This window comes from Coregonus lavaretus, assembly GCF_964263955.1.
Source record: "Coregonus lavaretus genome assembly, chromosome: 14".
NCBI classification, from domain to species: domain Eukaryota; kingdom Metazoa; phylum Chordata; class Actinopteri; order Salmoniformes; family Salmonidae; genus Coregonus; species Coregonus lavaretus.
The window spans coordinates 27894515-28038693 of record NC_140001.1 but is presented as its reverse complement, the minus strand read 5'-3'; the positions used below and the strand labels follow the sequence as shown (position 1 = coordinate 28038693).

Below are 144179 nucleotides of genomic sequence, written 5' to 3'. Positions count from 1 at the left end.
CCTTCAATGCTGCAGACATGTTTAGGTACCCTTCCCTAGATCTGTGCCTCGACACAATCCTGTCTCGGCACTCTCCAGACAATTCCTTCGACCTCATTGCTTGATTTTTGCTCTGACCTGCACTGTCAACTGTGGGACCTTATATAGACAGGTTTGTGCCTTTCCAAATCATGTCCAATCAATTGAATTTACCACATGTGGACTCCAATCAAGTTGTAGAAACATCAAGGATGATCAATGGAAAAAGGATGCACCTGAGCTCAATTTTGAGTCTCATAGCAAAGGGTCTGAATACTTATGTAAATAAGTTATTTTTAATAAATTTGCAAACATTTCTAAAAACCTGTTTTCGCTTTGTCATTATGGGGTATTGTGTGTAGATTGATGAGGAAAAAATGTAATTTAATCCATTTTAGAATATGGCTGTATTGTAACAAAATGTTGAAAAAGTCAAGGGGTCTGAATACTTTCCGAATACACTGTAATAATAGCATATACATTAATACAAGTCTCATGATTTGCATGATCAGTCAATCTGGTAGAAATACAATATTGTGCAAGGCAAATACCTCTGCTGTGTATTGGCTGCTGCGGATGATTGCTTGAGAAAACAACCTAGAAAATGAAATACTATGTAGTTAACAGAACTAAAACACTTATGTTCACAAAAAATGTATATATACATTTATATCTAAAAAATAATTAAAAAGTGTATCCTGAATGTGATTGTGTATCTCCTCAGTGTGAAGAGGATACTAGATAATGGCCCCTTGGCAGACCTGACCCCAGCTCTAAATACAATATTATATACAAACCTTGATTATCTTCAACTATACAATTAATCATCCCAAATGAGGTCCACAGAGCAGTTTCAGCCTGTCTCAAAGGACATCTTGGATTCAGCTTATCCCTTCACATACAGTATACAATTTCATACTGCCTACATTGGCACATCACCTTACAGTAATACAAGTTTGCCCTGCAAGTGATATATATAAATATACTTGATGTATAGGCAATGATTGCAGTGGCCTATAGCTAATGTAACATGTTTGGTATGATAACACAGACAATAAATGGGGTCTCAACTGTAACCAAAGAGCAATTGGTACACAGACTTGGGAGTATTGCAGCTGCTGAAAATAATTCTATTTTGGCTGTATTTGTGTGGTTCTGGAGACTGTAGACTGCCATGGTGCAGGGGGGATACAACACACCTGCATAACCCAGGGTGGGAGATGGAGGACATGGATCTATCAGGACTTAACCCAAACCTGCAGCATGAATTACCACAGAATGGAACCAGCTCCAATCTGAAGCCCCAGTCCAGGACACACACTATGTATATTGATATGGTATTAAAGACATTGATAAATAAAAACTAAAACAAAATGCAACTCTTTCTTTAGGAGTCTCTTCCTATTGTTGGCCAGTGGTTTGTTTGTGTGTTGTGCCTGCATGTTCTTTGCTTAAATAAGATGCTTCTTAAAAGGCCTTTCTCCATTGTATCACTGTCTGAAGTAAAGAGAGCCTCTGACCGTTGATTTTTGTTGATTCAGTTATATTGATAGTGTTGCTTTACAAAGACTGGTTCGTAGCACTTAAGGTTTTCAATGCTGCATTCTTCTTCCTGTCTATATTTAGAGCCTTGAAAGCCTACGATCTGCATCTCACTCTCCCTCTGTCTTGAAATGACTCGTCATCTCAATCTTAATTTCTTTAATTATTTTGCAGTCTTTCCCTCCTTTCTCAATTTCATCCTCTTCTTCTCTCACTTTACACACTCTCCTTATCATCCCTCTCTTATCTACCTCTCTAACCCTAACCCTACTTTGGGTTGAAAATCCCAGGTTCCAGCTTGGTGCTGCCACTGCGGCCCCAGCAGCCTGCTGCCATGCTCATGCTGCGCTGGGCTGGTCCCGGGCCATGCTGGCTGTGGCTGTGGCTGTCTGACTGGCTCTGTGTACGCTCTGGTCTGCTGTGGCCGCTGCCGGTGGGCGAGCTGGGGGCCGGCTGGGCGGAGATGGTGCGCAGCAGGTGGTTCCGCTTCCGCAGGAAGTCGCTGTTTGCACCTAGACCAAAGCTGCCTTTCCGTAGGACCATGCGGGCACTGCTGGTCTTTGCTGGCCGGGAGCGCTGGTTGTACTCCAGCTGAGAGAGGTGGGTCGCATAGCCCTCAGTAATGAACTGTTGGGACAGGCAGGGGAAAGAGACAGTCATAAAATGTAATGGCGTGCTGCATATAGTATACAGGACCAGGACTAAACTAAAATGTCAGAAGTGCATGTGTATCGTACCTGGCACTGAGCTTGCATCTTCTTGGAGGGTCGGCCAATGATGTAGATCTGGGAGGGAGAGAGGCCGATGGAGGTGTAGACTGAAATGTCTTTGGTAGAACCGTAGCCAGCAAAGATCTTCATGTGAGCCTGTGGAACCAGCGAATTAAGTGTCATCTATAAATTCTGACCAAGACAACTTATTTTCTTGAAAATCTTTCTCTCATGATCTTTTTGTTTGCCCCATCTCCCCAATCATCTCTTCTCCCTTCATTGTCCCCCTATCATGCATTTTGCACCATTCCCCTTAGCCCTCACCTACTTTTGAACCTACCCCCAGCCTCTGTTACCCACCCCAGTCCCCTCCACAAACCCACCACCCAACAACCACTCCCACTCCCATCCTGACCTCCATGAGTGACTTGAGGAAGTTGGCTTTGTGTCTGAGTGGGTCGTGGACCAGGCCATCACAGAAGGAGACAATGCCATGGGGAAAGTTATGCTGTGACAGCCAGGCCACCACTCTCTGCTTCTGCATGTCTGGACGCCCCGTCACATAGACGATCAGATAGCCCAGGTCCTGCCAGTGCCTGGAAAGAAATCAAACAGTATAAGAAAGAGTGGAGAGAGTGCAATACAACCAGTTATAGAAACAAAAACAGAGATCAATCATTTGTGGTTATGACTATCCAATCCCAAGTGATGCCAGGTGCATATTACCTAACCACGTCGACTGCTCCGGCGCGCACTTTGGGGTCGCTCCCCATGATGGACACACTGGCAGCAAATGAGCCGTCTATACTGAACACCACAAACTCTGTCCCACGGGGAAGCACTGTCAGGTAGCTGTCTGCAAATGTGTGGTCCCCCCTGGTAGTGATAGGAGACAAAATAATGTAACGATGGAGGAGGAGAGAGACAGGGACAGGGACAGGGACAGAGACAGAGACAGAGACAGAGACAGAGACAGAGACAGAGAGAGGGACAGGGACAGAGACAGGGACAGGGACAGAGACAGAGACAGATAGAGAGGGACAGAGACAGAGAGAGGGACAGAGACAGGGACAGAGACAGGGACAGGGACAGGGACAGAGACAGAGACAGAGACAGAGACAGGTGGAAATGAATGAAGGAACAGAGTAAAAAAGACATCAGAGAAATCTAAAACACTCCAAAAACAGAGGTCACCTGGATTGGCTGAAAGAGGCCAGAGAAGAGCGTGCCATAGATACCAGTCTCACCTGACCACCAGTTTGACCGGATAGACACCAACCCCCAGCTGTTTGTTCTCTGGGATTATGAAGGACACGCGGCCGCTGCTGTTGGTCAGCTCCGTGTCAAAGTACACCCAGTCTCCAGATGGAGGCTGGGTCATGATGTGGATGTCCACCTGTAAACATAGAGATATACGACCACTATGAACACAAACATATAGGATTTGCACATACATGTGCTGTGTGTTGGATTTAAAACAAATACAGATATGACTCATGGATGGAGGGATAAGTACATATGGATAAGATGGATGGTACATATATTTGTATATAGGCCTTTATGTGTTACACACATACTGTTTTCATTGTTGTAATGATAAATAAAAAGAATGAGTGCTGAGAGAGCGAGAGAGAGAGAGCGAGGGCCCACCTTCTCCCCTGTCAATGTAACCATGTCCAGAGGTCCGTACATGAAGCGGCCAGTCACGATCTGCTGCCCATCTTCTGTGAACACTGCATCGTTGACACGATGATTGGCTGTCACATTCTGTCAAAGATACACACACATGAATAGATTGAGACACAATTACAATGTTAGCCTATAGAGTGGTTAACACTGTTCTAATTGCACCAGACCTTACCCTGATCTTGACGTGGGTTCTCTTCCTGAGCCACTTCTCCCGAGGTTTGGATGGAGTGAACTCTGACACCTCCTTACCATCCAGCTCCAGTATGCTGGAGTTGTCATGCCTCATCACCTAAAATAAACATATAGATGACACCATACATACTCACCATGCCTACACTAGTGTAAAGGGGGCGAGAAGCACAGGCCATGGATGTTTGGGGGGTGAGCTTACCTGTCGCAGCAGGAAGGACACTACATCAGTGGACTCCCAGTAGGATGCATGGAAGAGGTGCGGTAGTGCCACCGTGGGGAAGGCTGTCAGGGCATCAGGGCAGTACAAGGCAAAGTCCATACGCTTGGTGCCCCACCAACGGGCTGCGACTGCACGGTGAGAGGGGGTACATGGGTAAGGGTGGGGTGGCATGGGGGCAAAACATCCCAATACACACCCCTGGAAAGGTTAAAACATTAACCATTTGAAGGAAGACTGCATTAAATCATAAACTCCTATCAAAGCCCAGATAGTCCACAGCAGTTCCTCAGCTATAAGGGAAGTAAGACAGGAGTTGAAGAGTGTTACTCCCAGCTGACAAAGCTTTGAATTGTTATGCAATAATTATATTGTTAAAGTTAGTACAAGAAAAATGAGTAAATGTTAAACCAGCATAGTTATTTGTATTAGTATATGAAACACGAAGGGAAGATGGGATTTTAAAGACATCTGTTCAATGATTTTGCCAAATAAAACTTCACTAAGTGGATTCACACTAGGACTGTCACTGATGAATTAATGTTTGCCTCCAGAACAGGCTAGGACAAAAATATCTGAATAACATTTTGTTATTGTTTCACTCTATTGAACCTGATCTGTTACAGTGTCCATAGGGCTCCACCACATGGCAGTGGTACAATTGTGTGATGGTTTTGTAAAGATATCTTCAGTATTGATACATTTTGTTGGTGGTGGACTGCTCACAAACTTGCCATGTTCAATCGTGTCAACTGTGAGGCAGAGACTGGCAAATTTGGCCAGTAGCCTTCCCGCTATATCATTTGGATGATGGGTATGTTACACTTTTAAAGTCACAATATCATCTCAGTAGGCATAGAGGGTCTCTTACTGCAGGTTTGTTGGGAGTATGTTGTATACAATAAACATATTCCACCAGGGAACAGGGTTGTGGTCAGTCCTTTCAGAGCAGAGTTCATCATAGAAACAGAGGGAGAGACTGAGTCAAGCTGGGAGATGTCTATGGTAGACAAGAAGCATATTAAAAAGAGATTGATTGCACAATGAATTAGGATTTAAAGAAGAGGAGGATAGGAGTCAGTAGTAGCCTCAGCCTGGCTTTGGTACAGAGTTGATAGGGTCCAGTCTCTTAGAAGAATACCTTGATCCACCTCTGCCTGGGAGTCCAGGGAGACCAGGTCATATATGGTATAATCCAGGCCAGCTGACAGGTGTCTCTCTAACTGACCAGAGCCACAGGGGCTTACACATCTGTTAGCTTCTGGGTCTGCCTCTTGGTCTGGTTGTGGCCCATTTCCTGTGTCTGTGTCAGTAGATCCTTGGACTGGAGCAGTCCTTTCTTTTCTACAGGATTTATGGGGGCTTCTCAGGGAGAATTTGGTTTGTGATGTCAGGGCGATTTGGGACAAAAGGCTGAGTTTTTTGGTTTGGTTAATTTGGCATGGTTGTGCTATGGGAAACAAAACAAAAAGAAAGAAACCACGTGAAAATTATTGATGGATAATGACAAAGGAAATTGGTGTCATACAGTATAATGCAGTTAATTCCAGTTTACAAACAAATGTGAAGTACTTTTGCTACCAGCTGCATTCACAACCTGAAAATGGCTTCAAAACAAAGTATTCAATTGAGTGTCCAACTGGTCCTCAGATGAACTGAAAAAGAAGGTTAGAATGATCTTTGACAAAACCCATTTTCATACTTTTTTCACAACATATTGTGCACTCTCAGTTTTGTTGTATTCCTGAACAGTGAAAAAAGCATTCCATGGCATTTCTTCCAATAACCATGAACTGGAAATTATCTCATCAACGCACAACTTCCCAACTGAGTACATTGTTAGTAAATGTTTTGAAAGCCATGTGATACTTCTGTAGGTGTTATTAGGCCTTATATAGGACATATCCACTTCAGATAGAGAGTATAACACAACAGAAGCTTGGTCACCTGGGCAGACAGTGCGACAGGGAGCGAACAATGCAGGAATGATTCAGCTAAACGGGTCTCTTTACATGCATGGCAAACATTAAATAAATGCAGAACACAGCCTTTGCATTTATATTCAAACAATGGGTCAGAGTAAGACAGACACGCAGTGAAAGGAGGTGAGCTTTTGCTTCTCTAGTAGTAGAGTAATAATCTTCTGGCACATTGTATTTGAACAATGGATAACGTCCACTGTATGTCTGTGGTGATGTTACGCTCCCTCTATGATGAAGGGGCTTAGAGCAGTGCAATCCATCACAGGTGTCATAATGTGTTGGAGCTGAGCTAGCAGGTAACTATGTGGTTATTCTGTGAATGCAGGCACAACTGGGTCACTACAGAGCTGCTTGGGATCCGGCACAGTGAGTGATGTGTGCAGAGTCTGAGTAAGAACGGTCAGAATGAGAGAGAGAGAAGATTGAGAGAAAAGATTGCAGTGGAGTAGGACCAGGAAGATAGAGCAAGACAGAAAAGAAAAGAGGGGGTGGAAATAAGAAGAGAGAAAGACTAGAGAAGAGATTGACTGAAAGAGGAGTTGAGATGGAGCAGTGTGAGAGAGATACTTGTGGTAACGAGAACACTTACTGTTGGCTATGTTGGTGGCAGTGTAACTGTCTGCCATTCCTGAAACCTGGCTGGCAATGCTGACCTCACTGGCCCTGCGCAGGCCCCGGCAGTGGGGGCCCGTAACAGGGGAGGAGGGGTACGAACTGTCCATGAAGACACCACCATGAGACTGAACAACATCCGCTATTGAGTCGAAACAAGGAGATCCCATTAGACATAGACAAGAGGAGAGGTGGATGAACAGGAAGGCAACAGGATGAGAAGGAGGGGGTTGCAACCAAGAAATGTGATGGACCACACCATGGTTTCAGAAACCAGCAGGTGCCAACGTCAGATTTCTTGGACAATCAGTGAGTGATCAAATAGTGGCCTGATGAATACAACAGCATGTTAAAAGTGACATGTTACTCCATTGGTTGTCACAGTACTATGTCTCAAAGTTTTTAATATCTGTCAAATGATTAGCTGGATTATTATTGTATGTATTTTTAGTGGTAACAGTCCCATTTAGTATACGAAGCTAATCTACATGTTGTAACAAAAAGGTCAGGAGATACAATATTCACCACCATCACTAGCAGAAAAACACAAGGATACACAATTACAATGCAAGGGGCAGGGGCAGGGTTCAATGATTCAAGCAGACATCTGAGCAACACAGTCAGTATAGCTTCCAAGCCTCAGATTTGGCAAAATCACCCAGAAGATAGTTCTCTAGTCACAGTGTTATGGTTTATATGGGGACCATTGCCTACCACCTTAAACACACTCCCCAACTCTTGTATTTGACGTCGAGGAGATGCTGCAGCAGCAAAGAAACCACATAATAACAATGAGTGCAGGAAGAGGCACCATATTTTCATACCATTTCAAAGGACATCAATAATTTATGGCAACAGCGAAACACAGCAAAACAAGGACAGACTATTCCAGGTCAAGGTTTCATTCACTGTGTCAGCCATTGCTGTCTCTCTAAATCACTAAAATTCCAACAACTAATGTCTATTGCATTTTGATCACCTCATTGTTTAGAGATAGTTTAAACAGACAGGTTCTGAGGGCCATGCTAATGAGCTATAATAAAGGCAATGGACTGAATCCTGCAGAATGAGGGCTCATACATGACACGATTGACCTGGAACAGCCAGTAATGTGACCCCAACTCTTGACTGGGGTAACATTCCCAAAGCATTCTAATGCACCAGTATTGGTAAGGGTGTGAAAACATACATACACAGACAAAGTCAGTGTGGAAAGAGAGGGTGCAACTAACACAAAAAGACATGTACGACACAGAGTGAGAGACATCGGGGGGGATGCAGGTGAAGAGGAGAGGCTACACACACTCCAGAACAGCAGGTGTGGCCTTGAGGGAGCCCTCCTGCCAGTTTAGCACGGGCACAGGGATGCAGGTCTCGCTGATGGCCTCCTGACAGCGGAAAGAGAGGGGGGTCCCACTATCGAGCAGGAGCTGAGGGTTGCTCTGGACTGTCTCCACTAGAGGGGGAGGTGGGGGATCAGAGGGGAGGGGGCAGGGTTTTCAGGGGAAGGGGGTAGGTTTTTGCAGAGATGGGGGCAGGAGGCCGAGAGAGGGGAAAGGAAGACAATGAAGACACAGAAAACATGAAGCAATAACAAGAACAACAGAAATGTGAAACGAGTCAAGCCATTAGAGCTACAGGAAATACTGCAGTAGCAGTAACTAAGGCAACAACAGGTTGTAGTAGAGCTTAGGGGAGCAGGGTGATGCTGTTCTTGGATTGTAATTCAGGCCACCATGTTAGCACATTTATTCTAAAAATGTTAGTGATGTAACAACACGAGAATGCCTCCGACAGTTCCCTATGAATTGACCCGCTGTAAAAAAGCAAAACAGAGTAGCGAATTCAACTGACATTTTTATTGATTAGCATTTGGGATAATGTGTATCCAAGTCTGTACTGTGTTGTGGTGTCAACAAATTGCATATCCCCCCCCCCCTCTTTTTGCCTTTAGAACCGCCTCAATTAGTTGGGGCATGGACTCTACAAGGTGTCAAAAGCTTCCCACAGCTGTGTCAAGTTGGGTGGATGTCCTTTGGGTGGTGGAAAAACCCAGCAGTGTTGCAGTTCTTGACACAAACCAGTATGCCTGACACCTACTACCCTACCCTACTACCAAGGCACTTAAATATTTTGTCTTGCCCATTCACCCTCTAAATGGCACACTTACACAATCCATGTCTTAACTGTCTCAAGGTTTAAAAATCCTTCTTTAACCTGTCTCCTCCCCTTCATCTACACTGATTGAAGTGGATTTAACAAGTGACATCAATAAGGGCTCATTGCTTTCACCTGGATTCACCTGGTCAGTCTGTCATGCAAAGAGCAGGTGTTAATGTTTTGTACACTCAGTGTATATATGACTCTGGTTCTGACTCGCATTTAAATTAACCTCTGCACACACTGATTACGGAACCAAAATGAATCATTAAAACTTTCTCAATGATTAATGCTGCACAGTACACCTGAGAATATGGGCTGACAGCTCATTAGATAAAAACTATCAACATATTACTTAACAATCTATCATATCATTTCTAAGATAAAAATAATCAAAATTCAATATCCAGAATAATACTGTATCATTGGGAAGGGAAATACGATCCCTAGTCAGTTGCACAACTGAATGCATTCAACCGAAATGTGTCTTCCGCATTTAACCCAACCCCTCTGAATCAGAGAGGTGTGGGGGGCTGCCTTAATTGACGTCCACATCATCGGTGCCCAGGGAGCAGTAGTTGTTGGGGGTTAACTGCCTTGCTCAAGGGCAGAACAGCAGATTTTTCTACCTTGCCGGCTCGGGGATTCGAACCAGCAACCTTTTGGTTACTCGCCCAATGCTCTTAACCGCTAGGTTACCAGCCGCCCCCTACTTAAACAGAAAAGGTGCAGTGTAACCTTTAAGGTTAATCTACTGTAAGGGCTAACCAACCACAACAGAAACCAGCAGCACCATGACAATATATACATGAGAACATTGCTTCACAAAGACTTGAAGCACAAACAATATATATTTTTTCATTTTTCTCAACTTGAAGCTATTTTCGGTGTATCTCTCTATAGCAAACCACAGACCACTGGCAATAGGTCTCTGAGACATTCCCTGCACGTGTGGGAAAGAAGTCAGAAAACTAACAACATATTCCATCACATTGGTCAGTTTCTACACACTGTTACATCACACAGAGTCCCCAATGGCTAATCAAAACAAGGGCTATATAACCAATGAATGTAACAAATTAGTACATTTTTGTTTGCATATAAATCCACAACAGATATATGCTCATACAGGTACAGGACTGTGTGTGAGTCTGAGTGAACTCTTCCAGCTTTCATTCCAGTGTGCTCACCCAGTAGAGCAGAGTTGCCGTCCCCCAGGGGAAAGCGTGTGTAGCGGGGTACGTTGAAGGGGGGCAGGAGGTGGAACTTCTTCTCCAGGAGGGGCTCCAGGCGCGAGGCTGAGGGGTCGGCTGGATGGAACAGGTTGTAGACCTGCTGGCAAGCTGGGCGCAGCTGGGCCACTAAGGGGAGACAGAGTTAACAGGCGTAAAGAAGGAGAAGGGGATTTCAAGGAGTTAAGACCCCACAGTACCTACTAGGCTTTCACTACCCGATTCATAGCACAAAACTTTTCACATATTAAATATTACATTTTTAAAGCACTTTATTCATTTTCCCTCTGTTTAGGTGGGATTACCATCCAGCACAGGAATGACAGTCTTCCTCAGGGCAAGGACAAGGCCCAGAGGAGAGCCGAAGAGGAAGAAGTCTGCCACCTCAAAGTCAAACTTCCCCAGACAGCCTGCATCCTGGAAGGTGCTGCTGCTGGACCTGCGGGAGCACGGGTCGGTCCGCAGAACACTGGAGTGGAGGCTGAGGGGACAACAATAGACAAACAGCCAGAGTCAGAAGGGAAGCACATCCACAAGTATACACACAAACACAGCACACAGTAAGACAAACAGAGACCAATGTAGGTAAAAGATTATAGCAACCCATGACTCTACAATATCACATGCATAGCCATACCCTTCTCAGTACAGTGACAGTAACAAATTATCCATCAGCTACATCAATGATGGAATGTAACTGTAGTAATATAAACCACCGTCACACCTGGTCAGGAAGGCCTGGTGGTGTTTGATGGTGTCCAGCTCGTATGTGGAGGAGTCGCTCCTTTTGCGGGGCAGCTGTCTCTTGGGGTCGTCTGGTCCTCCTGAGCGGGGGATGTCGATGTTGCTGAGGCTCAGGTGGCGGCTGCCCTCCAGGGTGGGAGAGGCAGAGCCGTGCCCACTGTTGATGATGATGCCTGGGGAGAGGAGGTCCTGGTCCTGCAGGGAGGGATGAGGGGAGGACAGAGGTTGGGGAATGTATAGTGAACTTGACTGACATGCAAATGGCACCAGACCTAGGTTGGGCGCTGGATAAGTGTCCTTCCCAGAGGAGAAATGTGGTGGTGAAATACTAGAGCGTTGAAACTTGTATTTAGAGCTCCTGGGTGAGTGAGTGTCTGTGATTTGGGGTATGGGTAAAGATGCAAGCTTAGGAACAGGGAGAGTAACTAAGCTTCAAGGTTTAGGTCTTACCTGTACGCTGATTACACTACCCCTGCGGCTGCTGTTCTGGCTCTCACCAATAGTTTGGTTGCTGTTGCACAATGCGTCAAACCCCAGGATCCCTCCCACACAGTCCCCAATCAGGCACACCTACACAGAGGTCACAGGTCAATTTACTAAAACAGATCAGATCATTAGATATCAAACAGGATGCAGATAAGAGTGTCCAACCCCTTTAAAAAGAATCAGCCGTAATAACCACATCATCAAACACACCCACAAACATGTGGGCACACACACGTACAAATAATCTAATCAAATTATGTGAGCCTCTGACAATTTTTTATAAAAATGTATACTAAATTCAACTTGCGTCAAATATTGAATGCTAGCTTCATTTGTCTTACCTGCAGGAACAGAAAACACCCACATAATTTAGAAACAGAAAACACCCACATAATTAATTTGTTGCTAAAAGGATTCAAATCCAAATGATGTTCTTCATAAGAAATATCCTCCTTGACTTGGAAACATGCTCTTGCAATTTTAGACTCCAAATAAAGAGCAGCCGTTGTCCGTAACAATGGAGACGCTGACAGGCCAGTAGCAGCTCCTCACCTGGCCAGAGAAGGTTGCCCCGTTCAGGGACCTGATGAAGTCATTGTACACCTGGTTGGCTCTCATGATGACAGTGGCCACAGCCTCCTGGTACTGGGGGGCGGAGGTGGCCAGGAGAGGCAGGGCAGCCAGGGGGATGTGGTCCTGACTGCTAGACAGACAGCTCTCATCATAACTGTATGGGCTCAGACTGAAGCCAGGGACACACACACAGGGGATAGGTTAGTAATAGTAGTAGAAGTAGTGTGTGTACTGTAGTTGTGTACACAGTATCTACGGTTGTGTAGTGTGTGTGTCCCTCACTTGGACACCAGGGAGAAGGCCTCAGCGCAGATGGCGGGACATGGAACCAGGCGGATGGCGATGCGACCCAGCGCAGTGGGATAGTGCACGCGCATCACCGCGTCAAAGGCCGTGCTGATGGTGTTGACATCGCCTTGCTTACTGGTCTGGTCCCCTCCGCCCGTGTCCAGGATGTTGCCCCCATGTAGCACCAGGATTAGCACATGAATCTTAGAAGGCTGCAGACACTGCTGGGAGGAGAGGTCCTATTATGGGGGAGGAAAGGAGGGGGAATGGATGGAGTGAATGGGAGGTGAAGAGAAAAGGCAGGATGAGGGGCAGAGAGATCTGTTAAACTCAACGGAAATGAAGCCATTCACCCATAGAACCATGCTTCTGGCTTGGCTGCTAATGTATCATGACCACTGACAACATGCTTCTTGACTTACTCACAAAACCACACAGACAGTAACAGGGCTTTGTGTTTGCACACACCTCTTTAGTATATAGTGATACGTCTCATTGTGTGTTCAGTGTGCACTTCCACTTCCTTCAGATATGAAACACAGGAAGTGTATACAGTGTGTGATAACTACACCCTATCCAGCAACAGCATGCTTGTCCAGCTTTCCTCTTCACACTGAGAGCATCATTAAGAGACGCTGGACCAACCTACACCCCAGCTGGTCACATTGCAAACGATTCCAACTTTAGCCAACCACAACAACAAGCCAACAACAACAAAAACCAAGGGCAAAGACACATTTGTATAGAAATACAAAACCACACTGACATAAAAGGGGAAAATGTAAATGTTAAGTTTTTGTGTTTTCCAAAACTCACATTTTTTAGAGGCTGTACACTGTAAACGCCACGACTACAGTTCAGAGGATATTTCACAAGGGATAGGGGGTTTGAGGAGTAGAGAGGGGGTGGGCTGGGGCAAGGGCAGGAGCAGGGTGGTTAGTACTGGGTCTGTTAGGGTCTCTGTGGATCTACTCTGGCCCATAATGGAATGGGACAGGAAGTTTACTTACTGACTGGTGCTTGGTTACAGTGATGGTGGGAATGGTAGAGCTATAGGCTTGGCTGCTAACAGAGCCACCCATCTGAACACAAGACAGAGAGTCTAAAGGAGTGGACCACTAAAGCCCTACACAGAATATTCACTTCAACACCTACTGTTAGGCCTGAACGCTTTAGTGACTGGGATTTAAGTTTCCTTTTAGCTCATACCTCCTGCATGTTCAATGTTGATATTTTGTCTGAATATGAACTCGGCCAGACCGCATCTATGTGACATGCTACTGATATTGGGTCTGAATGTAATGGAGTTGTTGGTATATCAATGTTCAGTTGAAAAGCCATTCACCCTCCCAGGTACCTACCTCATCTAGTCTCTCCTCGCTGGCTGCCCTCTCATAGTCCCCTGCCATATCCTTGTACAGCTCTCCTGCAGAAACATCCACAGACACACTTTAACATTGAGAATCAGAGTAATATAATACTGTCAGTAAAAAAAAGACACTTTGACACAAACTCCATCTCCTCTGTCTTGCCTACATCTCCCATAATACAACACAGACAGCGTTTGTCTCCATACCAGGGGTGTCTTCTGCGTCAGCCGCCTCAATCTTGTCCATGAGGTCGTTGGAGTTCCACTTGGCGATCTCCTTGGGGAAAATGTCTTCATCACCTGACAAGTCCTCTGTGGGGAGAAGGGACAGGATTAGTTTTTACGAAGTGTCCATATTACCAAGTATTATACCTATTAAGTCAATGTGCCATTTTATCCCATCTGCAGTATATTCAGGGCCCAGTTTTTCAAAAGTTATCTATCCGGATTTAGAAAGGGAGTCCCCATTCAAGTCAATGATTTGTCCGTTCTATTCATTCTATTTCTATGCATTTAATCCTATAGGAGAAATCCAGATACTTTTTGAAAAACTGGGCCCAGATGACCAGTCACAGATCATTCTCAAACATTCTGTGACAAGGAACACTGAACTTTTTAGACATTTATATGTTCACAAATGTGAAAGAGGCTTCCGTGTACTGGCGGAGTACAGATAGAGACAAACATACAGTACACCCTGATCGCTACCATAGGACATTATGATTTGAGATAAATATTAATACTGATAAATAAAGTAATTGCTACCTTGCATTTTATGTGTTCCTTTAGAAACAATAGTGGTTTTGGAATAGCATAGCCTCCTCAATCAAATCACCAAGCCACTGGGATGTTTCAGTGAAATCACATTATAGAACCTGTATCCTATGCACACTTCTGCTTTATCAAAAGGTCACCACTCAAACCTCCAAAACAATGTTTTGCTGGTCCTCATTTGCACAGATCAGGGAGAAGCTCAGTTCAGTTAAAGAAGCTGAGCAGTATAAAAGCTTTTATATGAGCATGAGCATTTATCGGAGTATGCTCAAACACTTTTGCTACAGAGCAGCAGCATTCATGTGTCATATTGGTTTAATCATTCCATGATCTGACATAAAATGGTCATGAATGGATAGTGTAAGCAGTGTGGCACTATGATGACAGAATGTTATAGCTATATGCCTACTATCAGACTTGATTCTGTTAATTTAATTACAGACATATTTATACATATTACATATGCCTGTATGTATGCTATTGTCATCCTTGTAATCTCTACAATCGCATCACCATCTGATCATGGTAATCTTAATGAACGGCTCATCCAGAGACAGGCATGGGTGTTCTCAGCTCTTATGATATGCTACTGTGCTCACAAGGAAAATGTAATGAGGAAAATATTCTGTGGAGCCAATGTCAGTACTTACTGTCCTATTACATTACAACCCTCACCAAACTGCTGCTCTAGAAATCCTTGCTCATTATGGCAATGTTGTCTGAGTTCATTATCAAGGGATTAACTCATGAAGCGACTGAGTAGGGTTGCTTGTATAATAAAACAAGTTACAGTGAAGCATTATTTGATTATGTTTCAGCATTTAGTTTCCACATTTTAATTGATTTAAATTAACTAATCAGGTGTCCAATGAAAAGTTGAAGACTCCCGATAGCCACATACTGGGGTGTGTATAATGGTATAAACATACCACTGTATGATGGTTAGTGAAAAACAGATGAATCCAGGGATGAAACAACAATTTATATTCACCAGAAACAGCTACCATCTCATTGTGAACATAAATAACGGCACAAACACCAAAAGCATACAGCTATATATATTTGAACATGCAGCTAAATGCACATGCATTTACTTCATGACATCTCATGAACAGTTTCAACTGTTGATACAGATTTAATCCAAATAGCATCAGTATCATCTAAATAAATAGATACAAAGGAAACATGCATTGCTTTATTATTCTTATTTCATTACTTCTTACTTTATTATGTCATTAAAAAATCAAAGTTAATCATGCTTCCACACATACATCATTTTGTGGATTGACTTGATGGGATGATTGACTCTCTACAGGCAATGTGTGATGGATGTGGGGAGGTGATGAGCTTTATGAAGTACAGACTTAGTAATGTCTTCACGAACTGTCTGGTAAATGCAATAGGGATGGTGTAAAGGTGTGTGTTGTGTGTGTAGGAGGGCAGGGGGAGATAGTTTTGTCAATGGGGAACAGGTGAAGGTAGAGGGTGATGATTTCAGCACTTCTTCAGGACAAGCCAAAACCCGGGGTCAGTCCTCTCCTGGGCCAGCAGATGAACCGAAGTGTCGAGCTACACCCACCTATTTCAACCGCAAGCCAAAAGCATGCTGGGTATCTGGGTAGCTTAAGAACTGATCTGTGTTGAAGAGACGCATGCTGAGTCAAAGGAGGATGCAACAGGAGGGTTACGGGAAAGGAACACACTACTAGTGTTGTCTCCTGTAACCTACTCCAGGCCTCTAAGAGGACTTTATCAAAATGGTGGATTTACCGTGAGCATCAAAGAACTCCTCTTCTGAGCTGTCCTCGGAGTCTCGTGCTATGCTCTGCATCCTCCATTCAGAGAGGCTGTGGCGTGATGGGCTCGCTGAATCACACAGAGGGGAACAAACCGTACCACTGTTATTTTAAGACCCAACTGCATCATATTCCTACTAATACACACTCCTGCTGATACACACACAAACACTCAACAGTCTCTGTTACGCTTGACTTAATCACAGATCAATTGCTCAGTGGTCAGGAGGGGGTGTGAAGTGTGGAGTCCAACGTAACACAGACACACTAACAGTCAATTAGCGCACAGAAAAAAGACCCTGGACTAAAAGTAGGACTGTCTGTCCCTCATGTCTGTTGTTAGCTTCCTATATCATTACTGAGGAGGAGGGGGGGGGGGTCTCTTTGAAAGCCTGGCTGGCTGGATGCTCATGGGCTAGGGAGCGCAGCTGTGCCTGTCAGCCAAGAGAGAGGAGCAGCAGGGGTGGAGCGGAGGGTCAGTGTGAAGAGAGTCAGTCTCCACTAGCCTGTGATGTCAATACTGCTGCTATAAATAGCCCAGGAGAACGCTGTAGAGTGGGATAATAGTAGTTATTGGGGGAAAAAATTCTATACAGTTACATATCGGGATATTATATTTGACGATATATCGTAACGTATTGACAAAAACACAATATTATTTTTGCGCTAGTTGGCTGTACCTGCACCAAAACTCAGTATTTTTCCTTCATAGCTTGTTTTCTTTTTTCTTTTTAAATAGGGAGCCAATTTGTTTCAGCACTTTTATTTCCATGACTGATCAAAACTTGTTTTCTCATGGTTCTCCCTTGTCGTTCTGCAGCAGACATATGGTGAGCAATATGTTTGGAACATTGAATCGCAACAAAATCACAGTATCAAATAGCATTACATATAGAATTGTGAGAATCGTAATACATATCGTATCGGCACCTAAGTATCGTGATAATATCGTATCATGAGGTCCCTGGCAATTCCCGGTCTTAGGTAATAGGGGGTGAAATGAGGCTGACTGGCAGAGAGAGAGGGTCCAGGTGGCAGGCAGGATTCTGACTGCTGCTTAGAGGTGGGGATGGGGGTTGTACTGTCTGTAGGAGAGGGGTTTGTCCTTAGACTGTATATTGAACAAGCAGGTAAAACATATCTGGATAAAGCAGGGACAGTGGTAGTGTAGATACAGCACCTAGATACATACTCAATAACAAATGATGTCTGTACACCACCTGCTTGTTAAACAGTCCAACATCTCCACACAGATACAGACAATTGGGCTCAAACATCTCACCTCCTCTCTTGGATGAGCGGGAGGATCTGGAGGAGGTGGACCACTGCTTGGTGAGCCCTGCTCGTTTTGTTTGGAGAGAGTCTCCCCCACCCCCTGCACTGACCACCTCCTCAGTTTCTAAGGAGCTGATGGTATCTTTGGCCTCCTGGTTCTTGTCTGGGGATGAAGCAGCTCCATTGGCCTCAGTGGCCTCCTCTGCCTGGCTGAACTGGGCCATCTTCTGGGCCAGAGCAAGCTGGGTCTCCAGCTCCAGCTGTCTGATGTCCTCAATGGTCAGGCCGTACCACTCATCCTGCCAGCACCAGGCCTGCCGGTGGGCCCGCACCATCACCTTCCTCAGCCCTGAGGGACGGGAGGGGAGAATATTTAGACAGACAGCACTGGAAAAGATCAGTGCATCCCACCTGGCCACCACCTATAACATATTGACACGATGTCAGCTGAAGTTTGCTAGCTAAACTAGTCAGCAGCAGCATGCCTGTAGTATGGAAACACTACTGCTCTTGGACCAAGCACTCATATGCCAGCACCGGGGAAGGGATATATCAAGGTACTGTTAAAAGTACTCTTTCAACGACTAATCCCATCTAATACGCACCTACATCATGGATGAAGCGCTCGATCTTGGACTGCATGCCCCAGTAGCGGAACTCCACCTTGCACAGTTTGTAAGCACACATGATGGGCGTCTTCCCTGGGTTATTGTTGTACTCCTCGATCCAGTCCTCCTGCAGAGGGCCTCTCTTGGTCTTGTCTGACCTGTAGATCCGAGGGTCCTCCTCTTGCATGTACTCATGTGGGGGGATGGGATCTTTGACAATGTCGATGGGGTCTGCAAGAGAGTCTGATTTGAACACGTATGCCAGAAATAACATGTACATATGAGCAGGTGGTTTGTTGGGGTGTCCACATTTTCCTACATAACATAGCCAGTCGTTTTATGGCTGTTGGTCGAAACAAAATTGTTTAACAACCAAGTTATTTTGACACGTTAATTAAATCTAGGACACTTAATAGTACACACTGGATTTGGTATTTCTAAGACAAACATTTTCCCTTTTCAGTCAACAGCTGACGATGAACCAGGGTAGAAATGTCATTCATGACATCTCAGGAACACTGGCAATGAATTGTGTAAATTAGGTCACTGCATGCCCTCAAACCATGAGCATCTGAGCAGCATCACTTCTGACGAGACTCTATTGCCGCCAACAACAGGAAAACAGCTGCAGTGGTAGCAAACGGCCACCAGTGGGCCTCTACTCTACTGGCTGCTGTGTGAGACCAGGAGCTTCCCTCTAACCCTTGTGGAGGTCATGCGTCAGGAAGACCTCAATACTAATCATGACTATTCAAACAAGACCACTAACATAGGTCTGTCATTTTGTAAGTTGTCCATAGTGAGGAAAAATAATCACCATCTAACAGTGTTGTCAATTTGGACACTGTGGTCTGAAGCTATAGTGTCCTTCTAATCTCCCACTATTTGTCCCAGACTTGCACCACAGGTTCTTACCCAGAGTCCTTAGCCTTTTCTCGACTGGGGACATGTTGAAGACGTCTGGCTGGTTCCCTGTGTCTGGCTTGTAGTATGTCTCAATGTCAATGGAGAACTTCTCAACAAAGGGACAGGTGTACCTGGAGGAGAAAAGACAGCAAGCTTAGAGGTCACGGTAATAAATAACCACAATATGTTGACCTGGACACAGTATATACTCACAGGGAAATTACTGGTGGAAACATCTTGATGTCTCTGTTATTTAGTGGGTTCTTTGTTAAATGATGGGCAGGCCCAAAATATGCCTACATGGCAAGAGTTAGCTACTGCTTGTATTCGTCTCTGTCTGTCACTCTAGATCTTTCTCACCCCGAACTCTCGCTCTCTGTTTCTGGCTCCAGGCGAGGTGTAGAGGTGCTAGCTCTGCCCATCTCTCGAGTCAGTCTTCTGCAGCAGAGCTGTCACTGCTTTGATAAACGTGTCAGCAGACGGCTCCAGTCTATCAATACCTTGACAGTGTTTTCAAGGGGCACTTCTCATTTCAGCAGCCTCACGCCTGCGGCTCTGCCCAGGCCCCAGACAGACAGACAGACAGACCCTAAGACTTGGGGAGTCATCAACTCTTAACGACAGGCTGGCTAGCAGAGCTGCTGACTTGAAGACTGTCCATGTCTTGGTTGGCACGCTCAGCAGTGTTCTGACAACTGCTCTGGAAGCTTTGCTTGGCTCTTTACTTGGCTCTTAGTAACAGTATTTTCCTGAAGAGGCAGATTATATAAACAATCACTCCATTATGGATAAGGTTTGATGTTGAGATGGTCTGTTGAATACAACTGATCATACCCCTCAAAATCGACGCCCTCCCTATCAACTCCCTCACTATGAGCATGGGTATAAGCTTAGGGGAAACAGTCTCATCATACTGTACTGGCTCACATGTTGAGCTTTTCCTGTGGAAGTGGGGGAGGCTCCCTGACTGTATGGGGGTGTAAGGGTGGTACTGATCTGTGTGGGTAATTCTGTGTGTGGGGGGTAGTAAGGGTGGTACTCCTATGTGTGTGGGGGTGTTTCAGTTTCAATGTCACGTGCACAACTACAGTGAAATGCCTTTCTTGCAAGCTCTAAACCCAACAATGCAGTAATCAATATCAATATAGTACTAAAAATAACATAAAGTAGGGTGGTACTCCTGTGTGTGTGAGGGGTGTAAGGGTGGTACTCCTGTAGGGGGCAGTAGTCTCACACCTTGTGCGGGTGTAGGGGTAGGCGTTCCAGGACTCCTCCTCCACCCGGAGTGCTGCCTTGGGCAGGATGGAGCGGAACCAGCTGGGGATGTGCATGCCGATGTGGTAGACCTTGTGGGTGTACTGGCCGATTCCCCCTGGGCCGTCATCATAAGGCTTGTTCTCCAGGATCTCCACTCCGCTGCCTTCGCCACAGGTCTCATCCCGGCTCTTTTTCTGTTCAGATCAGAATACATTTTCAGTGACGGGTTAGGTGAGGAAGCATAGGTCAAAGGTCAACTGAGGACTGAAATGAGGTTAAACAAGGGAGGTCAGGAGAAGTACACTGCTGGAAAGACAACAAGTCAAGTGTGGCATCCCTCTAAATCCAAAACAATGAATCTGCTACAAATGTTGTTTTTATGAATCTAAACACAGAAGATGTTGTCATTTATCTTCAACAGAATCGGTGAATCACCAAGACATTATGTTGCTTGAGTAGCTGATTCCATTAGGCTCAAGGCTGTTCCTAGTAGGTCTAGAAAGCTCCAGGTCTGTTATTTCATCTGTTCCATAGGCGACACACAAAGGTTTTCTGCACTAAAACTGATGCTTTGACAAACTCTACCCTGCTGGTAAAGTTCCAGACAGCTGACAGTTGTAAACACACCATGTCATGACTCATGTGTGTGGACAATAACCATTGCCTCCAGGTATGACCTACACTGCTAAGTCAGGAGTGTTGCCCAGCCAGTTCAGTGAAACACACCTTTCCCATACTAACATTCCAGGTACACCACAGAAAGGGGGGAGGGTGGGTGGCTAGAAGGAGACGTCATAGGGGACTTAATGGTTGGATGACTTTACTTTTCAAACATAACGCAGTGAGATCCACCAGGGAGAGGCTTCATGATGTAAAAATTTGGGAAACAGGAGTGCTAAAGGTACATTAGGGAACAGAGTCCAAGTGCTGAGGACGCTGAAAACTTGAGGAGTAAAGGGCAAGGACTACAGTACAACATTTCCAGAGAGTCTGAGTAAATACTAGAGTCAATATTACATGTGCATGTAATACCCTAGCCACTACCTGCTTTTACATAATGTTCTATTCTTCACTTTGAAATTCTGATACATGTATTTGACTAATTACAGACAGCATTTACGGCATTGAGAGGGAGAACAGGATAGTGAAGGAGAACAGGATAGTGTAGGAGAATAGGATAGAGAAAGAGAACAGAATAGAGAGGGAGAACAGGATAGAGAAGGAGAACAGGATAGTGTAGGAGAACAGGATAGAGAAGGAGAACAGGATAGAGAAGGAGAACAGGATAGAGAGGGAGAACAGGATAGAGAGGGAGAACAGGATAGAGAAGGAGAACAGGATAGTGTAGGAGAACAGGATAGTGTAGGAGAACAGGATAGAGAAGGAGAACAGGATAGAGAGGGAGAACAGGATAGAGAGGGAGAACAGGATAGAGAAGGAGAACAGGATAGAGAGGGAGAACAGGATAGAGAAGGAGAACAGGATAGAGAGGGAGAACAGGATAGAGAAGGAGAGCAAGATGGAGTGTCAGAGCAGGCAGTGAATTTGTGGTGTGGTGGGGAGATGAGATGGTGCGTGAGGTGTCCACCCCTCCAGCCCTCATTACCTCTGACAGGTCGTTCATTAGCCACCCGCCCTGCTCTCAACAGCCAGACACAGCTCCACAGACACAGCACAGATACTGACTGAACACCTGCTCTTTCCATGACATAGCCTGACCAGGTGAATCCAGGTGAAAGCTATGATCCCTTATTGATGTCACTTGTTAAATCCACTTCAAATCAGTGTAGATGAAGGGGAGGAGACAGGTTAAAGAAGGATTTTAAGCGTTGACACAATTGAGACATGGATTGTTTGTGTGTGCCATTCAGAGGGTGAATGGGCAAGATAAAAGTGCCTTTGAACGGGGTATGGTAGTAGGTGCCAGTCACACCGGTTTGAGTGTATCAAGAACTGCAATGCTGCGTGGGTTTCCCATGCGTATCAAGACAGGCCCACCACCCAAAAGACATCCAGCCAACTGTGGGAAGCATTGGAGTCAACATGGGCCAGCATTCCTGTGGAACACTTTCGGTACCTTGTAGAGTCCATGCCCTGACGAATTGAGGCTGTTCTGAGGGCAAAACGGGGTGCAACTAAATTTTAGGAAGGTGTTCCTAATGTTTTGTACACTCAGTGTACACACACACACACACACACACACACACACACAAGCAGATGCTCAAAAACACTCCGCAAAGCATACAGTATAGGCCCATGTACGCACAGCTGCACAAACGCACGCCCACAGCCAGACACTTACACAGACATACTGTAGTGTGTATACACCCACACACATGCACACCCACACAAGGCACTTCATTAGCCTGCTGACAGGTGCCTGTGGCCTGCGAGCCTGTGTGCCACTGGCCAGTATCAATCCTGCCCTCCTGCCAGAGATTGGCTCTTGGTGCTCTGCAGCTCACAAGAAACCATCAGGAAGATAAAAAATCCCAGGCCACAGCTCAGCAGGTAGCCTAACGGTTAAGAGAATTGGGCCAGTAACCGAAAGGTCGCTGGTTCGAATCCCGAAGCCGAATAGGTGACACATCTGTCAATGTGCCCTTGAGCAATGCACTTAACCCTAATTTCTCCTGTAAGTCGCTCTGGATAAGAGCGTCTGCTAAATGACAAACATTTAAATGTAGAGCTGAAGGAACCCACAGGGCAAAAACAGGTTGAATCAACATTGGTTCTACATAATTTCAGCTAAAAACGTTCAATGTGATGATGTCGAATCAACATGGAAAACTGATTGGATTTGCAAAAAATCATCAACGTAAGGGGATAGTCTTTTTTTCACCTTTTACCTAAATCCAATGACATGGTGAATATTTTAGTTGATTTGACGTTGAATTCACATTAGTTGACAACTCAATCGATTAGTGCTTTTTGAGGTCAGTTCGGTTTCGATAATTTTTTTTAAACATTAAATGCACTATGCATGGGTTGAATGCTGTAGCAACACAGAATAAAACAAAAAAAAGTCCCTGATGGTAGTGACTGCCCATGACTGCTTATCACTTATTATTATCAGTTATTCATGTTACTTCAGGACTACCTTAAATCAAATATTTCAGTTGTTGTGTTTATTACATGTTGTATTTGATGACTTTATTATTTCATTCCATCATCTAATCTCTATAGAGCTGCTGCATATGCTGTCTGACAAAATCACTATTTTAGTAGTTCTTTGAAGTAAATATGGCATACTTTTATGACTGCTGAATACCAATACCTCGCAAAGCAACTGCTCTTTATGCATCCCCTCTTGATTGACGTAGCAGGCGTAAAAGAAACATAGACCGGACAAGTAGACGCGGATTATGGACATTGTAGTTAATGATCACGTTTTCTGTGCTAAACTATGTAGAACATTGGCCTGTTGGAAACTACAACTCCCTAATACATCGCACAGTTCGGGCATGATCTGATTTATCTCTAGAAAATCTGCAGCCCAATGTGCACATTGAGCTCACAGAAAAAAAATGAACAAAATGGAATTCAAATAATTGAACCGACATCGGTCAATTAGTTGTTTAAAAAATGAAAAATGACCTAAATGTTGGTTAATTGCTCAGCACTACTTTCTGTTCAGCTTCCTCAAAACTACCTGGCTGGCTGTATTGACTGGAGGATAGCGTCATATCCTGCTACATGCCATATGGTATCAGATCAGTGAAACATATTTCCTGTTGAGACGGTTCTCACTTTTCTGGAAGAGCAAAACGGTGGGTGGTGATTAGAGAGAAAAGTGCCGACTTCATTTCACTTACACCCTGCATTTGTGATATCTTTGCAAATTCCAGTCGTGATAATGAATTCACAATTAACTATCAATTAAGGAGGCAGCGTGATAAGGTATGAAGATAAACGAGAGACAGCAGTGTGGAACATGGAGTCAGGAGGAGTCTGGCCGGCTGGAGTGAAGATACTCATACAGTACAGAGAAGATTTTAATTGTACTGAGAGGCCAAGCCAGGCTTGAGGCACCATGCTTACACTGGGGATGGGTCAGGGGCCAGCATGCTGCCTGGTGTTTGCCCTAGCAACATACAGTAATGAAGACAGGGTATCCACACTCTGCCTTCTACTCTCCCCAAAATATTTTTCCCTCCTCTCTCCCCCTCTATATCTCTCTCCTACGCTTCCCCTGCCTTTCCCCACATTCTCCCCACGGTTTCTTCTCCTCTCTCACGCCACACTCCATCTCTCTCCAACAAAACCTGACTGCCGGCACGCTGCTGTCGTCATGGTTACCATGGTAATGGGAACTTCACACCAGCGAGAGAGAGAGGCTGCACAGAGAAGGCTGAGGTCAGGGGGAAACGTAACTATGGGTCACTGATCCAACAGGACAATTTAACCTCCATCCCTTTCCTGTCTGCCTCAGATTGTTAACAACCCATCCATGTGGATTATCTCTCTGTTCGCTTTGCTGAGGTTTACAATGTGCCTATGGCACTGGGCCAGAATCAATGGCTCTGGAGTTCAACCCCATTTGTTAGAAATTACTGATCAGCCTGACTTCCTGCTAGTGTCAAAACCCTTCCTCTGATAAAGTCCTATTAAAACAGGTCTAGTACAAGTCCACACACCTGGATCATGTAGAGCTGGGCGATGCGGTACTCGTCCACGCTCATTGGCATTGGGATCCGGTACTCCTTGATCAGCATGGTGAGTGGGGTGGGGGTAGAGGGGTCAGAAGGAGGGGAGAGGGACAGAGGGAGGGGAGGGGGGCTGGAGGTGGGAGGGACTGGGGGGCTTCTATGTGTGGCTCGTCAATTCACTGCTGGCGTCCTCATCGGTGAGGCCTGTGGACGAAAGGAGAGACATAATGGTAACATAGATGAACAGTTAACAGCAACTGATGATCTTGTCCCGTGTGGCTCAGTTGGTAGAGCATGGCGCTTGCAACGTCAGGGTTGTGGGTTCAATTCCCACAGGGGACAAGAGCGTCTGCTAAATGACTCAAATGTAAATCAACAGCTTCTTGGTAGAAGTTGGTCATAGAGTGGGGAAAGTTAGCCAGCCGTGGGTCTTGAAAAATCTGACCTCTTAAAACACTCAAAGAAAATAAAATCCAGGGCCTAGGAATTTTCTTAAAGCAGATTCCACAGAATTCATCCACAAATAACAAAACCATTCCGCATGCGTCAAGGCTACAACAGTATGGCTGCAAAAACCAAAAGAACCAAAGTTCAAAATCCTGACCAAAAATACCTGTATTCAAAAACAGTCCTTCGCCTTAGGCAGTAAAATCCCTCTATTTTCACAACCAAGGACATAAAATGTCATTCTCAACTGGCTCACACCCAGATAGACATGATGAAAGGAAAGACGACGTCTCCGGGGGTATTCGCTCAGTATGGAGTGGTGTCGTTCGCTCAGATCCACAGCTCGTTTCTGAGGGAGACTATCAGCTCCACTCCATCCAACAGTGGTCTTCCTCCACGTCTCAGATCCCAGGAAGGCCCCCACACCGCTGGGCTCAGCTCTTATATACCCCAGCCCAGAGCCAGAGTGCGGGGGCACGCACCTGACCGCCACACAGGACCAGAGTGTGGAGAACAGCCAAGCCTCTAAATGCCTCAACAACAGTCACCTCAGCACCACAGGCCATGAGCCAGCCTCTCTCCCAGACCTGTTGATCGATCACATGGGGGGCTCATTCAGCATAAGAGGGATTACACCCGCTGGAAGTGGGGGGCATTACATAACTTCCTCAGAGCCCCCTGTGCATGTATGCTGCTTAACAGTCATTACTATGTGGAATTATGCATATCATAATGTTCTTTTTTAACAATGTGGCCAGAGACTGAGACAAGGAGTGTTCTAAACAGGATCTGAGTGAGTGAGGCAGAACTGTATCTACCTGGACCCTTAGAGCAGAACAACACCTGATGACTACACAGAAACAGAACACGGAGCTCTGGTCAAAACACAGTTCCTCATTCCAGGTCCTCACTGGCAAGCATGTGTCAATAATCCAACTGAATTATAACTAAATTGTCTAAATAATGCAATCACTGGCTTGATTGATCTGTATTATCATACCCTCCAGTTAGTCTCCAGGATCTGTATTCACTGCCTTAGATTGTTTCCACTGATCCAATCCCTTTCCCCATTCTCCTGAAGCCTAACCTGGGGAGAGAGAGAGCACAGAGCAGAGTGCAAGCTTAACACTGGCAGCCCATGGTCATCCACTAGTGATTACCCCATCATTGCATAACCATAGCAATCCCCCCAATAGCAGCAACTGTGGTCCTCTCTGGCTCTCAGCCATTTCATCTAATCACTCTAATCACGCTAATATTCACACTGCGTCACTAATCCACTGAACAAAGGCTGGCTTTGAGAGAGCCTCCTAGTGACGCCGCCTCACACACTCAGGTCCTCGACCTGTCGAGAGCTCCCACCAACCTTCTCCCTCCTCCCCTCCACTTAGACATTTACTTAACCCATTAAAGGTGAGTGACGCACCACTAGAATACAGAGGACATGGAGGGGACCCATCCAGGATGACATAAACACTTAACAGTGACTGAGAGGCAGGCAACACTGGCTAACAGTGTGGGAGGGCGGTAGAGCAGTGGAGTTTTAAATCTCTTCCTCCTCGCTCCTCCTCCACTATTTCTTTATATTCTCCACACAATGTGCAGCAGCCTGCTCTAGATGGGACGACACATCTACAAAAGAAGAGCGGAACATCGTGCTCTGCTTAAAATAACCACGCTCCTGGGAAACAAAGAGATAAAAGTAGGCTAGAGAGGCCTACAGAGGAGGCAGGGGCACAGGAGGGAGCCCGGGGCTGCAGGACATGCCCATGTTTTGTGGAGAACAGATAACATTACTGTAGATAGAGAATAGAATACAGACCACCACTCATCATGCTGACACGCCTGTAGCTGAACAGGTCATTTCCATGTAAAAGGACCCATGAGCACAAACATGTTCATAGAAGCATGTCAAATCTGGTGTCAAATGAAAGCCAAGAGTCTATATATTTATGAAAATAACAGTTGAAGTCAGAAGTTTACATACACTTAGGTTGGAGTCATTAAAACTCGTTTTTCAACCACTCCACAAATTTCTTGTTAAACTATAGTTTTGGCAAATCGGTTAGGATATCTACTTTGCGCATGACACAAGTAATTTTTCCAACAATTGTTTACAGACAGATTATTTAACTTATAATTCACTGTATCACAATTCCAGTGGGTCAGAAGTTTACATACACTAAGTTGACTGTGCCTTTAAACAGCTTGGAAAATTCTAGAAAATGATGTCATGGCTTTAGAAGCTTCTGATAGGCTAACTGACATCATTTGAGTCAATTGGAGGTGTACCTGTGGATGCATTTCAAGACCTACCTTCAAACTCAGTGCCTCTTTGCTTGACATCATGGGAAAATCAAAATAAATCAGCCAAGACCTCAGGAAAAAAATTGCAGACCTCCACAAGTCTGGTTCATCCTTGGGAGCAAATTCCAAACGCCTGAAGGTACCACGTTCATCTGTACAAACAATAGTACGCAAGTATAAACACCATGGAACCACGCAGCCGTCATACCGCTCAGGAAGGAGACGCGTTCTGTCTCCTTGAGATGAACGTACTTTGGTGCGAAAAGTGCAAATCAATCCCAGAACAACAGCAAAGGAACTTGTGAAGATGCTTGAGGAAACAGGTACAAAAGTATCTATATCCACAGTAAAACGAGTCCTATATCGACATAACCTGATAGGCCGCTCAGCAAGGAAGAAGCCACTGCTCCAAAACTGCCATAGAAAATCCAGACTACGGTTTGCAACTGCACATGGGGACAAAGATCGTACTTTTTGGAGAAATGTCCTCTGGTCTGATGAAACAAAAATATAACTGTTTGGCCATAATGACCATCATTATGTTTGGAGGAAAAAGGGGGTCGCTTGCAAGCTGAAGAACACCATCCCAACCGTGAAGCACGGGGGTGGCAGCATCATGCTGTGAGGGTGCTTTGCTGCAGGAAGGACTGGTGCACTTCACAAAATAGATGGCATCATGAGGAAGGAAAATTATGTGGATATATTGAAGCAACATCTCAAGACATCAGTCAGGAAGTTAAAGCTTGGTCACAAATGGGTCTTCCAAATGGACAATGACCCCAAGCATACTTCCAAAGTTGTGGCAAAATGGCTTAAGGACAACAAAGTCAAGGTATTGGAGTGGCCATCACAAAGCCCTGACCTCAATCCTATAGAACATTTGTGGGCAGAACTGAAAAAGCGTGTGCGAGCAAGGAGGCCTACAAACCTGACTTTTGGAGGAATGGGCCAAAATTCGCCCAACGTATTGTGGGAAGCTTGTGGAAGGCTACCTGAAACGTTTGACCCAAGTTAAACAATTTAAAGGCAATGCTACCAAATACTAATTGAGTGTATGTAAACTTCTGACCCACTGGGAATGTGATGAAAGAAATAAAAGCTGAAATAAATCACTACTATTACTCTGACATTTCACATTCTTAAAATAAAGTGGTGATCCTTACTGACCTAAGACAGGGAATTCTTACTAGGATTAAATGTCAGGAATTGTGGAAAAACTGAGTTTAAATGTATTTGGCTAAGGTGTATGTAAACTTCTGACTTCAACTGTATATACACTACCAGTCAGAAGTTAGGACACACCTACTCATTCAAGGGTTTTTCTTTATTTCTACATTGTAGAATAATAGTGAAGACATCAAAACTATGAAATAACACATATGGAATCATGTAGTAACCAAAAAACTGTTAAACAAATCAAAATATATTTGAGATTTGAGATTCTTCAAATAGCCACCCTTTGCCTTGATGACAGCTTTGCACACTCTTGGCATTCTCTCAACCAGCTTCATGAGGTAGTCACCTGGAATGCATTTCAATTAACAGGTGTGCCTTCTTAAAAGTTAATTTGTGTAATTTCTTTCCTTCTTAATGCGTTTGAGCCAATCAGTTGTGTTGTGACAATGTAGGGGGTATACAGAAGATGGTATTTTACCAAATAGGGCTAAGTCCATATTATGGCACGAACAGCTCAAATCAGCAAAGAGAAATGACAGTCCATCATCACTTTAAGACGTGAAGGTCAGTCAATACGGAACATTTCAAGAACTTTTAACGTTTCTTCAAGTGCAGTCGCAAAAACCATCAAGCGCTATGATGAAACTGGCTCTCATGAGGACCGCCACAGGAAAGGAAGACCCAGAGTTACCTCTGCTGCAGAGGATAAGTTCATTAGAGTTACAAGCCTCAGAAATCGCAGCCCAAATAAATGCTTCACAGAGTTCAAGTAACAGACACATCTCAACATCAACTGTTCAGAGGAGACTGTGTGAATCAGGCCTTCATTGTCAAATTGCTGCAAAGAAACCACTACTAAAGGACACCAATAAGAAGAGACCTGCTTGGGCCAAGAAACACGAGCAATGGACATTAGACCGGTGGAGTCCAAATTGGAGATTTTTGGTTCAAACCACCGTGTCTTTGTGAGACGCGGTGTGGGTGAACGGATGATCTCTGCATGTGTAGTTCCCACCGTAAAGCATGGAGGAGGAGTTGTTATGGTGTGGGGGTATTTTGCTGGTGACACTGTCAGTGATTTATTTAGAATTCAAGGCACACTTAACCAGCATGGCTACCACAGCGATACGCCATCCCATCTGGTTTGGGCTTAGTGGGACTATCATTTGTTTTTCAACAGGACAATGACCCAACACACCTCCAGGCTGTGCAAGGGCTATTTTCCAAGAAGGAGAGTAATGGAGTACTGCATCAGATGACCTGGCCTCCAAAATCCCCCAACCTCAATCCAATTGAGATGGTTTGGGATGAGTCGGATGGCAGAGTGAAGGAAAAGCAGCCAACAAGTGCTCAGCATATGTGGGAACTCCTTCAAGACTGTTGGAAAAGCATTCCAGGTGAAGCTGGTTGAGAGAATGCCAAGAGTGTGCAAAGCTGTCATCAAGGCAAAGGGTGGCTATTTGAAGAATCTCAAATATAAAATATATCTAGATTTTTTTTAACACTTTTTTGGTTACTACATGATTCCATATGTATCATTTCATAGTTTTGATGTCTTCACTATTATTCTACAATGTAAAAAATAGTTAAAATAAAGAACAACCTTGAATGAGTAGGTGTGTCCAAACTTTTGACTGGTACTGTAAATTTTTTCAACCATTTTCTATCCTTAATGTTAAGGAATAAGCAAAGGCTTTGATTTCTGGTCAAACATATCAAAAAGGAATCTTAGAAAACATATGGCCTTGATTTTGACATCCACCGAAGTCGTTTTGTGGTACGTTCCACCCCGGCTTTAATTTCAAGGTCCACAGATGTAGACTTTTGGTCCAGCCCGGACCAGAGTTGGGCTCAATTCAGAATTGAGAATGCCTCAAATTCCAATTAAATTCTTGAATTTGAAATGAAGTATTTAATAGGATACAGAATTGGAATTCAAATTTGAATGAAATAAAATATAATTTGATTCAGTGAAATTAAATGAAATTCAAATGTCTCTTCTATTCTATATTACGTGTAGTCTATACAAATATACACAATGTACATAAAAAACATGTCGTTAAATACATACATAAAATATTGTTGAAACAATCAACTTAAACTGAATGATCATATATTTTAAGTTATTATATTTAATTAAAATTACTTACATTTTGTTCAAAATGGGGAAAATACTACATTTCCCAGAATGCATTAGTTTAACCCTCAAGTTGACCCTGTGGCCTTCAAAAAGAAGCCAAACAAACGAAATGGTTGGCGAAATTAAATATAATTGGCTATTCTAAGCACTAAGATTTAAGAATCTATGGTAGAGAAATTAACATTACATTCTCTGGCAACAGGTCTGGTTGGGGTCATTAAAACTGAAGGCGGATTTACCCAATGCAGTCAAGACCCGAGGAACCTCAAGAGTTGTGAACAGATTTGGTAACTCACATTTTTATACTTCAACAACAAAGTTAGGTAAGTCAGAAGCTTGTGTAGTAGAGCTTTGTAAACAAAAAGGGAATATTGAAGGGATCTAAGGGACTTTAATGAAGACCAGCCAACCTTTTGATACAGGATGCAGTGATGTTTATTAAAACTGTCCCCTGTGATAAAGCGAAGGGCGCTATGGTAGACGGCATCCAAAGGTTTAAGAGTAGTGGCTGCTGTATTCCGGTAAATGATGTCACCATAGTCAAGAACTGGCAGGAAAGTTGACTGTACAATCTGCTTCCTGCTGTTTAGGGGCAGAACAGGGACGCAAGGCAGACACTGTTTATATGTTATCTAGGGGAAGTGGAACAGGGATAAATCTACACAGAGGAGAGCGTGAGATTAAGTATTTGAGTCACCACCCAAATGGACAAATGTAGGCCTACTTCTCTAGTGCTATTTGATGAAACACACCCTCTCACACACACTGATGTGCTAACACACCCACAGATGCTAATGTAGTCTTGAATACTGTAACATGCACACTGACAGAAACATACAGTAGTCTGCCATGCTCAAAACACACTGCTGACTGTTCAGCAGTCAAGACAGAGGAGAGAAAGGCCCTTGTGTCCTTGTCCCTACAGACCTCTGCAGTCAGAAAGAGTGAGTGAGTGATAAGGTATGAGTGTATGAGAGAGAGAAAAAAAGAGAGATGGAGAGAGAGAGATTCCTACACACCGGTGCACTGTCACGGCATGGCTCTGTCCAGGGGGACCTGACGGGAGCCTGTGGGCAGCAATGATGACGCTGCAGAAAGGGATTGTGCTGACGCATACAAGATTCATGAGCCTCTCGCTTCACCGCTCAGAGATGGAGGAGAGCGAAGGCTCTCCTCTATCACAGTTACTCTTCTCCTCCCTTCCCATTTTCTCCATCTGTCAATGTCTCTTTCACGCTCTCTCTCAGTCTCTACCCAACTTTCAGAGACTCCTGAAAGAGACACTCACGAACTGACACACCAGTATTGTTAAACTCCTCTAAAACCTTTCTGTGCATTAAACAGGCAGGCTGGGGAGAGAGATTGTCTGGTCTGGTGCACTGATGGTTGACACAGGTCCTGAAGGGGAACAGAGAGCAGCATCCTAGCAAACCTCCCCATCAAACAGGGAATAACTTTAGTTACTCTGCTTAGTCTTTTCTCCTCCATCTTTTCTACTGATCAGTGTAAAATCAGCACTGTTCCTCAACCGAACACCATAATCTTTCTAATAATGGCTTAGTAGTTTTCCCAGAAGCAAGTTTCCTGTGAGATGCTACCCAGAAAATGCCATAACAGAAAACACCCGGTAATCTTTCCACAACTAGAATCAATTGGCAATTATACAGATGCCTCTCACTCATGTACCACCAGCAACCTTCACATAGACCACTTGCACCATGCTTTACCTAGAAAACACACACACACACACACACACACACCCCCTCTCATACATGCACACTAAGTCTAAACATAGAATGGACACAATAATCCTAGCATACGCAAGCAAGCAGAGCGCTTGACGCTGTACGTTCGTAGAATATGCCCATTCCCTTCTAAAAATACAGTCTCTGCTACCCCCTTGGTAGTGACGCAATAGCTGCACTCATCCGGTGGGCTGAGGATTCGCTACTAAAACTAGTCTAACTGAACCACTGTGGATGGGTGTCATCTGAAGGGTTTCTCAGGGGTTTATAAATAAAGTTATTTTAATTGAATTGAATTGAATTGAATAGTGGTGGCCAGCAGCAAGTGAGTAAAATCTGGTGTAACATCTTGACTTGTACTGCGCCCAGATCTCTCCCTGTAACCTCTCTGTACTGCTAACTTGAAAACCCTCCATATGATTGCTTGAGCACAAGGTTGTGCCCTCACTTACTCCCCTCTGAGGTGGAAACTGACCTCTGCCCTTGTGGATGGTGTTGCTGTAACCTTGCTAACCAAGACAGAGTATGAGCAGGACATCAAATAACCCTCCTCAAAACTCCTGACACTGTACTGACACAGCATCTCTTTTACCCCTGACATGACTGTGAAGATCGTGGACGGCACTGCTATAATTGTGAACACACCTTTTATAAATGTTAGACATGGAAGAGCACAGGCTGCGTTTGCAATGAGACTGATACCTCCATGTCCGCTACTAGCCTGAGGCCCCAGGTACCGAGTGGCGCAGTGGTCTAAGGCACTGCATCGCAGTGCTAGCTGTGCCACTAGAGATCCTGGTTCGTATCCAGGCTCTGTCGTAGCCGGCCGCGACCGGGAGACCCATGGGGCGGCGCACAATTGGCCCAGCGTCGTCCAGGGTAGGGGAGGGAATGGCCGGCAGGGATGTAGCTCAGTTGGTAGAGCATGGCGTTTGCAACGACAGGGTTGTGGGTTCGATTCCCACGGGGGGCCAGTATGAAAAATAAAAATAATGTATGCACTCACTAACTGTAAGTCGCTCTGGATAAGAGCGTCTGCTAAATGACTCAAATGTAATGTAAAATGTACCTAGGGAGGTCATTCAGAACTAGGGCTGTTACGGTGACCTTATTACCGCCACACAGGAGTTATAACCATAGTCAAATTCCACGTGACCGTTGAGTCACAGTAACTACACTTTTTCAAACCTGCGCTCGGATGCCGCTGATGGTCATTAGTAGCCTACCAAACTTGATAAGTACTCAGCGCACTATTGTCCCTCTAATCACTCTGACATCAATGCAAATGCAATCGAAAATCAAATCAAATACTGAATGAGTTTGAGCGGAATAGGATCACCTGTTGCGCAGTGAGAGCCAGCTCCTCATAGCTGGTTGATGCATGGAATTAAATAAGTGTTCCTAGAAGCTCATGTTCCGCAAGATTTCTACAGGCTATGCAATTGCGTGAGAAAACAAGAGTTTTGATGGCCTCTATTAAAAAGAGGAGAATCCCATCAGCTATCTACAGTGGGGAAAAAAAGTATTTAGTCAGCCACCAATTGTGCAAGTTCTCCCACTTAAAAAGATGAGAGAGGCCTGTAATTTTCATCATAGGTACACGTCAACTATGCCAGACAAATTGAGAAAAAAATTCCAGAAAATCACATTGTAGGATTTTTAATGAATTTATTTGCAAATTATGGTGGAAAATAAGTATTTGGTCAATAACAAAAGTTTCTCAATACTTTGTTATATAACCTTTGTTGGCAATGACACAGGTCAAACTTTTTCTGTATGTCTTCACAAGGTTTTCACACACTGTTGCTGGTATTTTGGCCCATTCCTCCATGCAGATCTCCTCTAGAGCAGTGATGTTTTGGGGCTGTCGCTGGGCAACACAGACTTTCAACTCCCTCCAAAGATTTTCTATGGGGTTGAGATCTGGAGACTGGCTAGGCCACTCCAGGACCTTGAAATGCTTCTTACGAAGCCACTCCTTCGTTGCCCGGGCAGTGTGTTTGGGATCATTGTCATGCTGAAAGACCCAGCCACGTTTCATCTTCAATGCCCTTGCTGATGGAAGGAGGTTTTCACTCAAAATCTCACGATACATGGCCCCATTCATTCTTTCCTTTACACGGATCAGTCGTCCTGGTCCCTTTGCAGAAAAACGATGATTCCACCCCCATGCTTCACAGTAGGTATGGTGTTCTTTGGATGCAACTCAGCATTCTTTGTCCTCCAAACACGACGAGTTGAGTTTTTACCAAAAAGTTCTATTTTGGTTTCATCTGACCATATGACATTCTCCCAATCCTCTTCTGGATCATCCAAATGCACTCTAGCAAACTTCAGACGGGCCTGGACATGTACTGGCTTAAGCAGGGGGACATGTCTGGCACTGCAGGATTTGAGTCCCTGCCGGCGTAGTGTGCTACTGATGGTAGGCTTTGTTAGTTACTTTGGTCCCAGCTCTCTGCAGGTCATTCACTAGGTCCCACCGTGTGGTTCTGGGATTTTTGCTCACCGTTCTTGTGATCATTTTGACCCCACGGGGTGAGATCTTGCGTGGAGCCCCAGATCGAGGGAGATTATCAGTGGTCTTGTATGTCTTCCATTTCCTAATAATTGCTCCCACAGTTGATTTCTCAAACCAAGCTGCTTACCTATTGCAGATTCAGTCTTCCCAGCCTGGTGCAGGTCTACAATTTTGTTTCTGGTGTCCTTTGACAGCTCTTTGGTCTTGGCCATAGTGGAGTTTGGAGTGTGACTGTTTGAAGTTGTGGACAGGTGTCTTTTATACTGATAACAAGTTCAAAACAGGTGCCATTAATACAGGTAACGAGTGGAGGACAGAGGAGCCTCTTAAAGAAGAAGTTACAGGTCTGTGAGAGCCAGAAATCTTGCTTGTTTGTAGGTGACCAAATACTTATTTTCCACCATAATTTGCAAATAAATTCATTAAAAATCCTACAATGTGATTTTCGGGATTTTCTTTCCTCAATTTGTCTGTCATAGTTGACGTGTACCTATGATGAAAATTACAGGCCTCTCTCATCTTTTTAAGTGGGAGAACTTGCACAATTGGTGGCTGACTAAATACTTTTTTCCCCACTGTATAGGCTAGGCCTACTATATTTATTTCTCAACTTTCCCAATATTAAGCACATTGCTTCGCTTTACAACCGGAGTAGCCTACCTGGCTGGCATGAAAATAAACCGTCGGAAAAGCGTCCTCCATTCGCTATTCAAGTGCATACGGATGACATGTCATGTTTTACCCTGCCCCTGTTCCGACAAGTGCATGAAAATGGCCCATTATAAATCAAAACTAATTTCACACATATATTATTTAGTATATGTAATGACATGATTAAATTGAGAATAGTCTGATGGGTGAGAATATTACCACTTGTGAATGATGCCCAGCATGTGCAAGAAACTGTGCATGCATTTTAAAATCACAGTCGCTTTCATCATGGAGCCTAACCAATAGGCCTACAGTATATGTTTTGATAAGGTTTGTGTAGAAACGGCTAGCTGGAGCCATCTGAGCAGTTGGCTTCTGAGCCCTCATCCGCTAGTGACTTAAGCAGACTCTACTTTGGTATGACCCCACTGGACATGGTCTGGTAAGAACCAGGCAGATGTGTCCATATCCAAGCAGAGCATGAGACCGCAGACCTGCAAATGGGGCAGCTAACTTAGGGCCTAGCATGGCAGAGGGCTCTAAGCCTGGTGGGATAGTGAGCTGCATGCCCGATAAGCCAGGGGGCCGCGATCCGAGCAGGGCAGGAGACTGCAGACCTGCTGGCAAAGCAAAGCGGACTCTACTTTGGTCTGACCCCACTAGAGGCGGTCCGGTAAGAACCAGGCAGATGTGTCCATATCCAGAGTTTTATTGTCTTAGTCACCACCACACAGTTGCACACACACACTTACATCAGAAGTGATCATGTGGTTATTGTGAATGCGCGCACAAACATTTCTAGAAAACACACAGAAAACTTGGTCCCCAGCCAAACTTTGCGTCCTCATCGGCTGAAGACAATAACTACTCTGAGCTAGGGCTGAGTGGGAGAGTCCAAATGTCCATCCGGCCACACAGATTGGCTGAAACCAGGAGGCTGTGATAGACACCTGAGAAAGGGAGAAAACAGGACTGTGGGGAAAGTCACATGCACAGGCATGGCCTTTTTTACAGTTTGTATCACAACTAAAGTGGCCAAATAACTCCAAAATGTAGCCTATAGGCCAAAGACCCCTGGAACACGGTTGAAGAGATCATAGCACACTGGACAGTAAAAAATTATACCACACATACAGTGAGCACCATAATTCATTGTACAGTGACCATTTATTTGTTATTTTGGTTCTGTACTCTAGCACTTTGAGTTTGAAAGGATACAATGACAATGAGGGTGCAGACTGTCAGCTTTAATTTGAGGTTATTTACATACATATCGGATGAACCGTTTAGAAATTATAGAAGCTTTTGTCCATGGTCCCCCCCATTTTCGGGCATCAAAAAACATTGGACAGTTTAACATAATGTAGAATAAAGTAATTATTGTTAATATTTGGTCGCATATCCTTTGCAATGACTGCTTGAAGTCTGCGATGCATCGATATCACCAGACGTTGGGTATCTTCCCTGGTGATGCTCTGCCAGGCCTGTACTGCAGCCATCTTCAGTTCCTGCTTGTTTAAGGGACTTATTGCCTTCAGTCTCCTCTTCAGCATGTAAAATGCATGTTCAATTGGATTCAGATCCGGTGATTGACTCGGCCAGTCAAGGATCTTCCACTTTTTGGCCATCAAAAACCCCTTTGTTGCTCTAGCACAGGGGTGTCAAACTCATTTTAGCTCAGGGGCCACATGGAGGAAAATCTATTCCCAAGTGGGCCGGACCGGAAAAATCATGGTATATATAACTTAAAAACAACAACTTCAGATTGTTTTCTTTGTTTTAATACGATCAACATACAACATAAAGCTGGAGCCTGAGGACAGTGTGTCCAAAATAGTACAAGCACAACATCACTATTAATCATAAAACACGTCAAGTTTATTTGAAAATTCTAAAGAAAAAGAACACACAAACACACAATGCCTCAGTGATTAACAGAACTGTTTCACAGATCACAGAACTATATCAGGGTGTCATTTCTCAGGCAGAAATGTAGATAAAAATAATGAAATCCTGTTCCCCAAACAAGTGCAAGAACCACAGAGTCAAGAATAGGTTAAATATACAAATAAAATAAAATCAATTAAAAACAATAGCACATCAACATAAAAACATATAAACATAAATCTGAAAGCGTTGCTCAAACTCCCGTAACAGTCCAGTTATTTTATATTTGAACCGCTTCATGTCTGCCACATGTTGGGTCGCGCACACATTTTTCAGACAGGGGAAGTGAGCTGCATCACCACCGGCAAGTTGCGTCTCCCACAATGACAGCTTCAACTTGAAAGAACGTATGCTGTCATAATACTGCGTGACAACTTTGTTGTGCCCTTGCAGCTGTTTGTTCAAGTTATTCAGGTGCTCTGTAACATCCACCATAAATGCAAGGTCCGGCATCCATTCTGCGGAATGAAATTCTAACACTGGTTTGCCCTTTTCTTCCATGAACTGTTCAATTTCTTCTCGTAAATCAACGGCTTAACCATCTTACCTCAGTGTGGTATGGCAGGCCATAGATGTGGTCTTTCTCTCTGAGAAGGCTGTCAAACTGACGGTGATTCAGGCTTCTGGATCGGATGAAATTAACAGTTTGGATGACCACCTTCATGACGTTATCCATCTTTAATGACTTGCAACACAAAGCCTCCTGGTGCAAAATACAGTGAAAAGTCAAAAAATCACGTCCTCCATTTGCAGATTGCACTTTCTCTCTGAACTTTGTCACAACGCCTGCTTTTTTCCCGATCATTGAGGGCGCACCATCTGTAGCCAGGCTGACAGCGCGGGACCAGTCCACTCCGACCCTGTCCAGCGCGCCGACGAGTGCGGTAAAAATATCAGCTGCTGTCGTTGCATCTGTCATCGGCACCAACTCCACGAACTCCTCGGTGACGGTCAATGTGTCATCAACTCCGCGGATGAAAAAATGGCCAGTTGTGCAACATCTGTAATGTCCGTGCTTTCATCAATTGCAACCGAAAACGCAATAAATGACTTTACTTTTTGCTTCAACTGGCTGTCCAAATCCACTGAAAGACCGGAAATCCTGTCTGCAACTGTGTTTCTTGTCAGGCTGATATTTGCAAAAGCCTGCCGCTTTTCAGGGCACACAATCTCCGCTGCCTTCATCATGCATGTTTTTACAAATTCACCCTCACTAAATGGTTTTGAAGCCACTGCGATTTCATTAGCAATGAGGTAGCTAGCTTTCACTGCAGCGTCACTGATGTCTCGGCTGTGAGTAAACACAGACTGCTGTTTCTTCAGACCCGCCAACAGTTCATTCACCTTCTCTCATCTCCGCTGTCCTTGAAAGTTGTCATATTTGTCGGCATGAAGACTCACATAGTGGCGACGAAGGTTATATTCTTTCAGCACTGCAACATGCTCTGAACACACCAAACATACAGCTTTCCCATTCAATTCCGTGATTAAATAGGATGACCATTTTTCTTGGAACACTCTGCACTCTGCATCCACTTTTCTCTTTTTTGACAGAGACATATTGGGGCAATGAGGGTGCCAAAGCACATAATGTTAAAAGTAGAAGCCGTAATAAATATCGCGGGCAAAACAAAGTAGCTCATTGGCTGCACGTGCTTGACCTACTTGCTCTGCCCCGGTATAAACAGTTTGCTTGCTTAATACAATTGCTATTGCGCCATCCAGTGGACGCAATTGGAACAGCAGTTTATTTTATAGAAAAATTGCAGCGCATTTTTATACAAAAAAAAAAATAATAATAAAATGTTTTACTTTTTTATTTAATTTAATTTTTTTTAAATCATCTCGCGGGCCGGATTAAACCCGTTTGCGGGCCTAATCCGGGCCGCGGGCCGTACGTTTGACACCCCTGCTCTAGCAGTATGTTTAGGGTCATTGTCTTGTTGCATGATGAAGTGCCGGCCAATGAGTTTGGAGGCGTTTGGTTTTATCTGAGCAGATAAAATATTTCTGTAGACTTCAGAATTCATTGTTCCACTTCTGTCTGCAGTCACATCGATGAAGACAAGTGAGCCTGTTCCACTGGCAGCCATACAGGCCCAAGCCATAACACCCCCTCCACCATGTTTCACGAATGAGGTGGTATGCTTTGGATCATGGGCATTTCATTTTTTTCTCCACACTTTCCTCTTTCCATCACTCTGGTACATGTTAATCCTTCTCTCATCTGTCCACAATACTTTTTTCCAGAACTCTTGGGGCTTTTTTAGGTGATTTTTAGCAAACTGTACCTTTCTGTTCTTCAGGCTTATCAGTGGTTTGCATCTTGTAGTGTACCCTCTGTAGTCCTGCTGGTGTAGTCTTCTACGTATGGTAGACTTTGACACATCCATCCAGGAGAGTGTTTTTGATCTGTTGGGCTGTTGTCAGGTTTTTTTTCTTCATCATAGAGAATATTCTCTGGTCATCCACTACAGTGGTCTTCCTCGGTCTACCGGGTCTTTTGACATAATTGAGTTCACCGGTTGTTTTTTTCTTGTTAATGATGAACCAAACTGTTGACTTGGGCATGGCCAGGGTTTTTGCAATGTTCCTGATTAATTGATTTTAATTTCTGAGCCTTATGACGGCCAGCTTCATTTGCATCGACACTGCTGTCTTCCTATAATAATAATAATATAATATGCCATTTAGCAGACGCTTTTATCCAAAGCGACTTACAGTCATGCGTGCATAACATTTTTTTGTGTATGGGTGGTCCCGGGGATCGAACCCACTACCTTGGCGTTACAAGCGCCGTGCTCTACCAGCTGAGCTACAGAGAACCTCATGTTGTCACACCCCAACAACAAACTCCAAAGGCAATAGCAAAGTCTAGAATCAATACAATTCATCAACAGCTCTCCTGCATTCACTAACGACACAAATTAATACACCTGCCTAACGACACACATCTGTGAAGCCAATTTAACAAATACTTGTAGTACCTTAAAATGGGGGGACCATGTACAAAAGGTGCTATCATTTCTAAACGGTTCATCCAATATGTATGAAAATACCCTCAAATTAAAGCTGACAGTCTGCACTTCACCCTCATTGTCATTGTATCCTTCAAAACTCAAAGTGCTGGAGTACAAAAAAATGTGTCACTGTCCAATGAATTATGGTGCTCACTGTACATTAGTAGGCTACAGTGCATTCGGAAAGTATTCAGAACCCTTGACTTTTTCCGCATTTTGTTAAGTTACAGACGTATTCTTATTTAATTTTTTATCCTTATCAATCTACACACAATACCCCATAATGACAAAGTAAAAACAGGTTTTTAGACGTAAATATCACATTTACAAGTATTCAGACCCTTTACTCAGTACTTTGTTGAAGCACCTTTGGCAGCGATTACAGCCTCGAGTCTTCTTGGGTATGACGCTACAAGCTTGGCACACCTGTATTTGGGGAGTTTCTCCCATTCTTCTCTGCAGATCCTCACAAGCTCTGTCGGGTTGGATGGGGAGAGTCGCTGCACAGCTATTTTCAGGTCTCTCCAGAGATGTTCGATCGGGTTGAAGTCCGGGCTCTGGCTGGGCCACTCAAGGACATTGAGAGACTTGTCCCGAAGCCACTCCTGCGTTGTCTTGGCTGTGTGCTTAGGGTCCTTGTCCTGTTGGAAGGTTAACCATCGCCCCAGTCTGAGGTCCTGAGCGCTCTGGAGCAGGTTTTCATCAAGGATCTCTCTGTACATTGTTACGTTCATCTTTCCCTCGATCCTGACTAGTCTCCCAGTCCCTGCCGCTGAAAAACACCCCCACAGCATGATGCTACCACCATCATGCTTCACCGTAGGGATAGTGCCAGGTTTCCTCCAGACGTGATGCTTGGCATTCAGGCCAAAGAGTTCAATCTTGGTTTCATCAGACCAGAGAAGCTTGTTTCTCATGGTCTGAGAGACCTTTAGGTGCCTTTTGGCAAACTCCAAGTGGGCCTGATTGGTGGTGCTGCAGAGATGATTGTCCTTCTGGAAGGTTTTCCCATCTCCACAGAGGAACTCTGGAGCTCAGTCAGAGTGACCATCGGGTTCTTGGTCACCTCCCTGACCAAGGCCCTTTTCCCCCCGATTGCTCAGTTTGGCTGGGCGGCCAGCTCTATGAAGACTCTTGGTGGTTCCAAACTTCTTCCATTTAAGAATGATGGAGGCCACTGTGTTCTTGGGGACCGTCAATGCTGCAGACATTTTTGGGTACCCTTCCCCAGGTCTGTGCCTCGACACAATCCTGTTTCTGAGCTCTACGGACAATTCCTTCGACCTCATGGCTTGGTTTTTGCTCTGACATGCACTGTCAACTGTGGGACCTTATATAGAAAGTGTGTGCCTTTCCAAATCATGTCCAATCAATTGAATTTACCACAGGTGGACTCCAATCAAGTTGTGGAAACATCAAGGATAATCAATGGAAACAGGATGCACCGGAGCTCAAATTCAAGTCTCATAGCAAAGGGTCTGAATACTTATGTAAATAAGGTATTTTATTTTTATTTTTTTATATATAATTTCTAAAAACCTGTTTTCACTTTGTTATTATGGGGTATTGTGTGTAGATTGATGAGGGGGAAAAAACGATTCAATCCATTTTAGAATAAGGCTGTAACGTAACAAAATGTGGAAAAAGGGAAGGGGTCTGAATACTTTCCGAATGCACTGTATATGTAAAGACCAGATTAAATTGAGAATAGTCTGATGGGTGAGAATATTTTCAAGTGCTTGTCAAATTGTGAATGAGAGACTGATGAAGTGTGTGCAGCCTGTGCAAGAAACAGAGCACTTGCCTTTCACGCAACTTTCCCAAATCAGAGTCGCATCATGCAGCCTTAGGCTATAATGTTTTTATTTATTTCTAATACATTCTGACGTTTGTATCACAACTAAAGTTGCATAAATAAGTCTAAATTAAGCATATAGGAGGACTTGTTTCTTTGTTAACCGCTCAGAATAGCCGCATGTTCGCACTCCCTCGAAAATCGTTTGGGGAAAATATCCATTCTATTTTATTCAGCTATGTTCAATTGTATTGAAAATAAAATAAAATAAAATAATGCCATGGGAATTATAAGCAAATCTTACCTGCTAAATGAACTAATGTAGCCCACAGCCATAGCCAGATCAGGGCCTAACATAAGAACGACTCAGAATATGCTATTCTCTTCTTCTGAAATAGGCTACATTTGCTTCATATCATGTTTCTTTAGACCTGCCTAAAAAAAATGTGTGGATTTATTGTGAAGGTGTAAGCTGTATTAAATGGATTTAGACTTTTTTTAAATGTAGTTCCAAAGGTCTGCATCAGTGCCTTGTAGGCTACGCGTAGCCGGAGATGCTAAACTTGTTTATGTTAATTAACAGATTGCGTTCTTCATTTCACCAGTCACATTATTCTACATTATGAAGCTTACCGTAGTTCCCCAGAACAGTTGAACCAGTCACGTGTTTCTTTGTAAATAGCACAACGGGAGAAAGCAGGAGTAGATTAGTCCAGCTGTGTATTGACAGGGGTCGTGTTTTATATTGAAAGTCAACACTGTTTTTTTGCTTCAATAGAGTGACCAGGGGCGTGCAACTTTAGTTTTCCTTCACAGAAAATACATTGGTTTAACACATTCGGCAGAAAATAGCATCATTTTCATCAGATAACAACAGAAGTGCAACTCTATTTGGCTGGCAGCCACATAAGTAAATTAGCTTATTATGAAAAAGCAAGGTATTTTTTGCAAAAACAATGCATGGCCATCATATTTCTAATGTTTATCATAGAAAGAATGTAGCCAGCTACATTTCCTAATGTTTTGCTTAAAGTTACTCTTGCATTTTACCAGTGAAAAGTAGGCTACACCAAATTTTGCGTTAACGCGACCCATACATTTAACTTGCTAGTTATCTAAGTAAGGGGCTGAATGAATAAGAGCTCAATGATTTTCCACGTGGCACCGTCATAGGTTGCCACCTTTCCAACAAGTCAGTTCGTCAAATTTCTGCCCTGCTAGTGCTGCCCCGGTCAACTGTAAGTGCTGTTATTGTGAAGTGGAAACGTCTAGGAGCAACAACGGATCAGCCGTGACGTGGTAGGCCACACAAGCTCACAGAACGGGACCGCCGAGTGCTGAAGCACGTAAAAATCATATGTCCTCAGTTGCAACACTCACTACCGAGTTCCAAACTGCCTCTGGAAGCAACGTCAGCACAATAACTGTTCGTCTGGAGCTTCATGAAATGGGTTTCCATGGCCGAGCAGCGGCATACAAGCCTAAGATCACCATGTGCAATGCCAAGCAGCGGCTGGAGTGGTGTAAAGCTCGCCACCATTGGACTCTGGAACAGTGGAAATGCGTTCTCTGGAGTGATGAATCACACTTCACCATCTGGCAGTCCGACAGACTGTAAAGTTTGGTGAGGAGGAATAATGGTCTGGGGCCGTTTTTCATGGTTCGGACTGGGCCCCTTAGTTCCAGTGAAGAGAAATCTTAACGCTACAGCATACAACGACATTCTAGACAATTCTGTGCTTCCAACTTTGTGACAACAGTTTGGTCCCTTTCCTGTTTCAGCATGACAATGCCCCCGTGCACAAAGCGAGGTCCATATAGACATGGTTTGTCAAGATCGGTGTGGAAGAACTTGACTGGCCTGCACAGAGCCCTGACCTCGAACACCTTTGGGATGAATTCGAACGCTGACTGTGAGCCAGGCCTAATTGCCCAACATCAGTGCCCGACCTCGCTAATGCTTGTGGCTGAATAGAAGCAAGTCCCCGCAGCAATGTTCCAACATCTAGTGGAAAGCCTTGCCAGAAGAGTGGAGGCTGTTATAGCAGAAAAGGGGAGACCAACTCCATATTAATGGCCATGATTTTTGAATGAGATGTTCGACGAGCAGGTGTCCACATACTTTTGGTCATGTAGTGTATCTATATATAACTTTATGAGCTGGATTGCCGGTCTTTGTAATTCATTTATTTTCCTTTACGCTCGTTAGCATATTTAGCTAGCAGCCTCCATGGAAATTCACTATTACTTGTGCTAAATTTGTTAGCATTCTGGTAATAGACGTCCAGTGGGCTTTGAGTTTTTTGTATATTAAACCGGTAATACCCTAAATCCCGGGATGAGAGAAGGACGGTATGACGATATGATACCGCCCAACCCTAAATTGAACTTTCCATGGTTCCAGAGTGGTTCTTATGAGTTCTAACCTAATTTTGCTATATCGTGACTTTTATTTATTTACTTTTGTTTTTTACAGAATGTTCATACTATTATCACATATGACCGCCAAGCACTTCTGGACATCAGATCAACAGTTACTAACCTTGATTTCAACTTCAAATACAACTTCAACTCCGACGCAGCTATTCCACTGTTCATTCCGGATCCTATTCCTTTGATCCATGGGCTACCAAAACGCCTCAGGCGTAAACGTGGGAGATGAGGTGGAGTCGTAGTGAAATTGAGGCGAAGTGATAACCGAATGGCGCTCCCCTCGTTCTATTAGCAAATGTCCAGTCACTCGAAAATAACACGAATGAGCTTCGTTTGAGAGTCAACTAACAGAGACTTGAAAAGCTGCAATATAATATGTCTTACTGAAATGTGGCTGGATGATGATGCTATGCACGTAGTACTCGGTGGATCCTCCATGCAGTGGCAGGATCAGACGGCGGCTTTGGGGAAAACGAAAGGAGGCAGTGTGTGTTTTTCATAAATAACAACTGGTGTGCTGCTTCAAGTGTGAAGGAAATCTCAAGCTTTTGCTCACCTGATATAGAATACCTCATGGTAAACTGCAGATCCTTTAATCTACTAACAGAGTTCTAATCCGTAATTATCACGGCTGTCTACATTCCTCCACAGGCCAACACCACTCTGGCACTCAACGAACTGTATGGGGCCATAAACAAACAAGAAACCGCTCACCTAGAGGCAGCATTTCTGGTGGGTGGAGACATTAATGCGGGAAGACTTAAAAACGTCCTACTGCACTTCTACCAGCACGTCTCCTGCGCCACTAAACCTCTAGACCACTTTTATTCTATCCACAGAAACGCCCTCCCTCATCCTCCCTTTGGCAAATCTGACCATGACGCCATTCTCCTGCTTCCTGTTTACAAACAAAAGCTCATCAATAAGTGCATAGACTATGTCGTCCCCACAGTGACTAGAAGAAGGTATCCCAACCAAAGACCATGGATTACAGGCAACATGCGCGGTGGGCTAAAAGGCTAAAGTTAATGCTTACAATGAACGGGACACGGACATGGACGCATACAAGAAATCCTGCTACGACCTCAGACGAAACATCCAACATGCAAAAGGACAATTTAGGAGTAAGGTGGACTCCTATTACACCGGCCAAGACACTAGTCGTATGCGGCAGGGCTTGAAGACGATAACAAATTACAAAGGGAAACCCAGCCATGAGCTGCCCAGCGACACACTACTCCCAAACGAGCTAAATGCCTTTTATGCTCTCGTCGAGGAATATAACACTGTGCCTTGCGTGAAAGCCCCTGCTTTTCCGGATGACTGCGTGATCTCGCTCTACATGGCCGATGTGAGCAAAACGTTTAAAAACAGGTTAAGAATCACAAGGCTGCCGGGCGTGTTCTCAAAGCATGCGCAGACCAGCTGGCATGTGACTTCAGACATTTTCAAGCTCTCCTTGTCCCAGTCTGTAATCCCAAAATGTTTCAAACTGACCACCATTGTCCCTGTTCCCAAGAGCTCCAAGGTAACCTGCCTCAATTACTATCGCCCTGTAGCACTCACATCTGTAATTATGAAGTGCTTTGAAAGGCTGGTCATGACACACATCAACACCATCATCCCAGACACCCTAGACCCACTCAAATTCGCATACTGCCCCAACAGATCCACAGATGACACAATCTCAATTGCACTTCACACTGCCCTCTCCCACCTGGACAAGAGGTGAAATAACTATGAGAATGCTGTTCATAGCCTACAGCTCAGCGTTCAATACCATAGTCCCTTCCAAGCTCATCACCAAGCTAGGGACCCTGGGACTCAACCCCTCCCTCTGCAACTTGATCCTGGACTTCCTGACGGGTCAGCCCCAGGTGGTGAGGGTAGGCAACAACACCTTCCCCACGCTGACCCTCAACACGGGGGCCCCCTCAGGGGTGTGTGTTTAGTCCCCTCCTGTACTACCTGTTCACCCACAACTGCGTGGCCGCGCACGACTCCAACACCATTACAACGGTGATAGGCCTGATCACCGACAGCGATGAGTCAGCCTACAGGGAGGTCAGAGACTTAGCAGTGTGGTGCCAGGACAACAACCTCTCCCTAAATGTCAGTAAGACCAAGGAGCTGATCGTGGACTATAGGAGAAAGAAGGGAGAGCACGCCCCCATCCACATCGACAGGGCTGTTGTGGAACAGGTTGAGAGCTTTAAGTTCCTTAGCGTCCACATCACTAAGGACTTAACATGGTCCACACACACACACACCCGCACAGTCGTGAAGGCTGAAAAGTCACGAGGCTGAAAAGATTTGGCATGGGCCCTCAGATCCTCAAAAAGTTATACAGCTGCACCATCGATAGCATCTTGACTGGCTACATCACTGCTTGGTATGGCAATTGCATCGCCCTTGACCGCAAAGCGCTACAAAGGGTGGTGCGGACAACCCAGTACATCACTGGGGCCGAGCTCCCTGCCATCCAGGACCTCTATCTCAGGCGGTGTCAGAGGAAGTCCTGAAAAATTGCCAAAGACGGCAGTCACCCAAGCCATAGACTGTTCACTCTGCTAACGTCCGGCAAACGGTACCGGAGCATCGGCTCTCGGACCAACAGGCTGTGAGACAGCTTCTACCCCAAAGCCATAAGACTGCTAATTAGCCAGACTGCTAAATAGTCAATTAATGGTACCCGAACTACCTGCACTGACTATCTTGCACTGACCCTACGCAGACTTTAGAATACACACACACACACACAAATCCCTCACACATTCAAACACTACATACGCACACACACCACAAACAAAACATACATACATACATACATACATACATAGTGAGGGAAAAAAGTATTTAATCCCCTGCTGATTTTGTACGTTTGCCCACTGACAAATAAATGATCAGTCTATAATTTTAATGGTAGGTTTATTTGAACAGTGAGAGAGAATAACAACAACAAAATCCAGAAAGACGCATGTCAAAAATGTTATAAATTGATTTGCATTTTAATGAGGGAAATAAGTATTTGACCCCCTCTCAATCAGAAAGATTTCTGGCTCCCAGGTGTCTTTTATACAGGTAACGAGCTGAGATTAGGAGCACACTCTTAAAGGGAGTGCTCCTAATCTCAGCTTGTTACCTGTATAAAAGGCACCTGTCCACAGAAGCAATCAATCAATCAGATTCCAAACTCTCCACCATGGCCAAGACCAAAGAGCTCTCCAAGGATGTCAGGGACAAGATTGTAGACCTACACAAGGCTGGAATGGGCTACAAGACCATCGCCAAGCAGCTTTGTGAGAAGGTGACAACAGTTGGTGCGATTATTCACAAATGGAAGAAACACAACATTTCAATCTCCCTCGGCCTGGGGCTCCATGCAAGATCTCACCTCGTGGAGTTGCAATGATCATGAGAACGGTGAGGAATCAGCCGAGAACTACACAGGAGGATCTTGTCAATGATCTCAAGGCAGCTGGGACCATAGTCACCAAGAAAACAATTGGTAACACACTACGCCGTGAAGGACTGAAATCCTGTAGCGCCCGCAAGGTCCCCCTGCTCAAGAAAGCACATATACATGCCTGTCTGAAGTTTGCCAATGAACATCTGAATGATTCAGAGGAGAACTGGGTGAAAGTGTTGTGGTCAGATGAGACCAAAATGGAGCTCTTTGGCATCAACTCAACGTGTTTGGAGGAGGAGGAATGCTGCCTATGACCCCAAGAACACCATCGCCACCGTCAAACAAGGAGGTGGAAACATTATGCTTTGGGGGTGTTTTTCTGCTAAGGGGACACCAAGTACTAAGTCATGTTTTGCAGAGGAGTCAAATACTTATTTCCCTCATTAAAATGCAAATCAATTTATAAAATTTTTGACACGCGTTTTTCAGGATTTTGTTGTTGTTATTCTGTCTCTCACTGTTCAAATAAATCTACCATTAAAATTATAGACTGATCATTTATTTGTCAGTGGGCAAACGTACAAAATCAGCAGGGGATCAAATACTTTTTTTCCCCATCACTGTACATACATACATACACACACACTTTTACACTCATCATTTGCTGCTGCTACTCTGTTCTTTAAATGTACTATTAATAATAATAATAATAATAATAATAATAATAATGTCTAGCCGGATGCCTAGTCACTTTACCCTGTATCATGTACATATCTACCTCAAGTACCTTGTTCCTCTGCACATTGATCTGCTACTGGTAGTCCCTGTACATAGCTCCATTCTTGTGTATTTTATTTCTTGCGTTAGTTATTTTATTTTTTAAACTCTGAATTGTTGGGAAAGGTTTGTGAGCAAGCGTTTCACTGTAAAGTCAACACCAGTTGTATTCGGCGCATGTGATAAATACAATTTGAGATCCTGGCCTTAAACCTCAAATAACATGATGTTTAGCACTTCTGGAACCAGCAGGACAAGATCAGTAAACACAAACATCTGTGCATCCTGACAGATGGGTAACAGCACACACAATCTTACATACAATCTTCCCCTTTAACACCATCTACTACCCCCCACTTATTTTTTCCAGGTAGTGCTCTGTGGCTATTCCGTGGTATTCAACTCCCACAGAGGAATAGGCCTACTAGGGAAGGGCTATTCACGCAATAGCAGGAAAAGCTATGAGTAAAACAATCTAAACAATAACATTGACCTCTCTCTTCACATAATTTGTATCATAGTGAACACAACATTTACTGTACATGTAAACACATCTAACAAACAGGCAGTAGAAGGAGCAGTGCGGAACAGCTGGTGCTGGCTGTCGTCACGGCGACATAAGGCGTCAAAGTGAAATCCTGGGAGGGAGGTGCTGAGTCACAGGAGGCATTTTACCGGTCTCTGTTAATTAAATATAACCCAGTTTCTGAGAGGACAGCTACGAGGGGGAGCGGCTGGGGAGGTGTGTAATGGAAAAGTTATTTTTTTTTGGGGGGGGGGGGGGTTCCCTCATGACGCACCAATAATAAGACCCCTTTATATACAAGTGAAAAGAAAATGTTGGGCCCTGGTCAGCCTAAAATACCACATATCACTTTCACAGTCACCTTGACATTGCAGGAACAACGTTAGCCATGACAACCACTCCAAACACAGCTCAGTGCATAGTAAGAACCCCATGAGTGGCTCTACGGGCTTATCTCAGAATCCTGTTAAAATGTCAAAGGGCTTAGGACAATACAGTCTCGTCTGTGTGACTCGTGGTAAGAATTGCCAGCATTGCCACCGGCCTCCCATGACCAGATAGGACGAAAACAGACGTGGACATACCATGACTAGAAGAAAAAAAAGTAGGAAAATTACAGAATATTGTTTAACAACCATGGAAGCCCAGGGGCCGGCCTCTTGTCTTCCCCACAGGGCAGCCTCCCATGGTCCAGACAGTGTGCCATGGAGCAATCAGTCATCGCCTCCCCCTGACCCGTGCCCCTCCACAGGCTGAGCAGGAGGGATGCACAGCACAACCTGCCCTGGCCCCGTCCTCTACTCATCATTCCGCTACGAGGAGAGAGTTAAAAATACTCTACACCCACCGAGCATCTCTTCCATCATGTACCTTCTCCTCCTACACCTCCTCCTCCCCAGCAATTCAGGCCTGCTTCCAAAAATGACCCTGGTTTAAGCAGAGAAAAAGAAAGAAACAGAGCTGGATATTGATACTGCTATAACTTTGGTGTACGTGTTAAGCTTCTGAAAGCTTCCTTGATACGCAGCTCAAGTTGAGCAACAAGCAGGTTGTTAATTATCCACCTACCGTGAGCTCTCACTGCACATCAAATCCTGTTGCTAAACCAGCTATCCACTGTAGTACCCCAATGTAAAACACACCTTATTCTGTTTAGTTAGATGAAGTAGAGGGGTGCAGGACTAAATTGTTTTACAATGGAGGAAGGGGATAACCACTGTGATGATTAGACCACTGTGATTAGTTATTGTGACCACAGTTCCCAGCATCCAGGCTGCCAGGTTGTCATTGGTGTAGTATAAACAGATGTTAGAGTGCATGCATTGATTACAGTGAGCTCCTGCACTCCAATACTGTACTACTAGTAGCCTACAGTACGAGGGCATCATTTGGTTTAGGCTATGTTCTACCGGCCATTGTCCTGCCTCGTTAAGGCCAGAAACCACAGGGTCTCCTTTTAAACTCGGCCCGTCACTCAAATCAACACCATACCTCCACCTGAAACACTGGATGAGGTGAGGTGACCTTGTATGCAAATCACACTTGAATTAATCAGTTAAGTGCCGAGGTAGAATGAAAACTCCCATCAGTGACATTCTGTCCGGGTAGCTTGCTCGAAGAGCTGGAATGAACTGCGTAACAGAGAACGGCCTTATGTAACACAAAGACGGAAGGGAAAAACATCCCTGCTGCATACCATTTTTGTCACGCAGTACATTCATGCAAGTTCAATCAGACCAGGTCTCGTCCTGCTAATGGTTTCCCTGTACCGATGCCAAAGTTGTATTTTAAGCCTGTAATTGAAACACCCCTACTCTTTCTCATTCCTCTCTACGGGTAAAAGTTCCAAAACACATCTTCAAGTCATTTAGCAGTACATCATAGCAAAACTGAACCGGCTAAGCAGGTCAGACTAATGGTGTTAGACGCTGCATAATGTGCTTTACAATGCAGTCAAGCAAAACCCTTCAGGTTTGGAAGAGACCATTTCCACAGAATTACATTAATGTCTCTTACTCCATAATTTAGACCAAAAAAACTTACCACCAAAAGGTGTGTGAATTACCACAGTTCTCATGTATTCATCATTGCCTTGAGTTGAGGTCCTCTGCCACCTATAGCCTAATTAATGTTGTGAATGATATTGCTGCTGTGGCCTGGCAATCAAATCTAATAATATACAGACAATGTAGGAGGAGAGAGACAACACTGTGCATATACTGTGTGATTTTTTGGCCAATGGTTTTTGAAGAGGCAGGAAGTATTGCTCTTCTCCTCTACATTGAGCCCCTAAACCCAGTCTATCCTCTCAGTCACTGCTTCAACAGGAGGTTACCATGGAGACATAGAAGGCTCTGTCATGATTGGCTGCTGGGATGCAGTCAGAGTGAGAGAGGAGACCAGATCCTGCCAGAGCTTCTTCCCCTCTTTCCTCCCTCTCTACAAAGCATGTGACAAATAAATGTTTTATTTGATTTACCCCTCACATGTTTCCCCATTCATCAGTTCCATTTCATTTCCATGTTCTCCCTCGTTTCCTTCCCCTCCCTCTTGTTACTATGTTGTGTGACTATATACAGTATGATTCTCACATTCCTCTATGCTATGATGCCAGTGTCTTGGTCTCACAGTGCAGTCCACATCGTGTAAATCCACACAATGCAATTTCCCTCTGACTGTGTGTTATAACATGGCAATAACTTCACAAATAGAACCATATGTGTAGAACTCCTTATATGCTATTTTTATCTCACTGTTTTCTGATTATGAGGGGATTTGAGAACCCCTCCACGGAGTCTCTCTCGTGGTGAAAATCCAATGGAAGACAGGCACTGAATGTGGCACAGTATGAGTCAGACCATTATGATGATCTCGATAACGTGATTGATTTTATGGTGATTATCTAACTTGTTGGGAAGCATGTCCTGCCATCTCTGTCTGAAAATAGAAGTTATAATTGAATGTAGGCAAGTACAATTCATTCACTACTTACTTCAAGCAAGATTTCAAGCAAATGGATCTCATCCACTGGTACACGTAGTAAGCACATAAACCAGATAAGTTATCCTTGACCACTTCACATTTGAGTCATTTAGAAGATGCTCTTATCCAGAGCGACTTACAGCAGCAATTAGGGTTTTTCAACTAGTCGGCTCGGGGATTCGAACCAGCGACCTTTTGATTTCTGACCCAACACTCTTAACCGCTAGGCTACCTGCCACCCCACATGCTAAGCATACAAACAAAAAGAGAGACCGAGAGAAATAAAAGCCTGTGTTGGTGATGTAGACTCAAGAGGTAAAGTGAAGCGTTAGTTAGTTTGGCTGTCCTCCTGCAATGGGGACAGAGGGAAAGAACAAGCTCATTTTTTAAATAATAAATCAAAGTGCAACAGGAGAGGGCAATTCATTTGTCTTAGATTATTCACTATAAAATGTATGCCAAACAAAAACCATTGACTTCAAAGTTCAACAAACCATAAAACTGTATGCGCAATAACTACTTAGAAAAATTTACACAGAAAATGTTTACAAAATGTAGTGGAAGAACTGTGCAGATGCAAAGTTTGGTAACAGAATTACAGTAAAATCTCCCTCAGTTGAGTGAGTGGCATTCTGGGAGGGAGGGGTGGACAGGAGGCTAATAGTGTGTGCGTGTGTGTGTGTGTGTGTGTGTGTGTGTGTGTTAATCCGTTCTTACAGGTGCTCATCAGACATTTCTCTTTTCTTGTTTTGGTTCCGCCGGCAAAGGTGCGCTCATGCTTTCTTAATTTCCTTTCTGGGAGCAATAAACGGAAAGAGCAGAAGCATCATTGACCAGATTAGTTTACACTTCATATTACAGTTACTGTGTGTAATGAGTTTAAGTTAATCATTAATTATATTATTATTAGCCATTCATTCATCATTACACTTGATGATGTTGATACTTGCCATCAGCAATTCAAATCAAATGTTATTTGTCACATGCTCCGAATACAATAGATGTAGACCTTACAGTGAAATGCTTACTTACAAGCCCTTAACCAGCAATGCAGTTCAAGAAATAGAGTTAAGAAAATATTTACTAAATAAACTAAAGTAAAAAATAAAATAAAACGTAACACAATAAAATAACAACGAAGCTATATACATGGGGTACCGGTACCGAGTCAATGTGCGGGGGTACAGGTTAGTCGAGGTAATTTGTACATGTAGGTAGGGGTAAAGTGGGGTTTTAGCAATGGAATTACGAGGCAATGTTTCTTACATTTACAGAAGGCAAATCATTTATCCAAAACTAAATATAAAAGTGTTGATATTAGTTGGCAGGGGTCTTCAACATTATTTGTATTGACCCCCTTTTTTATGCTGCTGCTACTCTCTGTTTATTATCTATGCATAGTCACTTTACTCCTACCTACATGTACATATGACCTCAATTACCTCGACTAACCCACACATTCACTCGGTACCAGTACCCCCTGTATATAGCCTCGTTATTGTTATTGTGTTACTTTTTTTACTTTAGTTTATTTAGCAAATATTTTCTTACTCTGCATTGTTGGTTAAGGGCTTGTAGACCCGTTGTACTCAGTGCAGGTGACTAATAAAATAGTATTTTATTATTGTGTGTTGATGTATTTCTAATGTTGTATTGTCTAAGACCCCTTTTCCATCTGTTTGACCAGAAATCAAAGCCTTTGCTTATTCCTAATTGTTGGGATGGAAAATGGTTGAAAAATGTATATGCCTTAATTTCTAAAAAATAGACTCTTAGCTTTCATTTGACATGCTCCGAAGAACTTCTCGTTGGTGCTCTTGGGTCTTTTTAGATGGAAATGCCAGAGAGCGAGAGAGAGCGAGAGAGAAGACAAAATAAAGTAATGAGACATAAGAGGGGGAGAAAGAGGAGAGAGGAAGGAAGGAAGAGAAGGAGAAAGAGGAGAGGAAGGAAGGAAGAGAAGGAGAAAGAGGAGAGGAAGGAAGGAAGAGAAGGAGAAAGAGGAGAGGAAGGAAGGAAGAGAAGGAGAAAGAGGAGAGGAAGGAAGGAAGAGAAGGAGAAAGAGGAGAGGAAGGAAGAGAAGGAGAAAGAGGAGAGGAGGGAAGGAAGAGAAGGAGAAAGAGGAGAGGAAGGAAGGAAGAGAAGGAGAAAGAGGAGAGGAAGGAAGGAAGAGAAGGAGGAGAAGGAGAAAGAGGAAGGAAGAGAAGGAGAAAGAGGAGAGGAAGGAAGGAAGAGAAGGAGAAAGAGGAGAGGAAGGAAGGAAGAGAAGGAGAAAGAGGAGAGAGAGGAAGGAAGAGAAGGAAAGAGGAGAGAGAGGAAGGAAGAGAAGGAAAGAGGAGAGAGAGGAAGGAAGAGAAGGAAAGAGGAGAGAGAGGAAGGAAGAGAAGGAAAGAGGAGAGAGAGGAAGGAAGAGAAGGAAAGAGGAGAGAGAGGAAGGAAGAGAAGGAGAAAGAGAAGGAGAAAGGAGAAGAAGAAAGGAGAGAGAGGAAGGAAGAGAAGGAGAAAGGAGAGGAAGGAAGGAAGGAAGAGAAGGAGAAAGAGGAGAGGGAGGAAGGAAGAGAAGGAGAAAGGAGAGGAAGGAAGGAAGAGAAGGAAAGAGGAGAGAGAGGAAGGAAGAGAAGGAGAAAGAGGAGAAAAAGAAAGAGGAGAGAGAGGAAGGAAGAGAAGGAGAAAGGAGAGGAAGGAAGGAAGAGAAGAAGAAAGAGGAGAGAGAGGAAGGAAGAGAAGGAGAAAGGAGAGGAAGGAAGGAAGAGAAGGAGAAAGAGGAGAGAGAGGAAGGAAGAGAAGGAGAAAGAGAGGAGAGCCCATAAGGCCGTGACGCCAAGACCTCCGTCACAGAAAAAGAGAGGGCAAGGGATGGGTGAGGAGGGTGGATGCTGGTTTATTTATAGAGATGAGAGATGCCTATTTTACTTCTTCATTTATAAAATTACAGCGGTAAATCAGCCCTCATCCTGAGAGATTTGAGCTCAGAGCTCCCCACAGTGTGCCACTATTCAGGGCTATTAAAAAAACGCTGTTCCCCTCACTGGGCTCCCAGGCTTTGGAGCGGCATAGCTGCACCAAACACAGCAGCAGCACCACAACAACCCACAGGCCACTTACGCAACAGGCTAGCACACTCCTCCACCCGCTTAAAACTCAACCAAGGAACAACACACAGAACAGAGTGCTTATCTCTACCTGGGTATTTTTGGTCTTCTCAGGAGATGAGCAAAGGAATTTCTTGACACAGAAACCTCTTACTTTCAGGACTATACATAATCACAGTCTTCCTCTGCATAGAAACCACGGTTGACTGAGTGTACGCTATAAGACACACCGCTCCATACATCTATAAATGACATTGTAGTCATGCCTGAACAATCTCAAATCAAAAATGTATGTAACAATGAAACAGGTATCCACAGGTCTATGATATAGAGAGATACACAGAGAGGTCCACAGACAGTGAGTAATGGCAGAAATATGGATTGGTTTTGGTAAGCATGTAGAATATAAAAAATGGAGAACCATGTTCTTCAATCATCTTAACATCTGGGCAACCATAACTCATTTCAGACAAGAAAACTGTTCACCTGCACAAGGAGTAGGCCTAAACGACCCTAATGGCTTATTTTCCAGGCAGAATCCACCAAATAACTAAAAGAGAAACACATGGGACATTGTTGTGATGTCTCATTCACTTCTTTGTGTCAGTATGCACTACTGATGTGGTCACAGTCTTCCCAGAAGGGTACTACTCGGTGTAGTGCGGAATTTCTTTCACTCCAGTATCTCCAGTTCATCGGGCCTCTGTGCTGTGGTCAACATTTTTACTCTAGAGAGGGCCCTGCTTTAGTCACTTGAGCCTCTTCAAATCATACAAGTTTCTCAGCATACAGAGCCTTAAAAATCCAACAGCCCTGTCTGTGTGACGACACATCCCAGAGGGGCCCCGATGGTTCTGACGAGGGCCACACTCTTTATTCACAACTGTGAATAGAAGGAGAGGCCAGAGGAGTAGCCACCTTGGAGTGACACGGAACCCGGTGGCACAGGGAGCGAGAGGATAATGTGGATACTTCCGACAGCAGCGTACGCTCAGGGAAAATAGTGGAGGACGAGGTGAGGGTGGAGGAGATGCTGGGGGTGGGTTGTGTCTATTTTTAGCTACATAGAAGTCAGGTGTCTGCGGCCAGTGGAAAAGAACGAGGAGCGCGGATAAAGTGACAAGAAGCAGCGCTGCCGCTTTTATTTTCCATGATCCCTGTGAGTCAGAGCGCCGACAGACACACTGCACAGGGAGAGGGAAAACGCAGACAAACTGACAGACATCCACACAGTCAGGCATATACAGTAAAGGAGAGAGGGGGACAAAGAAAATCCAATATACAAATATGAAAAAAAGTGTTTTGTTTGTGAGGCTGTGAGTTAGTGTGAAGGCCTACCTCACAGTCCGGTAACAGATAGGCCTAGGCACAGGAGGACCACAGAACGGTGTGATGAGTGGGGGGCGGCAACATCACTCATTTTAAGCAGAGCATGGAACTAGCTGATTAGATTTGTCAATCCAGCATCTACCAGGGGATTGAGGTCCTTGCTTCGTTTGAGGGGGCCTAATTGCATTTTCTGCTTTAATAGCTGTGCACTTCCCTGATGGAGATGGTGGGTCCCAGAGTACCTGGGCTCGTCACCTCTCTCCAACCAGCCCTTTAGAATGACACCACATAACACAGCTTCATTGGACAAGACATGTCACTCCCACAAAGGATTTGGCTGCAAATTTGACAAGAACCTACCCCACAAAACATGATGTACAGATGCCTCTACAAGCCGGACAAGGCAACACACACCCCCACCTCCCAAACTTAAAACTCAATACCATTTAGGGCAAAACAACACTACAGAGGCAAACTTCAGGCTTCACAGAACACAGTACATTCTCACCAGATACCTCTGCAACCTTTTTTAGCTGGGATAGCTACAGGTTCCATAAAACATCATGACACACGTGATTCAATACAGGTCTAAGATTGAATCGTACTACACTGGCTCTGACGCTCATCGGATGTGGCAGGGCTTGAAAACTATTACAGACTACAAAGGGAAGCACAGCCGCGAGCTGCCCAGTGACACAAGCCTACCAGACGAGCTAAACCACTTCTATGCTCGCTTCGAGGCAAGCAACACTGAAGCATGCATGAGAGCACCAGCTGTTCCGGATGACTATGTGATCACGCTCTCCGTAGCCGATGTGAGTAAGACTTTTAAGCAGGTCAACATTCACAAGGCCGCAGGGCCAGACGGATTACCAGGACGTGTACTCCGAGCATGTGCTGACCAACTGGCAAGTGTCTTCACTGACATTTTCAACATGTCCCTGACTGAGTCTGTAATACCAACATGTTTCAAGCAGACCACCATAGTCCCCGTGCCCAAGGACTCTAAGATAACCTGCCTAAATGACTACCGACCCGTAGCACTGACGTCTGTAGCCATGAAGTGCTTTGAAAGGCTGGTCATGGCTCACATCAACAGCATTACCCCAGAAACCCTAGACCCACTCCAATTTGCATACCGCCCCAACAGATCCACAGATGATGCAATCTATATTGCACTCCACACTGCCCTTTCCCACCTGGACAAGAGGAACACCTACGTGAGAATGCTATTCATTGACTACAGCTCAGCATTCAACACCATAGTGCCCTCTAAGCTCATCACTAAGCTAAGGATCCTGGGACTAAACACCTCCCTCTGCAACTGGATCCTGGACTTCCTGACGGGCCGCCCCCAGGTGGTAAGGGTAGGTAACAACACATCTGCCACACTGATCCTCAACACGGGGGCCCCTCAGGGGTGCGTGCTCAGTCCCCTCCTGTACTCTCTGTTCACCCATGACTGCATGGCCAGGCACGACTCCAACACCATCATTAAGTTTGCCGACGACACAACAGTGGTAGGCCTGATCACCGACAACGATGAGACAGCCTATAGGGAGGAGGTCAGAGATCTGGCCGTGTGGTGCCAGGACAACAACCTCTCCCTCAACGTGACCAAGACAAAGGAGATGATTGTGGACTACAGGAAAAAAAAAGAGGACTGAGCACGCCCCCATTCTCATCGACGGGGCTGTAGTGGAACAGGTTGAGAGCTTCAAGTTCCTTGGTGTCCACATCACCAACGAACTATCATGGTCAAACACACCAAGACAGTCGTGAAGAGGGCACGACAAAGCCTATTCCCCCTCAGGAAACTAAAAAGATTTGGCATGGGTCCTCAGATCCTCAAAAATTTCTACAGCTGCACCATCGAGAGCATCCTGACTGGTTGCATCACCGCCTGGTATGGCAACTGCTTGGCCTCCGACTGCAAGGCACTACAGAGGGTAGTGCGTACGGCCCAGTACATCACTGGGGCAAAGCTTCCTGCCATCCAGGACCTCTATACCAGGCGGTGTCAGAGGAAGGCCCTCAAAATTGTCAAAGACTCCAGCCACCCTAGTCATAGACTGTTCTCTCTGCTACCGCACGGCAAGCGGTACCGGAGTGCCAAGTCTAGGTCCAAAAGACTTCTCAACAGCTTCTACCCCCAAGCCATAAGACTCCTGAACAGCTAATCATGGCTACCCGGACTATTTGCACTGCCCCCCCACCCCATCCTTTTTACGCTGCTGCTACTCTGTTAAGTATTTATGCATAGTCACTTTAACTCTACCCACATGTACATATTACCTCAACTACCTCAACTAGCCGGTGCCCCCGCACATTGACTCTGCAACGGTACCCCCCTGTATATATAGCCTCCCTACTGTCACTTTATTTTACTTCTGCTCTTTTTTTTCTCAACACTTTTTTTTGTTGTTGTTTTATTTTTACTTTTTTTGTTTAAAATAAATGCACTGTTGGTTAAGGGCTGTAAGTAAGCATTTCACTGTAATGTCTGCACCTGTTGTATTCGGCGCATGTGACCAATAAAATTTGATTTGATTTGATTAGAGAACTAACATTAAAAAGGTTAAAGAAAATTACAATTTGGATTAAAAAAACATTTTTTTCAAGAAATTATCAAATAGTTTGACAACCCTGTTTGTAAGCTTTTAAATGATATCAAACTCAACAGTTCATATTTTCCAGTGATAAAGACATGGATGTCTCATGGTAGGGTGATGTATGCAAAATGGGTGAATTTATGCACTTCCATCTCCTAAATGTTTCGGCATTCAGGTCAAAAATATTACTTTCTGACCACTTCTACCATGGACAAATATATATAAAAAAAGTTGTTCAACTCAGGTGTGCAGTCAAAAAGGGATTGAAATTAAATGAAACTACCCAGGAGAGAGGATGTGGATTACACAGGTGAGGGATAAAAACGTAATAATAATCCACCCTGCACCATAGACTTAGGCTAAAACTTCAGTGGGGAAGGAGACAGTACTTGGCACCCAAGTAAATGATGATGGCGCATTTAAAATATTGTCACGACAACCACCTCAAGGACCAACCGTGGTAAAAATGTTACATTAAAACAAGGAGGCTTGTTGTAATAAACTCTGGTACTCAGAGGCACAAATGCAAATGTCACTTACAACAGCACATATATAGAAACACAGGAAGAAACTTTACGTAAATCTGTGGTCTATCTTCATAGTCACATTATGAAGCAGCCCATCTCTGAAGTCATGAAGAACATGCAGATATTCATTCAACTCATGACAAATTTTTTTAACCAGTAGAACAATGCACTTTTTACATTTCTTACACAGCAGCCAATGAACTGTGGTAAGAGAAGAACCATGTGCCAATGACATCAACGCCTGTAGCTAACATATTTTGCTGACTAGTACCATACAAAATTGATAGAGCCACAGTCTTTGGTCAATAAGGTTGACGAGGAACGCATGGAATGTGGACACATCAGAGGTCATAAAAGTGAGATTGTGGTCCTTTCAGTTCAACTAGCTACATAAACGCCTGTATATCTCAGACACTATGCACTGCATCTTATCTGGCCCATAGAGATAATGCATCCTCCAGGGGGAGTGGCGGTGCATGGGAGGGAGTGTGAGAGTAGCGGAAGGGTGGGGCTCAGGAAAGGGAAAGAGGATACCTAGTCAGTCAGTTGTACAACTGAATGCATTCAACCCAAATGTGTCTTCCGCATTTAACCTAACCCCTCTGAATCAGAGTGGTGCGGGGGGCTGCCTTAAAATCGACGTTCACGTCATCTGAGGCTGATATAGTCAGGCCAAGACGCTCTCCTGCCCCTCTCACCTTTATTTTGCTCCGGTACAAAATAGAACTTGCATGAGTGCCAGTGGGAAATTACACATGTCAAAGCCAGAAATACACTCAAGGAATTAAGAGGCGCTCCAGGTTACCCTGTATCTTGCTGGCCACACAGAAACACCCAACACACACACAAATCAACAAGCAAATGAAGACACATAGACCTACACACACACAAACATAAACACACAGGAACACAGCCTAGTTAGTTATTGATGTGGACTTGGTGACTGAGAAGAGGTTGTTACTTGAGAATGATTCAGTTACAGTGATAGCCTCTGACAAGCCAAAGCAGAATAAAAAAATGAACATAGTCCAGTAAATGGTCGCTGAGTAAACACATATAGAAATATTTTACTTCAGTACAATTAGGACATATATTGAAACCAGTTGTGCACATAGAGTACATAACATGAAAGTTGCGCTTAACATGAAGCACCTCTTACAAACCATCTAAGGAGTTTCCCCAAGAAGGAACATTTAGGCTGTAAGCTCGTTTGTGTTGAGTCTGTGCACTCTGCGATCTACGCTCATCATGCTCTCTACTCAGAGATCTCATGGTATCTTGTATCTAATCAGCTCAAATTATACAGAGGTTCAAAAGGAACAAAAACATGCACCGCACAGCTCTGAAAGTCTAGAAAATCTAAACTGACAGGAAGTGTGTCTTGTTTTGTTTCCTGAATGCAAATCTGATTATGCCAGTAACGCAGAAAACACTGGTGTTCTAGATAGGCTGAGTGGGGGAGTGATATTTAACGCATTTTATTACAATGTAGGCCTATGTTACAGCTCCAAAAGTAGCATGAATTAAGCAGAGGCTTAATTCAAACATTAGCATGGCAACAATTCAAGTTGATGCCTTTTGACAAGGACATCAACAGATAATTGTATTTGAAGGTCTTCTTATAAACTGCTTATGAACATACTTTTTATTAGGCTAAATGGAGTCAATAAAATATACAATGCTGTTTGGCCATGACTTATTACAGGTCCTACTAATGAATTGCTTTAAGTAAACATGCATTTACCATGTTGATATATACAGTACCAGTCAAAAGTTTGGACACACCTACTCATTCAAGGGTTTTTCTTTATTTTGACTATTTCCTACATTGTAGAATAATAGTGAAGACATCACAACTATGAAATAACACATATGGAACCATGTAGTAACCAAAAAAGGTGTTAAACAAATCAAAATATATTTTATTTGACATTCTTCAAATTAGCCACACTTTGCCTTGTTGACAGCTTTGCACACTCTTGGCATTCTCTCAACCAGCTTCACCTGGAATGCTTTTCCAACAGTCTTGAAGGAGTTCCGACATATGCTGACCACTTGTTGGCTGCTTTTCCTTCACTCTGCGGTCCAACTCATCCCAAACCATCTCAATTGGGTTGAGGTTGGGTGATTGTGGAGGCCAGGTCATCTGATGCAGTACTCCATTACTCTCCTTCTTGGTAAAATAGCCCTTACACAGCCTGGGAGGTGTGTTGGGTCATTGTCCTGTTGAAAAACAAATGATAGTCCCACTAAGCCCAAACCAGATGGGATGGCAAATCGCTGCAGAAAGCTGTGGTAGCCATGCTGGTTAAGTGTGCCTTGAATTCTAAGTAAATCACAAAGTGTCACTAGCAAAGCACCCCCACACCATAACACATCCTCCTCCATGCTTTACGGTGTGAAATACACATGCGGAGATCATCCGTTCACCCACACCGCGTCTCACAAAGACACGGCGGTTGGAACCAAAATTCTGAAATTTGAACTCCAGACCAAAGGACACATTTCCACCGGTCTAATGTCTATTGCTCGTGTTTCTTGGCCCAAGCAAGTCTCTTCTTCTTATTGGTGTCCTTTAGTAGTGGTTTCTTTGCAGCAATTCCACCATGAAGGCCTGATTCACAGTCTCCTCTGAACGGTTGACGTTGAGATGTGTCTGTTACTTGACCTCTGAAGCATTTATTTGGGCTGCAATTTCTGAGGCTTGTAACTCTAATGAACTTATCCTCTGCATCAGAGGTGTCTCTGGGTCTTTCTTTCCTGTGGCGGTCCTCATGAGAGGCAGTTTCATCGTAGCGCTTGATGGTTTTTCTTTCAAAGTTCTTGAAATTTTCCGAATTGACTGACCTTCATTTCTTAAAGTAACGATGGACTGTCATTTCTCTTCGCTTATTTGAGCTTTTCTTGCCATAATATGGACTTGGTCTTTTACAAAATAGGGCTATCTTCTGTATACCCCCCCTACATTGTCACAACACCACTGATTGGCTCAAACACATTAAGAAGGAAAGAAATTCCACAAATTAACTTTTAAGAAGGCACACCTGTTCATTGAAATTCATTCCAGGTGACAACCTCATGAAGCTGGTTGAGAGAATGCCAAGAGCGTGCAAAGCTGGTTCGAATCCAGGCTCTGTCGTAGCCGGCCGTGACCGGGAGACCCATGGGGCGGCGCACAATTGGCCCAGCGTCGTCCAGGGTAGGGGAGGGAATGGCCGGCAGGGATGTAGCTCAGTTGGTAGAGCATGGCGTTTGCAACGCCAGGGTTGTGGGTTCGATTCCCACGGGGGGCCAGTATGAAAATGTATGCACTCACTAACTGTAAGTCGCTCTGGATAAGAGCGTCTGCTAAATTATGTAAATGTAATGTAATGTAAATATTTGAAGAATCTGAAATACAAAATATATTTTGATTTGTTTAACACTTTTTTGGTTACTACATGATTCCATATGTGTTATTTCATAGTTTTGATGTCTTCACTATTATTCTACAATGTAGAAAATAGTAAAAATAAAGAAAAACCCTTGAATGAATAGGTGTTCTAAAACTTTTGACCAGTAGTGTGTGTGAAATTTGTTTTGATTTAGAATGCACCATTATCATGCACCTGTCTCGAAACAGGTCATCTATGCACTTAAATAGCGAATGGAGGACGCTTTTCCCGTGGTTCATTTTCATGCCAGCCAGGTAGGCTATACTGCTTATCTTTACAACAGAAATGTGCTTAATATTAGGAAAGTTGAGAAATAAATAAAGTAGGCCTAGCCAATAGAAAGCTGATCCTCCTCTTTTTAATATAGAGGCCATCACTGTTTTCTCGCGCAATTTCTTAGCCTATAGAAATGTTGCGCAACATGAGCTCATGGGCTCTCATTAAGTGTTTGATTAGATTTTCGATTACATTTGCATTGATGTCAGAGTGTTTAGAGGGACAATAGAGTGCTGAGTACCAGGCAGTTAACAAGTTTGGTAGGCTACTGATGACCAGCAGAAACATCAAAGCTTGGAGAAGCCTAATTACCGTCACTAAATGGAATTGTGATACAGTGATTTATAAATTAAATAATCTGTCTGTAAACAATTGTTGGAAAAATTACTTGTGTCATGCACAAAGTAAATGTCCTAACAGACTTGCCAAAACTATAGTTTGTTAACAAGAAATTTGTGGAGTGGTTGAAAAACGAGTTTTAATGACTCCAACCTAAGTGTATGTAAACTTCAACTGTATAAATAAATCAATGACCTTACGACTTTAAATCACGATACAAAACTAGTTCCCACAAGCCCAGCATGGATAACTGATCTGTGCAAAATTGCAGTATGAATTATATTTCTCTGCTTGAAATGACACCCACCCTGTATTCTATAGCATGCTGTGTCTCAACCTATGGCAGGCACAACAAACACCTCAGATTATGGAAATTAGGGTCTAAACTACAACATATGCAAAAAATAAAAAATAGGTGTTTAAGCGTTAAGATAATTGATGTTAAAGGTTAAAAAAACGACAATTCTTGTCAAAAAAAAGAAGCTTTTAAATGATATCAAAACTCAACTGTCAATATTTTCCAGTGATAATGATGTGATGTTGTCATTTGCATGTTTTGTATTGTTTATAAAATAAAATAGTATTTTAAAAAATAAAGAAAAATATATATATAGTAGAATACACCAGGTGCAATTTCAAAATGTGGTTGTGCATCAGCAGTTTCTCTCGTTATGTCAGTCACTGACAGTCACTCAATTTGCCCATGTCAACTAAAACATTTTAGATTGGTAATTTTGCTGGATTGACTAATCTAAACATGTAGTCACTCTCACTCAGATATCATATTAAAAAATGTATTTACGCCCCATGGCAAAATGGGTAGAATTGCAGCAAATTCACTTAGGGCCCCCAAAAAGGCTAGGGCCGGCTCTGACTGCATGTGTGGGTATACAGACCCACAGCGGCCCCTCAGGATGAGTTCAATTATTTTGTGGCCCACAGTTGCCCATCCCTGTTCTAGAGATAAGCATGGGTTGGGCTAAGGTATGCATGATGAATTAGTACTGAATCCAAGCTGCAGATTCTCAAGACATTAAAGGTAGTGTTCCAATTTTATTAACAACTCGCATGTGCAACATGTTACACAATCTTCAGATGATAACAAGCACCACTACAAGTGACAGGCTGAGGCAACAATGATACTGTTCCCCAAACCAATTACCAGACAGAGGGAATACATTTACATTTACATTTTCAGGAATAGTTTGAAGTGTTATAATGCGTCTCTTTTCAACAGCATTCAACAAATCCAGAGTTGTTAATTAGTTCTCTCCTGCATTAATTGATCTATTTAGTGTGCTGATGAAGAGATTGTTGATGGTGACTTGTTGACTGCCTTTCTTGGATGTGGTAGCCGTTTCTCAGGCTCCTCTCCGGAATCGAACCCTCATTCCCCCGTTATGGCATCGCATCATTCACCTACTACTACTAGACATACACTTACATCTGAGCGTGAGTTATGATGAAAACATGGTGAACATTTCATATGCAATTGGATATTGAATTGCTGTTCTCTGTGGGGGGAAAGGACTGAAATTGTTCCGAGATTTTCACTGTGATCCAAAGTAAACCCACCTTCTTTACACCAAGGCAGTTACCTAGCAACATCGCGGCATGGTATTCACAAATTAATGGCTTCCCATGCTCGTCACATACCCTGCATAAAAATGATAAACACCAGTACGCTGAAATAGAATACTATATCACTCACCCAAAATCAAAGTTCATTGGCCCGTTCCCTCGGTTTTTTTTCAAGAGCGCGTGCTGATTCCTATACTCAGCAGACATAGAAGTAGAATACAAGGTGGCATTTAATACCAGCTTGAAATGTTACAATGTAGCCCACAATTAATTGAGACAGTTTCCTTTCCTTCGTCTTGAGGCCGTTTGATAGTTTAACGACTTCATGTACAACAGGAATTAGGGACAGCTCATCATCTGTCTCGAGCTGCATCCGAGTCCTCAAATTTCCTTGCCCAAATAACTACGGTGGCCCTAAGCTTTATGGTAGTTAACCGACGGAAAAGCCATGTACTGAACGTCCTTGACTTCCCTGTATCCAGTAGTAATTCACACACGAGTTGCCTTCTGCCTTCACTTCAGTTCCCCCTCAAGCGAAAGAGACGCTCAGAAAGTGCAGCGGATTCAAACACTGGTAAAAGCGAAGTCCGTATATCCTCCTGAATCAAGAGTATAGCGAAAATATGGTGATTACACTCGCCATCCTGAGCTTCGGAGAGCGGTCAAGTCTTGTTCGCTATTAGTGAACCACAGCTATGAACTTGGTTCCCTCTCGCACTCAGGTCAAATGGAATGCGCCTCCTGTTGGCCAAATGATCGTGCAGAACCCATTTCCGCAAACAGAGCAATATGATGCATTCTTATGAAAGGATAAAGTGACGTCAAGGAAAAATTCAGCTTGTGCATATGACAGTGGTAATGTTATAGCTATACAATGAACATGGACTCATAACATAGTAAATGTAAATCTGTCTCCCCCATTTGCATGATATCTTACGTTTTATATGGTATGTATTAATTTGTGGATGTCCATCATATATTTCAAATTATATGTTACGAATTTGCAATACAAATTATATGTTACGAATTTAAATTTCTTGTTTCTAGGTGGCTAACGTTAACATTAGCTAGGCTATTATAATGGAAAGGGTTAGGGGTTAAGGTTAGGGTTAGGCAACCTGGTCTCAGAGCATTTCGTATTATTCCGCACGTAAATCTGAGAGAAACCATTTCGTATGAGATGTTAAATTTCGTATGGTATTTATTAATTTGTGGATGTCCATCACCCATTTCGTATGATATGTTACAAATTACAATTCGTATTATATGTTTTGAATTTGCAAAACGTACAATATGTTACGAATTTGCTAAATATACTACATGTTAAGAATTCTAGCTAGGCGGCTAAGTGGCTAACGTTAGCTAGCTGGCTAACGTTAGCTAGGCTAGGGGTTAGGGTTAAGGTTAGGGTTAAGTTCAGGAGTTAGGTTAAAGGGTTAGGGGACGGGTTAGCTAAAATGGTTAAGGTTAGGGTTAGGGGAAGGGTTAGCTAACATACTAAGTAGTTGCAAAGTAGCTAATTAGCTACAATTCTAAAGTTGCCCATGATGAGATTCGAACACGCAACCTTTGGGTTGCTAGAAGTTAGCTAAAATGGTTGCTAGAAGTTCACATTATATGCACATAACCATACCAAACGTAACATAGCAGATTAATTAGGTTCTCGGATTTACGTGTACTATGTTACGTCTAGTCTATGAGATCAGGCTGGGTTAGGAGTTAGGTTAAAGGGTGAGGGGAAGGGGAAGGGTTAGCTAACATGCTAAGTAAATTAGTTGCAAAATTGCTAAAATGCTAAAGTTGTCCATGATGAGATTAGACCACGGAACCTTTGGCGCGTTCGCTTTATATGCTAATAATAACAAAGCAAGTTTATCGAAACACTTTGCTATACTCATTCACTGGCGCTGCAGTGCTGGTTGTAGCGTGTGGAGGTAGGGCGAACGTGCATTTTGTGGCTTATACAAGGTGTTGAACAAAGTGTTGACAGTGCTGCTGACTAACAATTTAAACATGAATTTACACATAAAAACAGCAGCTCTTTGCTGTATTCATTGAGTCGCTCTCTAGTCAGAGTTTTGAAATCTCACAGTATCAGCTTCGCTGTGCAATCGAGGCTTTTTACAGTCTATGGCTCAAGGAAACTGCAGTCACGGCGATCTGAGCTATCTGATTGGCCATCGGTAAACTATAAGTGCACTTGATTTGCTTTCTGGGCCTGCCGGGTAGGCTGAGATCTAGCTTCAGACACATGAAATGGTTCAAAATGGGAACACTTTGCCTTCCCGGCGCTAGGGCTGCTGAATCTACCGACAAAGCGCGAAACGAATAAAAAAAATAGGAACGCAAGGCTTTATCATTGGCTTTTTTACAGAAATGTTCGGTGACTGGAACGCCTTGGAGATCGACCGGTTGGTGATCACTGCTTTAAGGCAACATGGGGCCTTGCAGACAGATGTTGTTGCATTGTTTATAGCCAGACCTTTATATATATGGTCTATGAGCCAAACCCACAGAAACCTTCTCACTTGTGTGACATAATATGGATGCAACAGATAGGAGAATCAAGCTCCTCCTAAACAAAACTGAGAGTCACCTGATCCAATCTGTTTGTGGTGTCTAAGGGAATAGTACTCCATTATCAACCAAATTGCATTGGTTTTAAAAATGTGAAATATCACACATAATCCCACACTGTCATCCCAGATCCTACCACTAATGGATCAACAGAAGATTGTTGGGCTGGGAGCAAGGGAGGGTGAAGGGTGCTTGGTCAACATCTGGAATGTGCATGGTAGTCTTCATCAGGCCCAGGCTGCTCTGCTGTCCATTATGTGAGAGATAATGCCTATTACTATTATCTATACTTTCGTCACACATTCACAAAAACACTAGATAAATCTACTTCCCTCACAGACCAAAGTTTGATTGTGAATAGGTCAACAAATTCTAGCATATGGAGGGTGATGTCTTACTGTTTCCCCAAACAGATGTAGACTTTACCCTTTGCCAAAGTTTCACAATTGTTTAGAAGGAGTGCAAGGGCGAATTAAGTTATTGCACACGTGCACTTCACAGAGTAGCTGTTCCATAACGGAAATATGCAAATAAATGCTAGCACGCGCCAATAGGATCCCACTAGCTCGTGATTGGTTCTGCCAACCTCCTTGCTTGTTTCGGCCCATTATGATTAATTTGCTCCCATTGGAAACGACAGGCTCTGGTCTATCTTGGGTTAGTTATACAAATCTTTGACTGAGGTGTTGGTCCGTCTTATACTCCACTCCAGGTGGTGGCGATAGTGCGCAACTGTTGGTTCATAGCCACCAATCCAAGAGGAAGAAAAAGTAGACGGTAAACTTGATTGATTTAGGCTGTATAGTAATCAGAAACGTATTACAAATAATCTGGCTGTATATACGGCAGAGCTGATGGCCATACTGTTGGCCTTGCAGTGGGTGGAGGAAGTCAAGCCAGACAGAGTAGTTATTTGCAATGATTCATGTGCAGTGTTAATGAGTCTCCAGTCCTTTAGCTCACGTAGCAGACAAGACCTGCTTTATGAGGTGCTACAAACCCATGGCAAGATTAGACAGATGGGTATACAGATAAGATTTACTTGTGTCCCAGCCCATGTGGGGGTGGAGGGGAACGAGGCAGTTGATGTACTGGCTAAACAAGCCCTTAGTAGTGGGGATGTTGATGTTGTATGTTTCAATGAGCAAGGCAGAGGGGAAAGCCTGATATGGACAGTGGTGATGCAGAGATGGCAGGAGCAGTGGAATAGAGATACTAAGGCCAGGCAATTATTTCTACTACAGAGGAAAGTCGGGGAGGGGATGACGGCAGGAAGGGACAGAACAGAGGAGGATATTTTTTACAAGATTAAGGGTGGGACACAGCCAGTTGAATAAGACTTTAAACGTGATAGGAAAGCATCCAACAGGAAAGTGTGATTATTGCCAGGAAACAGAGACAGTGGAGCATGTAGTGATTATTGCCAGGAAACAGAGACGGTGGAGCATGTATTGCTACAGTGTGGGCAGTATCAGAGAGAAAGAGAGAGGATGAGATCTAGTATGAGGGAGAAGGGGATACAGGAAATTAGTTTAAAGAGTATATTGAGTAGAACGTCATTAGATATAGTGTCAAATATGTTATCTTTTTTAAGAGCAACGGGCTGGCAGGTAGGATTTAGTTTCTCCCTGTCTCTGGCCCACACTCCAGTACAGTAGGTGGCGGTAATGCACCATAACGTTGGATGCCAACCGCCGATAAACCCCACCGAAGATGAAGTATCGTGATCAGGAAATGATTTTTGCAAGCATAAATACAAATGTATACTTTTTATTTTCACCTACATGTGTCCGCTGCGTTATTGAAACACTGTAAACTGAGTGTAAATACAAACCGAGCGCTGTCACGTAATTTGGGTGGGAAATGCCCATTAAATGTCCTCAAGAGTGACAGGGAGGATAACATGGCGACCACCTTTCACTGTGCCACCCGTTGGCTTGGCACACGTTCAGTCCACCGGTAAGATATATTACATTGACCTCCCTGTCCTCAATAAAGACGAGCAGTTTGTGAGAGGGTCTGGACCTGGTGGTCAGGCGACCAACAAAACCAGCAACTGTGTGGTGCTCAGGCACATCCCAAGTGGCATTGTCTAACACAGGGATTGGCAATCCAGTCCTCGGGGGCCTGATTGGTGTCACACTTTTACCCCAGCCCCAGCTAACACACCTGCCTCTAATAATCAACTAATCATGATCTTCAGTTTAGAACGCAACGAGTTTAATCAGCTTTATACAACAACGGGTGGGTCTAATCCTGAATGATGATTGGTTAAAACCGCATTCCAGACAGTGTCTATTCCACAAATTACCACCGGCTAAATCTATGAAGGTAAAATGCCTATTTACTCTGTTCCATCTGACTGCGCAATCAACTGTCTCATCAACCCAGCCAGGCAATTGATAAACTTGATCTCCGCTATAAAAAGCATCTAGACATTATCTGACATTTCTTTTAGACTAACATTTAGTTTTCAACAGCTGAGATTTGTATAAACTTTGCTGTCTGTCTCTCTGACATTTGCAACATTGTTTCAATATTCAAATTCGATCTCCAGCTGTCACATAGTAATGAATGTGTCGGGAAGAGACAGACAGGCAGCGTTTCTCAGCCAGCCGAGATGTCTAGATGCTTTTTATAGTGGAGATCAAGTTTATAAATTGCCTGGCTGGACTGATGAGACAGTTGATTGCCCAGTCAGATGGAACAGAGTAAATAGGCATTTTAATGTCATAGATTTAGCCAGTGATCATTTGTGGAATAGACACTTGCTAAAATGCGGTTTTAACCAATCAGCATTCAGAATTAGACCCACCCGTTGTATAATTAAATGATAATGGCCGAGAAGCCGATGTTTGGAGGATATATTGGCCAAACCGTTCCTCCAAACACCAGCTTTGAGGGCATTATAACTTTTATACAAAGGGTTACCAACATATTCAAATAATGACTGACATATATTCATTAAAAACGTTATTTTGATGAATTTATTCATACTATTTCATCCTTCCACAAGATATAGTCCAGACCCACCCATTGTATAATAGTAAATAGATACGGGTATTTTGCTCTATGCGATCCGATCTGAAGCGCAGTTTAACGGTAGAACACTCACTTTTTCCATTGACGTTTGTAGGCTACGAATACTGTAATGTCAAATCTCGAGTAGCCTAGACAATATTTCATTTGTAAACATAATACATATAATCATTGCACCTTTTCTGGCCATGATGAGTTCATATTCCCGAAGTAGCCATACAACCAACAAATTACCAGCTGGTTGAGAGAATGCCAAGAGTGTGCAAAGCCGTCATCAAGGCAAAGGGTGGTTATTTGAAGAATCTCAAATATAAAACATATTTTGATTTGTTTAACACCTTTTTGGTTACTACATGATTCCATATGTGTTATTTCATAGTTTTGATGTCTTGACTATTATTCTACAATGTAGAAAATAGTAAAAATAAAGAAAAACCCTTGAATGAGTAGGTGTGTCCAAACTTTTGACTGGTAGTGTAGGTAGAGGTAAAGTGACTATGCATAGATAATAAACAGAGAGTAGCAGCAGCATAAAAAGAGGGGGTGGGGGGGACAATGCAAATAGTTCGGGTAGCCACTTGATTAGCTGTTCAGGAGTCTTATCACTTGGGGGTAGAAGCTGTTAAGAAGCCTTTTGGACCTAGACTTGGCGCTCCGGTACCACTTGCCTTGCGGTAGCAGAGAGAACAGTCTATGACTAGGGTGGCTAGAGTCTTTGGCAATTTCTAGGGCCTTCCTCTGAGACCGCCTGGTATAGAGGTCCTGACGGCAGGAAGCTTGGCCACAGTTATGTACTGGGCCGTACGTACTACCCTCTGTAGTGCCTTGCGGTCGGAGACCGAGCAGTTGCCATACCAGACGGTGATGCAACCAGTCAGGATGCTCTCAATGGTGCAGCTGTATACATTTTTGAGGATCTGAGGACCCATGCCAAATCTTTTCAGTCTCCTGAGGGGGAATAGGCTTTGTCGTGCCGTCTTCAAGACTGTCTTGGTGTGTTTGGACCATGATAGTTTGTTGGTGATGTGGACACCAAGGAACTTGAAGCTCTCAACCTGCTCCACTACAGCCCCGTCGATGAGAATGGGGGCGTGCTCGGTCCTCCTTTTCCTGTAGTCCACAATCATCTCCTTTGTCTTGATCACGTTGAGGGAGAGGTTGTTTTCCTGGCACCACACAGCCAGGTCTCTGACCTCCTCCCTATAGGCTGTCTCATCGTTGTCGGTGATCAGGCCTACCACTGTTGTGTCGTCAGCAAACTTAATGATGGTGTTGGAGTTGTGCTTGGCCATGCAGTCATGGGTGAACAGGGAGCACAGGAGGGGACTGAGCACGCACCCCTGAGGGGCCCCTGTGTTGAGGATCAGCGTGGCAGATGTGTTGTCACCTACCCTTACCACGGTGTTGAACGCTGAGCTATAGTCAATGAATAGCATTCTCATGTAGGTGTTCCTTTTGTCCAGGTGGGAAAGGGCAGTGTGGAGTGCAAAAGAGATGGCATCATCTGTGGATCTGTTGGGGTGGTATGCACATTGGAGTGGGTCTAGGGTTTCTGGGATAATGGTGTTGATGTGAGCCATGACCAGCCTTTCAAAGCCCTTCGTGGCTACAGACGTGAGTGCTACGGGTCGGTAGTCATTTAGGCAGGTTACCTTAGTGTTCTTGGGCAAAGGGACTATGGTGGTCTGCTTAGATATAGGCCTACTGTTTTGGCCTAATTCCAATACTTCCAAAGTTTACCGCAAATACAGTATTAGTTCATGATGACTATAACACAACCAATCTTACAATATTACACATGGAAAACAAGGAGAAACTTAGCAGTATCCTTCCTGAGCCATGGGCATCTGATGTATGGGGTTATTTTATGTCCCCCATAAGGGTTAAGTTTCCCATTTAGGAGGTACTATAATCTGTCAATTTTCTATTTCTCATACCTCTCTCCTATTTTAGTGCCATCAAACCAGATCTGTGGACACAAACCTGAAAAGAGCTCGGGAGACAATGAGGGAGAATCGTGAGGTCACCTACAAGGGAGAAGAGCGCGACATTATGAAGAATAAGAAGGAGTCAATACAAAGGAAACAAGACAAGAGGAAAAGGGCAAAAGAGAATTTGGAGAAGAAACTGTTCAAAGAGGCACTGTTGGCAGATTCCAAACCAAGGGATGAAAAGGATGCATGAACATACAATTCAGACTGATCCAACAAATGTGTCCTACCTCATCGTGATCTGTATTGTAAATAAAGAGCACCTATTGAAATCAATTATATTCTTATCAATCTGTCTAAGAGAGGAATGATGTCAGTATTTTCAATCATTTTAATGGAAATAAGTTGTATTACACTGGCCAATAAATACAAAGATGCAAACAATGACTTTAGTAGAATAGTTCATCCATAATGTGGTGTGTTTAACAGTGTGTTTGGCACTATCCCTTTTGTACATACACTAGTGTTGCTTTCAATTGTATTGGGTTGCACAAAAACAGTCCGTGGGAAGCCAGACTTACTGTGCCGGTGGGCAGGACTATTGGTCATTATGGCGAGGGGAATTTTAAACAAAATATCTAAAGAATCGTATTATTAAACAGACTTTCCAAACGTGGGTCTGTTGTAGACCCACTTCCTCTCTGCTTACCTCATGTTAAAAAAAAGTCCCCCACAAGTTATTCATTTTTTGTCCACATATGGCGCACGTGCAGGACTTTTATTTTGAAATGAGGTAAGCAGAGAAGAAGTGGGTCTACAACAGACCCACGTTTGGAAAGTCTATTTAATAATAAGATCCATTACATATTTTGTCTCAAAATACCCCTGCCATAATTACCAACAGTCCTGCCCACCGGCACAGTAAGTTGAAATGGATAACTTCTGGCTTCCCACGGACTGTTTTTGTGCAACCCAATACAATTGAAAGCAACGCTAGTGTATGTAAATACACCCTCGTTGCTAAAAGCACCTATCCCTTTTGCTGTCACTCATGCTTAAATATGTTTAAAATATGCTATAGTTAATATAGCAAAAAGATACTGTAACTATTATAGTATATTTAATATTTACTATAGTAATATTGTTAGTAGCTATAGTAGCTACTAAGTATATTATAATATATAATAATAATAATATGCCATTTAGCAGACGCTTTTATCCAAAGCGACTTACAGTCATGCGTGCATACATTTTTTTGTGTATGGGTGGTCCCGGGGATCGAACCCACTACCTTGGCGTTACAAGCGCCGTGCTCTGAGCTGGTAGAGCTGGTAGAACTCATCCATTGTCAAAATGCCCTTTATACACTCTTACACTATAAAAGCCATGCAAGTTTCATTAAATGATAGGGGCATTGCTACATAACATGCATTTTTGTTTGTTTTCATTATTTTTTATTCATTCAAGTAATATTGAAATTAGGCATTTCCAAAGGGAACACAAATAAAACCAGGAAATTCCTGTCAAGTACAGCTCATAGGGCACTTTTTTTGTCAAAGCCGAACGTGCCATCGCAGTTTTAAAAAACAATGAACTTTTAGTTTTTATTGGTCCAATAAAAGTATTGACTAAAAGCTTCGTCTTTTGAGTCTTGTAGATCTTCAGTCTGGAGAGTTGGTCCAATTCAATCCAATAACTTTGCCTGTACTTTGCCTGTTAGGACCTTGCATTTCTCTCTGTTTCTGCCAAGCATTCACGTACAAGCCCCCTGGCATGAATGATACCTTCAAATGAAAAACAATAGAAAAGGTAAAAACACACAATTAACTGCTTGAGTCCATGAAATGTCAAATTATAACTTTACTGAACCCAACGGTGCATAGTAAGGTTCCACAAGGTAAGCGTTAGCTCTCGAGAACCCAAGGGGGCATACAGCTCTCCCTAGGGTTCTCAGTCGAACATATGGACCACAGCTGGGCCAATATGTATTACATTCCTGACACTCTGTTTTAACGTTTAGAAATGTTAATAATCCCTGCTTGCGATATGGTTATGGAAACCTTTGGAACTTTCACAGAGAGAAAAAAAAAAAACACTTATTGTGCTCCTTTTAAAACATATTCCCACAGGTGTTTTGTGTTGCATTTTTATGTTGCACATTTTGTGCGACACTTCATAAGCTAATGAAAACTCAGGAGGGACCAAAAAAAGTATTGAAGTTGTGTTACACCAAAAAACTCAGTGGGAATCTGTGGTAAAAGAGCTAACACTAAGTGTACCTTTACCGGTTACCTTTAAGGAGCTGGATTTGTCATTAGCATTGATTTGGGCAAAACTTCTCCACAGATGGAAACCACTGGCCTATCTTTGACTTCACCATCTATTGTTATCTCCAAAGTTTTGGCATCTTCCATAAATTGCGGCTGCGAATCCGCCATATAAATAGTTAGAAGATGAAGCTCCGGTAATTTGGATAACAATTGAAAGATAGCTGATATGCATTTTTCTACATTGTAATGGTGCAAACTTTGGTAGGTAGGCTGCTGGCAGGCTTCAGCTGAGGTACAGCAAAGCCAAGAGAGCCCGTGCTCATGGTTCTCAAAGGGGAAGTGAAATGATAGGCCTCAATGACTTTGCTCATGATCATGCATGGAGCCCCAGGCCGAGGGAGATTGACAGTTCTTTTGTGTTTCTTCCATTTGCGAATAATCGCACCAACTGTTGTCACCTTCTCACCAAGCTCCTTGGCGATGGTCTTGTAGCCCATTCCAGCCTTGTGTAGGTCTACAATCTTGTCCCTGACATCCTTGGAGAGCTCTTTGGTCTTGGCCATGGTGGAGAGTTTGGAATCTGATTGATTGATTGCTTCTGTGGACAGGTGTCTTTTATACAGGTAACACGCTGAGATTAGGAGCACTCCCTTTAAGAGTGTGCTCCTAATCTCAGCTCGTTACCTGTATAAAAGACACCTGGGAGCCAGAAATCTTTCTGATTGAAAGGGGGTCAAATACTTATATTAAAATGCAAATCAATTTATAACATTTTTGACATGCGTTTTTCTGGATTTTGTTGTTTTTATTCTGTCTCTCACTGTTCAAATAAACCTACCATTAAAATAATAGACTGATCATTTCTTTGTCAGTGGGCAAACGTACAAAATCAGCAGGGGATCAAATACTTTTTTCCCTCACTGCATATATACACACAGTGCCTTCGGAAAGTATTCAGACCCCTTGACCTTTTCCACTTTTGTTACGTTACAGCCTTATACTAAAATGTATTAAATAAAACATTTTCCTCAGCAATCTACACACAATACCCCATAATGACAAAGCGAAAACAGGTTTAGAAATTAAAAAACAGAAATGTACATAAGTATTCAGACCCTTTGCTATGAGACTCGAAATTGAGCTCAGGTGCATCCTGTCTATATAAGGTCCCACAGTTGACAGTGCATGTCAGAGCAAAAACCAAGCCATGAGGTCGAAGGAATTGTCCGTAGAGCTCAGAGTCAGGATTGTGTCAAGGCACAGATCTAGGGAAGGGTACCAAAAAATTGATGCTGCATTGAAGGTCCACAAGAACACAGTGGCCATCATTCTTAAATCGAAGAAGTTTGGAACCACCAAGACTCTTCCTAGAGCTGGCCGCCCGGCCAAACTGAGCAATCGGTGGAGAAGGGCCTTGGCCAGGGAGGTGACCAAGAACCCGATGGTCACTCTGACAGAGTTCCTCTGTGGAGATGGGAAAACCTTCTAGAAGGACAACCTTTACATTTTAGTCATTTAGCAGACGCTCTTATCCAGAGCGACTTACAGTTAGTGAGTGCATACATTAATTTATTTTATTTTATTTATTTTTTCATACTGGCACTCCACCAATCAAGCTTTATGGTAGAGTGGCCAGACGGAAGCCACTCCTCAGTAAAAGGCACATGACAGCCTGCTTAGAGTTTGCCAAAAAGGCACCTAAAGACTCTCAGACCATGAGAAACAAGATTCTCTGGTCTGATGAAACCCAGATTGAACTCTTTGTCCTGAATGCCAAGCGTCACATATGGAGGAAACCTGGCACCATCCCTACGGTGAAGCATGGTGGTGGCAGCATCATGATGTGGGGATGTTTTTCAGCGGCAGGGACTGTGAGACTAGTCAGGATCGAGGCTAAGATGAACGCAGCAAAGTACAGAGAGATCCTTGATGAAAACCTGCACCAGAGCGCACATGACCTCAGACTGTGGCGAAGGTTCACCTTCCAACAGGACAACGACCCTAAGCACACAGCCAAGACAACGCAGTAGTGACTTCGGGACAAGTCTCTGAATGTCCTTGAAAGCCCAGCCAGAGCCCAGACTTGAACCGGATTGAACATTTCTGGAGAGACCTGAAAATAGCTGTGCAGCAACGCTCCCCCTCCAACCTGACAGAGCTTGAGAGGATCTGCAGAGAAGAATGGGAGAAACTCCCCAAATACAGGTGTGCCAAGCTTGTAGAGTCATACCCAAGAAGTATTGATGCTGTAATCGCTGCCAACGGTGATTCAACAAAGTACTGAGTAAAGGGTCTGAATACTTATGTAAATGTATAATTTTCAGTTTTTTATTTTTAATAAATTAGGAAGAATTTCTAAAAACCTGCTTTTGCTTTGACATTATGAGGTATTGTGTGTAGATTGATGAGGGGAAAAAACAATGTAATACATTTTTGAATAAGGCTGTAACGTAACAAAATGTGGGAAAAGTCAAGGGGATTGAATACTTTTTATTTTTTCTATACAGACTAGCTAAAAATTGAGTGAAAATTGACAAATTATCCAATGCATTTTTATAATTCTTCCCTATTTTAATTTGCTCGATGGCTCAGGCGGCCAAGTGGACACTGTTTGGCTCATCTCAGTCTAAATAATTTGTATGTCATATCATAGGAAAAGACACCGCAGTCACACAGATTTGCACAAAGTGGGCAGTTCGGATTTGTCACTTCAAACTAGGGCTGTGATGATACCAGTATTGCAATATTTTTTCTATGGCAAAAATTAAAACATGAAGCAGACCAAACTATTTGATCTTTTAAAAACCTGCTGTATGTAATATATTGTGTGCTATATCTTGGAAAATAAATAAATGTGACTCTGGATGACAACATAATGATGTTTGTTTCCAACATTTTTCCTAAAGAAGTTTAATCCGCTTCGTGTTTTGTTTCCTTGCCACGACACTAAAGAGTATTGCAATACTGATACCGTCCCGGTCCTACTTCAAGACAAAATATATCATACTTTGACTAAAACAATGACTTATTGACTTAAATAGTTGTGCAAATCATAAGCTCTGGCCATCGTCTTTCAGCTAAAAAAAGTTGATTTCTACTGGTGTGGCGTTTAAAGCTGAGATCTGCATTTGTTGAAACAGCGCCACTGGTCGCCCCCAGGCGCATTTGTTTTGTTTTTTAAACGGGGCAGAGGAGCATTCTGCATTGTGAAACAAATATATATCATAGTACATACTCTACTGTTCTACCATGCGTGCAATGATGTGCAATGATGTCAGAGGGAATAAAACAATGTTTGTTGTTTGAAGTAACGTCTTTGTTGTTGTAATATTGCAAACGGACATTGCAGTTTCACCGCTACGGATTCCAACTTTAAGTTATTTTTGGATGATAATTAAGTTGAGTTTTCAAATGTCAAAAAACTTATTGCAAGCAAAGATTGAACCATATTGCAAGCGAAGATTAACGTTTTGACAGAGCGTCGGGGCATTTCCACCGCACGGCAGATAGGTTTGTGAATGGACTGTAAGGTGCTAGCATTACAGTGCATGAATAAGCAAGGCAAGCACATACCTCGCTTTAGTCTCTCCATGGCACTTTTGCTCCCAGCATAAGTTGGTCTAATCTCCTTCCCAAGCTCTTCAATAATGGCTAGCAGTTCTGCATATTTACTCTGAGGCACTTGACTTCCACTTGAACTCTGTGATACAATGAAATAAAGAATGGTTTGCAAATGAAACAGTGTGACTTATGTCAGTTACGATAGTCACTAACATACACTAAGTGGCCAGTTTATTAGGTACACCCCGTTCACAAAAATGGTTCGCTCCTACAGACAGTGAGTCACGTGTTCATGGCTTGCTATATAAAGCAGGCAGACAGGCATCCAGTTACTGTTCGATTGAACGTTCGAATGGGCAAAACGAGTGACCTAAGAGACTTTGAGTGTAGTTTGATCGTCGGTGCCAGGTACACCGGTTCCAGTATCTCAGAAACGGCCGGCCTCCTGGGATTTTCACACACGACAATGGCAACATTTAAAATGTGTGGTATAATCTAGCTATCACATTAGATAATGCATTGTCATCATCCAAAACATGTTTTACAATTTCAGTCTATACCTGTGAAAAGCCGAAAGATGGTGGTCCATAGTCATTCACTAATGGCCTGTAAGATTGCAGTGTTGATATGCTTGTTGATGTAGAGTGAACAACAGCAACTGTTGAAGGAGTGAAAAAAGAAAAAGATATACAGTTTACTATATGCCACATGCAATGCATGCATGCATTATGAAATTGATTTGGAATTAATCATTTGAAATTGACCAGGTATAAGTGGCTGAAACGTTAGCCTAGTTTTATGAAATATGTATTTAAGGTGTTGTTTCAATGAGTATGTTGCATTACTTTTGTCCATTTTATCTTGACATTCAAGGAGACTAATGCAGCCTATAGTATGCTGTATAGGGGGGGGGGGGGTGCAATGAGGCTCAGCGAACACTGGGTGTCATCAAAGGGTCAAAGAACTGTCCACATCCAGATCAATCATTAGCCTTGGGGAAACAATCATGGAGGAAGCCGTACGCGTAGAATTAAGAAGCCAACGTGAAAATCCGACAATAGAGTACGCGTGTTCTGTTTAGGTAGACGAGTGAACAACCGAATTATAAACTTTACGGATGCACGAGAGGGAAACGGTTTTATGATTAGTAATAATGGCGGATATGAATCAGCTCTCAGGATCTGACCCTATACATATAACTGGACAAAAACTACAGTCACGGGCTTCCCCCAGGTATTCATTACAACATCGAATTTTACACCCGATAAAACAGAGTCTAGACTAAATATTAACAGAAATGTCCTCCTCACCTTGGTTCACGGAAGTTCCGAGAACATGCTGATGGAGGTTGGGCTTGTAAGACATTCCTAGAGACATTATAACTGAAAGAAATAAAAATCGTCCTAAAATCCAATGAAGCGCCTCTGTCTCCCTCAGACACTTTTTGTTTACAGCAGAGCAGCACCGGCAAATATGGCCGTCACTTTATATTGACACCCACAATGCAATATATCCTCACAATAGCAAATAATTGCTTTTTTGACCCCAAAAAACACTTTCTTACGATAACTTTTACAAAATTATTTGGAAAAATACACGTTTTCTTAAATTATTTTTCTTTAAGCCTATTGTTATAGTGTATTAGTTTATAGTTTTAAGACAAAATATTTAAGAAGTTAATGTCAAACTCGGATGACTGAATTAAAAATAGAATGCTTTAGATGACTGACCAAACAGCTACTGTAGTCTGTGCTAGTAATAAGGATAACGTAACTCAAAAAATATTGCTATGCAATGTAATAAGGACATTACTACAATTAAATAATTATCATCCTACACATATTGTTGCTACAGTATAATGTTTAATAATGAAAAATATAGCCTAGGCGTAGTCCTACTCTTACGTTATTTACGCTACATAATCATGACATACTTAAGCAATAAGGCACGAGGGATTGGCCATATACCCCAAACCCCCAAGGTGCCTTATTGCTATTATAAACTGGTTATAAACGTATTTAGAACAGTAAAAATGAATGTTTTGTCATATCCCTGGTATATGGTGTTAATTCAGGGCTCGAACCACCCAGTTTATAAAATGTGATTAATAACAAGCATTGAACTACTTTGCTTGAGGCTGTGTAGTGGTGGGGAGATCTGTAACTGGGAAAGCAAGAGTCCTAAAATAGAAACAGAAACAGAAGGTGAGAACAAATCATATTTGAAGGTAACATTCATCATTATCAGATGAAAATATATGTCAATTGACCCATATTGGGAAAACCGAATGTAAACATGATGTAGCCTACTCGCTTACTGATATTTTGAATAGATTTACAATGCACGAATTCGTTTTTTAAAAATGTATCAAGTCAAGGGCAGACAACTCAAAGAAACTAGACACGTTCCATCCTCCGCATACATTTTGGCTTCTAAAGTGTGTTTCGCGCCCTGCCAATCACATGCTACTAGAGTAGTGTTTAACCAATCAGGGACGAAGTAGCTAGCTTTCTAAATAACAGGAAGTCCCTGTTTGTTGTTATTTTGTGCACACAGTGTGTGTGGTTGTGGTGGTGGTGGTGGTGGTGGTGGTGGTGGTGGTGGTGGTGGTGGCGGCGGCGGCGGCGGCGGCTTGGTTAGTCGGCGTCTAGCTATGCGTTTGTTCGCTAGCTAGCAAAATGTAACGTAACGTAACGTAACGTAACGAAGCACACGCGAACATTGCGAAACTTATAACGCAAACTTTTGCACATTCTGTCTAGTTGTGGGAGAGTTGAAATGGCAAAAGGTAAGTAGCGAAACATGTGAAGTCGAAACAAGGATGTTTTGAGGTAGTTAACTTTAGCTAGCTAGCTATCTAACGTTACTGTAGCTAGTTAACAACGACGTTAACTTTACTCGGTACAGTAGCTGCGTCCCTAATTTGACTAAAGTTAGCTGGAGAGAGAGACGTTCAATTCGTTTTTATTTTGATAAAATTGATAAGCTACTTTTCATTGTAAATGTCATAATACTATTGAGTAAATTCTATATTCATAAATGTAAATTTTCAATGACGCCCAGATTAAGCCTTCAATCATGTAGGTATGCATTTGTAGTTTTACAAAATTCCCTCAAATTACATAGCTAGTAACAAAGTATTTGTACTGTAGTACTGTACAATGCAATCTTTGATGGATGATGAAATGCGATCTGTCCTCATTTTATTAATATTTTTCTGTACGGGTGGTTTTTGTAATTATGTGCTCTGCTCTTGCCTGACTTGTATATTGTATTGTTTATTTTTGTCCCAATTTTTTGGGACTAGCTATCAACTAGCTAGCAATAATAAACGTTGGATATGCTATGGATATGGTAGGCTATATCAAGGTCAACCTAGCTAATGACCTGACATGTTTGCCTTCAAAGGGAAGAAACAAGTGCTGACCACCTACAACGGACCCGAGGGAACCCTTAAGCCCAAACAATTCGAAAAGGAGACAAAGGAAAATAAACCAGAAATGAATGGGGTAACTTATTATTTTGTTTTCGAAATATAGCACTAATACAGGCTAGTATTGGTCATCAATACTTCTCAGGTGTTAACTAGCTAAATTACACCAGTGCATGTTGCATCCATTCACCATTATCAAAACATTCATGTGTTGCAGGATGCAGGTAATGGTCAGGCCACTTTACAACGTTTTTGGAATCCCAGCAAACCCAGATCTCCTCTGTGCAACAACTCAAGTTCTCTCAGCCAGGAGGAAAATGTGCCTGAGAAATTGACTCAACAAACAGAGAAATCAAAGCAAGGGAAAGGTAACCCACCATTTATTTTCCCCAACCACCACCAATAATGACAATGTTAAATGAACTGCTCAAATCTATTACTTGGACTTCTCTACCTTCTCATTTTCGAAACCATATAATATTGGTTGTCGTCTGAGTAAGACCTTAAAAACCCACCAGATGTCAAATAAAATTGTATTGGTCGCATACACATATTTAGCAGATGTTATTGCGGGTGTAGCGAAATGCTTGTTTTGTGTTCCTAGCTCCAACAGTGCAGTAATATCTAACAAAACACACATCTAAAAAGTAAAAGCATGAAATGAAAATACAGAAATATTAGAAAGAGCAATGTCGGAGTCCGGAGTATAAATGTATACAGTGAGGGGAAAAAAGTATTTGATCCCCTGTTGATTTTGTACGTTTGCCCACTGACAAAGAAATGATCAGTCTATAATTTTAATGGTAGGTTTATTTGAACAGTGACAGACAGAATTACAACAAAAAAATCCAGAAAAATGCATGTCAAATATGTTATAAATTGATTTGCATTTTAATGAGGGAAATAAGTATTTGACCCCCTCTCAATCAGAAAGATTTCTGGCTCCCAGGTGTCTTTTATACAGGTAACGAGCTGAGATTAGGAGCACACTCTTAAAGGGAGTACTCCTAATCTCAGCTTGTTACCTGTATAAAAGGCACCTGTCCACAGAAGCAATCAATCAATCAGATTCCAAACTCTCCACCATGGCCAAGACCAAAGAGCTCTCCATGGATGTCAGGGACAAGATTGTAGACCTACACAAGGTTGGAATGGGCTACAAGACCATCGCCAAGCAGCTTGGTGAGAAGGTGACAACAGTTGGTACCTCGGCCTGGGGCTCCATGTAAGATCTCACCTCGTGGAGTTGCAATGATCATGAGAACGGTGAGGAATCAGCCCAGAACTACACGGGAAGATCTTGTCAATGATTTCAAGGCAGCTGGGACCATAGTCACCAAGAAAACAATTGGTAACACACTACGCCGTGAAGGACTGAAATCCTGCAGCGCCCGCAAGGTCCCCCTGCTCAAGAAAGCACATATACAGGCCCGTCTGAAGTTTGCCAATGAACATCTGAATGATTCAGAGGAGAACTGGGTGAAAGTGTTGTGGTCAGATGAGACCAAAATTGAGCTCTTTGGCATCAACTCAACTTGCCGTGTTTGGAGGAGGAGGAATGCTGCCTATGACCCCAAGAACACCATCCCCACCGTCAAACATGGAGGTGGAAACATTATGCTTTGGGGGTGTTTTTCTGCTAAGGGGACAGGACAACTTCACCGCATCAAAGGGACGATGGACGAGGGCCATGTACCGTCAAATCTTGGGTGAGAACCTCCTTCCCTAAGCCAGGACATTGAAAATGGGTCGTAGATGGGTATTCCAGCATGACAATGACCCAAAACACACGGCCAAGGCAACAAAGGAGTGGCTCAAGAAAAATCACATTAAGGTCCTGGAGTGGCCTAGCCAGTCTCCAGACCTTAATCCCATAGGAAATCTGTGGAGGGAGCTGAAGGTTCGAGTTGCCAAACGTCAGCCTCGAAACCTTAATGACTTGGAGAAGATCTGAAAAGAGTGGAACAAAATCCCTCCTGAGATGTGTGCAAACCTGGTGGCCAACTACAATAAACGTCTGACCTCTGTAATTGCCAACAAGGGTTTTGCCACCAAGTACTAAGTCATGTTTTGCAGAGGGGTCAAATACTTATTTCCCTCATTTAAATTTAAATCAATTTATAACATTTTTGACATGCGTTTTTCTGGATTTTGTTGTTATTCTGTCTCTCACTGTTCAAATAAACCTACCATTAAAATTATAGACTGATCATGTCTTTGTCAGTGGGCAAACGTACAAAATCAGCAGGGGATCAAATACTTTTTCCCCTCACTGTATGTATGTATATACATTACATGACCAAAAGTATGTGGACACCTGCTCATCGAATCTCATTCCAAAATTATGGGCATTAAATATGGAATTTCGAAAATGATGATCCTGGCGCCGACGAAGATCGCGGCCTCGCGACTAGCTCTTAGGAAACGGTATTTTTGTTTTTTAATGTTATTTTTTACATTATCACAAGCATTTCGCTACACCCGCAATAACATCTGCTAAACACGTGTATGTGACAAATACTATTTGATTTGATTTGAATTGGTCCCCCCCTTTGATGCTACACTATATACAAAAGTATGTGGACACCCCTTCAAATTAGTGGATTTGGCTATTTCAGCCACACCCTTTGCTGACAGGTGTATAAAATTGAGCCATGCAATCTCCATAGACAAACATTGGCAGTAGAATGTCCTTACTGAAGAGCTCAGTGACTTTCAACGTGGCACCGTCATAGGATGCCGCCTTTCCAACAAGTCAGTTCGTCAAATTTCTGCCCTGCTAGTGCTGCCCCGGTCAATTGTAAGTGCTGTTATTGTGAAGTGGAAACGTCTAGGAGCAACAACGGCTCAGCCGCATAGTGATAGGCCACACAAGCTCACAGAGCAGGACCGCCGAGTGCTGAAGCGCGTAAAAATCGTCTGTCCTCGGTTGCAGCACTCACTACTGGTTTCCAAACTGCCTCTGGAAGCAACATCCGCACAAGAACTGCTCGTCTGGAGCTTCATGAAGTGGGTTTCCATGGCCGAGCAACCACACACAACCCTAAGATCACCATGCGCAATGTTAAGTGTCGGCTGGAGTGGTGTAAAGCTCGCCGCCATTGAACTCTGGAGCAGTGGAAACACATTCTCTGGAGTGATGAATCGCGCTTCACCATCTGGCAGTCCAACGGACAAATCTGGGTTTGGCGGATGCCAGGAGAACGCTACCTGCCCCAATGCATAGTGCCAGCTGTAAAGTTTGGTGGAGGAGGAATAATGGTCTGGGGCTGTTTTTCATGGTTTGGGCTAGGCCCCTTAGTTGCAGTGAAGGGGAAATCTTAACGCTACAGCATACAATGACATTCTAGAAGATTCTGTGCTTCCAACTTTGTGGCAACAGTTTGGGGAAGGCCCTTTCCTATTTCAGCATGACAATGCCCCCGTGCACAAAGCGAGGTCCATACAGAAATGTTTTGTCGATCTGTGTGGAAGAACTTGACTGGCGTGCACAGAGCCCTGACCTCAACCCCATCGAACACCTTTGGGATGAATTGGAACGCCGACTGCGAGCCAGGCCTAATCGCCCAACATCAGTGCCCGACCTTACTAATGCTCGTGGCTGAATGGAATCAAGTCCCCGCAGTAATGTTCCAACATCTAGTTGAAACCTTCCCAGAAGAGTGGAGGCTGTTATAGCAGCGAAGGGGGGATTAACTCCATATTAATGCCCATGATTTTGGAATGAGATGTTCGACGAGCAGGTGTCCACACACTTTTGGTCGTGTGTGTGATGCAATGAATAGACAATATATGGATAGAATATGTAGTATATCTGAAGAATAGTATATGTACAGCAATAGTTATAGGATAGGCCTTGACTAGAATACAGTATATACAGTTGAAGTTGGAAGTTTACATACACCTTGGCCAAATACATTTAAACTCAGTTTCACAATTCCTGACATTTAATCCTAGTAAAAATTCCCTGTCTTAGGTCAGTTAGGATCACCACTTTATTTTAAGAATGTGAAATGTCAGAATAATAGTAGGGTGATTTATTTAAGCTTTTATTTATTTCATCACATTCCCAGTGGGTCAGAAGTTTACATACACTCAATTAGTATTTGGTAGCATTGCCTTTAAATTGTTTAAATTTGGGTCAAACGTTTCGGGTAGCCTTCCACAAGCTTCCCACAATAAGTTGGGTGAATTTTGGCCCATTCCTCCTGACAGAGCTGGTGTAACTGAGTCAGGTTTGTAGGCCTCCTTGCTCGCACACGCTTTTTCAGTTCTGCCCACGAATGTTCTATAGGATTGAGGTCAGGGCTTTGTGATGGCCACTCCAATACCTTGACTTAGTTGTCCTTAAGCCATTTTGCCACAATTTTGGAAGTATGCTTGGGGTCATTGTCCATTTGGAAGACCCATTTGCAACCAAGCTTGAACTTCCTGACTGATGTCTTGAGATGTTGCTTCAATATATCCACATAATTTTCCTTCCTCATGATGCCATCTATTTTGTGAAGTGCACCAGTCCCTCCTGCAGCAATGCACCCCCACAGCATGATGCTGCCACACCCGTGCTTCACGGTTGGGATGGTGTTCTTCAGCTTGCAAGCGACCCCCTTTTTCCTCCAAACATAACGATGGTCATTATGGCCAAACAGTTCTATTTTTGTTTCATCCGACCAGAGGACATTTCTCCAAAAAGTACGATCTTTGTCCCCATGTGCAGTTGCAAACCGTAGTCTGGCTTTTTTATGGCGGTTTTGGAGCAGTGGCTTCTTCCTTGCTGAGCGGCCTTTCAGGTTATGTCGATATAGGACTCGTTTTACTGTGGATATAAATACTTTTGTACCTGTTTCCTCCAGCATCTTTACAAGGTCCTTTGCTGTTGTTCTGGGATTGATTTGCACTTTTCGCACCAAAGTACATTCATCTCTAGGATACAGAACGCGTCTCCTTCCTGAGCGGTATGACGGCTGCGTGGTCCCATGGTGTTTGTACAGATGAACGTGGTACCTTCAGGCGTTTGGAAATTGCTCCCAAGGATGAACCAGACTTGTGGAGGTCTACAATTTATTTTCTGAGGTCTTGGCTGATTTCTTTTGATTTTCCCATGATGTCAAGCAAAGAGGCACTGAGTTTGAAGGTAGGCCTTGAAATACATCCACAGGTACACCTCCAATTGACTCAAATGATGTCAATTAGCCTATCAGATGCTTCTAAAGCCATGACATCATTTTCTGGCATTTTCCAAGCTGTTTGAAGTCACAGTCAACTTAGTGTATGTAAACTTCTGACCCACTGGAATGTGATACAGTGAATTATAAGTGAAATAATCTGTCTGTAAACAATTGTTGGAAAAATTACTTGTGTCATGCACAAAGTAAATGTCGCCAAAACTATAGTTTAACAAGAAATTGGTGGAGTGGTTGAAAAACAAGTTTTAAATGACTCCAACCTAAGTGTATGTAAACATCCGACTTCAACTCTACATATGAAGTGGGTTAAACAATATGTAAACATTATTTAACGTGACCAGTGTTCCATGACTATGTACATAGGGCAGCAGCCTCTACGGTGCATGGTAGAGTAACCGGGTGGTAGCCGTCTAGTGACCAGTTCAGGGCGGGGGCCGGCTAGTGGTGATTATTTGAGTCTGATGGCCTTGAGATAGAAGCTGTTTTTCAGTCTCCCGGTCCCAGGTTTGATGCACGTGTACGGACCTCGCCTTCTGGATGGTAGCGTGGTGAACAGGCTGTGGCTCGAGTGGCTGAGGTCCTTGATCTTCTTGGCCTTCCTGTGACACCGGGTGCTGTAGGTGACCTGGAGGGCAGGCAGTGTGCCCCTGGTGATGCGTTGGGCAGACCGCACCACCCTGCGGTTGCAGACGGTGTAGCTGCCGTACCAGGCGGTGATACAGCCCGACAGGATGCTCTCAATTATGCATCTGTAAAAGTTTGTGGGTCTTATGGGCCAAGCTGAATTTCTTCAGCCTCCTGAGGTTGAAGAGGCACTGTTGCACCTTCTTCACCACCCTGTCTGTGTGGGTGGACCATTTCAGATTGTCAGTGATGTTTGCAGAGGAACTTGAAGCTTTTTACAATTCTAGAAGTAGCAGCTTGTGATTAGTTCATGTTGAAAAACATGGTCATGAATAAGTAGGCTACATCTAATAGCTGTATTACATAAACTCAGACCTGCCTGATCAGTTATTGTCTTCTGTGGAATTCATAATTGTTGGACAGGTTTAAAGGTTATTTTTTCCTATAGTAAACCCTCCGAAATTGGGAGAACATCATTTAGAATGCCTGAAGCTTGGAGTACTTGTGTGTTTGCTTGCACGCAAATGTTAAACTTCAAGAACATTGATCCTTCCCTTACAATCAAAGCATAGTATGCCTGCAACAATGCACTGCTTTTTAAATGGACAAAACTTTTAGGGTCTAATTTGAGAAAATTCTAAAATGGCCTTTTAACTACAGAATCATGTATTTAATTATCTGAATTGTTTGACAGCCTTAATATTTACTTGAGTCACTATATTTACTCATTAAACACAACACTCTGCCAACAGAACGAATAACACAGACACCTTGATGACCTGATAAAACATGGAGTTGAAGAAGGACTGCAGGTTAGTTTTGAAACTAAATAAAGTCACATTTTACTGACCCTGATCATCTGAACCTGGAATTTGATTTTACCTACTTAAACCCCAATAGGTAAAAAATATAGAGGGGAAGGGAAGAGGAGTGTTTGCCGTCAGATGTTTCAAGAAGGGTCCGTTTGTAATTGAGTATCATGGAGACTTGTTGCATCTGGCTGATGCCAAGAAGAGAGAGGCTCTGTATGCCCAAGACCCCGGGACCGGCTGCTACATGTACTATTTTCACTATCTCAGCAAAACCTACTGGTAAGTCATCTACACAAACTTAATTTTCAGTTGTATTAAGTAACCCAGACATACACGGAGTATACCAAACATTAGAAACACCTTCCTAATATTGAGTTGCACTCCCACACACACAAAACCGGTGTGCCTACCATACCCCGTTCAAAGGTACTTACATCTTTGGTCTTGCCCATTCACCCTCCGAATGGCACTCGTACACAATCCATGTCTCAAGGCTTAAAAATCCTTCTTCAACCTGTCTCCTCCCCTTCATCTACACTGATTTGAAGTGGATTTAACAAGTGACATCAAGGGGTCGGATAGGATAAATAAGGGATAGGATAAAGTATTCCTTCTAACCCCCCCCCCCCCCCCCCCCCCCCCCCCCCCAAATTGTAAAGTGGTTATCCCACTGGCTATAGGGTGAACGCACCAATTTGTGAGTCGCTCTGGCTAAGAGCGTCTGCTAAATGACGTTAATGTGCCCTTGAGCAAGGCACTTAACCCTAATTGCTCCTGTAAGTCGCTCTGGTTAAGAGCGTCTGCTAAATGACTAAAATGTAAATGTAAATGTAATGGGTCATGGCTTTCACCTGGTCTTTTTGTCATGGAAAGAACAGGTGTTCATGTTTTGTATACTCAGTGTATGTATTGCCACAATGTTGTCAGCTAGCTCATGGACGTTTTCAAATCTTTCATGTCCTCTACAGTGTGGATGCTACAAAAGAATCAACTCACCTGGGAAGGCTGATAAACCACAGTAAAAACGGCAACTGCCAGACCAAGCTCCATGACATGGATGGAATACCTCATCTCATACTGGTGGCTTCCAGGGACATTGAGGCAGAGGAAGAGCTGCTTTATGACTATGGTGACCGCAGCAAGGAATCAATCTCTGCTCACCCTTGGCTCAAATACTGATGTGCCACCAGAGTATTTTCTCAAGAGAATGACTAGGTGCATTTGATTTCTTCAAAAAGAGATTCAGATCTTTTTTTTTTTTTTTTTTATCCATTCCATTGGCCCTAAGGTGCAACTGCTTTCCGATGAGACAAATTAAGTGTGCCTGATGGTTTTTTATCTGTCTTGTGCTTTTTCAAGCAATGCATTTGGGCAAAACGGTGGCTGTATGAATAAGGTGGAGGACAACCTTCAAGATGGCAAATGGGTTAATTTGTTTTTAAAACTATCAATTTATTGCTGGATTTGGAGGTCGTTTTTATACATATTTAGGCCAGTGTGTCCATGAAAATGTGTGAAATATTTTGTGACATACTAGCGATTGTTTTTAGGTTGCTTTTATATAAGTGATTAATTTATAATGCTAGTTATGGTTCTAGTTGACGCAACAATTTTCATATGAGCGTCAATGCTCTCCTGGCTTCAGGGAGAACAGCTTATATTTGATTTTTAAATGTAGCTTTTTTTGTTGCAATGGGTGAAATATCCTAATGAATTTTGAACACAATTTACAATGCAAGTTGCTCTTTTTGAGAGTAAATGAAATGTGTACATAGACAAATCTGTTCAGAAATCTGGCTAGCATGGAAGCTCATTTTGCAAAGCATAGAAAGGCAAGCTTGGTCTTTGACAAATGTACCAATTATTAATATTCACAAAGACAATGAACAGTCCAGCCTCCTTGTATGAGTATTTCACAACGTGAAACATATTAAATATAGTTTGAGTGATTGTATAACAGTAATATTTTTAAATGGCTTTCTTTACAGCTGCTCTATTATTTGAGAGGTCAAATAGTACAGTTCAAAAGCCATTTGAAGAAAATGTCATGAACTTGCATAAAAATGTACAGGATAGACCATTTTGGTAACACTTTATATAGGCTCTTATACCTGTGTAGAGAAACGACAGTCCATCATTACTTTAAGACATGAAGGTCAGTCAATACGGAAAATTAAGAACTTTGAACGTTTCTTCAAGTGCAGTCGCAAAAACCATGAAGCGCTATGATGATACTGGCTCTCATGAGGACCGCCACAGGAATGGAAGACCCAGAGTTACCTCTGCTGCAGAGGATAAGTTCATTAGAGTTACAAGCCTCAGAAATTGCAGCCCAAATAAATGCTTCAGAGTTCAAGTACCAGACACATCTCAACATCAACTGTTCAGAGGAGACTGCGTGAATCAGGCCTTTGTGGTCGAATTGCTGCAAAGAAACCACTACTAAAAGACACCAATAAGAAGAGACTTGCTTGGGCCAAGAAACACGAGCAATGGACATTAGACTGGTGGAAATCTGTCCTTTGGTCTGATGAGTCCAAATATGAGATTTTTGGTTCCAACTGCCGTGTCTTTGTGAGACGCGTGTATGTGAACGGATTATCTCTGCATGTGTGGTTCCCACCGTGAAGCATGGAGGAGGAGGTGTGATGGTGCTTTGCTGGTGACACTGTCTGTGATTTATTTAGAATTCAAGGCACACTTAACCAGCATGGCTACCACAGCATTCTGCAGCGATACGCCATCCCATCTGGTTTGCGCTTGGTGGGACTATAATTTGTTTTTCAACAGGACGATGACCCAAAAAACACCTCCAGGCTGTGTAATGGCTATTTGACCAAGAGTGATAGACTGCTGCATCAGATGACCTGGCCTCCACAATCACCCGAACTCAACCCAATTGAGATGGTTTGGGATGAGTTGGACCGCAGAGTGAAGGAAACGCAGGCAACAAGTGCTCAGCATATGTTGGACCTCCTTCAAGACTGTTGGAAAAGCATTACTCATAAAGCTGGTTGAGAGAATGCCAAGAGTGTGCAAAGCTGTCATCAAGGCAAAGGGTGGCTACATTGAAGAATAACATATTTCAATTAGTTTAACACTTTTTTTGGTTACTACATGATGCCATGTGTTATTTCCTCGTTTTGATTTCTTCACTATTATTCTACAATGTAGAAAATAGTAAAAATAAAGACACCCTTGAATGAGCAGGTGTGTCCAAACCTTTGACTGGTACTGTACACAGGAAACTGTTGAGCGTGAAAAACCCAGCAGCGTTGCAGTTCTTTGACACAAACCGGTGAGTTTGGCACCTAATACCATACCCCGTTCACCGGCACTTAAATCTTGTCTTGCCCATTCACTCTCTGAATGGCACACATACACAATCCATGTCTCAATTGTCTCAAGGCTTTAAATTCCTTTAACCTGTCTCCTCCCCTTCAGCTACACTGATTTTAAGTGGATTTAACAAGTGACATCTATAAAGGATCATAGCTTTCACTTAGTCAGTCTCATAGTAAGAGCAGGTGTTAATGTGTTGTGTACAGTTGAAGTCGGAAGTTTACATACACTTAGGTTGGAGTCATTAAAACTCGTTTTTCAACCACTCCACACATTTCTTGTTAACAAACTATAGTTTTGGCAAGTCGGTTAGGACATCTACTTTGTGCATGACAAGTAATTTTTCCAACAATTGTTTACAGACAGATTATTTCACTTATAATTCACTGTATCACAATTCCAGTGGGTCAGAAGTTTACATACACTAAGTTGACTGTGCCTTTAAAAAGCTTGGAAAATTCCAGAAAATGATGTCATGGCTTTAGAAGCTTCTGATATGCTAATTGACATCATTTGAGTCAATTGGAGGTGTACCTGTGGATGTGTTTCAAGGCCTGCCTTCAAACTCAGTGCCTCTTTGCTTGACATCATGGGAAAATCAAAAGAAATCAGCTAAGACCTCAGAAAAAGAATTGTAGACCTCCACAAGTCTGGTGCATCATTGGGAGCAATTTCCAAACGCCTGAAGGTACCACGTTCATCTGTACAAACAATAGTACGCAAGTATAAACACCATGGGACCAAGCATCTGTCATACCGTTCAGGAAGGAGACGCGTTCTGTCTCCTAGTGATGAACGTACTTTGGTGCGAAAAGTGCAAATCAATCCCAGAACAACAGCAAAGGACCTTGTGAAAACAGGAACAAAAGTATCTATATCCACAGTAAAACGAGTCCTATATCGACATAACCTGAAAGGCCGCTCAGCAAGGAAGAAGCCACTGCTCCAAAACCACCATAAAAAAGCCAGACTACGGTTTGCAACTGCACATGGGGACAAAGATCGTACTTTTTGGAGAAATGTCCTCTGGTCGGATGAAACAAAAATAGAACTGTTTGGCCATAATGACCATCTATTTTTTGAAGTGCAACAGTCCCTCCTGCAGCAAAGCACCCCCATCGCAAGCTGAAGAACACCATCCCAACCGTGAAGCACGGGTGTGGTAGCATCATGCTGTGGGGGTGCTTTGCTGCAGGAGGGACTGTTGCACTTCAAAAAATAGATGGCATCATGAGGAAGGAAAATGATGTGGATATATTGAAGCAACATCTCAAGACATCAGTCAGGAAGTTAAAGCTTGGTCGCAAATGGGTCTTCCAAATGGACAATGACCCCAAGCATACTTCCAGAGTTGTGGCAAAATGGCTTAAGGACAACAAAGTCAAGGTATTGGAGTGACCATCACAAAGCCCTGACCTCAATCCTATAGAAAATGTGTGGGCAGAACTGAAAAAGCATGTGCGAGCAAGGAGGCCTACAAACCTGACTCAGTTACACCAGCTCTGTCAGAAGGAATGGGCCAAAATTCACCCAACTTATTGTGGGAAGCTTGTGGAAGGCTACCCGAAACGTTTGACCCAAATTAAACAATTTAAAGGCAATGCTACCAAATACTAATTGAGTGTATGTAAACTTCTGACCCACTGGGAATGTGATGAAAGAAATAAAAGCTGAAATAAATCATTTTCTTTACTATTATTCTGACATTTCACATTCTTAAAATAAAGTGGTGATCCTAACTGACCTAAGACAGGGAATTTTTACTAGGATTAAATGTCAGGAATTGTGAAAAACTGAGTTTAAATGTATTTGGCTAAGGTGTATGTAAACTTCTGACTTCAACTGTACATCCTAATGGCTATAACATTCCAATGGCAGTAGGGTGCTCATGTAGTCTTGGAGGTCCTGTCTCTACTGGGGCTACTGTTGTAACCCCTGTCTTGAACGTTGGTCTTTGCAAGGTTCAATCTGTTCATCCAGAGTTTCATCACAATTTGGCACAATGTTCAACCAAAAAGGAATCCTCTGTTACAGCTCATTTTTGTACAAAGTTCAAGGAAACATTAGTTCGGTGTGCATCTACCATGTTATTCTACCTAAAAAGTGCAGAAATAGGAATTTTCCTGTAACTATGAATGACATTTGAGACAAATCTATAAAAAGACAATGCCGAGATACTTTTAAAAGGCTTAATTATTCCAGAGTTTAAAAATGCCATTCATTACCAAAAAAAAAATATCCTAATACAAAGAAAGCATAGAAAAAAGTATGTGCATAAAAATGTTTGGTTTGTCGTTATTATTAATGCTTTAGGTCCTCACACAGGTTGTCCTTATTTCCGCCTGAATGAAAACCTACAAATAAAGAAATAATAATTAGTTCAGAATGCATTTGAGAAAGCTTGCTCTGCAATTTGTTTTTCCCAACACAATTTAGGTCCCTAGAAGTTACTGGTCTTTACAAAGGAGGTGAAGGGGGAGGAGTGCGTGAATTTGCAGTGTCTGCTGAGGCTTGACTGTGTCACATCAGGCAGACCATAACAATACTGACCACAGCAGCAAAGCTGGCCTCGTGGAGTGGCCAGCAACAGTTACATCTGCTTTCTCTCTTCATTCACATTCTCCCAATCACACAGCATCAGCGCAAACAGCCAGCCAGTCACAAGCCGGTCATTATAAGGCAGAGACGGACTGTGAGAACAAACTACCCCTGGTTGTCCACCCTGTGATACCATGATGAATGTCTCTGAAATACTTCAATGTGTTTTCAGAGTGTAAATCAACCTCTTCAAACTGCATGCTTTTCACACAGTTTACTATGGATGTTAAATGGTTATGCAAAGTTGATTTGTGAAAAAAGCTCATTGCTTACAGCTTTCTGATGGTGGTCTTTTCCTCTCTTGGTTCCTCTTCTTTAGTCTCATCTGTTGTGTCAGGAACAGGTTCCGAAGAGGATGGTGATTCCAGGTCAACCTCTACCATGGCTTGCTTGCCCTGTGGCAGCATCCCACTGCAAGTACAGAGCACTACATTAAAGGGGAACAACGGCAAATTTTGGCATATGTCTAACTGCCTAAACTTCTCTGAATTAGTGTTGGACTTTCTCAAAGTGCCCCTCCCCCTCGCTGCAGCGCAAAATATAACTGAGGAATACAGCAAATCTACTGACAGAAATCACATTCCGTCAGCAAACATACACTGAACAAAAATATAAATGCAACTTGTAAAGTGTTGGTTCCATGTTTGAGCTGAAATAAAAGGTCCCAGAAATGTTCCATACGCACAAAAAGCTTATTTTTATATCCCTGTTAGTGAGCATTTCTCCTTTGCCAATATAAACTGTCAAACCATCTCAGGGATGCTCATCTGCGTGCTCGTCGTCCTCACCAGGGTCTTAACCTGACTGCAGTTCACCGTCCTCACCAGGGTCTTAACCTGACTGCAGTTCACCGTCGTAACCCACTTCAGTGGGCAAATGCTCACCTTCGATGCCACTGGCATGCTTGAGAAGTGTGCTCTTCACGAATGAATCCCGGTTTCAACTGTATCGGGCAGATGGCAGACAGCGTGTATGGCGTTGTGTGGGCGAGTGGTTTGCTGATGTCTACGTTGTGAACAGAGTGCCCCATGATGGCGGTGGGGTTATGTATTGGCAGGCATAAGCTACGGACAACAAACACAATTGCATTTTATCGATGGCAATTTGAATGCACAGAGATACCGTGACGAGATCCTGAGGCCCATTGGTTATGCCATTCATCCGCCGCCTCATGTTTCAGCATGATGATGCATGGCCCCATGTCCACGCCCCTCTTTTTTTTTTTTTTAAGGTATCTACCAACAGATGCATATCTGTATTCCCAGTCATGTGAAATCCATAGATTAGGGCCTAATTTATTTATTTCAATTGACTGATTTCCTTATATGAACTGTAACTAAGTAAAATCTTTGAAATTGTTGCGTTTATATTTTTGTTCAGTGTAAATTCGGGAAGCCTAATCAATTAAGATACCACAAACATTCACGGGTTCACAATTGTACCTTTTCTGAGATCTCTGCCAAGCAAGAGGGAACAGCAGCCCGTGGGTTTATTGCGCATGCAACAACACACGAACGAGGGAACTCGTAAAACAACATTGTCACCGGCAGTTTTCAAAATACATCAGACTTTACCACATCACCCAACAAGCCTTTTAATGTTGACCTATTGTCAGAAGCCATTTCTTTCTTTAATGCCTTTCTCTGTAGCCTAAACCAAGCAGAAAATGCGCAAGTCCTGTGCGACACAACACAACTTTATCACTCGAGAAATGTATACTGAAGCAAACATTTCACCCACCTTTTTAGATAAGAATATATCTGCATACCTTTGTCATGTCAACCATCCATCCGAATCCATCCATCCGCTTGTCTTCATAAACGTTCACTCACATAGCCTATTATGGGGTAGCTAATCTAGCCCAGTTTCTAGACCAGGGATGGGCAACTTTGACGGTGGTGGGGGCCACAAAAAATCTGAACTCATCATGGGGGGCCGCAGTGGCTCACAGGTCTGAGTACCCACATCCATACCCACACATGCAGTCAGAACCGGCCCTAGCCTTTTAGGGGCCTTAAGTGAAATTTTGTTTGGTGGCCTCCCCTCCACCTTGCCAGCAAAACGTAACTTTGAAAGTTGACCTTTGGAGAAATGGAACGATACAGAGCAGCAGCTTCGAAATTTGATGTTTGGAGAAGTGGAACGATGCAAAGCAGCAGCAGCAACCATGGGTGTCAAAAACACTTCAAAATGTGACATTTAGAGAAACGTGGATAAAAGTCTATGTCTGCAGTGAGACTGTGAGAGCTTGTTGATTTTGCCATAGGGTGGAGAAAAAGGTTTGCAGTTTTTAATATGATCTGAGTGAGAGTGACTAACAAAATCAATGGGGGCCCCCCGGTCGGTAATTCGACCATTATTTAACAAGTTTAGATAGCTGGCCGCCAGACTAATTTATCAATCTAAAAAATGTTCGCTGACATGGCCTAATTGAGTGATGGTCAGTGATTGACATAACAGGAAAACTGCTGATGCACAACCAAATTTCGAAATTGCAACTTGTGTATTCTACTATTCTAACTCTCAACAGTAAGTTGAGACCCTGACTGAGTAAAAAATGTTGTCTTGTTAAATTGATCCGCGGGCCTACAAAAGCCGCTAGTTGCCCATCCCTGTTCTAGACAGACATACAAAGTAAATTGAAAGCAGGTGAAGGGTTCTGGCGGTTCTGTTATGGCTGGTGGGTGAAATGTTTGCTTCAGTATACATTTCTTGAGCACTAAAGTTGTGTGTTGTCACGCACGGGACTCCGGCATTTTCTGCTTGGTTTAGGCTGCAGAGAAAGGCATTGAATTAAAGAAATGGCTTCTGACAATTATGCCTATAGTAAAAGGCTTGTTTTGTTGGGTGATATTTTGAAAACGGTCAGTGACAGTGTTGTTTATGAGGAGTTCCCTCGTGTGTGTGTTGCACACGCAGCAAGCCCACAGGCTGCTGTTTCCTGCTTGCTTAGCAGAAATCTCAGAAAATGTAACATTCTGAACCTATGACCCAAATCTATCACACAAAATGTATATGTCCTATCTCACAATTGATTGGGCTTTAGTATGTTCGCTGTAACATAACGTTAATTTTTTTCCCGTAGATTTGCTGTACTCCACAAAGTTATATCTAGCGCTGCAATGAGGGGCGCGTACCTTTGTGACGTAGCTCTACCTCACTCTCCCTGAGTGAGGTGCACACTTTGACAGACTGTCCAACACTAAGTCAGAGGTTCAGGCACTTCTTAAGACACATTTTCCCTTTAAATATGTGTACATGTTGGTTGGGGGACTGGTCAGGTCTGGCTCTGTATTCTACCTATTGAAGAGCTGCAACTCTTCTTGGGCCACCAGTAGCTGGGCTTTGAGCTGGTTCCTCTCCTGAAGCACCTCCTTCAACTCCTGCATTGTGAAGCGTGGTCTGTTGGGATCTTTCATGTCTACCACCAGTTTGTTTGGTCCTAGTGTTTGCTGAGAGAAGATATTGATTAAAGGCATAAACTCATTAAAAAAAGGAGTCCACACAACTGTATGTTGCAAAGTAGAGTGTATAGCAACCCAGTGAAACATAAAACAACCTTTACATACCCTGACAGAACCTAGTCCAGTTAGAGATGACCACATAATGGAAAACTAAATGTATCGATTCTGTCCACAACTGTTAAAGATTCCTGGTCTAAAAAAAATCTAACTCACCTTTTCCTGCCCCGCAGAACTTTCTCTCACGATTCTATCCAGTTCACTTTTCAAGTTGTCTCGTTCCATTTTCAACTCCTCCAGCGATAGGTTGTACTTATTCACTAACGTTTCAAACATCTCCAAAACACGCACAATTTTGAATTGCAAATCTGAGACTTCCTCACCTGTATTACTTATTTTCAGCAAATCTCTGCCAATGACGTATGAAATGTCATAAACATCTTCCACTGTCAGCTCAAATGCGTCCTTCTCGAACGCAGAAGCGGGTGAGGACTGGGACTCGTTCAACTCTTCCATTTCTCGTGTTCCAAAAACACACCGAATTGAGTTGAAAGAAACACGAGTTTGTTTTCTCAACCGTTGGGACCGATTTCTCAAATCAACCGTTATGACATTTAACATAGAAGAAACGTATGAACAGTAATAAATGTAGTTCCATGCGAGCTACAGTAGCCACTTCAAGTTATTAACTGAATGGACCCTCCTCTTTCAAAATGTTCAATGTTCCGCCGCTTGTAACAAGAGAGCAACGTTTCCCTGGTGACCGTGAAGCCATGCGCATAATCGGTTAAACAGCACGTGATGTTTCCCCGGTATTTTCTACTTTCTACTTTGAACTTCAATGTTTGAAGTTAGATTGACATTCCGTCAACCAGGGGGCCTTGTGGGCATCAGAAAGCTTGCAGGGGTCCCTGAAAATGCAGCGATAAAACCATCAGAAATAACAAAGCAAACAAATATGCTAGAACTGAAGGGCATTAAAACTGTGCAATTTTATATGTTTAAGTGTCGACAATTGAGCAAACACTGAGAACGGGTTGAAAACCATATCTATTGGAAAAAATAGCTTCATATCATAGTCACTTTAGCAGACGCTCTTATCCAGAGCGACTTACAGTTAGTGAGTGCATTCATTGGGAATCGAACCCACAACCCTGGCGTTGCAAACGCCATGCTCTACCAACTGAGCTACATCCCTGCCGGACATTCCCTCCCCTACCCTGGACGACGCTGGGCCAATTGTGCGCCGCCCCATGGGTCTCCCAGTCGCGGCCGGCTACGACAGAGCCTGGATTCGAACCAGGATCTCTAGTGACACTGCGATGCTGTGCCTTAGACCACTGCGCCACTCGGGAGTCACAAGATACCAGCTTTTAATACAGTCTACTTACTGCTAGTATAAAGCACCATATCTGTACAACAAAACATTTATTGAAAAGGCACAGGATATCTCTCAGATAGCACATTATTCTCTCCCAGATAGCACGTTCTTCTCTCCAGAATTAATCTCTCATTGTCCCCTCAGGACAACTTTGTCCTGACAATCCCACTTGGCATGATGCTCTTCATGACATTCTTCATAGGTTCATCTTACCCACTTTAGGCCTCAAAACACCAAGCTCTCCTGGCAAACTATGCCCTGAATATGAGTCATCTGACAGCCTGAGCACATATTTTTGGTACTGTATTCAACCAGTACTCCAATAATTCACCCTCTGGCGCTCCCCTGCACCCTCTGGTGGTAACTGGCTGTTGGACATTCCCATGACAATTGTTGGTGCACGGACTCCCATGACAATTGTTGGTGCACGGACCCATTCCTTTATTTGGAGACCACCAGCATGGGACATTATAGGTCCCAGCTAATGGATGCTTCAGTGCCTCCTGAGCCTGCTTCGTGTGTAAATAATTGCCTCTCTTCCACATATCTGGCACCTCCTCTGGTCGCCTCATGTCTCCGGAGAAGATGCTAATCCTGGAGAGGTGCAATGAGAGAAATTAAGAACTCAGGTTACACCCTGCCAACAAATGTCCTAGCCATGCCAATACTACTACTGAGATCAATAGCAATACTTTGGTTACACTTAAGATTGTTCATGAAGTGAGAACAGTGAGTTCACCGGGGAGGACAACATGCATGTGGATTTGTGGCTTGTGGCATATTTGGCCTTCTAAAATTAATGGAAGATGGAGGTAGTAATAGTGAGTTTCTGGATTAGTATATTGGCAAAGGAGTTGAAAGTATTAATGATCATGGCATTTATTATGATGAGCTGATTAAAGATCTGATTCAAGATCTACACATTATCAGCCAATAAGAATACTCCCACCACACATCATGCAAGGAAGTATTGCATTTGAGATTACATGAGGTACTGTGCTTTTGCACAGTGGAGGTGCTTGGCTCAAGAACAATGGCATCAAAAAATTAGAGAAAATACATGTTAAAGTTCATACAAAGGACATAAGTCTTCTGATTGGCTGTAACGTTGGATCGTCTGCAATCAACCCTGCTGCTATCATCCGCATTACCACAGTGAATATCCTGTCCAAAGAAGCACAGACGGAGACATAGGTGAAATTACTATTGAGAGTTGTGGTGCAATGTGACTTCTTTACAGCACTCAGGTTGGCGAGCGAGGCGAGCCACACCAAGACGAAGTAAGCTACTCAAATAACCATTATCATCCGTCACCATTTCAAATCAAATCAAATTTTATTTGTCACATACAGTGGGGAGAACAAGTATTTGATACACTGCCGATTTTGCAGGTTTTCCTACTTACAAAGCATGTAGAGGTCTGTAATTTTTATCATAGGTACACTTCAACTGTGAGAGACGGAATCTAAAACAAAAATCCAGAAAATCACATTGTATGATTTTTAAGTAATTAATTTGCATTTTATTGCATGACATAAGTATTTGATACATCAGAAAAGCAGAACTTAATATTTGGTACAGAAACCTTTGTTTGCAATTACAGAGATCATATGTTTCCTGTAGGTCTTGACCAGGTTTGCACACACTGCAGCAGGGATTTTGGCCCACTCCTCCATACAGACCTTCTCCAGATCCTTCAGGTTTCGGGGCTGTCGCTGGGCAATACGGACTTTCAGCTCCCTCCAAAGTTTTTCTATTGGGTTCAGGTCTGGAGACTGGCTAGGCCACTCCAGGACCTTGAGATGCTTCTTACGGAGCCACTCCTTAGTTGCCCTGGCTGTGTGTTTCGGGTCGTTGTCATGCTGGAAAGCCCAGCCACGACCCATCTTCAATGCTCTTCCTGAGGGAAGGAGGTTGTTGGCCAAGATCTCGCGATACATGGCCCCATCCATCCTCCCCTCAATACGGTGCAGTCGTCCTGTCCCCTTTGCAGAAAAGCATCCCCAAAGAATGATGTTCCCACCTCCATGCTTCACGGTTGGGATGGTGTTCTTGGGGTTGTACTCATCCTTCTTCTTCCTCCAAACACGGCGAGTGGAGTTTAGACCAAAAAGCTATATTTTTGTCTCATCAGACCACATGACCTTCTCCCATTCCTCCTCTGGATCATCCAGATGGTCATTGGCAAACTTCAGACGGGCCTGGACATGCACTGGCTTGAGCAGGGGGACCTTGCGTGCGCTGCAGGATTTTAATCCATGACGGCGTAGTGCAGGGTTCTTCAATTCTGGTCCTGGAGGGCCGAAACACTTCTGTTTTTTATTTCTACCTGGTAGTTAATTGCACTCACCTGGTGTCCCCGGTCTGAATTAGCCCCTGATTAGAAGGAGAGGATGAAAAACAGAGGTGTTTCGGCCCTCCAGGACCGGAATTGAAGAACCCTGGCGTAGTGTGTTACTAATGGTTTTCTTTGAGACTGTGGTCCCAGCTCTCTTCAGGTCATTGACCAGGTCCTGCCGTGTAGTTCTGGGCTGATCCCTCAGCTTCCTCATGATCATTGATGCCCCACGAGGTGAGATCTTGCATGGCGCCCCAGACCGAGGGTGATTGACCGTCATCTTGAACTTCTTCCATTTTCTAATAATTGCGCCAACAGTTGTTGCCTTCTCACCAAGCTACTTGCCTATTGTCCTGTAGCCCATCCCAGCCTTGTGCAGGTCTACAATTGTATCCCTGATGTCCTTACACAGCTCTCTGGTCTTGGCCATTGTGGAGAGGTTGGAGTCTGTTTGATTGAGTGTGTGGACAGGTGTCTTATATACAGGTAACAAGTTCAAACAGGTGCAGTTAATACAGGTAATGAGTGGAGAACAGGAGGGCTTCTTAAAGAAAAACTAACAGGTCTGTGAGAGCCAGAATTCTTACTGGTTGGTAGGTGATCAAATACTTATGTCATGCAATAAAATGCAAATTAATTACTTAAAAATCATACAATGTGATTTTCTGGATTTTTGTTTTAGATTCCGTCTCTCACATTTGAAGTGTACCTATGATACAAATTACAGACCTCTACATGCTTTGTAAGTAGGAAACCTGCAAAATCGGCAGTGTATCAAATACTTGTTCTCCCCACTGTACACGTGTTTAGCAGATGTTATTTCGGGTGTAGCGAAATGCTTGTGCTTCTAGCTCCGACAGTGCAGTAATATTTAAGAAGTAATATCTAACAATTTCACAACATATACCCAATGCACACAAATCTAAGTAAGGAATGGAATTTAAGAATATATACATATATGGACAAGCAATGACAGAGCGGCTGTCACGCTCGTCAAACACAGTGGACCAAGGCGCAGCGTGATATGCGAACATACTTTTATTTATATTCACCCACACGAAAAAAACAACAAAACGATACGTGACGTCCTTGGTTTACAACACAAAACCAACACGGAACAAGATACCACAAAACACTGTGGAAAACAGGCTGCCTAAGTATGGTTCCCAATCAGAGACAACAAGCAACAGCTGACACTCGTTGCCTCTGATTGAGAACCACCCCGGCCAACACAGAAACACATGAGCTAGATAAAGAACCTAGAACACAAACACATAGAAACTACACACCCTGGCTCAACATAACAGAGTCCCAGAGCCAGGGCGTGACAGCGGCATGGACTAAGATACAGTAGAATATTATAGAATGCAGTATATACATATGAGATGAGTAATGCAAGATATGTAAACATTATCAAAGTGATTAGTGTTAATTTCTTAAAGTGGCCAGTGATTTCAATAGGCAGCAGCAGCCTCTAATGTGCTAGTGATGGCTATTTAACAGTCTGATGGCCTTGAGATAGAATATGTTTTTCATTCTCTCGGTCCCAGCTTTGATGCACCTGTACTGACCTCGCCTTCTGGATGATAGCGGGGTGAACAGGCAGTGGCTCGGGTGGTTGATGTCCTTGATGATCTTTTTGGCCTTCCTGTGACATTGGGTGCTGTAGGTGTCCTGGAGGGCGGTTAGTTTGCCCCCGGTAATGCGTTCGGCAGACCGCACCACCCTCTGGAGAGCCCTGCGGTTGCGGGCGGTGCAGTTGCCGTACCAGGCGATGATACAGCCCGACAGGATGCTCTCAATTGTGCATCTGTAAAGGTTTGTGAGGATTTTAGGTGCCAAGACAAATTTCTTCAGCCTTCTGAGGTTGAAGAGGCTCTGTTGCGCCTTCTTCACCACACTGTCTGCGTGGGTGGACCATTTAAGTTTGTCAGTGATGTGTAAGCCAAGGAACTTGAAGCTTTCCACCTTCTCCACTGCGGTCCCGTCGACGTGGATAGGGGGGTGCACCCTCTGCTGTTTCCTGAAGTCTATGATCATCTCCTTTGTTTTGTTGACGTTGAGTAAGAGGTTATTTTCCTGGCACCACACTCCCAGAGCCCTCACCTCCTCGCTGTAGGCTGTCTCGTCATTGTTGGTAATCAAGCCTACTACTGTTGTGTTGTCTGCAAACTTTATGATTGAGTTGGAGGCGTGCTTGGCCATTCAGTCATGGGTGAACAGGGAGTACAGGCGGGGGCTGAGCACGCACCCTTGTGGGGCCCCAGTGTTGAGGATCAGCGAAGTGGAGATGTTGTTTCCTACCTTCACCACCTGGGGGCGGCCCGTCAGGAAGTCCAGGACCCAGTTGCACAGGGCGGGGTTCAGACCCAGGGCCTCAAGCTTAATGATGAACTTGGAGGGTACTATGGTGTTGAATGCTGAGCTATAGTCAATGAACAGAATTCTTACATAGGTATTCCTCTTGTCCAGATGGGATAGGGCAGTGTGTAGTGTAATGGCGATTGCATCGTCTGTGGATCTATTGGGGTGGTAAGCAAATTGAAGTGGGTCTAGGGTGACAGGTAAGGTAGAGGTGATATGATTCTTGACTAGTCTCTCAAAGCACTTCATGATGACAGAGGTGAGTGCTACGGGCGATAGTCATTTAGTTCAGTTACCTTTGCTTTCTTGGGTACAGGAACAATGGTGGCCATCTTGAAGCATGTGGGGCAGCAGACTGGGATAGGGAGAGATTGAATATGTCCGTAAACACACCAGCCAGCTGGTCTGCGCATGCTCTGAGGACGCGGCTAGGGATGCTAGGGCAGCCCTGCGGGGGTTAACATGCTTAAATGTCTTACTCACGTCAGCCACGGAGAAGGAGAGCCCACAGTCCTTGGTAGTGGGCCGCGTCAATGGCACTGTGTTATCCTCAAAGCGGGCGAAGAAGGTGTTTAGCTTGTCTGGAAGCGAGACGTCGGTGTCGGCGACGTGGCTGGTTTTCCATTTGTAGTCCGTGATTGTCTGTAGACCCTGCCACATATGTCTCAGGTCTGAGCCGTTGAATTGCGACTCCACTTTGTCTCTATATTGATGTTTTGCCAGTTTAATTGCCTTGCGGAGTGAGTAGCTACACTGTTTGTATTCTGCCATATTCCCAGTCACCTTGCCATGGTTAAATGCGGTGGTTCGCTCTTTCAGTTTTGCCATCTATCCACGGTTTCTGGTTAGGGTAGGTTTTAATAGTCACAGTGGGCACAACATCTCCTATACACATCCTGATAAACTCAGTCACCGTTTCAGTGTATTAGTCAAAATTATTTTCGCAAGATACCCGGAACATATCCCAGTCCGCGTGATCAAAACAATCTTGAAGCGTGGATTCCGACTGGTCAGACCAGCATTGAATAGTCCTTAGCACGGGTACTTCCTGTTTGAGTTACTGCCTATAGGAAGGGAGGAGCAAAATGGAGTCGTGGTCAGTGTCACTAGAACCGATGTGGATGTGGTGGAGGAGTCAGGCGCAGGACACAGAGGTGAAGTCCAACAGACTTTAATAGTCCAATGTTTACGAGGAAAAAACCCCGACCTCAAAATACACCAAGAGGCGAAGGAAAATTACGCACACGCGTAAACACTAAACACAAAACAAACAGGGTGCAAACACGTAGCTCCGACACAGTGGCAGTCATAACAACACACAATCATTCTAGTGCAAAACAAGGAACTTATAAGACACGTAATCAACACACAAATGGACACAGGTGTAACAGACAGACAAAAGCAATCAAATGACGAAACATAGAGCGGTGGCAGCTAGTACTCCGGGGACGGCGAACGCCGAAGCCTGCCCGAACTAGGAGGAGGAGCAGTCTCGGCCGAAACCGTGACAGTACCCCCCCCTTGACGCGCGGCTCCAGCCGTGCGCCGACCCCGGCCTCGGGGACGGCCAGGAGGACGCGGACCCGGGCGCGTGGGATGCCCACGGTGAAACTCAGTCAGGAGGGATGGATCGAGTATGTCCCTCCTGGGCACCCAGCACCGTTCCTCCGGACCGTACCCCTCCCACTCCACGAGATACTGGAGACCACTCATCCGGCGCCTCGAGTCCAAGATGGTCCGGACCCTGTACGCCGGGGCCCCCTCGATGTCCAAAGGGGGCGGAGGGGTCTCTCCTATCTCATCTTCTTGGAGTGGGCCAGCTACCACCGGCCTGAGAAGAGACACATGGAACGAGGGGTTAATATTTTTATACTCTATAGGCAGTTGTAACCTGTAACACACCTCGTTCAATCTTCCGGCAGGGCAGGCGGAGGGGCAGGTTTCGAGTCGAGAGCCAGACTCGATCTCCCGGTGCGTACACCGGTTCCTCACTGCGGTGGCGATCGGCGCTCGCCTTTTGTTGACGGATGGCACGCTGCAGATGGACATGGGCAGCGTCCCACGTCTCCTCCGAGCGCCGAATCCACTCATCCACCGCAGGGGCCTCGATCTGGCTCTCGTGCCATGGTGCCAGGACCGGCTGATAACCTAAAACACACTGGAAAGGTGTTAAATTGGTGGAGGAGTGGCGGAGAGAGTTCTGGGCCATCTCTGCCCAGGGGATGAACCTAGACCACTCCTCCGGCCGGTCCCGGCAATAGGACCTCAAAAACCTACCCACATCCTGGTTGACACGTTCCACCTGCCCATTGCTCTCTGGGTGATACCCCGAGGTAAGGCTTACCGAGACCCCCAACCGTTCCATGAACGCCCCCCAAACTCTGGAGGTGAACTGGGGACCTCGGTCAGACACTATATCCTCGGGGACCCCATAGTGCCGGAACACATGGGTAAATAGGGCCTCAGCGGTTTGTAGGGCAGTAGGGAGACCCGGCATGGGAAGGAGACGACAGGCCTTGGAAAACCGATCCACAACGACCAAAATGGTGGTATTCCCCTGGGAGGGGGGTAGGTCGGTTACGAAATCCACCGATAGGTGGGACCATGGTCGTTGTGGAACGGGCAGGGGATGTAGCTTACCCCTGGGCAAATGTCTAGGCGCCTTACACTGGGCACACACCGAGCAGGAGGAGACATAAACCCTCACATCCCTAGCTAACGTTGGCCACCAGTATTTCATGCTAAGACAGTGCACGGTCCGGCCAATACCTGGATGTCCAGAGGAGGGTGATGTATGAGCCCAATAAATAAGTCGATCACGAATCTCGAGCGGAACGTACGTCCGCCCCACAGGACACTCGGGGGGAGTAGGGTCGGTACGCAGTGCCCGCTCGATTTCCGCATCGACCTCCCATACCACCGGAGCCACCAAACAAGACTCCGGCAATATGGAAGTAGGCTCGTTGGACCTCTCCTCTGTGTCATACCGCCGGGACAGGGCGTCTGCCTTACCATTCTGGGACCCAGGGATGTATGTGATCTTAAAAACAAACCGGGTTAGGAACATGTTCCACCTAGCCTGACGAGGGTTCAATCTCCTAGCTGCCCGGATGTACTCCAGGTTACGGTGATCAGTCAGAATGAGGAAAGGGTGTTGAGCCCCCTCAAGCCAATGCCTCCACACCTTTAGGGCCTGGACTACGGCTAACAGCTCCCTGTCCCCAACATCATAGTTGCGCTCCGCCGAGCTGAGCTTCTTGGAGTAGAACGCACAGGGGCGGAGTTTAGGTGGCGTGCCGGACCGTTGTGACAGAACTGCCCCAATACCGGTCTCGGACGCGTCTACCTCTACTTGGAATGGTAAAGAGGGATCCGGATGCGCCAGCACAGGAGCCGAGGTGAACAGGTTCTTTAGTTTGACAAATGCCCTGTCCGCCTCAGCCGACCACTGCAAACGAACCGGATCCCCCTTTAGCAGGGACGTAATGGGAGCTGCAACCTGTCCAAAACCCAGAATAAACCTTCGGTAGTAATTAGCAAAACCCAAGAACTGCTGCACCTCTTTTACAGTGGTTGGAGTTTGCCAATTACGCACGGCCGATACCCGGTCTACCTCTATCTCCACACCAGACGCGGACAACCGATAACCCAAAAAGGAGACGGACTCCTGGAAGAACAGGCATTTCTCTGCCTTGACATACAAGTCATGCTCCAACAGTCTTCTCAACACTCGGCGCACCTGGGCTACATGCTCGGCTCGTGTAGAAGAATACACTAGGATGTCGTCGATGTAAACTACTACACCCTGCCCATGCATGTCCCGGAAAATCTCGTCAACAAAGGATTGGAAGACTGAAGGAGCATTCATTAACCCGTATGGCATGACGAGATACTCGTAATGACCCGAGGTGGTGCTAAATGCTGTTTTCCATTCATCCCCCTCCCTAATGCGCACCAGATTGTACGCGCTCCTGAGATCCAACTTTGTGAAGAACCGCGCTCCGCGTAATGATTCCGTCATCGTCGCAATCAGTGGAAGTGGGTAACTGTATTTAACTGTGATCTGATTGAGACTACGGTAATCAATACACGGGCGCAATCCCCCGTCCTTCTTCTTCACAAAGAAGAAATTCGAGGAGACCGGGGAAGTGGAGGACCGTATGTATCCCTGTGCCAAGGACTCGGCTATGTAAGTCTCCATAGCCGCTGTTTCCTCTTGAGACAGGGGATACACACGACTCCGTGGAAGAGCCGCTCCTGTCTGGAGATTTATCGCACAGTCCCCTTGTCTATGAGGAGGTAGCCGTGTTGCCCTCGATTTGCTAAACACGAGTGCTAAATCCTCATACTCAGGGGGAATGCGCAGTGCGGGCACTTGGTTCGGACTCTCTACCGAGGTCGCCCCTACGGAAACACCTAGACATCTCCCTACACACTGGGCAGACCACTCCATCAGAGCCCTCTGTTGCCACGCTATGGTAGGATCATGGGTGCTTAACCAGGGAAAGCCCAACACCACGGGGTACGCAGGAGAGTCAATCAGATAAAACTGAATGATCTCCTCATGACCCCCCTGCGTCGTCATCGTCAGTGGTGCTGTGACCTCCCTGATCAGGCCCGACCCCAACGGCCGGCTGTCTAATGCGTGGACAGGAAATGGAGCTTCTACCGGCCGAAGGGGAATTCCTAACCTACAACAAAATGCCCGATCAATAAAGTTCCCAGCTGCGCCTGAATCTACTAGCGCCTTATGCTGGGAATGAGGTGCCACCTGTGGAAATCTCACAGGAATACTCATGTGACCAACAGAAAGCTCTGGGTAAGTGGGGCGCCTACTCACCTGAAATGACTCCCCAGTGCGTGGCCTGTTGTCACCTCTCCCAGGAGACCCTCCCCAGCACCTGGCCGCGGTGTGTCCTCCACGACCACAGGTGGTGCAGGGGATGGCCCCCCTCGGGTTCCCTCTCCTCCTCTCTCTAGCGCCAGCACCCCCGAGCTCCATGGGAATCGGCTCGGAGGTGCTGGAGGGTGGAATGGACGACCCCCACTCGGGACGTCCGCGGGTAGCCAGCAGGGTGTCTAGACGGATGGAAATGTCCACCAACTGGTCGAACGACAGGTTGGTGTCCCTGCAGGCCAGCTCACGACGAACGTCCTCTCGTAGGCTACACCGGTAGTGGTCGATGAGGGCCCACTCATTCCACCCCGCATCCGCCGCTAGTGTCCGGAACTCCAGTGCGAACTCCTGTGCGCTCCTCTTCCCCTGTCGGAGGTGGAATAGACGCTCTCCCGCCGCTTTCCCCTCAGGTGGATGATCGAAGACAGCCCTGAAGCGGCGGGAGAACTCCGCGTAGGTGATGGTTGCGGCGTCTATTCCCCTCCATTCAGCGTTGGCCCACTCCAACGCCTTGCCGGATAGACAGGAGATGAGGGCGGAGACGCTCTCGTATCCCGAGGGCGCCGGGTGTATGGTGGCAAGGTAAAGTTCCACCTGCAGGAGGAATCCCTGACACCCGGCTGCAGAACCGTCATATGCCCTCGGGAGCGAGAGCCGAATGCCACTGGGTTCCGGTGCTGAGAGAGGAGGACTGGCCGTTGGTGATGGGATGTTGTAAGAGTGCGTGGGCACCTCTCGATTCACCAATCGGCGCAGAGTGTTGGACACCTCGTCCATGGCGGCCCCGAGTTGCCGGATCATGGTGTCCTGGTAGTTGATCCGGTCTTCCAGGGATTCGGGTGCCGCCGCTGTTCCTGCTGACTCCATGGTGGTGTGTTGTTCTGTCACTAGAACCGATGTGGATGTGGTGGAGGAGTCAGGCACAGGACACAGAGGTGAAGTCCAACAGACTTTAATAGTCCAATGTTTACGAGGAAAAAACCCCGACCTCAAAATACACCAAGAGGCGAGGGAAAATTACGCACACGCGTAAACACTAAACACAAAACAAACAGGGTGCAAACACGTAGCTCCGACACAGTGGCAGTCATAACAACACACAATCATTCTAGTGCAAAACAAGGAACTTATAAGACACGTAATCAACACACAAATGGACACAGGTGTAACAGACAAAAGCAATCAAATGACGAAACATAGAGCGGTGGCAGCTAGTACTCCGGGGACGGCGAACGCCGAAGCCTGCCCGAACTAGGAGGAGGAGCAGTCTCGGCCGAAACCGTGACAGTCAGATATGCCGAAAGGAGGGCGGGGGAGGGCCTTATAACCATCCCGGAAGTTCAAATAGCAATGGTCAAGGATTTTAGCAGCCCAAGTACAACAGTCGATATGTTGATAGAACTTAGTCAGCCTAGTCCTCAAATTTGCTTTGTTAAAATCCCTGGCTACAATAAATGCTGCCTCAGGATATGTGGTTTCCCGTTTGCATAAAGTCCAGTGAAGTTCTTTGAGGGCCGTCGTGGTATCGGCTTGATGGGGGATATACACGGCCGTGACTATAACCGAAGAAAATTATCTTGGGAGATAATACGGTCGGCATTTGATTATGAGGTATTCTAGGTCGGGTGAACAAAAGGACTTGAGTTCCTGTATGTTACTACAATTACACCATGAGTCGTTAATCATGAAACACACACCTTCGCCCTTCTGCTTCCCGGAGAGATATTTATTTCTGTCTGCGCGATGAACTGAGAACCCATCTGGCTGGTACGATTTCCACACAATATCCCCAGAGAGCCATGTTTCCGTGAAACAAAGTATATTACAGGCCCTGATGTCTCTCTGGAAAGAAATCCTTGCCCTGAGCTCGTCGACTTTGTTATCCAAAGACTGAACATTAGCGAGTAGTATACTTGGAAGCGGTGGGTGGTGTGCGCGCCTCCTAAGGTAAACCAGCAGGCCGCTCCGAGTGCCTCTCCTCCGCCGGCGATGTTTTGGGTCAGCAGCTGTAATCAGTTCAATTGCCCTGGGGAGAGCAAACAAAGGATCTGCTTCGGGAAAGTCGTATTCCTGGTCGTAATGCTGGTGAGTTACCGCCGCTCTGATATCCAATAGTTTTTCCCGGCTGTATGTAATGATACAAAACACTTTCTGAGCTAATAATGTAAAAAGTCATACATAAAAAAAAAAAAATACTGCAAAGTTTCCTAAGAGCTAGTCGTGAGGCCGCCATCTTCGTCGGCGCCAGGAGTGAGGTAATTTGTCTCCCCTTCATGAACTTTACAATTATTTTTAAATTTAAATTACCTTCATGAAATTATTATGATAGTTGAAAAATTTCACAGAATGGTGCTGAAACATCATCCCTTCGTCCTGTTACAGGTTCTTCCACAATTATAACACCCCAAACAAGCATTGTGGAAACTAAGTTGTCATTATTTGTTTTAGTGCTCACGCAAACATACTGGTCAGTAAGCACGTTTCCATTCACAGTTTTTCTACGAGTAAAGTCATACAGTATAACAAATTAAACAACGACAGCTGTGATGGAAACAGGACATTTCGGTACAATTGTATAAATGCAGACAGAAAATGTGTTCGTTCCGTTCGACATAGTGGGATCTGTTTGTGTTGGTAGGATTAATGATTGCAAGAAATGGCGGTGGAAACACTTTTTATGCGCAAATATTGATATAATAACCATCATATCGAAGTAAACTTGGGGTCACGCGATGATATGGTGTATTGTCCTCCCACGAAACCATGCAGTTTATTAGGCTACAGATGAAATAAGATGATGAACTTGACAGGGTGGTGAAAGTGTGTGGTGATGAGCTTGATGCTCCTTTCCAATAAATATCGAGGGTCTTATTCTGATGACATGATGATTGTTGCATGACTGCCGTTTGACAAATAAAAATATTCTTGCTCTTATCCATAATAATCTCATCATGTAGACTAGCCTACCCACACTGTATCTGCAAACTGTTGGCTAGAGCACATGTGCCAAGACCAGAGTATGCACATTTGCTATTTAACGCAACAGTTTTTGTGAGAAATCTATTGGTAGAGTTGAAAATGCGATGAAAACACATTGAACTTTTGATTTTTATTCGGTACATGAAAACATAAGCAAAAAATATATATTTTGTGTGCACTACGTCATCACACACTGATTTTTATCCGTGTCACGGTTTCGGCCGAGGCTGCTCCTCCTCCTGGTTCGGGCAGGCTTCGGCGGTCGTCGTCCCCGGAGTACTAGCTGCCACCGATCTATGTTTCATGTTCGTTTGGTTTTGTCTTGATGTTGTACACCTGTGTCTTGTTAGTCCTCGTTAGTGTCCTATTTAGTTCTCGTTGTGTGTGTTGTCTTTGTGTGTGATTGCTCTTCTGTTTTGTGTTGGAGCTACGTACTTCCCTCCAGTGTTTTGGAGAGGTTTTTCGCACATGTTAGTGCGCCGTTTGTTTGACGCCTGTGTGCGCCGTTATTTCGCCTTCGGGCTTATTGTGCTTGTTTTCTACGTGAATATTGCACTAAAGTCTTTTGGACTGAGCTTCTGCGTTCTGCGCTTGATTCATGCACCACACCCACCTTCAGCACCCCTTGACAGAATCACACACCAAAATGGAATCAGCAGGATCTGCAGTTACGCCTGAGTTGCTCGAGGAGCATGTTCGCGGCCAAGATGACCAGATACGACAACTGGGGACCGCTCTACAGGACGTCATCAACACCCTGCACCGATGGGAGGCCAGCGGGGTACCCACACCTCCACCTACCCTGCCAACCCCATCGGCCGGTCCACCAGTCCCAGGTCCGGAACCCAGGGGGATTCGGCTCTCGCTCCCGAGGGCGTATGACGGAACAGCTGCCGGGTGTCAGGGGTTCCTCCTGCAGGTGGAGCTCTACCTGGCCACTGTACACCCGGTGCCCTCGGGACACGAGAGCGTTTCCGCCCTCATCTCCTGTCTCACGGGCAAGGCGTTGGAGTGGGCTAACGCCGAGAGGAGGAAGATGGACGCCAACACCATCTCCTACGTCGAGTTCTCCCACCGCTTCAAGGCCGTGTTCGACCATACTCCTGAGGGCAAAGCGGCGGGGGAGCGTCTAGTCCACCTGAGACAGGGGAGGAGGAGCGCACAGGCATTTGCTCTAGAGTTCCGGACTCTAGCGGCGGACGCAGGGTGGAATGAACGGGCCCTCATCGACCATTTTCGATGTAGCCTACGGGAGGACGTTCAACGTGAGTTGGCCTGCAGGGATACCCATCTCACCTTCGACCAGTTGGTCGATATGTCCATCCGTCTGGACACCCTGCTGGCCACCCATGGACGTCCCGAGGGGGGTCCGTCCATTCCGCCCTCCGGCACCTCCGAGCCGAGCCCTATGGAGCTCGGGGTGCCGGCGCTAGAGAAAGGAGGAGGAGGAGCCCGAGGGGGCCTGTCTCCTGCACCAAGTGCGGTCGTGGAGGGCACACTGCGGCCAGGTGCTGGGGAGGGTTCTCCGGGGAAGAAGACAACAGGCCACGCACTGGGGGGGCCTCCCAGGTGAGTAGACGTCCCACTTACCCAGAGCTTTCTGTTGCGCACTTTTGTATACCTGTGTGTTTTCCACAGGTTGCACCTCATTCCCAGCATAAGGCGCTAGTAGATTCAGGCGCAGCTGGGAATTTTGTTGATCGGAAGTTTTGTTTAGATTTAGGGATCCCTCTCCTACCTGTTGACAAACCTTTTCCCGTTCATGCCTTAGATAGCCGCCCGTTGGGGTTGGGGTTGATTAGGGAGATCACAGCACCACTTAGGATGTGTGCGCAGGGGGGTCATGAAGAGGCTATACAGCTGTATCTGATCGACTCTCCTGCGTACCCAGTGGTGCTGGGAATTCCCTGGTTAAGCACCCATAACCCTGCTATTTCGTGGCAACAGAGGGCTCTCGATGGGTGGTCTGCTCAGTGCGAGGGGCGATGTCTGGGTGTTTCCGTGGGGGCGACTTCGGTGGAAAGTCCAAACCAAGTGCCCGCACTGCACATTCCGCCTGAATATGGGGATTTAGCTCTCGTGTTTAGTAAAACTAGGGCGACGCAGTTGCCTCCTCATAGACAGGGGGATTGTGCGATTGATCTCCAGGCAGGAGCAGCGCTCCCACGGAGCCACGTGTATCCTTTGTCTCAAGAGAAGAGAAAAGCTATGGAGACTTACATAGCCGAATCTTTGAGACAGGGATACATTCGGCCCTCCACTTCTCCCGCCTCCTCGAGCTTCTTTTTTGTGAAGAAGAAAGATGGAGGGTTGCGCCCGTGCATTGATTACCGTGGTCTCAATCAGATTACTGTGAAATACAGTTATCCACTCCCTCTGATTGCGACCATGACAGAGTCATTGCATGGAGCGCGTTTTTTCACAAAATTGGATCTCAGGAGCGCGTATAACTTGGTGCGCATTAGGGAGGGCGACGAATGGAAGACAGCGTTTAGTACCACGTCAGGTCATTTCGAATATCTCGTCATGCCATATGGGTTGATGAATGCTCCATCAGTCTTCCAATCCTTCGTAGATGACATTTTCCGGGATATGCAGGGACAAGGGGTGGTCGTGTACATTGATGACATTCTGGTGTACTCGTCTACCCGAGCCGAGCATATAACCCTGGTGCGTCGTGTATTGAGGAGGCTGTTGGAGCAGGACCTATATGTCAAGGCAGAGAAATGTCTGTTTTTCCAGGAGTCGGTCTCCTTTTTGGGTTATCAGTTGTCCGCGTCAGGGGTGAGAATGGAGGTGGATCGTGTGTCCGCTGTGCGTAATTGGCAAACTCCAACCACTGTAAAAGAGGTGCAGCAGTTCTTGGGCTTTGCAAATTACTACCGGAGGTTTATCCGGGGTTTTGGACAGGTGGCAGCTCCCATCACGTCCCTTCTGAAAGGGGGTCCGGTGCGCCTGCAGTGGTCAGCTGAGGCGGACAGGGCCTTTAGGAGACTGAAGGACCTGTTTACGTCGGCTCCGGTGCTGGCGCATCCGGATCCCGCATTACCCTTTCAGGTTGAGGTAGACGCGTCTGAGGCTGGTATAGGGGCCGTTCTCTCTCAACGGTCCGGCACGCCACCTAAACTCCGCCCCTGTGCTTTTTACTCAAAAAAGCTCAGCCCGGCGGAGCGTAACTATGACGTTGGGGACAGGGAGCTGTTAGCTGTAGTTCAAGCCCTTAAGGTGTGGAGGCATTGGCTTGAGGGGGCTCAACACCCTTTCCTCATTTTGACTGACCATCGGAACCTGGAGTACATCCGGGCAGCGAGGAGACTGAACCCTCGCCAGGCTCGATGGAGTATGTTTCTCACCAGGTTCGTATTTAAAATCACGTACATCCCTGGGTCCCAGAATGGTAAGGCAGATGCGCTGTCCCGGCGGTATGACACGGAGGAGAGGTCCGTTGAGCCTACTCCCATACTACCGGAGTCTTGCCTTGTGGCACCGGTGGTGTGGGAGGTCGATGCCGAAATCGAGCGAGCGTTGCGTACCGACCCCAGCCCTCCACAGTGTCCTGAGGGTCGGAAGTACGTTCCGCTCGAGATTCGGGATCGACTCATTTACTGGGCTCACACGTCACCCTCCTCTGGACATCCGGGTATTGGCCGGACAGTGCATTGCCTTAGCACTAAATACTGGTGGCCCACTTTGGCTAGGGATGTGAGGGTTTATGTCTCCTCCTGCTCGGTGTGCGCCCAGTGTAAGGCGCCCCGACATCTGCCCAGGGGTAAGTTACAACCCCTGCCCGTTCCACAACGACCATGGTCCCACCTCTCGGTGGATTTTGTGACAGACCTTCCCCTCTCTCAGGGGAATACCACCATCCTGGTCGTTGTGGACTGGTTCTCTAAGGCCTGTCGTCTTCTCCCTATGTCGGGTCTTCCTACTGCCCTACAGACCGCTGAGGCCCTATTTACCCACGTCTTCCGGCATTACGGGGTACCCGAGGATATAGTGTCTGATCGAGGCCCCCAGTTTACCTCCCGTGTTTGGAGAGCGTTCATGGAGCGGTTGGGGGTCTCGGTTAGCCTTACCTCAGGGTACCACCCGGAGAGTAACGGGCAGGTAGAACGTGTCAACCAGGATGTGGGTAGGTTTCTGAGGTCGTATTGCCAGGGCCGGCCGGAGGAGTGGGCACGGTACATTCCCTGGGCCGAGATGGCCCAGAACTCTCTCCGCCACTCCTCTACCAACCTAACCCCCTTCCAATGTGTGTTAGGTTACCAGCCGGTTCTGGCACCTTGGCAGCAGAGCCAGATCGAGGCCCCTGCGGTGGATGATTGGATGAGGCGCTCGGAAGAGACGTGGAACGCTGCCCACGTCCACCTGCAGCGGGCCGTCCTTCGTCACAAGGCGAGCGCCGATCTCCACCGCAGTGAGGGGCCGGTGTACGCACCCGGAGATCGAGTCTGGCTCTCTACCAGAAACCTACCCCTCCGCCTGCCCTGCCGGAAGCTGGGTCGGCGGTTTGTGGGGCCCTTTAAAGTCCTGAGAAGATTGAACGAGGTGTGTTATAGGTTACATCTACCTGTTGAGTATAAGAATATTAACCCCTCGTTCCATGTGTCTCTTCTCAGGCCGGTGGTAGCTGGTCCACTCCAGGACAATGAGATAGGGGAGACTCCTCCGCCCCCACTGGACATCGAGGGGGCTCCGGCGTACACCGTTCGGTCCATCTTGGACTCAAGACGCCGGATGGGGGGTCTCCAGTATCTCGTGGAGTGGGAGGGGTACGGCCCGGAGGAGCGGTGCTGGGTGCCGCGGAGGGACATCCTAGACCCATCTCTCCTGTCGGAGTTCCACCGGGACCATCCCGCGCGCCCTGCTCCGCGTCCTCCTGATCGTCCCCGAGGCCGGGGTCGGCGCACGGCTGGAGCCGCGCGTCAAGGGGGGGGTACTGTCACGGTTTCGGCCGAGGCTGCTCCTCCTCCTGGTTCAGGCAGGCTTCGGCGGTCGTCGTCCCCGGAGTACTAGCTGCCACCGATCTATGTTTCATGTTCGTTTGGTTTTGTCTTGATGTTGTACACCTGTGTCTTGTTAGTCCTCGTTAGTGTCCTATTTAGTTCTCGTTGTGTGTGTTGTCTTTGTGTGTGATTGCTCTTCTGTTTTGTGTTGGAGCTACGTACTTCCCTCCAGTGTTTTGGAGAGGTTTTTCGCACATGTTAGTGCGCCGTTTGTTTGACGCCTGTGTGCGCCGTTATTTCGCCTTCGGGCTTATTGTGCTTGTTTTCTACGTGAATATTGCACTAAAGTCTTTTGGACTGAGCTTCTGCGTTCTGCGCTTGATTCATGCACCACACCCACCTTCAGCACCCCTTGACAGAATCACACACCAAAATGGAATCAGCAGGATCTGCAGTTACGCCTGAGTTGCTCGAGGAGCATGTTCGCGGCCAAGATGACCAGATACGACAACTGGGGACCGCTCTACAGGACGTCATCAACACCCTGCACCGATGGGTGGCCAGCGGGGTACCCACACCTCCACCTACCCTGCCAACCCCATCGGCCGGTCCATCAGTCTTTTGGACTGAGCTTCTGCGTTCTGCGCTTGATTCATGCACCACACCCACCTTCAGCACCCCTTGACAATCCGCAACAAGTCAGTTTGATGGACACACCACTGTTGGGAAAATGCGCATATTTTCTTTGTGCAGATTTTAGAATATTTGAAAGAAAATCTTTCGCCAATTGGATGGAAATGTAGCTAGTGACATACAGATCTATTATCTAGGTAAAATCCCTGACTGCAAGCCTGAAGCACTATGACAGGAAGCATGACATTGACAACATTGTTTGAAAATGTCTTAAATTGTGGGAATTATAGGCTGTACAAATACAGGTAACTGCCAAAATAAAGGAAACACTTGAGTAAATTAGAGATACAAAGTATATTGAAAGGAGGTACTTCCACACAGGTGTGGTTCCTGAGTTTTTAAGCAATTAACATCCCACCATGCTTAGGGTCTCATATAAAAATGCCCAGTTGCCCATTATTTTGGCTACCATTGGTAGAAGAAGAGATCTCAGTGACTTTGAAAGAGGGGTCTCAAAGGAGCATAGGTGGTTAAAGGGTGTGTGTCACCAGATATCAACCCAATTGAACACATATGGGAGATTCTGGAGCGGCGCCTTTGACAGCGTTTCCCACCACCATCAACAAAACATCAAATTATGGAATTTCTTGTGGAAGAATGGTATCACATCCCTCCAATAGAATTTCAGACACTTGTAGAATCTATGCCAACGCGCATTAAAGCTGTTCTGGCGGCTCGTGGTGGCCCAACGCCCTATTAAGATCCTTTATTTTGGCAGTTACCTGTATGTGTGTGTGGCCTGAGCGCATACCCATCAAGAGAGATGGGGCGGGGTGGCTGAAGAGTGAGGAACTTTGGCGTAGACCTGGTGGGTTTCAGTACTTACAGGTGTTTGATCCCTGAGTCAGGCTGTTCAACGGTTGCAGGCTCTGACTGATGGGGTGGATCCCAGTTGATGCTGTTAATCTCATCCTCCAACTCCTCGCTGAGGCAGGGAGGAGAAGGGAGTCATTAAAATAGTGTGGACTTAGTGAAGACGGGGCTAGCAAGTGTTTGTATTATGAACTAAATCTTCTAAATCCAAATGATGAAGTGGGATACGACATCATTATTAAGTACATATCAATAACATAATTAAACATCCTTAAGAGTCTACTGACGCACCTGTGCATCAATCTAAATAACATAATAAAAAAATCCCCATCAAAATCCGTCAGTTTAAGCGAGAGATACACTATATATACAAAAGTATGTGGACATCCCTTAAAATTAGTGGATTTGGCTATTTTAGCCACACCCGTTGCTGACAGGTGTATAAAATTGAGCACACAGCCAAGTAATCTCCATAGACAAACATTGGCAGTAGAATGGCCTTACTGAAGAGCTCAGTGACTTTCAATGTGGCACCGTCATAGGATGCCACCTTTCACACAAGTCAGTTCGTCAAATTTATGCCCTGCTAGAGCTGCCCCAGTCAACTGTAAGTGCTGTTATTGTGAAGTGGAAACGTCTAAGAGCAACAACGGCTCAGCTGCGAGCTCACAGAACAGGACCGCCGAGTGCTGAAGCACGTAGGGCGTAAAAATCGTCTGTCCTCAGTTGCAACACTTACTACATAGTTCCAAACTGCCTCTGGAAGCAACGTTAGCACAAGAACTGTTCGTCGGGAGCTTCATGAAAAAAGTGGTGTAAAGCTCGCTGCCATTGGACTCTGGAGCAGTGGAAACGCGTTCTCTGGAGTGATGAATCACGCTTCACCATCTGGCAGTCCGACAGACGAATCTGGGTTTGGCGGATGCCAGGAGAACGCTACCTGCGCCAATGCATAGTGCCAACTGTAAAGTTTGGTGGTGAAAGAGGAATAATGATCTGTGGCTGTTTTTCATGGTTTGGGCTAAGCCCCATAGTTCCAGTGAAGGGAAAGCTTAACGCTACAGCATACAATGACATTCTAGATGATTCTGTGCTTCCAACTTTGTGGCAACAGTTTGGGGCTGGCCTTTCCTGTTTCAGCATGACAATGCCCCCGTGCACAAAGTGAGGTTCATACAAAAATGGTTTGTCGAAATCGGTGTGGAAGAACTTGACTGGCATGCAAAGAGCCCTGACCTCAACCCCATCGAACACCTTTGGGATGAATTGGAACGCCAACTGCGAGCCAGGCCTAATCGCCCAACATCACTAATGCTCTTGTGGCTGAATGGAAGCAAGTCCCCGCAGCAATGTTCCAACATCTAGTGGAAAGCCTTCCCAGAAGAGTGGAGGCTGTTATAGCAGCAAAAAGGGGACCAACTCCATATTAATGCCCATGATTTTGGAATGGGATGTTCCACAAGCAGGTGTCCACATACTTTTGGTAATGTAGTATATCTATGGGCTACTTCTCAATCCACCGCATCTGCCTATGTCAGCCTTCCGCATCTGTGGTGGAAGGTGGCCGAGCTACACCAGTGTTTGTCAGACCATGAGACATCCCCAAAATTGGTCTTCTCATGAAAATGTCTGTAGTGTCTGAACGGTTTGGAATACAAATACTCTATGGAAAGATGAGACTCTCACAGACACGATGGTGTTCTCCGTTTTGCTCTACGAACCCCACAAGCCCGACGGGACTGTCACAGTCACTAGCCCATTCAAGCTTAACATCCTTGTCATTTATCGCCCTCCAGGTTCCCTTGGAGAGTTCATCAATGAGCTTGACGCCTTGATAAGTTCCTTTCCTGAGGATGGCTCACCCCTCACAGTTCTGGGTGACTTCAACCTCCCTACGTCTACCTTTGACTCATTTCTCTCTGCCTCCTTCTTTCCACTCCTCTCCTCTTTTGACCTCACCCTCTCACCGTCCCCCCCTACTCACAAGGCAGGCAATACGCTTGACCTCATCTTTACTAGATGCTGTTCTTCTACTAATCTCACTGCAACTCCCCTCCATGTCTCCGACCACTACTTTGTATCCTTTTCTCTCTCGCTCTCCTCCAACACTACTCACTCTGCCCCTACTCAGATGGTAACGAGCCGTCGCAACCTTCGCTCTCTCTCTCCCGCTACTCTCTCCTCTTCCATCCTATCATCTCTTCCCTCTGCTCATTCCTTCTCCCTCCAATCTCCTGATTCTGCCTCCTCAACCCTCCTCTCCTCCCTTTCTGCATCCTTTGACTCTCTATGTCCCCTATCCTCCCGGCCGGCTCGGTCCTCCCCTCCTGCTCCGTGGCTTGACGACTCATTGCGAGCTCACAGAACAGGGCTCCGGGCAGCCGAGCGGAAATGGAGGAAAACTAGACTCCCTGCGGACCTGGCATCTTTTCACTCCCTCCTCTCTACATTTTCTTCATCTGTTTCTGCTGCTAAAGCCACTTTCTACCACTCTAAATTCCAAGCATCTGCCATCTTTGCCATCTTCTCCCCCCTTCTCCCTCTCTGTGGATGACTTCGTCAACCATTTTGAAAAGAAGGTTGACGACATCCGATCCTCGTTTGTTAAGTCAAATGACACTGCTGGTCCTGCTCACACTGCCCTACCCTATGCTTTGACTTCTTTCTCCCCTCTCTCTCCAGATGAAATCTTGCAACTTGTGACGGCCGGCCGGCCGCTCAACAACCTGCCCGCTTGACCCTATCCCCTCCTCTCCGGTGACCTTCTCCCTTACCTCACCTCGCTCATCAACTCATCCTCGACCGCTGGCTATGCCCCTTCCGTCTTCAAGAGAGCGAGAGTTGCACCCCTTCTCAAAAAACCAACACTCGATCCCTCTGATGTCAACAACTACAGGCGAGTATCCCTTCTTTCTTTTCTCTCCAAAACTCTTGAGCGTGCCGTCTTTAGCCAACTCTCTTGCTATCTCTCTCAGAATGACCTTCTTGATCCAAACCAGTCAGGTTTCAAGACTGGTCATTCAACTGAGACTGCTCTTCTCTGTGTCACAGAGGCTCTCCGCACTGCTAAAGCTAACTCTCTCTCCTCTGCTCTTGTCCTTCTAGACCTGTCTGCTGCCTTTGATACTGTGAACCATCAGATCCTCCTCTCCACCCTCTCCGAGTTGGGCATCTCCGGCGCGGCTCACTCTTGGATTGCGTCCTACCTGACCGGTCGCTCCTACCAAGTGGCGTGGCGAGAATCTGTCTCCGCACCACGTGCTCTCACCACTGGTGTCCCCCAGGGATCAGTTCTAGGCCCTCTCCTATTCTCGCTATACACCAAGTCACTTGGCTCTGTCATATCCTCACATGGCCTCTCCTATCATTGCTACGCAGACGACACACAACTCATCTTCTCCTTTCCCCCTTCTGATAACCAGGTGGAGAATCGCATCTCTGCATGTCTGGCAGACATATCAGTGTGGATGACGGATCACCACCTTAAGCTGAACCTCGGCAAGACGGAGCTGCTCTTCCTCCCGGGGAAGGACTGCCCGTTCCATATTCTCGCCATCATGGTTGACAATTCCATTGTGTCCTCCTCCCAGAGTGCAAAGAGCCTTGTCATCTCCCGTCTGGATTACTGCAACTCGCTGTTGGCTGGGCTCCCTGCCTGTGCCATTAAACCCCTACAACTCATCCAGAATGCCGCAGCCCGTCTGGTGTTCAACCTTCCCAAGTTCTCTCACGTCACCCCGCTCCTCCGCACACTCCACTGGCTTCCAGTTGAAGCTCGCATCTGCTACAAGACCATGGTGCTTGCCTACGGAGCTGTGAGGGGAAAAGCACCTCCGTACCTTCAGGCTCTGATCAGTCCCTACACTCAAACGAGGGCATTGCGTTCATCCACCTCTGGCCTGCTGGCCCCCCTACCTCTGCGGAAGCACAGTTCCCGCTCAGCCCAGTCAAAACTGTTCGCTGCTCTGGCACCCCAATGGTGGAACAAGCTCCCTCACGACGCCAGGACAGCGGAGTCACTCACCACCTTCCGGAGACACTTGAAACCCCACCTCTTTAAGGAATACCTGGGATAGGATAAAGTAATCCTTCTACCCCCCCCTTACCCCACCCCACCCCCCAAAAAAATAATATATATATAATAATAATACATATTGTAAAGTGGTTATCCCACTGGCTATAAGGTGAATGCATCAATTTGTAAGTCGCTCTGGATAAGAGCGTCTGCTAAATGACGTAAATGTACATGTAAATGTAAGTCGGTACCGCCGATGTGCCAACTTCTGTCTGTAGCGTCCAAACCGTTTGGACTACAAACTAATATGACTACGACCCCCACAAGTGTCACGGGACTCATCTGAAGGTAACCCAGTACCAGTTTAAAAAATGAATGGAAGTATGGAGCTAGTTTTAAAAAGGGGTTAAATATGTGTCCAAAAAACAAAAATATTTCCTGAGCTTTCTTATTTCTCCTAGATGAGTCCCGTGACACTTGTAGGGGTCATAGTCATATTAGTTTGTAGTCCAAACGGTTCGGACGCTACAGACAGAAGTTGGCACATCGGCGGTACCGACTTCAGACGAGTCCTGTCGGGCTTGTGGGGTTCGTAGAGCAAAACGGAGACACCTCAAAACCTTATTTTTTAGGATTTTTTTTTGACTGTCTGTTTTGCCATTTATGAATGTGCCATTCAATGTGTTTCTATGGGCTATAGTAGTAGAGGTCAAATTCAATATTTTATCAAAAAAATAAAAATAAGTATATACCTACAGGGGTCGTAAAATTCAAAATCCAATAGCTAAATGATCCATGGTATGACCATCTTAAAACAATTCCATGTTATCTTAGTAGAACCACTTAGTAGTCCCTAATCCCTAGTCCCTCATCTCCATGTTATTGTCTTATTTTAAAAAAATTCCCCCTTTGTTTTCTCACATAGCATATGTCAATCATGTAACCTTTTGTAATAGATTAGCTCCTCTCGCAGCATGAACACTTGGGCTTTGAGTTCATTCCTTTCCTGCAGGACGTCTTGTAGATCCTGGAGGGTGAAGCGGGGCCTGTCAGACTCCTTCTGGTCCAGGGCATCAGGCGCCTCCTCCTGCTCCTCATCACACAGGGGGAGAAGCGGAGGACTCTCTTCTGACTCAAAGCACTCTCCCAGGAATTCATGGTTACCTCTGCATTCCGCCCAAAAATAATTGTGCACGATGGAGGCTGCTGATGCTGGTACCAAGGACTGGATTTGGGACATAGCATGGTCACTTTCAGTACTGAGAAAGATGTATTTATGGTGGGTGGCAACAATATTCAATAACCAAATCTACAAAAATGACTTACCCTCCTTGGGTGGGAGTAATATTATTATGTTCTTGTCAATAGTGAAGTTCCAACCCTGTCTCTATGTAATTTGCATATAAACTTAACTCCATGAGGAAAAGCTTATGGATACGTAATGCCGTGTTAAAGGGAAAAGTAATAGACTAGATCAGGGAGGGGGTTGACGCTGTGGTTGCCTTGGCCGGCAATGGTGTAGGCACTGTCATCACAGACTCTGAGGGGGGCAGTTCCTTCTCGGCTGCCCCCTTCCTGTACAGCTCCCACTCTTGACGCTCCTCCTTCAGCCTGGCCACCTCCTGCTGCAGGGCCCCAAGCTCCTGCTGGCGAGCCTGGGACATAGCCTCGAGCTCAGCCTTCTGCTGGATCACTGCCTTGCCCTGAGCCTCCACCACACTGATCCTGTGCCGCAGGTCCAGGTTGATCTTCATCAGACGGTGCTGCTGCAGCTGAAGCTATGAGGGGAGGAAGAAGTCCATTTAATCCTACTTTGTGTAATGAATGATACTGTAATTACATTTACATTTTACATTTTACATTTTAGTCATTTAGCAGACGCTCTTATCCAGAGCGACTTACAGTTAGTGAGTGCATACATTTTCATACTGGCCCCCCGTGGGAAATCGAACCCACAACCCTGGCGTTGCAAACGCCATGCTCTACCAACTGAGCTACAGATGGCCTAAATGAGAGCAATATGGCAGAAACTAAGAAGTAAAAGGCTTGAAAAGGATCATGGTCAGAGAATGAGTGAAGCCTCACGTAATGAACTGATGGAAACACTCTGAGGGGTCCAGATTGTTGGTGGAAGTTGTTGTCGTTCTCAGGCATGTGAACAAAAGAAAGCCCAGGGAGTGTGAACCATCTATGTGCTGGAGCATTAGGCTACAGACAGTAGGAGGCCTAGGGGGGAGGAGTTATGTAGATCAGGGTGTGTGGAATGCTACTAGAAGGAAAGAGACAAGCCTCACAGCCTCCAGGTCCTCGTTCTTAATCCCGGATCTCATCCCTCTGTTTGTCTACCACCTCCTTTAGCTTCTTCATCACCTGACGCTCTCTCTCTGACACGCCTGTCCAAGAGATACACACATACAGCTTAACACAAACATGTATCAGCACATACTGTTGTAAATAAAAAACAACTGTGATAATGTAACAGATAGAACTAATACTGCTAAAATAATGTTTCTGAACTTAAATACTTCAGAATGTTATGTAGCTTTATACAGAGCATTACCAATAGACAGTAACACTATACAGTGGGGAGAACAAGTATTTGATACACTGCCGATTTTGCAGGTTTTCCTAATTACAAAGCATGTAGAGGTCTGTAATTTTTTATCATAGGTACACTTCAACTGTGAGAGACGGAATCTAAAACAAAAATCCAGAAAATCACATTGTATGATTTTTAAGTAATTAATTTGCATTTTATTGCATGACATAAGTATTTGATCACCTACCAACCAGTAAGAATTCCGGCTCTCACATACCTGTTAGTTTTTCTTTAAGAAGCCCTCCTGTTCTCGACTCTTTACCTGTATTAACTGCACCTGTTTGAACTCGTTACCTGTATAAAAGACACCTGTCCACACACTCAATCAAACAGACTCCAACCTCTCCACAATGGCCAAGACCAGAGAGCTGTGTAAGGACATCAGGGATAAAATGGTAGACCTGCACAAGGCTGGGATGGGCTACAGGACAATAGGCAAGCAGCTTGGTGAGAAGGCAACAACTGTTGGCGCAATTATTAGAAAATGGAAGAAGTTCAAGATGACGGTCAATCACCCTCGGTCTGGGGCTCCATGCAAGATCTCACCTCGTGGAGCATCAATGATCATGAGGAAGGTGAGGGATCAGCCCAGAACTACACGTCAGGACCTGGTCAATGACCTGAAGAGAGCTGGGATCACAGTCTCAAAGAAAACCATTAGTAACACACTACGCCGTCATGGATTAAAATCCTGCAGCGCACGCAAGGTCCCCCTGCTCAAGCCAGCGCATGTCCAGGCCCGTCTGAAGTTTGCCAATGACCATCTGGATGATCCAGAGGAGGAATGGGAGAAGGTCATGTGGTCTGATGAGACAAAAATAGAGCTTTTTGTTCTAAACTCCACTCGCCGTGTTTGGAGGAAGAAGAAGGATGAGTACAACCCCAAGAACACCATCCCAACCGTGAAGCATGGAGGTGGAAACATCATTCTTTGGGGATGCTTTTCTGCAAAGGGGACAGGACGACTGCACCGTATTGAGGGGAGGATGGATGGGGCCATGTATCGTGAGATCTTGGCCAACAACCTCCTTCCCTCAGTAAGAGCATTGAAGATGGGTCGTGGCTGGGTCTTCCAGCATGACAATGACCCGAAACACACAGCCAGGGCAACTAAGGAGTGGCTCCGTAAGAAGCATCTCAAGGTCCTGGAGTGGCCTAGCCAGTCTCCAGACCTGAACCCAATAGAAAATCTTTGGAGGGAGCTGAAAGTCCGTATTGCCCAGCGACAGCCCCGAAACCTGAAGGATCTGGAGAAGGTCTGTATGGAGGAGTGGGCCAAAATCCCTGCTGCAGTGTGTGCAAACCTGGTCAAGACCTACAGGAAACGTATGATCTCTGTAATTGCAAACAAAGGTTTCTGTACCAAATATTAAGTTCTGCTTTTCTGATGTATCAAATACTTATGTCATGCAATAAAATGCAAATTAATTACTTAAAAATCATACAATGTGATTTTCTGGATTTTTGTTTTAGATTCCGTCTCTCACAGTTGAAGTGTACCTATGATAAAAATTACAGACCTCTACATGCATTGTAAGTAGGAAAACCTGCAAAATCGGCAGTGTATCAAATACTTGTTCTCCCCACTGTATCTAAATGGTAAAGGAATTCAGTCTTAAATAGCAACCACAAAGCGTTTACAGTCAACAGTATATTTACCAGAGAGCTTTTTCATCTCATGTCACGCATACATGATATTTAATGTCTCTGTATATGTTGATTTGACCTGTGTTTCTAGGTTATGTGTGTTTTGTGTGACCAGCACCTCCAGAACTTCCAGAACCCGGACCACTTTGGACATCAGCCGCAGCAAAGCCTAGCACCCAAACTGATCGATAATGCATTCAAACTCCTGACCCACGACCGCGGCAATGTCATAGACGTCCACAACGGTCAACTCCAGCGAATTTTTGTCCAGGGCTATTCCGAAATCTTCCATGGCTGTTCCTCCTCTCCGAATGTAACCTAACAGTTTCTGTTAATCCGAAATCAACAAGTATAGTTCTCTATATTCTGATTCTGAATCTCTTGCAGTACAATATAGGCCTACTTCTTCCAGCTATTCTTTCCTATAGCCTACGGCTAAAACCCCTAAAATGTTTTCAACGATTTGAATGTATTTTCTAAAATTATGATGTAGCCTGTTTCTAAATTAGATTCCCCGAACAGCGCAATCCAATCCCTTTTATGAGCTAACAGTAGTTTAGGCCTATGGCATAAATGCGCATGTGAAGTTATTCCAGGACTAAATCACCTCGAGCTCAACATTTAAATGGACTGGACAATAACGGTACATTTTGCGATTAAAGACACCATTCTAGCTAGCTGACCACCGATTTTCATTGCAATTTATGTAACTTAAATTAGGTTGTGAGTTTTCAAAAAAGTTATATATATATACACACATTTTGTGGGACACGCTGTATATTGTAAAATTCGACTGCGCAACAGACCACACAATTTAATATCCAACTTTTTACCTTTTAAATATAGCTAACAGATTTTCTGATGTTGCTAGCTTAGTTGCTAAATGTTGATAGAACTGCTAAGTAAGCAAAAATGAAAGACATTTTAAGCGTTAGATAATACATATCACGAAAACAGCTGAATGTTGTCAAGCTTTACCGTATCAAAATTGGAGTCCTCTGAAAATTAATTTAGAATTTTGAACCATGAACTTTTTGACACCTATCACTGTTGGCTATATTTCATCTTACAACAGCTACATAGAGGCAGTATTTAGTCAAATGTTACAATGTATGCATCAATATTAAACTAATTGGGACACTAATTTTCATTACAGATAACATCAAACAAAAAACGTGAGTACACTTTGTTATTGTGAAAACTTTCATCATCACCTTTCAATGCCTTAGCTTTGAAATGTACATTTGTATACATATTCAGATTGAGTTATCTTTCTAAAAGTTTTATAGTATGCCAAGTTATTTAGCTACATGTATTTACCACCACAGCATGGAGAAAGTCAAGAGGAAGCAGTGGAGTGAGGTGGACATGTTCCATGCCATGGAGGACTGCGGGGCAGGGATGGCTCTCCGCCAGGCTGCCAAGATTAGGCATCTTTTGTTTTTAGGAGATTACCACGTGTATGTGAATTTTATCTGCTAGTAACAGTTTTATTTTCTTATCTACCAAGGTGCATGGTGTACCTCGGCAGACCCTGGCGGACAGGCTGAGCGGCCGGGTGACCAATGGTTGTCGCAGTGGACCACCCACATTGCTTGCACCAGAGGATGAAAATTATCTGGTGCAGTACTGTATCTACTGCGGCAGCCATGGGTTCCCCTTCACCAGACAGAGGCTGATGAAATACACCGACAAAATACACAGGTATTTGGTGTTCTATGTGTTTATGTATGTAGAATGCTGGACTGACTGTTCTCAATATGTGTGATGTAAATGTGGATGTGTATGGTGATGCCAAAACAAACAGTTTCATCCTGGATGGACAATTATATATTCTATTCTATTGCAGGTTTCGGCACCCAGGGGAAACAATCCCACCACTGGGGAAGAGGTGGTGGGAAATGTTCAGGAGGAGGCACAAGAACCTGAGCATGACACCTGGACAGGGGGAGAGCTGAGTGTGCCACACGTCCGACGATGGACACCTTCTTCACTTCTTATGAGAAGCACTTGGAGGAGAGTGGGTTGAGGGAGAAACCCAGACAAATCTATAACTGCGATGAGTCTGGGTTTCGTAGCGACCAGAGCAGGCACAAAGTGCTGGCTCCCCGGGGCGCAAAACATGTGTACCAGGAGGATCCGGGGAACAAGGAGCACATCACAGTGCTGGCCTGCTTCAATGCAGCTGGGGAGGACGTCCCCCCATTTATCATCTACCCCAAGTGTTTCCCCGGTGGCCACTACACACTGGGAGGCCCACCCCAACCCATGTATGGACGGTCAAACAGTGGCTACATTGACGGGGACCTGTTCAGGAAGTGGTTTCAGCACTTCATTAAGCATGCAGTGAAGGAGCGCCCTCTCCTTCTCCTCTTCGATGGGCACAAGAGCCACATGGATCCGGAGGTGCTCGCGGTGGCACTAAGAGAAGGGGTTATACTTCTTTGTCTTCCACCACACTGCACCCATGTCCTGCAGCCGCTGGACGTGGCATACTTTGGCCCTTTAAAGGCTGAGTTCTCCAAGGTAGCTGGAGACCTTAGCCATTTTGACCACTCCTACATGGTAAACAAATCAGAATTTACCAGAGTATTCCGCTACCCGTACCAGCACTGCAAGGACATGCGCTATGTGGTGGAAGGGTTTAAGAAGTGTGGCCTCTTCCCTTTTGACCCTTCAGCTACCGGGTCCCACCACCGCCTCTCCTGGAACTAGCAGCACTGTGCCGTCCATCAGCACCTCCTCCCCAGCAACCACAGGAAGACCCTCAGCCCCTGCTCCAGTCCCAGTCCCAGCCCCTGCTAGTCCAGACAAAAATCTAGGGTCGCTACCCAAGCCGGCTGGTCATTCGTTCTATCAGTTCGATTGCCAGAGACGCGACCCAGTCATTCAGTTTTTTTGTTCTGTATCTATGGACGCGACCCAGTCGTTCACTTTTTGTTCTGTATCTATGGACGCAACCCAGTCGTTCAGTCTTTTTGTTCTGTATCTATGGACGCGACCCAGTCGTTCAGTCTTTTTGTTCTGTATCTATGGATCTATGGACTGTATCCCAGTCGTTCGTTCTAAATGTGCCATTGCCATACTGGCTGGCAACGTACTTATCCCTTGCTTGCTAGCTAGCCAACTACAGCTAACTTACAGTCACGTCAAACAGTAGCTGCATTTGCATTTGTTTAAGCGGTTTTCTAGTGACATTTATTTGGATGTATCCATAACAATGAGCTAATGAGGCGCGATTTCGCCTGGCATAGAAAATGTGCTCTCTCGTCAGGGCACTGTTGTTCAGAGGAGCTAGCCAACAACAACCACAGCTAACACAATCACTTCAAACTGAAGCTGGAAAGACTGCAAACTAGTTGCACTTAGTTTCGTTTGACCTTTTTTCAATTGACATTTCTTTGTATATATCCATAAGAATGATGCCAATGTCGTAGTAAATATATAATGTTATAGCTTGGTCTGACTAAAATCTTGTGCATGACCCATTTTGTGTTGGGCCTTTGTATTCAATACAATGGACAAAAGAGTCCTATCTTGTCAGCCTTGTCAGCAGGTGGCTAAGGACAACACCCACGCCATAGGTCTCTCAGTTCTTCCAACTCACGAGTTCTTGCTCTGAGGACACACACACACACACCCACACACACACACACACACACACACACACACACATCATCACTGATAAACACACACACACACACACACACACACACACACACACACACATCATCACTGATAACACACACACACACACACACACACACACACACACACACACATCATCACTGTTAAACACACACACACACACACACACACACAAAAATCCCCTTCTCTTAGGCTGAACATCTGAAGACAGAGAACCCGACTCAGAGCCAATGCAACAGTGACACTAACCTGGAGGGGACCTCGCCCAACTCATCAGGACCAATCAGAAGATCAGAACTACTAGATTCAACCTACTTCATTTTATTGTATAAAATGTCAGCACACAATGTTTCGGGGCTCTCTTCAGATAGCTCCCTAAGAGTTTGACGAACGGGTCCGTGCACGCTATTCCAGATATCTTTACCTCTGAATAAACTGCCTTATATTATACAATTATCCACCTTGTCCAAAAGTCTCTACTTGGTCTCCGTTCTCCAGTAAACTTGTGATCATCAACAAAATTGGTAGCAGAGGATGGTTTTCTAAATCTGAATTCGGTCCATAAAGGTTGATAGAGAAAGGAGACAAGTAAGAGACGGATCAGAAAGGACGGGTGACCTGTTCGCAGGAGCAGCCGGGAATCCAGCTCGCCTCAGGAAACTGATCTAAACGGACGTCAATACAAAGGTAAGCAGAACCTGTTAAAACAAAATCTGCATATTGTATTGTAGGATAAACCAAATTAAGATCAGTAGTACTGAGCGTGAGTATGGATTACTGTTAAATTTATAACATATCTATTATGACTCAAAAGGCATATATGTAAAGATATCTGAATTCTTTAGGTTTTTACTGTTGAAATGTGACTCTCTAGGTGAGGAGTCTAGTTACAGAGGTTGTGGTTCACAAGAGAAGGACCCTTTTATTTTTGCTGTTGATGCTGATAAATCTTAGGTTTTTACTGTTGAAATGTGACTCTAAGAGAAGAAGTCTAGTTACAGTGGTTCACAAGAGAAGGACCGACTTTTATTTTCTGTTGAATTGTGGCTCTCTAGTGAGGAGCCTATTACAGAGGTTTGGTTCACAAGAGATGGACCCTTTTATTTGATCCACAAGAGAAGGATCTGGTGGCTTGATAAAAAGATTCAGATAGTCGGGTTGAGTTAATTCCGTGAGAATCCAAGTCCAGAAAAGGTTCTCCCGACTAGACGCCAGTTGAATGGTTTAAACGACTGGGAGTCTTGGTTGTGGAGAATCATTAAAATAAAATAAAAATACAAGTTCAGATAGTCGGGCAATGGTTGACTTGGCACTCAACTAGATGTACTGTGAAGAACTCAAACTGAATTCGTGTGTTGATGTTGATATGTAAATGCAAAATGTAAATGTTGAAATGTTAACCTGAATGTTGTGTAAGATTGGCCGTTTCATGAGACTAACTAGTTGATAACTTTTAAGAGGACCACCGAGTCCTATTTTGCCTGTTATGCAGCCGCTGCGCTAAAAGCTGACTTGTACTTTTTCCCTCTTGTGGTGTTGGTATTTCCTAAATTCCTAAAATTAAATTGATAATTATTTTAGGAGCGCTCGAGTTTGCTAATATATTCTTCCAAAAGGGTGATTCTGATACCTTTTGGGAAAATATATAATAACTCGAATACCTGAAAAACAATAACTTTTGCAAATAATTCCTAAAATTAAATTGATAATTATTTTAGGAGCATTCGAGTTTGCTAATATATTCTTCCAAAAGGGCGATTCTGATACCTTTTGGGAAAATATATAATAACTCGAATACCTGAAAAACAATAATAACTTTTGCAAATAATTCCTAAAATTAAATTGATAATTATTTTAGGAGCGCTCGAGTTTGCTAATATATTCTTCCAAAAGGGCGATTCTGATACCTTTTGGGAAAATATATAATAACTCGAATACCTGAAAAACAATAATAACTTTTGCAAATAATTCCTAAAATTAAATTGATAATTATTTTAGGAGCGCTCGAGTTTGCTAATATATTCTTCCAAAAGGGCGATTCTGATACCTTTTGGGAAAATATATAATAACTCGAATACCTGAAAAACAATAATAACTTTTGCAAATAATTCCTAAAATTAAATTGATAATTATTTTAGGAGCGCTTGAGTTTGTTAATATATTCTTCCAAAAGGGCGATTCTGATACCTTTTGGGAAAATGTATAGTAACTCGAATAATTGAAAAACAATAATACCTTTTGCAAAATAATTCCTAATAATAAAGTATTGAACATTTTTTGTGTACGAGGGTGGGACATCAGAGATAAGTCTCAGTCAGCGCCAAGAATACATTGCTGGTTTCGGCCAGTGACGGGCTAAGTGCACCAAGATAGTCTAAAAACTGTATAACCATGGCAACCACTACCGTCCCAAAACTCAAATTTAATGAATATCTAGATCAAAAAATACAGGATAGAGCGGGAGGGAAAGAACAGTATAAGACAGTAAAGAAAGTGTGGGAGGGAGTGAAACTCAAATGGACACAGGCAGGTTACTTTAGCGGGGGTGCCCCGTCTAACTCTGTAGCTCAGCTGGTAGAGCACGGCGCTTGTAACGCCAAGGTAGTGGGTTCGATCCCCGGGACCACCCATACACAAAAATGTATGCACGCACGACTGTAAGTCGCTTTGGATAAAAGCGTCTGCTAAATGGCATATTATTTATTATTATTTTAAAGGGCAACTCACCTCTATGGAGAAAGAGCTAGAGGAGGCAGTGAAGGAAGGAACAGAAAGTGAAGTGGAGGGAATTACCCACCAATTTTTGGTAGATACAGGATGTACGTACTCTGCCATAAGATCTCGTCAACCACTCTCTTCGGAATCAATACAGGTGGTGGGGGTATCAGGAACACCCGAAGCACAAAACAAGACCATACCATTGCTCTTCCAATGGGGCCCTTCCAATTTGAAGCATCAATTCCTATATTGTCCCAACTGTCCAATCAACCTATTAGGAAGGGACCTATTGTGCAAACTGAAATGTTCAATCTACCTTACCGAAAAGGGTGTGGAGGTCTCCATTGATCCCATTACCTCCACACCAGTTCATCCAGTTAGGGTGCTGATGCTACCCATCATCCCAACCCCAGTGCTCTCCCTGACCCAAGAAATATACTGGTTGAAGTGCATCGAATCCGGCCAAGGAACCCCTGAGGTTCAATTCAAGTTCAACCAGCTGAGACAACTCATTTACACATTTCACCCATACAAGACTCCTCAAGCTGAAATCCACTGTACACTTAATGTGACTGACAATGATGTCAACCCATATACCGATGACTGGGATGAAAACATGATGCACCTGACACCAACAATCAGATGTTGTACCATAGTGTGTGGACAAGAAGGAGTGGCTGCTCCGGTTATCCTACCTTCCCATTTGAAATCCTGGTACCTACTGGGCGAAGAATCTGCTCCCCATGTTACACTGGCAGTTGGACACGGTTTTGAGGCAAGGAGCCTTGGGCCTATGATCAGAAGAGCATCCAAACTCCAGTGGGAACCCACCCAAACTCCAGGAATAACCAAAGCCACCACTGAGAACATGTGGAGGTTTATGACAGTTGACACAGAGGAACATTGCCTTCCTGAACGTTTGACTCTCCCAAGACACCATGGTAAACCTTACACAGACCACCCCTCATCACAAGCACTGCTTTCCACCATTGATGAAGGCATATGGACACACACCCCATTTGATGTTGGACAACTACAGGTGGCACCAGTCACCATCACCTTACTCAACCCTGATCAAATTCCTATCTACCGAACACAGTACCGTCTGAAACCTGAACAGACCATGGGGATCAAACCAACCATAGATGGGTTGTTGGGAGCTCGTGTCATATATCGCACTGTGTCTCCATGGAACACACCAATCTTACCAGTCTTGAAAACAGGAGGCGAAACATACCGGATGGTACAAGACTTCCGAGCAGTGAACGACGTCACTGCACCCATTGACCTACCTGTCCCTGACCCTCACATTACACTGAGTAATCTCTCACCAAAACACCAATACTTCACCGTTGTGGATCTGGCTAATGCCTTCTTCAGCATTCCACTGGATGAGGCTTCACAGCCTCTCTTTGCCTTCACATATGAACATCAACAGTATACGTATTCGGTTCTTCCACAGGGTTACAGGTGTTCTCCCGGAATCTTCAATCATATCTTGAAGACACACCTGGCCGAATTGAAAATCCCTGAAGGAGTGATACTCATCCAATATGTAGACGACCTTTTGCTGGGGGCTCCCACATCTGATCTCTGTCTACAAATGACAAAAACCCTACTTGACTTCTTGGCTGTCAAAGGCTACAAGGTCAAAATGAGCAAAGTCCAGTCCTGTCGCAGAACTGTCCTTTTCCTTGGCAGAGAAATCTCAGGAGAAGGTGCTGGTCTCTCGAAATCCCACCGAGATTCCATACTCCATCATCCACGTCCCATCACAGTGTCAGGCATGTTGTCCTTCCTGGGGTTGACAGGGTACAGCCGTACCCACATCCCTGACTACACATCCAGGACTGAACCACTGAGAGAAATAGTGAGAGAAGCAGGACCAAGAAACTTACACTCCTCACTTACCTGGACACCTGAAGCATCAACAGCATTTGCTCTCCTAAAAACCGATCTCTCGGTGGCAGCAGCTCTGACAGCACCCGACTACAAAAACAAATTTCATCTTGATGTTTCTGAAAAGGAGGGGTTCACTTCTTCCATCCTTTTTCAGAAACAAGAGGGGGAGAGAAGAGTACTGATGTATCATTCCTCTAAGTTGGACCATATTGAAGCAGGTCAGACAACATGTTCCAGGTACGTGGCTGCAGTGGCAAAAGCTATTGAAAAAACCGCCCACCTGGTAATGTGCCACAAATTGGAAATCCATACGCACCATGGGGTTGCAGCATATCTGATGAGCAAGGAATTCACGTTCAGCGCGGAAAGAAAGAACAAAATCCAGAATAAATGCACCCAATCACACATTACTTTTGTCAACACCGACAAAAACATGGCAGACGCACTCAATGCAGAAGAAGGGTTGGCACACTCCTGCGAAGAGAGGGCGGCACAGGAACTGAAACTGCGACCAGACTTGGGAAACGAACCCCTTACCAATCCTGATCTATGGTTGTACACCGATGGATGCTGCTATAGAGGAGAAGAAGGGAACATAGCAGCATATGCAGTGGTACAGCAGCTTCCAGACGGGTCACACGTGACCCTGGAATCAGACATCATCCCACAACCTGCCTCAGCCCAACTAGCTGAGATCATTGGTTTGACTCAAGCCCTGGAAAAGGCTGAAGGAAAGACTGTGAACATCTACACTGACTCAGCATATGCTCATGGAGCAGTCCATACAGATGGACCACAATGGGTCAGACGTAACTTCACCACAACAGGAAACCTTCCGATCAAACACAAGGCACAAATGGAGAGACTGATAAAAGCAGTCTCACTACCTGAGCAGGTGGCCATCATGAAGTGCAAAGGACATCAGCAACTCAAGAACAAAGTCAGCGAGGGAAATGACGCAGCTGACAAAGCAGCCAAGAAAGCTGGGGGCTACACTCCAAGACAGATGGTGCTGCAGACTCAACCAGCTAGAACAGAACTCACAGACCAACACATAAAGGAACTACAATTCACAGCGGGCCCGTATGAGCACTCGGTATGGGGACAGAATGGAGCCACCAAAGGACCTGATGAACTTTGGAGATGCCATGACGGCAGGTTGGTGGCCCCAGCTAATCTCTGTCCCGAGCTGATACGTGAGGCTCATGGGCCCACCCATGAAGGGAAACTCAAAACTTTACAGAAGGTTTCCCATATTTGGTGGCACCCACACATTAAGGACATGACAGACTTGTTTTGTGATGAGTGCAGCATTTGTGGCAGCTACAACCCAAAGAAACCTTTCCAAACACCCATGGGTTCATACCCAGTACCTAATGCATGTTTTCAGGACATTAGCATAGATTACACTGACATGGGGGCTGATAATGTAACTAATGGGAAAAGGTACTTATTGGTAATGGTAGATCGATTCTCCAAATGGGTTGAGGCAATACCAACAGCACGTGAGGATGCCAGGTCGGTCATTAAGTGGCTGCAGACTGAACTCATACCAAGGTATGGGGTTCCAAGACAAATCCGATCCGACAACGGGTCCCATTTCAGTAACCAACACCTGAGACAGGTGGAGGAGAGGTTCGGCATTGTGCACAAGTTTGGGTCTGTGTACCGGCCGCAATCTCAGGGCCTCGTGGAACGTGCCAATCAAACTTTGAAGGCTAAGATAGCCAAGGTATGTGCAGGTTCAAAGTTGACGTGGGTTGAAGCTCTGCCCCTGGCGTTGATGGCCATGAGAGCCTCTCCAGGAGCAGGCACCAATCTCTCTCCACATGAGATTATGACTGGTAGAGTCATGCCTGGTCCACCAAGGGAGGGAGGTCATATGCCCGCCCTTGATGTACAACAAATTGTAATGTCTGATTATGTGAGAAAACTAACGGAACTCTCTGCAGCTATCTCCAAACAGATTCACAAGGTCCAAGAGGGGGAGCTGACGGGAGATCCGGCGCCGCTGAAGGTAAAGGTTGGTGACTGGGTGAGGGTTAAGGTCCACAAGAGAAAGTGGCAAGAACCCAGGTGGACTGGACCGTACGAAGTGAAGGAGGTTACTTCACACTCAGTCCAGGTCAAAGGTAAATTGGGCGCACCTTGGCACCACCTTACACATTGCACACCAGCACCAACTCCTTCCAGAACTTTGACTGAGGTCAGGGCTGACTTGAGCGCCCTAAATTCGGCACCAAATACAGAGGCTCCTAGTCTGTGAGAATGTGGAGGAGACTCTCATTAACAGAGACTGGAGGGCTTCGCCCTGGGAGGAGACATAGACCTCCCTGGGAGAGACTGGGTATCTCTGGTCCCTTGTTTGTTATTTTCATTATAGTCACTGGAGTTTCCATGGGAACTTTCACATGGCTAATACAGCAACTAGCACATCCACATACTAATATCACTAGTCCTAATAATATCACATCTCACGCCACCGTCAGAACAAACACCCATACCTTACGAAAACGACATGTTTTAAATAGCGACCAAAACTGTACTACCAACCAAATTAGAAGTACCACCCTATGTATCCCTATAAATACTACCACCACTGTCACCGTCCCTTGGGGAATGTTGGAAAGTACTGGGCAGAATGAAAACAGGAAGTTATGGCAAGTCCAATATCATTGGTACATGACATTGGGGGGTTTGGATAAATGGTCCTGGAAAAACCTAGTCGCCGAGACAGGTCCTGATTGGTCAAGTTATTCAACAGGACGGAACGTCTTATTATGGCGAAAGGGACTTACATTGGCCAAAGAACAAAATGGCCTGAAGTTAATTATCCCACCAGGCCAGAGGGAGGGCTGCCAATATTTCATATTGGCTCCATATATGGACACCGGTCCATATAGTCCATATAGGGCTCCATTTTATATTTACTATTTTAAATGGAACTTGATTGTTTGTTTTGTATCAACACCCGACCCTTCCACTTCTACAATTAAGGACGATAGAAAAAACATTGTGAAACCCACAGGTAGAGGTAGATGGGGACCAATTACCATGGTTACCACTCCACCTACTTTGGATGATGCAATCCTGACCGCTACAGGTGTCTCCGGCCTTTCTAACAACTGGCTCTTGTTGACTGAGGAAGCGGCAAGGGTGACTCATCAGAGTTGTGTGGTTTGTATGGGGGCACGGCCATTGCTTCGCATTATCCCTGCCGCCATTACGCCAGAATGCTTCCTGTCTGTCATGAAACATGACAACCCTTCCGCCAATTGTACACTATGGGACGTAGTTCATCCCTTGGTTACTAAAGTAACTAAGAAACCAATTTTTTCCTATCAGGTGGCTAGAGCTAACTTTACCTGTGTTAATCTCACGAAAGGTCTACCATTGTTGGGTATGGTACCTGTTGGATGGTGTCGGTTTACCTATACGCCTAATGCTGAGTTTAAACCTGTTTCCAGGGCTGATGTCTGGTGGTGGTGTGGAGGCGTTCGTCTGTTTGATGGACTGCCTGGAAATGCCACAGGCACCTGTGCACTAGTCTCTCTTTTGCTACCAATTTCTGTGTATCCAACAGGTGTTCAGGACCTGGTGACCCGTGTGTCTAACTTAATTCCTACCAGGACCAGGCGCGCTGTGGGCCCTACTCGTGGGGACCCAACCTACATTGATGCAATTGGGGTCCCTAGGGGGGTACCAGATGAGTATAAATTGATTGACCAAGTAGCCGCAGGTTTTGAATCTTCATTTTGCTGGTGGTGCACGATTAATAAAAATGTTGACAGAATCAATTATGTCCATTTTAATGTTCAAAAATTAGGCAATTGGACACAACAAGGTTTTGAGGCGGTGCATGGCCAGTTGGCTGCGACCTCTCTCATGGCTTTCCAAAATCGTATTGCTGTCGACATGCTCCTGGCTGAATAAGGAGGAGTATGTGCTATGTTTGGTGAACAATGTTGTACCTTTATTCCCAACAATACAGCCACAGATGGCAGCTTGACTGTCGCCCTGGAAGGGTTACGAACTCTTAATGGCAAAATGAAGAGCCACTCAGGGGTGGATACTTCAATGTGGGACTCTTGGATGGATGCGTTTGGTAAATATAAAACGCTTGTTTCTTCTATACTTGTATCCATCTCTGTTTTTGCTGCAATTCTAGTGCTTTGTGGATGCTGTTGCATTCCATGCATACGGACGCTGACAACCAGGATTATAACCACCGCTATTGATCCACATCCTGCAGATAACGGTCAGATGTTTCCTTTGCTTGCTATTGACGATGCTGACCAAGGATATCTGGATGATGAATAGCATTTAAGCTTTTTGTCACGTCTCTTGTGAGACGTGAAGAGGGGGAATGTAAAACTTTATCTTCTGATAAAGTTTTCCCTATTTTGCCAATTGCACTATTAGCTTTTTGTCACGTCTCTTGTGAGACGTGAAGAGGGGGAATTAAAACTTTATCTTCTGATAAAGTTTTCCCTATTTTGCCAAATTGCAGCATTTAAGCTTTTTGTCACGTCTCTTGTGAGACGTGAAGAGGGGGAATCAAAACTTTATCTTCTGATAAAGTTTTCCCTATTTTGCCAATTACACTGTTAGCTTGTGTCACGTCTTAAGTTTTCCTTCTTTACTGTTACTTGGTCACGTCTCTGGGGAGACGTGAAGAGAGGGATTTGTCGTAGTAAATATATAATGTTATAGCTTGGTCTGACTAAAATCTTGTGCATGACCCATTTTGTGTTGGGCCTTTGTATTCAATACAATGGACAAAAGAGTCCTATCTTGTCAGCCTTGTCAGCAGGTGGCTAAGGACAACACCCACGCCATAGGTCTCTCAGTTCTTCCAACTCACGAGTTCTTGCTCTGAGGACACACACACACACACCCACACACACACACACACACACACACACACACACACACACACATCATCACTGATAAACACACACACACACACACACACACACACACACACACACATCATCACTGATAACACACACACACACACACACACACACACACACATCATCACTGTTAAACACACACACACACACACACACACACAAAAATCCCCTTCTCTTAGGCTGAACATCTGAAGACAGAGAACCCGACTCAGAGCCAATGCAACAGTGACACTAACCTGGAGGGGACCTCGCCCAACTCATCAGGACCAATCAGAAGATCAGAACTACTAGATTCAACCTACTTCATTTTATTGTATAAAATGTCAGCACACAATGTTTCGGGGCTCTCTTCAGATAGCTCCCTAAGAGTTTGACGAACGGGTCCGTGCACGCTATTCCAGATATCTTTACCTCTGAATAAACTGCCTTATATTATACAATTATCCACCTTGTCCAAAAGTCTCTACTTGGTCTCCGTTCTCCAGTAAACTTGTGATCATCAACACCAACTGATTCATAATTTTGACTGGCTGAGAAAAGCTGCCTGCCTGTCTGTGTCTGTCTTATCCCGACTCCCGACACGTTGGGGGACAGCAGGAGATCGGATTTGAATATTGAAACAATGTTGTAAATGTCGGAGAGACAGGCAGCTAGGTTTATACAAATCTCCGCTGTTGAAAACTAAATGTTAGTCTAAAATAAATGTGAGATAATGTCTAGATGCTGGGCTGGGCTGATGAGACAGTGGATTACGCAGTCAGATGTAACAGAGTAAATAGCCATTTTAACCTCATAGATTTAGCCGGTGGTAATTTGTGGAGTAGACACCGGCTGGAATGCGCTTTTAACCAGCATTCAGCATTCAGGATTAGACCCATGCGTTGTATAATATTCTATACATGACGTTAGGGCTCTGCGCTTTGCAGCACTGTATGGTTTTGACTGACAGCCGTTCTGAACTTGAGCACCTAGCGCGACAAGGAGTTGACCCCATCCCTCCCGCTAAATGGGCAACTTCTGAAGATTTTTGGTTGTCTGAGTGAGGGAAATTCTACAAATTAAGAGGACTCTATGTATGTGTAGACATTGAGGCAGTGGCGACCCATCATGTTTTGAGCCCCACCTGTTTAGTTAAAAAAAGAAATATATTATTTTCTTTGCCTGTTTTGCATGTTATATTGGCATTAATACGTGTCACATATCAGTTTGCAAACAATGTAAAAAATATAATAATAATTGAGTCAATAAAGCTGCATACAAACATGGTCTCTTTTTTGCTTTCTTGAGTAAGGCAGCTCCAAAATGCAGGTGTTTCAGCCTAGCTCAGTGCTTTCTGTGGTGGTGGGGCAGCCAGCGGAAAATACAGAGCGTAGGGGTTGGTAATGTTCTCTAGTTGCGCGGTGATTGGCTCAGTGTTCTGTCACTCATGGGGAGAGCTCAAAAATTCCAGCCCCTTGGGTGCTGCCATAGAGTTACATTAGAAGTGCCCATCCAAGAAGGCTCAAGGTCATTGGCCACAGATAAAGTGACGTCAAATCCCGTTATATCTACAGTAGCTTTGGTTGGACTAATCATGTCAACATCATACTTTCAAAATCTTCGATAGCAAGCTAGCAGTCATCATCAAGAATCAAGTCGACAATCTACTGTTCAAGTGAGCACAGCACAACAAGGTGAGTCCAACAATATATGGTATGCTGCTGCATAAATGATGTAATATGCCAGGGAGCTATGTATACTGTAGCTAAGAAAGTAATACTAAGTGTATGTTGTGTAGTATGCTGTTAGTAGCCCATGTGCCTCACCCTAATAATTTGGTCCCTTTTCCCCTCATTATTTAGCCTACTGTTCTGACTTGGTGGTGCACATGTAGCCTATAACCTGTTTGAGAGAAATGTAATCATCGAATATTGTAAGAGCTTTTATTGTCTGCTTATATGCCCCCTTTATTTATCCTACGGTTCTGACTTGGTGTACAGGGAGAATACTGTAAGAGGCCGTACAGTTCTTACACTAAAACAGGCTATATGCTACATGTGCACCACCAAGTCAGAACAGTTCTGAATTCTGAACAAATAGTTATATTGACTACACTCTAAAAATTATGGGTTCAACAAGGGTTCTTCTAAGATCCTCAAAGTTCTTTGAAGAACCTTAGGGTTCTTGGCACTGAAAATTGCCCCCAAAAGGTTATTCCGAGAACCCCATAGGAGGTGGGGTTCATCGAGGAACTTCCTTAGTTGGTGGGGGTTCTTGCAGGAACCTAACTGCCCAACTGAAACATTTGAATTTTAATTTGAAAGGACAGCAGGTGCAGGCACTTAACTGAAAAATGTAAAGATCTCCTCAATGTAAGGTTTGTCCCTTGTATGATCTAAATTGATATTGTTTTCTGATTATACCATCTATCTTTTCATATGTGTTTCTCTATCTTTCTAAAACAGAAAATGGACACAATTCAATGGATATCAATCAAAAAGAGGTAAGAATATGTAGGCTATAAGAATATGTTGAAAGCTAGCTCTATTGGGTGCAGATGACTGAACTGCAGGTATACAGACGAGAAGGCATACAAAGGTATGTCAATTGGTATTGGTATGTTATGCAGATCACATTTACCATCATCCTCCCTTATCTCTTCAATTAATATCCCATAGGCCTCTACATTATGGACAAGGTATGTGTATGAAAAACATTATCAAAACAGTTTCATTCACATTTACCACAAAAACCAAGGAATGAATACTGTCATGTGCATGTTTTGTTAATCATCTGTATAATTACTATTTTGGGGATTCACAGTCCTCACCCTCCCTACACCTCTGATGAATATAACAGGAAACCTGTTCGATCACCATGCACTGCAAAATCATTCTGGCTGTGGATATGGAGAACATCAACACATTAACATCAACACGCCAGAGGATATACCCATTTTATTTTATTTCACCTTTATTTAACCAGGTAAGACAGTTGAGAACAAGTTCTCATTTACAACTGCAACCTGGCCAAGATAAAGCAAAGCAGTGCGATAAAAACAACAACACAGAGTTACATATGGGGTAAACAAAACATAAAGTCAAAAATACAACAGAAAATATATACAGTGGGGAGAACAAGTATTTGATACACTGCCGATTTTGCAGGTTTTCCTACTTACAAAGCATGTAGAGGTCTGTAATTTTTATCATAGGTACACTTCAACTGTGAGAGACGGAATCTAAAACAAAAATCCAGAAAATCTCATTGTATGATTTTTAAGTAATTAATTTGCATTTTATTGCATGACATAAGTATTTGATCACCTACCAACCAGTAAGAATTCCGGCTCTCACAGACCTGTT

General features: G+C 44.5%; 5 protein-coding genes and 1 pseudogene across 6 annotated transcripts; 2 read left to right on the top strand and 4 right to left on the bottom strand.

The window, feature by feature from the left end:
• Positions 1 to 429: 429 nt before the first annotated feature.
• On the bottom strand, positions 430 to 25181 carry LOC311141180 (membrane-associated phosphatidylinositol transfer protein 2-like). Its single transcript, XM_084176440.1, has 24 exons — positions 25068 to 25181; positions 20410 to 20624; positions 19183 to 19304; positions 18265 to 18498; positions 17667 to 18008; positions 16359 to 16454; positions 14022 to 14126; positions 13807 to 13871; positions 12440 to 12684; positions 12137 to 12326; positions 11549 to 11668; positions 11079 to 11293; positions 10660 to 10835; positions 10313 to 10483; positions 6940 to 7104; positions 5510 to 5818; positions 4351 to 4499; positions 4132 to 4248; positions 3921 to 4037; positions 3518 to 3666; positions 2997 to 3146; positions 2686 to 2866; positions 2298 to 2426; positions 430 to 2187 (listed from the first exon to the last, which is right to left on the bottom strand). The coding sequence occupies exons 1-24, from the start codon at positions 25143 to 25145 to the stop codon at positions 1828 to 1830; spliced, it is 4200 nt and encodes a 1399-aa protein (XP_084032566.1). The 5' UTR covers positions 25146 to 25181; the 3' UTR covers positions 430 to 1827.
• Positions 25182 to 70596: 45415 nt separating this feature from the next.
• Positions 70597 to 73998, top strand: LOC311141095 (mitochondrial translation release factor in rescue-like; the record flags this gene model as incomplete). Its single annotated transcript, XM_084176366.1, has 2 exons — positions 70597 to 70812; positions 73715 to 73998. 2 exons carry the CDS (start codon positions 70597 to 70599, stop codon positions 73943 to 73945), a joined length of 447 nt encoding a protein of 148 aa, XP_084032492.1. The 3' UTR covers positions 73946 to 73998.
• Positions 73999 to 74917: 919 nt separating this feature from the next.
• On the bottom strand, positions 74918 to 80969 carry LOC311141181 (cyclin-dependent kinase 2-associated protein 1-like). The gene is made up of 4 exons (XM_084176441.1): positions 80834 to 80969; positions 80084 to 80181; positions 79536 to 79662; positions 74918 to 75476 (listed from the first exon to the last, which is right to left on the bottom strand). The coding sequence occupies exons 1-4, from the start codon at positions 80898 to 80900 to the stop codon at positions 75409 to 75411; spliced, it is 360 nt and encodes a 119-aa protein (XP_084032567.1). The 5' UTR covers positions 80901 to 80969; the 3' UTR covers positions 74918 to 75408.
• Positions 80970 to 82224: 1255 nt separating this feature from the next.
• Positions 82225 to 91525, top strand: LOC311141094 (N-lysine methyltransferase KMT5A-A-like). Its single transcript, XM_084176365.1, has 7 exons — positions 82225 to 82311; positions 82932 to 83032; positions 83174 to 83324; positions 88647 to 88659; positions 89533 to 89578; positions 89667 to 89857; positions 90547 to 91525. Exons 1-7 carry the CDS (start codon positions 82302 to 82304, stop codon positions 90755 to 90757), a joined length of 723 nt encoding a protein of 240 aa, XP_084032491.1. The 5' UTR covers positions 82225 to 82301; the 3' UTR covers positions 90758 to 91525.
• Positions 91526 to 95202: 3677 nt separating this feature from the next.
• LOC311141068 (RILP-like protein 2) lies at positions 95203 to 99502 on the bottom strand. The gene is made up of 4 exons (XM_084176346.1): positions 99196 to 99502; positions 98819 to 98970; positions 95792 to 95929; positions 95203 to 95274 (listed from the first exon to the last, which is right to left on the bottom strand). The coding sequence occupies exons 1-4, from the start codon at positions 99493 to 99495 to the stop codon at positions 95253 to 95255; spliced, it is 612 nt and encodes a 203-aa protein (XP_084032472.1). The 5' UTR covers positions 99496 to 99502; the 3' UTR covers positions 95203 to 95252.
• Positions 99503 to 101430: 1928 nt separating this feature from the next.
• On the bottom strand, positions 101431 to 127943 carry LOC311141093 (RILP-like protein 1; annotated as a pseudogene). The gene is made up of 6 exons: positions 127862 to 127943; positions 125700 to 125798; positions 124908 to 125183; positions 124350 to 124630; positions 119404 to 119502; positions 101431 to 101524 (listed from the first exon to the last, which is right to left on the bottom strand). The product of its transcript is annotated as an RILP-like protein 1 (transcript).
• Positions 127944 to 144179: the final 16236 nt, after the last annotated feature.

Excerpts from the sequence above, each read along its gene's own strand:
- LOC311141180 (XM_084176440.1), bottom strand. The coding sequence starts at position 25,145 with ATGCTGATCAAGGAGTACCGGATCCCAATGCCAATGAGCGTGGACGAG. Across the intron at positions 18,499-19,182 it reads GAAAAGGCTAAGGACTCTGG|ACCCCATCGACATTGTCAAA; the intron begins GTAAGAACCTGT and ends ACTCTCTTGCAG. Across the intron at positions 2,188-2,297 it reads AGATGCAAGCTCAGTGCCAG|TTCATTACTGAGGGCTATGC; the intron begins GTACGATACACA and ends CTGTCCCAACAG.
- LOC311141181 (XM_084176441.1), bottom strand. The coding sequence starts at position 80,900 with ATGTCTCTAGGAATGTCTTACAAGCCCAACCTCCATCAGCATGTTCTC. Across the intron at positions 80,182-80,833 it reads CGGAACTTCCGTGAACCAAG|TTGCTGTTGTTCACTCTACA; the intron begins GTGAGGAGGACA and ends CTCCTTCAACAG. Across the intron at positions 79,663-80,083 it reads CATCTTTCGGCTTTTCACAG|AGTTCAAGTGGAAGTCAAGT; the intron begins GTATAGACTGAA and ends ATTGTATCACAG.
- LOC311141094 (XM_084176365.1), top strand. Across the intron at positions 89,579-89,666 it reads GAGTTGAAGAAGGACTGCAG|GTAAAAAATATAGAGGGGAA; the intron begins GTTAGTTTTGAA and ends AAACCCCAATAG. Across the intron at positions 89,858-90,546 it reads TATCTCAGCAAAACCTACTG|TGTGGATGCTACAAAAGAAT; the intron begins GTAAGTCATCTA and ends TGTCCTCTACAG.
- LOC311141068 (XM_084176346.1), bottom strand. The coding sequence starts at position 99,495 with ATGGAAGAGTTGAACGAGTCCCAGTCCTCACCCGCTTCTGCGTTCGAG. Across the intron at positions 95,930-98,818 it reads GAGTTGCAGCTCTTCAATAG|TGGGATGCTGCCACAGGGCA; the intron begins GTAGAATACAGA and ends CTGTACTTGCAG. Across the intron at positions 95,275-95,791 it reads AAGACCACCATCAGAAAGCT|GTTTTCATTCAGGCGGAAAT; the intron begins GTAAGCAATGAG and ends CTTTATTTGTAG.